At 30.6% G+C, this 121,896-nt stretch overlaps 1 protein-coding gene across 2 annotated transcripts; it reads right to left on the bottom strand.

Annotated features, from left to right (window-relative positions):
* Positions 1-225: 225 nt before the first annotated feature.
* On the bottom strand, positions 226-80,474 carry LOC142330533 (angiotensin-converting enzyme-like). Of its 2 annotated transcripts, none has more exons than XM_075375868.1 (14): positions 80,380-80,474; positions 41,543-41,753; positions 37,883-38,041; positions 36,519-36,615; positions 35,272-35,415; positions 31,724-31,915; positions 29,489-29,586; positions 24,444-24,613; positions 22,019-22,143; positions 15,314-15,560; positions 14,745-14,843; positions 14,130-14,273; positions 10,982-11,163; positions 226-494 (listed from the first exon to the last, which is right to left on the bottom strand). In XM_075375868.1, exons 2-14 carry the CDS (start codon positions 41,750-41,752, stop codon positions 292-294), a joined length of 2,070 nt encoding a protein of 689 aa, XP_075231983.1. In that variant the 5' UTR covers position 41,753; positions 80,380-80,474; the 3' UTR covers positions 226-291. The 2 variants fall into 2 exon arrangements, with proteins under 2 accessions (XP_075231983.1, XP_075231984.1); XM_075375869.1 differs by lacking the exon at positions 226-494 and adding an exon at positions 6,344-6,621.
* Between the last annotated feature and the right edge of the window lie 41,422 nt (positions 80,475-121,896).

Genomic DNA, 121,896 nt, shown 5'->3' with positions numbered 1-121,896 from the left:
ACAATTAATAAAATAAAGAAAAAATTTTTTTTTATACATTTTTTGTGTAGATATCTGGTCAGATATGACTAAATTAATAAATTGATATTTATTAATTAATAAATCAACTCAATCTTTTTACAAAAAAATGAATAGTTTATAATTTAAAACTCTAATTAAATTTTAAAATAAAATATTTTTCATAAAGTAATCCTTTTAATAATCTTTATAGTTTCCAGAATCAATATTTTTATTATAATGTTTATTATTTTCAGATGGCATTCTTGTAAAATCTGCTACATTAATCATAGATCATGTATTATTCCAGTAATCCAATTCATAAATATCATCATAATTATTATTATTATTATTTCTAATAATATAATCATTCATAAGATTATTAATATATTCATTATAATCAGTCTCATCTTCCTCCTCATCATATTCTTCACTTATGATTGGCTTGTTTTTTTCGAAAAAGATTTTTGTTTTTAGTTTATTTTTTGAGCAATATTCTGAAGAAAAGTATGAAATAAAGATAAATTATAAAAAATAAAAAAAATAATTATTTAGTAAGATTAGCAGTAGTTATCACTAGTTAGCTACTGATTTCATCAGTAGCAGCTAATAACCATGGTTGTTTTCTTACAAGACATCTTTTAACATTTTGTTTTATATGAATTATGGTCATTAAAAAAACAAATAGAGTGTGCACTGGAACATAGAATTAAAAATGGTCCTTATTTTCCTCTGAAGTAGTTAACTTACCTTTAGGTTGAGAAGATGATGTTAATGAACATCTAAATCACCTGAGCTTATAAAAAACTGATGTATGTATCAGAAAATTAATGAAATTATATGAAATAAAAGAATATCATAATATTAATATTATACCATAATATTAATTTTTTACTTATTAAAAACTGATAAAGAAATGACAAGACAAATTTTACATGATAAATATTGAAAACAAAGGAACACTGAGCAAATTTTACATTTAAGTTTCGACCAAAGAGCTGTGGATAGATTCCAAAATATTTGGTGATCAAGAGAAAAGAAGGGAATTTCTCAAAGATTATTCTTTTCATGGTAGCTTGAGGCAACATGGAAGCTGCAGGAGGGCTTATAAAAAAGACAAAAACTATTGAAGTGTTTGTAGAGACTGTTAATGATTACTGTTAATGTCATGACTACTTAAAAAGCCAAGAAGATTGAAGTCATGGACATTGAGGTTGCACCCCATGATACGGTAGACCCCTCAAAAAGAGTCCTTGTGTGCAAAGACTTGCTGAACTGCACAGAGGAGGAAATTGTCGAAGAACTTTATGAACAAAAATTTCTAGCATGTTGATGATTGAACACATGATGCAACCGAGACATTGTACCCTCCGTGTTGCATGTCCTGACTTTCAAATGAATTATCAAGAGAAAATAAAGGATGGATTCACAAATTGGACGTACGTCCGTTCATCTCGACTCCAATGGGGTGCTTTGGATGTCAGAGATTCGAATGTACAGCTGCATGATGTTTGAGGAAAAAAATCTGTTTTTGTGGTGAGTAATTGCATTCTGATGACCCATCTGTGTCAATTGTAACGGGTATCATTCTGTGAGATCTTGAAATTGTCTGATTTATAAGGAAGAAGTTCCTATTCAGGATGTAAAGATCATATAAAAGGTACTTTGAAGCTAGTAAAACTGTGATTAGCAGATTGTCAAAGGCTATGTCTTATGCACAGGTTTCTGCGACTCCTGCAGCTTCCTTTAAATCAAAAGACATGATCTCTAAATTATGATCATATCATCAGTGAAAAGCTGATATGCATGTTATCAATGAAAAATTGAAAAGTCGACCATCCAGAGAAAGTAGCCAAAAACCAACACAAAAGAACAAAAATTTAGCTAAAATCCAGAAGCCTGAAGAACTTAATTTACTGCAGGTCAAAGTTCAAATAGAGAAAATCCCCATTCAGGGAATCTGGAAAGAAGATGACATAATAATAAAAGAAAAAGAGACTGTTGATCGAATAACTTAGAGTCCCTGAAAGCCAGAGGACTCCAAAAGAGAAGGCAAGCACTTTTAATGCTCCAAAAATTTCAGTGGGAAGTGCAGCCAGCCTAGGCTTGGATACTTCCAGTTTTCACTTGAGCCAGTCTCATTTGATGGCGGCCACAAAATATCCTCTGTGGTATCAGAGAGGGATGAAGATTCCATCTCCAAGGCCTCAGATCCTGTCATCAGAAGCGAGAGATATTATGCAAATAGTTCATTTTATAATTTTTTGATGAATTTACTAAAGTTGACTACTTTTGGGGGTTTTAATGTACTATGACAAGTTTCTGAGTCTTCTGACTTGGTTGTTATTTGGAATAGACTCGGTTACACATAGCAAGTGCAGCTAGATATGTGGATAGGCAATGGAAAACATGTTTGTTACCTATAAACGTTTATGAATATGAATAGCATGGAGTACTTGTTCTTGAGGATTACTATCATTTTCTAATGAAAAAAACTTTCTTTTATATCAGTCTATTCGCAATTGTTGTGGTTATGTATTATATTAAAAAATTTTACTTGGTTTTTTTAATCTATTATTTAATTATTTATTGAGTGTTATATTGCACCGATATAATTTGTCCACTCAATAAATAATGTAGTTGTTATATTTAATAAATATAACAACTACATTTGCATATAGTAAATATATACATATACTGATGAACAATTACACTGTTAAAATACAATATAAAATATAGTACAATTACATTGAACACAGTGACTAAGTAACACCTTTTTTATGTAGCAATTTTTATTTTTAACAGCTGATGATTCATATGTAATTATAAATTTAGTGTTATTTACGAAAATAAACCCTTAACAATGGTAGATCCAAAAACATGTTATTAAAAATATAAAATTAATCAATTCAGTAAGAATATCTTCCTCGCAGTTTACTTATTAGATGGATTTTTAATAAAATTTAATTGTATTTAATAATTAAACAGTAATATTTTAAAATGTTTAAAAAAATCATAAATATATATAGCAAACATAATATTAATATTTTTGGTTTAGCCAAAATTACCACTTTGTATATTTTATAATTCAACAATAACACAAAAAGCACAAGATGATGTTGCAAGACAAATGTATTGTTATTTACATAAGGCAAATATGTACAAAATAACAGATATACATTAATTTCATGATACATAAGATATTGTACTAGTCTTGTAAAAATGACACAAAGACAAATATTGGTGATAAAACTTCTTATGATTTTACAAAACATGTAAAACATGCAAAAAGACATCTTGTGTAAAACTATATAATTATATATATAATGTTATGTTTTCAATAATTACAAGTAATAGAGCAATTTTAAATCTTATCAAGGAGAATATCAACTTGATTGAAAAATTTCAATCCATTTTAATAGTAATTTCTCAAAGAAATTTATTTCACCATGCAGTGATTTTTTTGGAGATGAATACGAGTATATACACATAGAAATCATTTGCTTACGCTTCATATTTTTAAGAAATGTTTTAGTCATTATAAATAATTGTACATATACCAAAAAATTAATGAAAAGTAAAGTAAAGATATATTGCAGGTGCTACAAGAAACTCAAAGGCTTATTACTTAAAACAAGTAAATACTTAAAACATTCTATATCTATAAATAAAGAGGAAATGTTTGTTTGAAACATACATCTAATTATCAAATAAACACAGAAAGGTGTATAATAAAATCATGCATAAGAAAAGAAAGCCTCTTAATGAGTTTAGACATCTAACTCTCATGAAAGTAATACTAAGAAACAACAATATACAAATAAAAATATTATATTGGATGGGCAGATATATATATACACTAAATGATAATTCATAAAAAAAATTATGAATTATATAAAAAAATTATAATGAAATTGTAAACCGTGTGGTAAGAGTCTCGCAGATATCATTTCCTCCACTCAAAAAATAAAAATTTCTGTAATATAAGTAAAACTGTTTTTAACAAAATGATACTGATACAAAAAAAGCTCGTGTATACTTATGTACACACTTAAGAAGTTATACTTGTTTGGCGTGAATAAAAAAATAATATTTTACCCATTCAAACAAATTTGAACTGATTCAAACGATCGACAGATGACATTAAATACCATGAAATAAAATTTTGAATAAATAACACCTAAATCAAATTAAATAATATTTATTTTATACAGTTTAAAATGTGTTGAAGTATTTGTTGTCATGTAATACAAAGTTCATCGAATGCATTTCGATTAGTTTAGTTCCATTAATTCTTCGGATGACGATTGAATAGGCAACAAGGGTTATTAGCGACTTTGATATTAAAAAAATGTGATACAAATAGTTTTATTTTATAATAGTGTATTTTATAAAAAATTTTGTTTTTGGTAAATATAAAATTATTTATGCAAAATCAATCATTTATCTGATGTGTGCTATTTTCTGTCATTAAAAAATATAATTTTACTCATAAAAAATAATACATAAATAACCTCAAATCTTGATACACAATTTTCACAAAAAAAATAAATATACACTGCAATATAAATAACATTTTATCAACACATTTATTATGACTCAATATCTGTTATGTTTACAACACGTACTAATCACATAATTGCATTGAACGACTGACTGAATTAGACACTACACGCATGTGCGTGCAAACTGATCACTTGGGCCTGCACAAATCTTCATGGTGTGTTTCATCGGCGCGTTCAACTTCCGTAACTTGTTGAAAATTCACTCTGATCAGTTTCTCCTAATGCGTCAAAGGAGTATAACTTCAAAAAAAAAAGACTCTGCATTTCTATTATAAAAATATTTTATTAAGACAACAGATGATAAACCATATTTAAGCGTTCCATATAATAAGTAAAAAATAGAAAAATTTGTTACAAAACTCATACTGGTGCTATTTCATTTATGTAATACATATCAAAATTATAGAAATAATACAATTCTTATGATTATTCATTGTTTAAAAAATGAAATCAGGCCGGTAAGAGTTTTATAACAATTTTTTATATTTTTTGCTTATTATATGGAACTTAAACATTGCATATTGTCTATTATTGTATATCTATGACAATAGATATACATAATATATAGCATTATATATTATATATAACAAAATTCTAAATTAATAGATTTTGATAGTAGAAATGTGTAGTGCCTTACCTTTTTTGATATCAGTATCATTTTATTAAAAATAGTTTTATTTATTTTACAGAAGTTTTTGTTTTTTGAGCGGAAGAAATGATATCTGCGATATGGTACGGTTTACAATTAAATTGTAATTTTTTTGGATTGCTAAATAATCCCTTTCTTTTATTGAATAACTAGCATCTCACGAGTGAGATACGAAGTTTCCGAATCGTTCGGAATGAAGCGTTGAAATGCTAATTATTAAAAAAACGACACATTCATTTGATAGTCAGTTTTATTTTTATTCGTCCGTTGACATTGTTCCTCGATCAATATTTGCTATTAAGTTCTAATCAACGTTACATTCTGATCTGGAAATTTATGAAGTAACATTTTACACATATTTTGCAAACTAGAGACATACTTACTAGCCTCAAATTAAAGAAATCCTTTTTAAATACCTGAAAAGCTACAGAATAAATCAAATAAGAAAAAAAAAATTATTCAAAGCTCTTTTTTTCGTCCAGACCAGTAAGAATCACATGTTTGCATAACTGTTGTGAAATTCTTTTCTTTTTCCAATATTTCTTAATTTTTTCACTCCGTTTTTATCTTTCTTCCTATACTCCTTTTGTTCTTCTCTTTAAACTTAGATTCTTTGATTAATTTTATAAATTGATCTTTGTTAAACAGGTTTCTTTAGAGATTTTTAAGTTATATTTAGAGATTTTTAAGTTTTCTACTTCTTTAAAATACTAGTTTTATTACTTATACTGTTACAAAAGTTAAATATGTGTTTTGTTAATTTGTTTTTCGCTCATTTTATATAAATGCAAATAAAATTGTAATTTTCTTCTCTGTATTGTCTTTTATTTTTCTAAATTCCTGTTACAATATTAGTTTAATTCCGCCCTGGTAATTGCGTTCTGTTAATATGTTTCATAAAATTAATTTTTCTATTAAATATTTTAAAACTATTTTAAGTAGAAAATTAGAATATTTTGCCTGTGAAGTAAACAAATAAATATATGTATTTAATAAAAAAAATAAGTATTCCATCTAATAAATTAATGCAACATCCAACTACAGAAACCAAAAAATTATAACAATACAAAAAATAAATTATTAGCTTAACTATTCCAAAAATAAAAACAGTGTAAAAAGAAGCAAAAAGACACTAAGTTAATAAGTTTTTATTGTAAAAAATTTGTAGGTGACAGCAATTTTTGAAAATAATGTACTGATTTGATTTAAATAATCACAAAAAATTCATGTAAATAAGAGATTTTGTACATTCTATCAAAATTATTACACAGAAATTAATTATACTGATGTAATAAAATGAATGATTAAGCTTTAATAAAAATAATTAAGCTGAAATTGCACCAGCAGTAGTGGCATCTTCTGAAGCAGATTTTTCATTATTTTCAATTTCAGCCAAGCTTTTTACACAACCTGAAATAAGAAGTTAAAGTAATACAAAAGAAAAGCAAAAATTTACAAACACATATTATAGATCCCAATTTTACTAAAAGTTGACTCTGACATACTATAGATCACAGGGTCAATTTCCAGTAATGTCAAATCAGTAAGGTTAATCACCTGAATATACACGCTAACACATATTGCGAGAAGAAATTGCAAAAAAATGTTGAATAAGGCCCCCGTTAGAAAAAAAAAGAACAAAAAGTAACAAAAAGTAGTGAAAGCAGTAACAAACAATAGTAATAAGATAAATATAAATACTGCACCACAGCATGTTGAAACAGGAAACAAATATATTTTACATTGGTATATCATGAAATTAAAATTATTGTTACAAGTATTTTAGAACTCCATTGCATTTTACCTTCTGAATTTAGAAATGTACGAGGGTTATTTTTTTCAAGGTCCGATCGGTCACAAAATTAAATTATTTGTCATAGAGTGGTACCAACTTTCCAATATCCTCGTCATAGAACAGAGCCGCCGAAAGTGCTATAAACAGCTGTTGCCAAGAATGATTAATGTGCACGTTAATAGGTTCTAAACAACTGCATTTTCTGTAAGGCCGTTAAGATATATAAGAAAATAATTATTTTGATACGCAAACATAATCTTGTCGGACATACGTTTTCACGGAGAGACGAAAGGACTTTCAGAGTACTGCTCAGGAAACTGCATCACTCGATTCCAGTGGATATCATAAAGGAAGAGATTGAAGAACATGGGTACAGAGGAGTAGAGTTAATAACGTCTCTGACATAGGACCGACTCCAAGAAAATCCCCAGGTCTAGTCACAATGTATGCGCTGCAAGCAGTATGGCCATACCAAAAATAACAGTAAATAACAATCATTCCACTGAGTCAAGCGTGTGGAAAGGCACAATACAACGGGCTGTCCGAGAAAGGACAGAAGTAGTTCGACCACCTCCGCACTCTGTCAATCAGATCACCCTGCCAACTACAAGGCTTGCAGAGTGTACAGAAAAATATTGGAGAGGAACAGAGGCAACGAGTTCACTGTGTATCAAGAAATTTACCGGCACTGGGACATAGGGCAGATAGGAACCTTACTGGATTTGAATAACTTCCCGCGAATTAATGCTAAGTTGGTGGAAAGTGTCTGTGGAGAACCCGAGGCAAAATAGAGAAACAAACCTTCAACTTCCCTCGTTCAGAAAATAGGGAGCCTTATAGGCTTACTGACAAAGTTAATCAACAAACTTTGCTGATGACCAGGTATCTCAAGATTGTTATTTGGAACATCGATAGTCTTTCTGGTCGAAAGAAGGAATCAGAGGCTCTGAAATTTCTACTGAATCGTTAGGAGCCTATCAGGTTTTCAGCGATCTCCTGTCTTCCTGGCATGTTATTGTGAAAGAATTATTCACAGAGTTCTTTGAGAATTTGGGCTCCCGTTTCATAGCTGGGGGTGACTAGAACGCGAAGCACGTTTATTGGAGTTTGAGACTTAGAAATTCTCATGAGAACATTAAAGAGCTGCATTGTTGACATTCATTCCAATATAATCTATGGGTTGCAACCCACATACTGGCTATCAAACTCAAAAAAGGTGCTGGACTTATTTGATTTTTATGTGACCTTTGGTGTGTCATTATTCTTCACATTGATTAGGGACAACTATGACTTGACATCAGATCACTCACCTTTCATAAGGGGACTGGTACTTGACACTGGAATAGAGGTATGAAGGAAAGGAAGGTATAGAAGTGATGGACCTCAGTAAGATGGCTTAGGAGAAGGTGGCAATGCTACAGGAGGACTTCTTTCAACGGAATGGCACACTAATTAAAAGGACTGTTGAAGTCATTACAAATGAAACTTTTAAGACCTTGATGATTTTTCCTCTTTGAATAGTGTGGCAGGCACTCTTCATGGAAAGCTGCCCAGCATCTCTAGAGGACTCCACCTTCAACTCCTCTGAAAGCTTCAAATGGGATGTGGACTAGGAGTGACTCCCAAAAGGCCGACCTATTTGCTTCTCATCTGAGCAAGGATGTTTTACTGCTGGACATACAGGGTCCTGATGAGGATTAAATACTTGAATTTCTAGATAGCTCAATTCCTCTATGTCTACCAATTAAGCCTTTTTCAATATCACAAGTTATTAAAAAATCACAAGACATTAAAAAAGGCTTCAGGCATGATTTGATCACTTCATGTTAGGAATGCTTCCGTACAAGGCCATCTTTTCAGTAACAGACCTTTCAATGAGCTCCTCTAAACAACATGTTTCCCATCTGAGTGGAAAGTCTCCGATATAGTAATAGTTCCAAACCTTCTCACGATGTTACTTCCTACAGACCTACAAATCTTCTACCGATACTGTCAAAGTTGTTTTGTTGCATTTCCGTAAATTTATTGTTACTTGATTGTACACAATCATCATGTGAATGAAATGGTTCTTTTCCATTGAGGGAGGCTAAAAATTTAAATAAGCTGAAGACTGCAAAGAAATTATGTGAAGACTGGGTATACCTAATTATTAAAGTTTTGGTAACATTAAAAGATTCCACTTCAGCAAAAAAACACGTAAGATGTAATATGATAAGTTGTTATATTTATATATACAGATGTGCGCTCAAATAATATTTATCAATTAAAAGAAATTGATAGAAATGGAAGAAATTTTATATTCTAAGTTAGATAATGAAATCATAAAACAGCCAAATGAAGATTTGGTAAGTAGAAAACATAAAAACAAAATAAAAATTAATAAAAAAACACATGAAAAGGTGAAGTTTTACTTAAAAGCATTTTAACTAAGTATATTCATTTTAAGAACTATATAAATATTAAAATTAAGACTCTGAGACCGTAAAAGATATATTTAAAAAATTCTAATAACATATTAAAAAATATTAAAATAAAGCAAAGCATTTACTAAATGAAATTACATTTAAAAACAGTTTTTTTTTTGCTAATTTCAAACAAAAGCATATGTTTTGTCAATAAGCACAATAATACAATATTAGACATTTTTTAAAATTATTAAACATTTTCTATGTTATTTGCAAGTAGAAGGAAGTAGCGTTTTTGAGATCCATTGTGACTGTGTCTGCTTGTGGTAATAACTATGAGATTTATGTTTAAAGTTTAGACAAAGATTTGTAACAGGAAAAAGAAGATTTAGAGTCTTTCTTGGAATTTCTGAAAATTCTAAGAATGACTGTAAAGGAATGTAACAACCAGAATTAGGTTTTCATAAGCTCTATGCGACACAGATTCAAAAACACGAGCCAAAATTAACAAAAACAAAATAATCTATTGTGGACTATATTCCTCAAGTACTTTATAAAAAAAATGGGAAATATATCTCAATATGGCTGAGACTTAAACTGAGGTATAGTCAGGTCTGTAACTGTAGAGATGAAAGAACAGTGCAAACGATGCTCTTGTTCCATTTAACCAGCATCAAACATTCAAGCATTAATAACTGAAAAATGATGATGTTTTGAAACAATGAAGTTCATGGAGCCTGAGGTCACAATAACATCCAAAATTTACTGTGAAATGCTGAAGAAGCTTCTGAGATCAATCAAATTCAGTTAGTATATAGGTTGCTTACAAAATATGTGTTCTTTGCATAGCAGTGTTTAGTCACACAATCCACAGGTCATACTAAAGCTTTATTTGAGTAATTCAAAGGTAAAAATTGTTGTTTAGTTTAGCTTGGCTTCAAATAACATTTTTACACAAAGATAATGGCTGGCTGGGTACCCACAGCCTTGAATCATCAATAACTAGTAATGATTGGATGGGAGTCTGATGAGATTGTTGTTAGATGAGAGTTTAACAAAAGCTGATGTTGAGGTGCAATAAATGCAACTTAGATGTGCAAGGTAACTTATGCATATAAAAAAAGCTTTTTCTCTATCTGAAGGACTAGCTAGCTTTTTATTATTATTAAAGCTTTTTTGTTTTTCTTATAAGCTTAGTTTTTCATTTTCCCAACAATTTGCCTGAGTGGACCAGAGGAATTTTGGAAATGATAAGGTAACACTATAATGTTAAACCATAAACAACAACCAAAAACAAAATAATGATGAGTAAATGTTAATTTTTTAATGTAATAATAAAATATAAAGCTATAGGATGTAATTTTATATACTTTTCATTAATAGTAGTTATTTTTTAATCTGTATTAATATAATTTATATGAATTGGAAATAAATTATGATTAATTCAAATTGTTTACAAAGAATTCAGCTTCATAAATCAGCATTCTGAAAACTACCTTCAGTTAATAAATAATTTTATATTCATACAGAAAAGCGAACAAAAATACAGCGTTTACTTATTATAACTTACGTTTCTGCGGAGGATGTGTTTTCCAGCCAACTTCTTCACCATTACGCTTGTTTTCTTCTTTTAACCACTGATATAAAGGAGCAAAATATTCCATAAGAGGACTTGCATCCATTTTGGTTTGACCAGTAAGAGCTTCCATAGCAATAGACCAGTGCTTTGATGCACCCATTTGTAACATGTTCCTGAATTAAACAAAATTATATATATGTTTTAATATAATCCAATATAAATATTAATGAAAGAAAAATAAAACATATTCGTTCTCTCACTGTCCATCACTTTGTTATTTTTATATAAAAATGTATATCTCAAGTTCGGATGGACGAATCACATTAATATTTTATAAGCGTCTTGGTAATAAAGTTTTCAAATTAGAAAAAAATCAGGAATTAAATAAATACTTTCGCAAATTACAAAATGGCGGCCATACTTATTTTTCAATCCGTTATATTTTCGTAAACATTATTTTTATCAAAATTTTGTTAAAATATTAAGCCTTTTATTTTGAACAAAATGACATTTTATTCTTTAAAATGGGTTAACAAATAGCCGAATTATGGCAGAAAATTGATGTTGTAATTTTGTGTCTGTTTTTATGTCCTCCACTTTACATTCAATTCGATAAAATATTAATTGTTTTTATTTATTGTTAATTCTAGTATTGTAAATTAATATCAAATTAAGTAATATTCTCCAATAAAATTTAATATTAAATAATAATAAACAACTGATATTAATTTTTCATTTTTGAATAATTTTACACAGTGACTATTATTAGTGATCATGTTAACAATGTAAAAATGAAGCTTCCTTCAACAGGAATGGTGTTCAAAACTATCACAACCAGTGTATCTGGAGTGACAAGAATCCTCATGGTACCTTCCAAAGTAGCCAACAAAGGTTTTTCCTGAACATATGGGCAGATATTTTTAATGACTCTCTTTTGGGTCCTGTCATTCTACCAAATCGTTTAAATGGAGAAAATTATCTATCTCATTTAACCAAAAATCTTCCATGTGTTTTGGAAGACCTACCTCTACAATTAAAGAGGGAATATGTGGTTCACCACGATTGAGCTCCAGCAAATTTCAGTCAGTTGGTATCAAATTTCCTGCATGAAACTTCCCATGAAAACTGGTCCTTCCATGGCCTATCCCATGGATAGGCCATGGAAGTACCAGTATCCTGGCCTGCCCGATCACCTGACTTAAACCCTCTTTACTTCTACCTATGGGGCCATTTGAAACATATTTTCTATTTGACGTACAATAACTTTGTTAAAGGGGTATTAAACCCATAAAACTTTTAAACAAAACTTGTAGAGAATTTATGGTGTAAGATAATTTGAATAAAACAAAGAAAAGTTAGAAAAATTTTATTTAGAAACAATGCATTGATTTGTGGTAACTTAAGATCGTTAAGACTATTTTGTTTAAGTATCTTGAAAAAACAGCATCAATAGTTGTGCCATGTTTTGTTGTAGCTTGCACAAGTTGACTATTCATCAATAAATTGAATGTTTCAAAAAGAAACTGTTTAAGTGCTTCTGGTTTTTCATCAGCAAAATTAACATTGAAGTCTGGAGACATAAGTGGTAATTCATGATATTTGTGCCCCATCCATTTAGCAGTTTGTTAACTGCTAAACTGTGCTGTTAACTGCTATTATATTCTACTAGTATTCTCTTAAGAAACTTGCTGTTTCAAAAAATTCTAAATTTTATGAAATGTAAACAACCAATTCAATGCTGTTTTCCAACTTGTATGTAGCTGAACAAAAATCTCTAATATTTGAAGTTCATTGACTTATTTCACTTGTATGTGTCATAGTTGTATCAAATTTTGAGGTTATCACATTTGTAATGTCATTTTTTTATATATTGCAACTCCTGCATCACAATTTTCTTCTCTTTAAAATTTAACAATGAAATTGAAATTAGGAATGTCCTGTTGTTGACTGTCGTCTATCCATGTCTCAGAGAGTAAAATTTACAAAATACATTTTTTAATCACAAATCCCATAAATGTAGATTTTTTAACCACTTTATAGCAAATAAAAATGCTAAAAATATACCTAGCTTAAAACAGAGTTTATTGAATGACCAGGCAAAGAAAGCATTGTAAATTACATCTCTAAAGAAACTGTTCACAGGAAACTATTTATATCTTTTTTATTTTCATAGATTATGCATATCCTATGTGGGGCATGTACTTGGGTTAATATAGTAAATATCACCATTATAATGAACTATGTTGGCTGTATTACAATTGTTTAAAGACATGGAATTATTACATTCAAGTTACGAAGCAAGAAAAGGAATTTTTTTATGTTAAAGAGGTAAAATTTGGAAGAAGTATTAGTAACCATAATTGACTGAATACTTAACAAACAGTGGGTGAAGTGATACATATGCTGTTGGCAAATAACTAATGTACATAATGAGTGAATGTAAATAACTATGTACATATCTATCCTTTAATAGATATAAAGACAATCAGGTAAATAAAATATGTCTAGATGCTAACATGTAATTCAGCTACATATAGTTATGTGCAAAAGGAAAATGGCATAGCCAAATCTTAAGAGTAATGGCCATTCTATGTCAGTTATTAGTTAAAATGAGGAATGAAGTGGTCTGTCAGCACTTTCTTCAATGAAATGAGTATACTGTTGTACATCAGCTTGCTAAATCCATTGAAATAAAAGTAACACTCAGCCCTAGAATTGACACTTTCACTATGTTTGTACAGTGAACACAATTTCTCTTACAGTAAGCAACTCTCATTGGTGTTTCTTGTATCTCAGGTGGTTAATATGAATCAGCAAGAAAGACTGCAATTACTGAAACACTATGAATACATGACTTCCTTTTGGGAAGAAAAAAATTAAATAAATTGCTTCCTAACACTGTCAGTTATTTTAAATATTTTTTTTTTTATACTTTAACTTTTTCTTTAAAAACCTAAATTCTAGTTCTTACTTTAAATTAAATTATATAATAAAACATTTTGTTTTTCTGTAAATTAGACTGCCCTGACAATTCATTGTTAACTTCGATATTAAGATTAAATTAAACACTAACATTTTATCTTGTAATAAATTAAAAAATAATAAATCAAAATTAAAATTGTATTTTTTTTATATTCACCCAAAAGCATTTCCGGCTTCAACACTCTGATAGATATCACATTGGTGTAAAGGTTTGGCAGATGGATTTGCAGGATCAAATTGACCAGATTTTATACAGAGAGCTCTATGGAACTGGAACTGGATGATAAAACTAACAAAGTACCTGAAATATTATAACACATATGATCTGTAAATAAAGAAAATGTACTCAATAAAGTTGTTATAACAGAATATCATTAAATGTGTTCAAATTATTACCAAATATATTTAATAAACAGTTTAAAATCAAATGCATTATATCTTAAATTACAAAAATTTTATATGTTGTAACTGAAGTAAATGTGATTCAATAATATTTATATATACTCTTCCTTTGCTTTTTTATTAGTATGAACTCGTTTTCTCATGAACCATAAACAACTATTCATTAAAATAATAAGGTAATTAAAATTTATACTATTAGTGGATGATATTGATAACAAAAGGAATAACTTGAAAAGTATAAATGAGATTAAAACAATGATAAAACGTATTTACTAGATAATGAAATAGTGATTTAAATAAAGAATAATTGATCTTGGTAAACAAAATAAAAAAATTAAATATTTTACTTTCTATAACAGGTAACACATACCTAATATAAGGTACATCTGCTACTGTATGGTATTTTGCTGCAGGATCAAAGTCCTCTTCACTTCTGTGTTCTGGAGGTTCAAGACCTTGTAGACGTCTCCTGAAAAATAAGTGACCTGAATGAATTTCAAATTAAAATGGGTCTTAATGTATAAGAAAATACAATCTGATCTAAAATCACACTACCCAAAAAATACCAAATAATGCAATACATAAAAAATACATTTTGTGTAAATAAAAACAAATTATATATATATATATAGTGTGTGTGTGTGTGTGTGTGTGTGTGTGTGTGTGTGTGTGTGTGTGTGTGTGCGCGCGCGTGCGCGCTTGCATGGCATGTGTGTATAACAAAAATTTATTACCCAATTTATTTGCTTTAGACTGGTCAGAGTTAGTATTGGCAACTATTAATTGGAAATATATATAAATTATATACATACATGAATAAGAGCTGCTGATTTAACTATAACTAATTCATTAGTCTCCTTTTAATAATTTTTATTACTTGTTACTCCAAGACAATCTTCTGCTTAATTTTTGTTAAATTACATAAAGAATTACACAAACCTTAAATTCCACCACTGACAATTGTAGTTTTCAGGTGTTATTTCCCCTCTGAAAACTCCCCATCGCCAAACATCAATGAGATATCCAAAAGGTAAGAATGCAATTTTCTCTAAACCACTAAGATAAAGGAAGTTAATGTCTGACTGAGGATCATCTTCAACATTTGAATCTAGAAGTCCAACTTTACGAAGGTGATTTGTTGTACGAACTGATAAAGCTATAGTATCACCGACAGCTTCATGAAAACCTGTAAAATATAGCGAAAGAAATGTCCTGAGTTAAATCGCTGGATTTGGATTTCATATTTTTTACATATCATCACTTTCATATTTAACTGCATTTAAGCTACAATCTTATGCAAGTTGTTTGAAATTTTGGGAATATTTCTAATATGAAAAGAATATAAAATAAAGCATAGTATAAAATGAAAATTATAAGAAAGTATACATTTTACCTTATATATGTTTTAATATAGAGAAAGCCATTTGTTTTCTAAACATTAATTGCTCAACATAAAAGTAAGGTAATTTTGATTATCTTTAATCAAACTAAAACATGAAATCTATTAATTAGGTGGTTTCACTCATCAATTCATAATTTATTTACTTGTAGATAAATAAGTTACGAAAATATTAAATTTTTTTTTTCATAATAATGTATACTATTTATTATTTTATGTCGTGTGTTGATAACTTTGAATGAGAATCAACGAGTAACAACCACGCCAGTTCTCAACAATAACTAAATCAGTGAAAAAGTTATAATTTTTCCTCTATATTATGAAAGCCAGGACTTAAAAAATAGTGGTACTCTTCTGAATCATCTGTGAGGGTATCATGTCTTATAAGGTTCTGGTGAGAACAATTTGGTAAAACAGTTGACATTTGAGTAGTAAGAGAGGAGAATGTAATATCTGTCCTGTTATAATAGATTTTTTGGAAGAGAAAAACTTTTCTTGAATAATCAATTTTAATTACATAAAAACAAACAAATGTTACCACTGTAGATGTATAAACTGAATTTCCAAGTATTCCTTTAAGTACCAGATATTATCTACAACATGGAAAGGAACTCTTAGTCAAGATTCCAAAAAAAATATTTGGTAAACCATGTTAAATTTTATTTGCTTAGATTCTTGAGCCCTGAAATGTTTTACTAAAATGCACAAAAAAAAAAACTAAAATGTTTTACCAAAATCAATCCTCAGTATACACATTAAAAAAAAAGTTTCAACAAAAGGGGGGCAGATTTATTTTTTGGTATGTTACTTTTTTCTGTAGCACATCCTGAATGAGTAAATATCAAAAATTTATTTTCTGTCAAAGGAGCTAGCCCGAAGGTAAATATTTTGGGTGAAGAAATGCCAAACAGTGCTTGGCATTAAAAAAATTTGTAAAATTTTAACATTTTAAAAGTTGTAAAAATGTTTGTTAATAGTAGAAAAGTGATTAACACAAATACATCACTAACAAATTTATGCATGTACTATTGACAGAACAGGAGCTCCAGCTGATGGTTAGCAGTAGAATGAGAGGGTAAGAAAACGCAGCGTACATTTTGCAATTTTAGGATTGTAAACCCTCCCATAACCGGTTCAAACAGCGTTTATCTACAGTCTTTAAAACTTCTAACAATAGGGAAATTGTTATTCTATAGAATAATTACTTAAACTGTAGAATACAATAATTTTGTATACATTAACTGATTCAGTCTGGTAATTCATGAAATACTTAGTTATTTTATGAAATAAAAGGTTTCACACTTTAAGGGTACATATGCTTCCCTCCTTTAGTATGGAATGAGCTCTCTCATAGAGTCCAGGATTATCCAGGAAAACTTGTTAGCATGAAGCTGCAGTGTTCTTGGTCATGAGGCTTAGTATCTGAACTTATAAGTACCAACTTTTTTGTAATGTTAGTTATCCTTTGCATGCTGTACATGTAAATATAGATAAAAAAATATTCACCCTTGAGAGGAATATTTAAGTAAATTTTAACACAAAGAGAGAGAGAGAAAGGACATATTAAAAGTGTGGGAGGAAGGAATGTGGAGATAATCTTGACTTCTCAAAATATAATATGAAAATAAGTTGTAAAGAGTGAATGGATGCTTGAATTGAAGAAACAGTATCATAATCTGATTTTCCAAAATGTGTCAGACAATAACTACATAAGCCAAGAAAGTTATGGAGGAAAAAATGAATGGCTCAAAATAGCCTGATTGCTCAAAATTGCTGATTGAGAGTGCTGATAGCACTGCTGATTGAGAGTATGTCATCAATCCCATGTAGGAAAGCATACAATGTATGTAAGAAATATACTAATAAGCATTACAATTTACAGATGAACAAAAATGTAAAAAACATTTAAAAATATTTATTAAATCATTAATAACTCTCATTTGAGAATATTAATTCTATATCAAATTGGGAATTATAATTATTCATAACCAAATGGCTGAAATATAAAAAAAGAAAAAAAGATTTTAGTCAATTCTTTGTATAAATACTGAATACTTGAATGAATACTGTATAACAAAATGAGATCAAAACCATGTATAAGCAGCTAAAATTCCTTTGTAAATACCACTAAAAAGTGTAACCTGTTCAGATCATCTTGTAGTAAAGATATAAGAAGTAAACTTCAAATTAATAAAATTAACAACATTATTAAAAATTATAAAACAAATTGGATCAATCATTTAGAGCAAATAGAAGAAACTGGATTTCCTTTACAGATTTTTAAATAACATTCAGAAGGTAAAAGAAAATATGGAAGACATAGGAAGAGAGAATTCATATAGGTTTGATACTGGAAGAGAACTTTCCTGTCCTAACACTTGTTATGCTAATGATGATGGTGATGCCAAGTGATTTAGATCAAACTGGCATATACTCGTAAATAATCTCTAACAAATACTGCACAAAAACTAAATACTAATTTAAAATGTTCTACCATCAAAAGTCATTAAAAGGCACTAGGTCTGACACCCCATCCAATCTTAATACTGATCACTATTATTAAGTATTAAGATAGATATGAAAAATTATAACAATAAAAAATTTCTCCTGCTTAAAGATGTTTAATGTAAATATTTTTCTATAAAATTTCATTTCTGTGTTGGGCTTTAAGTATTTTTATGCATAAAAGAAATCAATATTTTTGTAATTAAAAAAAATGTATAATGCTAAGTGTTATGTTCTACTTTTGTCGTCAGATGCTGCTACCCTCTCAGGCAAGCAGTGTTCATCCAATGTCCTATGTCATAATACCGCAAGGAGTGGTCATTATGATGTAGCGACTTCTATTCATTGGGTGCCAGAATCCGACCCAGAGCGGTTGTGTTGTACATTCAGTCTGGATGGACGCGCATACTAATGATAGGATGAATGCTTATTTTATTTTTACATTTATATGTTATTAAGTTCAATTATATGTGTTACGTTATATGTTAGATGTTCAATTATATGTTATCGAAATGTCAAGACGACAAGAAATTAAATAACAATTCAATAAGCAACAAGGCGTTGTTTCAATCATTAACTATGCACCTACAGTTCATACTCGCTCTAAAACCTACCATAAATTTATGGTCCTCCACATCACAAGGGATCTAACATACTTTTTATGGTCCACCGTCTCCGAATTCAAGAGCCGGATTTCGCCGCTACAGTATCTACCCATGGTCAAGTCACCGAACAGTAAGTAGTCGGATCGAAGAACCGGATTTAGCATCATTTATAATTTATTTATAAACAGTGTATTTAAAACATAAGTGTCCATTAAAAGTGCATTAATGATACAATTAACATTAGGGAAATATTCAGATTAAATATTTCAATGGTTTCCAATACAGTTAACTTTGTGGCTATAAAGATAGCAAGTATACGAAGTAAAACTTCCATACCAGTTTGGGTAAGATTGACTTTGTTAAAGCTGTACTGAGCACGCACGCTCATGCTCACTGTTCAAATTTCACACCGTTCGTTGACCTGGATAGGCAAATATTAGCTGATATAATCGTATTAAATATACGTACAAGTTATTTTGTTCATTCAACTTTAGATATAGACAATAATTTAGCGGTATTGTTTTGTATACAACTTCAATATTATCTCTGTTATTATTCTAGAAAAAATGGAATTTAAATATTTAATTACGAAAAAAGGCATTATTAAAAATAGCATAACAAGATTAAAAACATTCATTGATAACTTCAACCCCGAATCAGACGATTACAATCTGTTTACTATTAAATTCAACAAACTATTTTAGAATACAAAAAAGCATTTTTTGAAGCTCAGAAATAGAATTACACAAAGATGTAACAGATAAAGACCTACAGGATAGGCACACATATGATAATATTTTTGATAAACTTAAATTAAAACATAAAAAATGGCATGATTCTTTGATCTTTTTAATAGTTTAGTTCACAACAGCGAAGAATTTTCTGAAGTTGAAAAATTTTACTACCTTAAAATTTCTTAAGGTGTAATGCTTTAGATGTAATAAAAAACTTATCAGTAACGTCTGAAAATCATAAAACTGCAATAAAATTACTTAAAAATCGTTATGATAACAAAAGACTAATTGCAGCTAAACAAACATGCTTTAGAAATTATAAGGGAAATTCTGAAAATTTATCTAAATTCATTGACTAAATTAATTCAAATATTATTACACTGAAGAATCTAAATATTGATTATTTAGAATTTATTATAATACAGTTTACTCAAAATTTAAATTTGAATACTTTAAGAAACTGGGAAAAAACATTGGAAAAGAATGAATTTCCAAAGTTAGAACAACTCATTTCTTTCTTAGAATGTAAGCGTAAACTACTTAAATTCTTAAATAATAACTTATATTCTTAAATACTTTACTAAATTCACTGACACGATTCAATGTAATGAAAGGGTACAGCCGTATAATGTAGGCTTCAGCGGCAAAAAATATGATTATTCAGAACCTAGTTCTAGTAAAAATGTATTTTATGCAAATAATTGTATAGGAGTCTTATATCCCTTAAACTACTGATGCCGGTTGAACAAAGCAACGGCATCAAGGAACTCGCACATGGCCCAACAATGCGGCTCACGCCACATTGACTCGCTGCTTATGAGTGGCCAATTTTCCCTTGACCTCTAAGTTCCAGGGTGGCCTGAGTTCTGGCCCCCCAAGAGCTGGGCAGTTGAACATCATGTGTTCGTTCGACTGGACCTTCCTGCAGATGCACAGCTCATCAGTTGTCAGGCGGAACCGAAACAAATATTGGTTTAAATTTACATGGTTGGAGAGCACTCGGACTCCCGTTGTCCTTAAAAACGAAGGAGAGACATACCATACCCCCAAATCCTGTATAAACTTGTGCAAGGATCTCCCTTAGTCGTGGCGTGCCATTCTTGCATCGCAAGGCTTTAAAGCCTCCTCCGCAGTTGGGAGATGGGCAACTGTTCCGCTCCGCTCCGGTACAGGCCCGGTACGAAACCGCATCCCAAGTACCTCGGCCTCCCTGCCTCTTCACAATTTCTATATGGCCGCCCGAACTTTCACCACTAACTCGATTGGGAGAGCCTTTCCCAATACAGTGGTAGCCTTGTAGGAGGTTGTTTTAAACACACCAGTGCATATGATTAAGAATCTGCGCTGGGCACTCCTTAAATTTTGAGTAAGTGCTCGATTTCTTTCCAACCCATGCGCCCAAATGGACGCAGAATAAGAGGTCATACTTTGACCTCGGTACACCATGACAAATGACCCGACAGCCTGTAATCCTTCCGAGCAATCCTCCTAAGCTTGTGCATCACAGAATCACAGAGATGGCGTCCGCCGCTACTTGCCTAATGTGGTTGCTAAACAGTAACTTCTCATCAAACAAAACACCTAGGTACTTATGAACTCTAACTCGACTGATTACACAGCCTTTATATTTAATATGAGTGTTACGACTGTATGATAATTTGTCTGCATCCTTGAGTAGCATACACTTTGTCTTGGGCACAGAAATCTTTAAATTTTGCTTGTCCATCCAGCCCTCTGCGGTTGACAAAGCCGCTTGCGCTCGGTCTTCTAGCTGTGGTCATGAATTACCACGAACTAACAGGAGACAGTCATCGGCAAAAGCTTGAGCCGTGACTCCTTCTAGGAATGTCAATCCCAGAAATCTGTTAAATATCAGGTTCCACAGCAAGGGACTGAGAACGGAACCCTGCGAGCTTCCCCTTGTGAATAATTTTTCCAGAACTAGCTGTGCATCCTTAAACAGAGCCAGACAAATTGAGTTAGACAAATAGTCACGTACCACGGCCTGCAGGACTACAGGAACATTGCGGCATTCTAACTCATAGAGAACAGAACTCCAACACAAGGAAGGAAATGCTGCCTCTATGTCAATAAAAATTGTCAAAACATATTTACAGTTGGTGCTTTTCACCTCGGCAAGAGCATTTAACATGCAATCCTCGGTGCCAACTCCTTTCATGAAGCCGTATTGGCCTTGATTTAGAAATGAGTTCAAATCGATGTCTTCCCAGAGCCGTTCTACATCCAGCCTTTCAAGCAACTTGCCTCTTACCGGTGAAGGCCCATTCATATTCGCTCTAAAACCTAACACAAAGGTTTTATGGTCCTCCACATCATAAGGGATCTAATACTAAGGATAAAAAAAACAAAAATAACTGAATATAGTGAAGTTTTGAGTTACCTGAATTTGCTCCAGTTCTGTAAATTGTTGGCAAATCTTTATACTGTAAATAATACTGTATATGTCCCATTTCATGATGTATTGTAATCAAGTCTTCCATAGTAACAGTAGTGCACATTTTTATTCTAAAAAATAAAATTAAAAATGAACATTTATTTTCCAAGTAACATAATTTGAAAAGTTGGTGCAAAAATTAAATGATAATTAAAAATGGAATTTATCAGAGGAGTCTTTTATTTAGTGATAGTTTAGTAACAACTAACAATAATATCAATAAAAAAAACATGAAAATCATTCATACTGATAAAATTATAATATAATTTACTTGACATTAAACTAGTTTGATAACTAACTAACAACAGGTTAAACACAACAAAAATGTTAGGCCTTTTTTTAGAGGAAATGACTAACTTTTCAGTCCCCTTTAGTGGTGAATCCTGGTTATCCTGCAGGAGTAGGCAGACCAGTACATACACCTCTCATAAAAATCCTGAATGAAAGAAATGAAGCTTAAAAGAAAAGAAAAATTTGTTATATAATATAAATTAAAATGATAGAATTTTGTAGTTAAGTTAGCAAAATTCAGTACTAATTTTAAGGAAGCTGTATTTATTGACCATAAATTTCTGCATATGAAAGAAATATTTTCTCAATTAATTTGCACTAAATTAGAACGTAATTTAATTTTTTAATACTTTTTTAAGATCAGTTTGTTCTGGCAAAAACAAATCCAAGCACTGCTTTTCAGATATAGAATTTTAAAATCACTAGACTTTTTTGAAAAAAGTTTAAAATAGTTTTGAATATTGGAAAAACAACAACTTGTATTTTCTTTAACTGAATTTTAAATTCATAAATTTTTATTCTAAAACTACTCCACTGCCCCCCCCCCCCCCCTTATGTATATAGCTTTAGAATTATTATGGTGGTAATAAACAAAATATATTTTTCAATAACATAAATAAATAAATATATATATAGAAAAATGCCAGAAAATATGATTAACACTCCCTACTTTGTAAAATCAATTTACTAGCCAGTTGGGGCTTGCTTTGCTCACCCAACTGTCTAGCCAGGGGCTCTTTCCTTTGAACCCCAGTCGATCCAGGGACGTCTTGGGGCCTGCAGGGGTCAAGGGGCTGAATCCAGGGCTGCAGAGCTCACTTTGTTTACCATCACTCCGCCCCCTGGATCTTCACATTTTTCATTAGGGCTACGGCCTCAATATATGGTTTAAAACTTTCCCTGGGATAATAGGAATGTGTAGTGAAAATTTGAAAAGGATTGGTTAGTTGGTTCTTGCTTAATGCTGTTATAAACAAGTAAACAGACAAACTTTCACATTTATATGCAAGATATCCACCTGTAGTTAACATATTGAAAAGATATTTTAATTGTAGAAAACTGCTTTGAAAAAGAAAGATACCATGGATAAGCGATTGGAAGAAATGGTGAGGCCATATATCAGTTGAATTGTTTGAAGTGGTGTTTGACAAGATTAAATTGTTTAACCTTGTTTTAGTGATATGGCACCAACAGAAGAAGAAAACAGGTGATAGAATTAATGTATATCATTGCTTATATCTCACTCCTATAGAGTCAGACATAATTAATTAACCCTTTTGTAGTTGTATTTGTTACCACACTTGCTATCCAATATTGTTGTTAATTATTATACCTGATTCTCTATTTATATTATCTGTATGATTTTTCCTGCTAAAAAATCATGCTTTTCTTCTTTTTCACTTTATCTCACTCATATCTACATCATCTAGCTTTATCCATTTTCAGTTTTAGATTAACTAGTCTTACTAGCATAAAATCATAAAAATTAAAAAATTTTAAATTTCACTCCAAAAAATAATTGCGATTTTTTTCATTTTCTGATGAATTTTCTCACGAAGTCTATTATATCAAAATTGAGTGCTGGGGTTTTCACCCCTCCAAAATATTCTAATAGTATTGGAACATATTAAAAAAATTTCTTTATAGTAATTGCTATAGTTTACACTCCAAAACAACATACTGACTGCAAAAACAATCAGTGCTTGGCTTACTAAATGTTAGACTTTAAGCTTTTATTTTCCAGGTTACACACCAACAGATTAACTGGTACTTTCAATAATTCCATCATATGGTTCTTAAATCACCCTAACCAATAACACAGTTAAGATTCCTAATGGTAGCAAATGACAAGTTATAAATGCGGAGTACAATGAATCTAGAATAAAATACTATTTGTCTGACACAATATTGCTCAATTGTATTTTTAAGTAGCGACTGAATCAGGAAAAACTGTAAGTTTACACCACAAGATTAAAGTTAAATAATGTAAAATTAGGAAGTTGCAAAATTCTATTAATATGTTTCAATACAATAACAGAGGAAGAAAGGAAAACTACAATGGTGTCTAATTAAATTATACCTGAAGTCCTTTCCATCATAAAAGTCCCAAGCAGAAGCATGACATATTAATTCACGATCTTTAGGTTTTTCAATAATAGAGTTTTTCCAAAATAAGTCTGGCATAGCACTTAAATTTAATGATGTATAAAATTCTTCAGAAAGTTTAAACATTTTGTGTGGTGTATAACCCTACAACAGTCAAATAAATGTACATTAAAACAATTACTTAAGGTAAATATTACTGATAAGAAAACTTATCCAACTATATTAAATAGACAATAAGCTAAAAAGTGAATAAAATAATAATAATCACTGTTAAAATTTATCATAAAAACTAAAACTAATTTTTCCATTTTTCTTTTAGTTATGAATCTTAGAAATTGGTGAACTAATTTAAAAACAATTACCAACCGTTTACAATCCCTTAATTTGACTCAGATTACAGAAAATCAAAAATTAAAAAAATCATTGAAAAAGTATTTTTTTAAGAGTATTTTTTAATGTTTAATTTATTTTACAATTTAGTTTCATCTAAATCATGAATATACCTTAAATAAGTTGATGTATGAAAACTTTTACTATGTAATAAAAATCTGGACTTACAGTTAAGGAGGATGTTAGTCAAATGCTATGTTTGGAGTGTCTTGTATGGAAGTGAAGCACAGATGATGAGGAACAGGGCAAGGAGACTAAATTGTGGCTTTTGAGCCACAACTGACTCACAATGAAGATGGATGGATAAAGTAAGGAATGAGGAAGTAATGAACAAGATTAAAGAAGAAAGAGGACTTAAATGGGAAGAACACAAAAGAATAGGAAACTGGTTAAGATATGCGGTTAAAGGAAGTGGAATACTGTCAACTGCATTGAAAAGATCAACAACAATCAAGGAAGAAGTTAATAGATGAGGTGGAAACTACAAGGTGACAAATGAGAAGGCTTGGGACAGAAATGGATGGACACAGTAGTAGCATTAGAGACTTGCCATCAAGCAGAACACCATAGATGACATGAAAACCTATTTGTAATGCAGAGGTGTACTAATATATATTTGTACAAGACTTACTCTCTTGATAAAAATTGCAGAAAAATGATAAACAGATGGTTACTACGTGTGAGCTAAGACTGTCGGGAGTGTGGGAATATGTATTATTTTAATTTTTAAGTTTGAATAAAATTTCTTTTAAATTATGTTTGAAGATAAATTAAAATATTAGTATGACACTGGGGTATGTGCGTGCATATATATATATATATATCCAGGAAACACTTATTATGGGATTATCACAGGAACTTCATCTACAAAACAGAAAAGAATAATTAAATCAATTCAGTTGATAAAACATGGACTTCAATGCATAAGGAAAATAAATAAATATGTATGGGACAAATTAACAATCTCATCCTTTTCTGAATTTGATAAAAGGTTATTTACATTTTTAATTCCTGAACAATAGATAAAATTATCTGCCAAAAAAAATCTGTTATCTCATTTTTCTTTTGACAAAAAAAATTCTCTTTATGATTAAAAAAAATCTACAAAGTTAATAGAATACAAAATGCTGATAATCATTATCAAATATTCATATTGAAATATTAACATTATGTAAGTTGGTTGTGGGTAATATAGTAAAATTTCCTGATCTACCTTATTACAGGCAGTTCCTCTGGGGGCATATCATTTTCTTCTCTAATCTTCTATTTCATTATCCTTGTCCATTTTTTCTCTTGATAAAATTATCAGAATTGTTTTAATAACCCTTATGACTCCTATAGAGTCAGTTCACTTCTACTAGCAATCTCTGGGTACGCTACTTCTTTATTGGCGCTCAGTGGATTACCGACCGATCGCTTGTTTTTCTATCTTAAGGTTACACAAAAAGTCAAACTAGGATTTGAATTGCTTTTTAGATAAAGCTACAGTAGATTTCTTAATCTTATTGAAAATTGACACAAAAATATATATATACTAGCTCTATCCGCCACGCTTTGCTGTGGCACATTGTGGTTGCATGGATGAGAAATGAGAAACAAAACAAAGCATACGTTTCATAGAAGTTTAATTTTGCAATACTTGTGGATATACAATATTTTTTGTTTTTCCACTGTCTGCGTAGATATAAAGGCTAGATATAAAGGTTTGCCAACTCGGGAACACGCAACATACAGTTGCCAATGTGAGAAGCATTGGGAATTGCAATCTTTTAAATTAAAATGGTGTATCGGTCGGGATTATGGGTATTCGAGGAATGAGGACATCTTCACCTTTGAAAGACCCCGTTAAAATCGTTGCTTCCACTACGTTATTCGTCAATTTCTTAACTGCAAGTCGCGTTCTGTTGCAGAGTTTTGGCTGATTAATATTCCGCAACAGGATAATTGTCATTTTTTGATCGAACCATTGCTAGAATCAATCTAATGAGGAATTTTTTCCCAGTTCCTCCTGGCGCATCCAAGAAGAAGGTCCCCCAACTCCGTCATTTATCATTTGCATTATACGATCATAAATGCTTTTCTATTCACGCGTTAATTTGGGAGTGTTCGATTGGACATATAACTGAAGATCACCAATGTTGTAACTCTGTTCACGGTGTAAATCCACATCAAATGAAGCAATCGCAGCTCGGGTGGGTGCTGGCATTCCCAATTGACTAAGAACTTTATTTGCAATAGCTAAGCACTTGTCTTCAATATTTATCAATGCTTCGTTGTAATTGCCTTCTGTAAATTCCATGGTCATATTGGTATTTTCTAGGCGTACTCTATGCAAAATATCCTCAGCCATATGCGATCGCTATCTTTCCCATAACTCTGTGGGAGATGAAGGGAAGCAAGCGGTCAATATAATTGCGAATAATGCGCGAATTTGGTTTGGATGTGCAGTGTTGCACATGTCATTAATACATATATCCCACTGCTGGTCGTTTTCTAATAAATTCAGAGCTTGGTGAAAGGCGCAGCTCAATCACGACACGATCACACAAAAGTACCTCGATTAAAGTGAATAATTAATTCAAATTGTATAATAATCTGAATCAGATGCAAGTGGATACGTTTTTTTTTTTTTTATTAATAAACAATGTAATTGGGAACAGGTATTGTTTCACATTTGACTGCGGTTGTCGTTAGCTAGTATGGCGAGTGTTCCCCTCGCTTCTGGGAGATGGCGTGGTCACTGGTACACAGCTGACCATTAAAAAAACTGTTTTCTCGCGGTCACGGGTATGTGACTGATGCGAAAAATAGATAAAAACAATCTTTGATGCGGGTTATATATCGTGCTAAAATTTGAGCTCAATAGGTGCAGAACATTTTGAGTTTTTGAAGCGTACACAAACGAACTTAACATTTTTATAAATAAAGATTTGTGGGCTGCGAAAAAAGCCCTTAAGTCGTGCGAAAAAACACATCATTTTAAATGCTTACAAAAGCAGAGTAATGCTTACAAATTACAGAATAATCAACTGGCGTTGATTTTAGATGTTAATAAACTGCTAACGTAAGTAGAAGGTGTGCTGCTTCAGTGTACAAAGTGATTCGCGAGTATGAATCTACTAATAAGTTACGGTCTCCAAAGAAAACAAAACCCCGCAGGTCAATTGAGAAAAAGGTGAGATTTTGATAAAAATGCGATTCGTAAATTAATTACACGAATTTGAATTATTTAGAAATAGTTTAGCGGTGTATTATGTCCTTTGGAAGAGAATTCAGTTATTGTCTTCGAGAACGCTTCTTATCATTAAACGAAAAGAATTCCAGCCATATTATAGAAAAACAATGGTATCATAATGTGGCTTAGTTCAAAAGGAATAATTTTTGAAGAGATTTAAGTTAATGTTCAATCATTTCGCGTATTAAAAGTAATTATAGTCCGTATAAAATCGGTTTGACACACAACACCATATGGGTAAGTCGTGTTTTTATTCGCCTCCTAACGAATATGTTTGCCGGCCTCCGTGGCACGAGTGGTAAGGTCTCAGACTTAAATCCGGTGGTTCCGAGTTGGAATCCCGGTCAGGCATGGCATTTTCATACGCTATAAATCATTCATATCATCATCTGAAGCAATGCATAACGGTGGTTTCGGAGGTTAGAAAAAGAAAAAAAACGAATACTTAGTTGTGTGGTTTCAGTGTTGTGATTTGTGAATTTTGTTCTTTGCTTTTACATAACAAAGAACTCTAAATGAATAACAAAAAATTACTATATATATATATATATATATATATATAGTAATTTTTCAATATTCTTTAAATTAATGGTTTGGCTTATATTTCAAAATATATTTTATATTATTTAGTTAGCTAAAAATTTACATTTATTGTGTAAATATAACAAAAAAAAACGATTGTTTGGTCATATATATGTAAAAAAATAACCTAACAAAGGATTTTTTGGTTATTATGTAGGGATATTATTTTCTGTGTATTTGGTTATTTCGACTTTTTTTGTTTGCATAGTCTTAAGTCTATCTGGGCTATAAGAAAGTTGGGTGTTTTAATTTATTTACTGTAAGTCATCCTTCTTGGTGGCTTTTCTTTTTGTTTCAGTGGTTTTTTTTTTTGGTTTTTTTAATAAAATACAGATGTTTTAGCTGTTAAATATAATTCAAAGAAATTTTTTACTTAATCAGTTGTGATTTTGTTTACATTGGCAACGGCCATACGGGCTCTTTGTGATTGGTCGTTATGTTTGACAGCGGCCATCTTGCATTGATCTGATTGGTTTTCCTTCATTTACATTTCCAAATTAAAAATGTACAAATTAAAAATAGATAGATAGATTTATTAAAAATAGATGAAAACAATCTTTGATGCGGGTTATATATCGTGCTAAAATTTGAGCTCAATCGGTGCAGAACATTTTCAGTTTTTGAAGCCATACACAAACAAACTTAACATTTTTATATATATAGATATAAATCTCAAGTATAATATGAATCACATTTAAATAAACTAAATTTGGCACAAATCAAAATACATAACATAAATTCTTAAATTTGAATAAAATTAAAAAGCCTAATAAACCATGAGTGTAAAGACAAACCATTTACAATTTATTTACCTGACTGTGTAATTTTTCAGTAACATCCAGTGATGGCTTATCAGGATATGGAACAGTGATGTCATATATATTTGCCCAGTCCTGAGCCCACATATTTCCTGCAATCAGTTTACATGAAACACATTTTAAAATAATTTATACATAATTATATTAATAGAAAATAAATGAGATATGTAAGAAATTAATTTAATATTCGGAACAAATATGTCAAGAAAAATACATATACATTATGTTTTAATTTCCAATATTCTTTAAAGAAAAGATCTTATAATAAGTAATTTCTGTGAAAATGTAGTCATTATTTTAAAGTATCATTACTTGAGTATCATACCACAATATCCATGGTTTTAGTTTGTTAAAACCCATTAATTAGATGAACTATAACAGTCATAACAAAGAAAAAAGACCAACCTTAACTTGATTGTTAAAATGAGTCAGTACAAAAACTAGCTAGTTGAGAAAATCAGGAAAATCAATTCAAGAAAATGAAAATTAGTAAAGCAAGGATGTGTAAATTTAGTAAGCAGTAAAATATTTAAAGAGAGAATTTTAGATTAACTAAAAATTCAAGTAGAAAAGTATGTTAGGATTCACAGATGATATCAAGTTTTTAACAAAAAATAAAAATAGTCACAATAAATAGTAAATGGTATCAATCTATATTTGGATGACATTCCATTTGTCAAGTTCAATGGAGGAGTTGTAATTTCAGAGCCTTTTATTTTGAAAGTCCAGATTTAAAATCCTGATCAGCATGATATTTTTCACACAAAATTCCCATTCCATATTTTCATGCTCAATCTAAGTTTACAGGATATGACTTAATTATCTATCAAAAAGAAAATAAAGAAGAATGAAATGAAACAAAAGGAAGATAATAATGAATAGGCTACTAAAGTAGAAGGATATGATATTCAAAATGTCAAAATATTTTTTCATTTAAAGAGAAAAATATAAAGGATACTATAACAAGACATCCAAACCAAGTTAGTAAAAGTAAGGAAAGATTTGATTTAAAAAATAAATTTGTTGATATCAAACAGCTATAGGATTTTAAAGGAATTCTTTTAAAATTTGTACACAGTATAGAAATTAAGATTTCTGAGTGAATGGAAGAATGAAACCTACTGAGGCAGAAAACAGAAATTTTTTAAATAGTGTATCATTGAAAGATGTTAAAAGTAGGTAGCTGATTAAGAAGAAGTTTTAGGGAACATTATGCATTTATTGCATGCCTGTAAAAAATAAGTCTTTTAATAAAATTCTATCAATAGTTTTGTGAACAGTAATGTAGCTCATTGCTAACTTCCATGGTGTAATCAGTCTTTCATCTAGAACAATCTAGGTTTGAATCCTGGTTAGGTATGGCATTTTTCATAAGCTGCACAATTCCTATTGCATATTCCCATGGAGAGATTTTGAATTTATATAGTGAATAAACCATCAACCAACCAAATTTTGTATCAGATTTAACAAACTGAACTTTGAAAGAGACTGAATTTAAAAAAAAAAAAATGAAAATGTGAAAATTATAATAAAGCACAAAAATGGATATTTTATCATAACTCATCAAATTCCAATTGAAAGGTGGCAAAAAAGTTTTACTTTATTTGCTATTTCATAATTACTGAATTACTGTTGCCTAGAATACTGATGTCACTAACTGATGAATGTTGCTGTTTTCAATATTCTTTTTTCTTACTTTGATCTCTAAATTCACTTAAAAGTGGATATATGTCTGGATACAGTATACATATATACACAATGCACTGTATTGCACTACAATTACGACTGTTCTGGCCAGAATTAGAATTCTCTTACTTATATGACTGAAACACTTGACAGTCAAGCAAGCAGTTTCAGTATCTCAATATAGCATTTGTACAATTATTGCAAAACGTTTGCAATACTTCCAAGACAAATGTGTTCTTCTCCGTAATATGTCATATCACTCCAATTTTTAAAACATATTTTGAAAATATCTTATTGGCTATTATGGAAAACCTTCACTTGAGAATATGTTCCTCACACTAAATGAGCTGGAATATAATAATTAAACTATTATAAAAATTGTTCATTTATTAAAATTTGACCGTGCTTTGATCTTTAAAATGTAGTTATAAAAACTCTCATTTCATTAGTTAAAATGAACTACTAATAAGCCATACTATAATATCATCATATTTACTGTAGTAAAAAAAATCTAGATTAAAAAATATATTTTCATTTACTAACCCAAAAGGTGTGCAGGAATTGCACCCTTTTTAGGAACAACATTTTCCCCATAGACTTCTCTTAAACGGCGTCTTACATATGCATGTAATTCCATATACAAAGGTTCAACTTCATTCCACAATTTTTGTACATCTTCCTCAAATTCTTTTGACTCAAAATCATCTATCCAGTAATCAGCAGTATCTGTGAAATCTAATAAAATTTCATGATTTAATTGAAGTATATAAATATTTAACGAATTGATTGTGTAATAACAATAATACCTAACCTAACTTTTATTCAACAATTACCTGTTTAACAAGATGGTAATCCTTGCCTAGTGAAAGAATTGCAGAAGAAGAGCATACTAAACAAAAAGTCCCTTTGACTCAATATTAAATAGAGGGTGAGATAAAAGAAAACTTGAATCAAACCCTAAACTACTTACCTTAAACTGCTTAACCTGCTTAATTTAACTTACTTGATTAGGAAGAAAAATAATTCTTTTGTGGAGTAAAAATATTTTTCCACTAAAAACTGTTTTAACTTTGTATATAAAAATTTCACTAGTATCAATTTCATGAAATTTCCTCATGAATTTTGACTCTACATAATATTATCTACATTTCAATAATATTTTTAAATGGATTTCAGTCAACATTTTTTTAAGTAACAATAGATGATGAGCTATGAGGTTTTTGCACTGGTCTCTTGTCAGACCATTGCAGAAATATGCTTAGGAATATTATTTATTGTAAAGCAGTGTAACTCAACTAAGAAAGAAAAAACAAACAAAAACACTTGTATAAAAAATATTTAAATCTACCAGACACAGTGCAAATAAAAGGTAAGAACACTCACCTATCAGTAGCGCTACCAGAGTTTTATCCATCATCAGCAGTAACTTTATAAATTACATAAAATTATAAATTAAAATATGTAGTAAAAAATATAATTAAAATTTAAAAAACATCACTGGTATGTATATATTAGTATCATAATTAAAACTTCTTATATCTATCTATATATATTTTAATATACAATTGTGTGTAATCTATAAAATCTGTCTATGATGATGGAATGAAAATGTTACAGATTGATGAGTATTTTTACCTTTTATTTCAACTCTATCTGGTGGATTTAAATACTTGTTTTTAAAATAATTTATTTGATATAGTGGTACATAATGTTTGAAAAAAAATGTATATGATAATTCTGAAAAAAAATGTATATATAAATAAAAAAATAAATGTATATAAATATAAATAAATGCATATATAAATTATAAAATCAGCATGGCAAGAAAAGAACAGACTCTTCCCCCCCCCAAAAAAAAAAACTAAAACACATGTAAGCAATATTTTTATTGATAAATATTTACAGTAGGTGCTAAATGCATTTTTCCTTTTTACAGATGTTCACATGTTTCATGAGATTCTGGAATACATTCCCAGCATCATTAATTTAAGAGCATTGATTTCTGTCAATTGTTTATTTTGATTACAACTGTAGTAGAGTTCTTCATCTTGTCCAAAAAACTATTTTTTCATTAGCCCCATACAAAGCAATCATCGAGAGACAAATTGGGACGGATGAAATGATCCAATCTAAAAAAAATCACCGTACGTCTATTGTCTTTTTTGTAGTATATGGGGTACCACCATCATTTTAGAATTAACAGCTTTGTTCTTCCACTTATACAGTGGAATAAATTGTATGATAATAAGTGATGATTATATAAGACCCACAATCATTTTTTTGCAAAAATTAATGCACCATACACATATTTTTTTCAGATTAGAGGCAGATCTCACAATGTAGTCTTGGATATTACATGAACAAATCTGAAAATTGTTTAGATAGCCCATGAGATGGAAAGAAACGTCATCAGAAAAGAAAGTGTTACCCAGAATACTAGTGTTGACCTAAAAAAAGAAGAAAAATACCTGCAAACTACTACAGGAAATGGAGATAATTTGATATAATGAGAGCATCTAACATTTCAAGATATCATCTGATGCAAAGCATGGTGCATATTTTGAGAAGACCTGGGAGTCTATTATTCATATTGAGTAGATGAATCATCAGAAAGTTTATTACAGATTTAAGCCACTCTTTCTGATGTTAACATGGGCTTCAGTGGCTTTCTAAGTTTCTAGATATATAAAATTGTTGAAATTTACTTAAATATATTTAATGGTGCTCTGTCCGATTAGTGTACACCCAGGATACTTGTCTAGGAATTGTTCTTGAACTGCCATATGTGATGAAGAAAAACAGTGTTCAAGAATAAACGTACATTCTTTTGTGACAAACCCCATATCCCCATAACCTTGCATTCATCTGCTGCACAAGCTTATATATTATATATTGTAAAATATATAATAATATATTGTAAAATATATAATAATATATTTTACATTAGAACTAAAGACGTATGAGGTAGTTTAACTGAAATACATTTTTTACAAAACCATATAAATAGAAATGTTTTACACTACATATGTTCTTAAAACAGTACCATTTCCACTCCAATATTCATGAAATTTTCAGAAACTCCTGGAAACCATTTTAGAGACCTTCTTCAGTTATTCTGACATTATTAGTAATATCCTCTCATAACCCTTCCTTTCAGAGACAATTTCAAGCAAAGTACAAGTAAAAAATCAGCTTGTACCCAAATTGGAAGAGTGTGGTGAATACTCAAGAGGTGTTACACTGTGGTATGTAAGATACTTCTTATCCAGTATGGAAAAGGATGTTACATATTAGGAACAACATATTGAAAAACACAAAAAAATCTTCAGATTTCTGCAGAAAATACTGTGGAACTTTCCACTGACAACTTCTAATGCTATTTTCATGATGTAGTTTCTGTTATCGTTTTGAACATACAATGTTTTTGTCACTTGCTACATAGAGAAACCCCCACTATGAACAATATCACCAATGCTAACTCAGCCTTCGTGAAAATACTCATAAACTTGATTCTTTATTGCTACCTCATCAGTTGGTTTTCAAACAATATTTATTTTTAAAGCAGAATGCAAAAGTTCACATGTTTATAGTGTTCAACTATGGAAATTATGAACTGGGACATTTTCATGCAGATGTGTGTCATTTTCAATTCATAGAGCTGTTACTATTACTGCTGAGGAAATAATACTGCAATGCCAGTCATATTGTGAAGTTATGAATACTGCCACAACTTAAGAAACAGTAATTTCCCTATCATGATTTAAATTCAGGGTATTGATTCCTGTAATTTTTTTGAAGATACTTATATAATGACTAAGGCTAGCTAAATTTAAAGGATGTCGTAAGAGAAAAAAATCAAAATTTTACAACTTGCCAATACGGGATTGTAAAAACACACTGCTGAAAATCTCAACATACATAAAAACATCTGAAGTTAATATAGAAAAAAAAAAAAATTATAAGGCAGTCTTACAGGCTGATGTTTCAAATTAAGGATTAAGCTCATATAGATTTTCTGTATTATTAGTTTAGTATCATACATGAATAAAGGTTGCTAATAAAACAATAAAAAAAAGTAATTTGGTACTTACTGTTTAATCGTGAAGCTTCATTACTTAATTCAACATATTCCTGATACAAAGATCGACATTTTTTCCCTGAAGCCTTCCTCCATTCAACCCAATAATATTTCAGTTCATCAGGATCTCTACTAGACGCAAAGATGTGCGTTAATTCTAAAATCAGCAGAATTATGTTTGCATCATTATTTTTAATGATTTTTATGTAATTTTTAATATTCAGGATACAAATACACAGTTTATTTATTATGAATTCAAACATGGTTGATCTGTCTTAACTTTTCAAAATAACAAAAATACAGCAAAATAACAAAGTAAAGTTCTAAAATGAAAAGGAATTGTTTAGAAAGTATTAAATTTTTCACTAAGTAAGATTGCATTATGATGATACTTTAAAAAGGTTTGTATGTAACTCTGTGTTTTTATAATTTGACATTTTAATTTTTAGAAAAATTTACATTCACTTTTAATAATATGAATTCACACTATATATAGTACTGGATCCTATTGGGATTTATTTTTTCTCCTCTCCGCCGAATTGGATTGCACAGTGAAGCATAACAAAATCTGGGGGAGTGTCCTTTTTCTCTAATAAACCGGCTGGATCTTAACTATTAATGCCTGTATTAATCCTATTGGGATTAATACATACAATCTCTACTAACGTTAGGGGACAATATTGACACTATCTTGATATGTTTAATTCACTTTTTATTTACTTCAAATGAATTTTTTACTTATATTTTTTTAGATAGTAAAGGTTTAAAGAAAACTCATTCCATGGGTAGTTGCTACATAAACACTGCCATTGTGCAGTAAGACTGCAATGTATATTATATATATTTTTTTTTTTTTTATTTCTACTTGTTAATGCTACATAACTTATTTTAATGAAAAAGGTAAATCTGATGAAATGATTTGATACTAGATCTTGCCAGGAATCAATTCTGATATGAATTGTGTTATGAAGTCCATAACCAATTTTGTTATGAAGTCAGTGTGTTAATCACCACACCAATAGCTCTTAGTGTACAAGATTCATATTGCACAAAAATTTAGTTACTTTATAAGCAGTATTTTATAACAAAGGGATAGAATTTTAGTAAATGAAAAGTGCCAAACCTGACAAATTGTATGATCCATGAAATTTTTCAACTTAAAAAATACAGACTATTTAACATACTCCCTCCTCATTGGAAATATTCTTTAAATAAATGATAAATATATTCAATAATGTTTTATAGAAAAATTATTCTTACCTGGATCTAAAGAAAGTTCACAGTTTGATGAATTTTTATAATCACAAATTTTTGCTTTTGCATAAGTTGTTTCCATCGTACTAACTAAATCATTCCACTGCAAAAAATTAAGATAATTTTGTAGTCAATTTAGTAATGAGTGTTAATATTACTGAAAAGCTATCAAAAAAGTACAACTATCAATGTTTAGAAAAAAACTTTCATACTTTAATAATAAAATTGATTTGCTTTTCAACAAGATCAAATAGGAATTATAACTTTTAAAACATCAACTATTAAGGTAATAAGAAAAACGTAAGAAAGTACTGCACTTTTCCAACAAAATGAAAACTGTATTCAGCAGTATAATTTAACTTTGGTGATCTACGAGAAGCACTTTGTTAAATGTGATTTTAACTGTAGACATCTATTAGTTACTTAATATTCTTTTATCTACAAAATACTCCTCCCTAAGATGTTCTAAGTTTTGTAGAAACAAGTACAAAATTTATAGAAATTGTTACCCCATAGAAACTGTTACTATGGGGTATGGTCCCCTAAACATTTCATCTAATCTTACAATTAATTTTTTTGATTGATTATTTTAACAATTTTTAAAAAGTTTTTCTCTTTAATGGAACTCTTTAGTAGGTAGCACTATTGTAATGAACAGCATTAATCTGTTTCACTTATATTGAAGAACTGTAGATAGTAGATGTGAGCTGAAATCATATTCACTTATATTTTTAAAAAATTGTTATTTTTTAATTAAAATTTTAAAATAAAAATGTTTTGCAAAAGCCGCAAGCAATCTCTGAATGGCTTGTTTTCAGAATTTTTTAATCTATCATTTAATTAAACTTCGTTTTTAATTACACTGAGTCATTTCTTAATATAGTTGATCATTTTAATAAAAACTACACTTTCACTTTAATAGTCATTAAAAATTAGGTACTGATAATGAAATTTTGTTTATTTCTTTGATTGTGATAAAAAACACATTACAAATATTATTGTTATAGCTTAATTACTTGTATTATCTTATGCAGACAACCCTGAGTAGCAAATGGTTCACACAATTGTGAGGTGTCAACTGTTAAAAGGTTTTTTATTCTGTGGAAGGAAGTAATCAATAAACAATAATATATTCTGATGTTAAGAATAATCCTGACATTAAAATTAAAGGATATAAAAAAGAGAGTAGCATTTTTTGAACAATTATCCAAATAATAATTTTAGATAGTAAGTATTAGAGAAAAACAGTGTTTTACAAAAGTAAGGATGTGAGCAACTTAAAGGTAATGCTAATACACAATATAGAAACTGGTATGGGTTAATAAAACAAAGCACAAAGCATATTATTTCACAACAACAAAAAAACTTACTCTTTTATATTTATCTTCTTTTAATGCAGCAGTTCCAAGAATTGTACTTAATTTAAATTGCCTTCGAAGGTCAGGATCATGAAAGGATGTCCATGGAAATTGTATTGTTTTTAACCAGTATTCTTTAACAAAATTTCCCCATTCTACTGCACTTTTCAACTAGAATCCAAAAATAATTTGTATTAATAGTGTGTATCATACAACATATTTAATATACTTGCAGATAAACACAAACACACAAACATTTACAAAATAAAATATTAGAAAGAAGAGGGGTTTGTCATTTTCCCAGTTTGTTACTTCACCAGAAAGAATTCTAGACCACAGATAAATATCATATTCTTGAACATGTTTGTGTAGAATTTATGCCTATTAATAATTTTGTTTTTAATATACTTTTAAATTTATTACCATCAATCACTAAACATTTAAAAATTGTCATAATACTCTGTTGTCGTGCTGACTATTTTACTTACTTTGAAATTCAGAAGAAACTATGTTGGCTATCTATTTCAATCCTGACAACTACATGACAAAACTTTTTCAGTGTGCATAATACTATGCCACAGCAATTAAAAGAAATTTGAGGGCAAAATAATAATTGATAAAAAATTTTAAAGAATATATTTTTTTTGCTGATAGTATTGCTACTTTAAAATTAAATGAGGGATTATTTTGAAGAAGAATGAATTTAGCAGATTGATTGGTAAGGAAGAAATTGAACTTTAAAGCAGATAACAAACATCAGTTTTACTAACTGATCAATTGGCTGGTCATAAAAATGTTAATAGCTTTGCATAATTTTCACTAATGGAAAAACAAATTTAAATAAACTGATTATTTGTGATGAAAATTTTAACAACGAATATAAATGAATAGATAAAAGTAAAGAGAAACAACTACATTTCTCTACAAATAATACACTATCTTTGCAAATTAGGTCAGGTAAAAAATATTATATGATATCAGCATTGTACTTGATGAGATGTAAATGCCATGTAGCTGGTGAAAGGTGGGGATGATAATATACATAATGTACATTATATGCTGTAGCAACATTAATAATTGTGCTGGAATAAACTGCAATCAGTTTGCAGCATTATACTGGTCCAACACAGTTTATTGTTTATATGCATTGTTCTTTGCAGTGTTAATATTGTGGAGAATTTCAAATCTATTCTTATTTATGATACCAGTATTGGTTTATTTAATCTATTCAGTGTGAAAAGTACTTCAGGGTATCTGTTTTACTTTTATATCTAATACAAATAAAAATTATGATTTTTTTTCATCAAACTATATACTAAATATAAATACAATTATAAATTCATTTATAGGATGTATTTAAAAATGATATGAATACATATAAACTTCACAACGCTATTGAACCTGCTTATGTCGGTAGGACATCTTTTTTTCTTGAAAAATTTATTACATACATTATTAGATCATGATTTGTCTAATACTGTACATTCAGTAGATCTTAAATACTTTAATACAGTGGCCCAAACAACATAACAGGTAACATTAAAATTAATTTTATAGTATTTTCATTTACTACTTTTCATTTTTTTTATAATCTTCTTATGCAATTTGTAGAGATTTTTGCTTCTTCAGAATGGACATTTTATGAAGAAATAATAAAATTAAAAATTAAAAATTTTAAAACAGAGATAGTTATTTGCTATTTCAATAAATGAAAAAAATTTGGTTTAATTAATTCTTCATAAAATAAACTACCTAAAGAAGCAAAATATCTGTATAAGTAATCAATGGTGATTCAGAAAAGAAAAAGCAGAAACTGAAAAAGAAGTTACAATCTACTGCTTGGAAGCAATTTGCTAAACCAACATATAGTAATAGTAAGTTAAGGCACAGAATGAAAAAAAAATTAACACTAAAAAAATAGTCAGAATTTTGTCAACAATGTAGGTGCTTTTTGTAATCTCATCCTTGACTAATAATTTCATAAATTCTCATAATTAAGATAAAATTACAATAGCTTGCAAATTAATCCAAACACATGTGTTCTACAATAAAAAGTAACATTATTTAGAAAAAAATCATACAATTTGTGAATATCTAGTAATTAATATGTCCTCCTTTATTCTTAATCACTTTACATGTTTACATGATTTGGCATTGATTCAACAAAAGTGTAATTCACCTTTTTTGATTTCTTCATCATGAAACATACCAATATTATTGCTTTAATGAAATTTTTTGCAATAATAATTTTTTGACTATTGCCTAAAGAAATTTCAATTAGGTTTAAATCTGGGGAGTTGGCTGGCTTTCAGGACAGGCTTTGAAAACTTTTTGCACTTTTCTGGCAGTATGGTATGGTGTCAAATCTTTTTGGAACATTTTGTTACCTTATGGGAATTTGTTTTGAACTTATGTCACAACCCTTTTCTTCAGGGTTTTGATATATCCATCACTTTTCAACATGCCATCTACTAGAAATAATTAAATAATAAAGTAATTAAGCTGCAAGAAATGAGTATTCTGACAGTTGTCACGTGTAAATCTGTTCAAGTTACTGCCAATTCTCCTTTTAAGTGCACAGCAGATAATTCTGGATCAAGTTTACTTTTTCTCATTAATAACTGGATCTTGTGTTTGAATAGTTTTTCTTTTATGGCCACATTTTCCTTGACTTTGAGGTGAAAAGGAACTAGAGTTTCTTTTATCTATTTTAAAATAGCATTTACTGTTGCTAGTCCAACATTACACTCAGAAGCTATTTATTGTTGTGTCATGCTGGTATGTTCAGAAAAGAAACAATTTTTTAATGGTTTTTTGGAGTTATTAAGTCAAGACACACAAATTAAAAAAATGTGAAAATATGATTTTGTAACATAAAATTAAATAAACATTCACAAAACATTATTTATAAGATGAAAATTATAAAATAATCAAATAAACATAACCTCCCACTAAACAAACAACTTAAACAATAGGTGTGGTGAAGCTGTGTAACACCAACATAAAAATTAACAAAACATTCCCTGTGTTCGGCTTAATTTGCACACTATTGTAGAAAAAATATGTTTTGCCATAACTTATATAGTATCAAAATCATAAAGCCTATTTTAACTTATTAAAATGTTCAAATAGGCGCTATTGATAAGTGGTCTTCTTATTCATTTTTAAATTTTCCTTTTGAAAAATGTATACTGGAGTTGTGCAGCAATTTACAGAACTTCCTCCAAATTTGACAATTATTAGTAGAAAAATATTTTGTTTAGAGATAACTGTCCGTGATATATGTTAAGATAACTCCAAACTCTTTGCTATTTTAAAATATTAATACTAAAATACAGTTTACATTGTGGTCTCAAAAAAAATTAGATAAACAAACATGTCATCTTACAAACTGAAAGTTATTATATAACTGAATTACATGTGTTTTTTATCTATATTTGAAGGTAACTTGGTACACTAATATGCAACAGTGTATTTATATTAGCAAAGAAGGGATAGAAATTTACTTTTAATCTTCTCTGGTAAGCCTGGGCATTGAGGTTCTACTAATTTTTGAAAGCGGCTAAAGTATTTTTGGGAATTACTTTTAAGTCAATTACAATTTTTAAAGTTAACTAAAACCAACATTTTATAAGATATTGCTAAATTTAAATTTAAAAATTGTTTTCTTACCTTTTCTTCTTTATTATATTCTGTAATATTTGATTGGTAGTTCCATTCTTTTATAGAATTTTTATTATGCATTTTTGCTGACAAAGCATCATATTTTTCCATAAATGCTTTACCTTCAACTTCTGCATCCTGATCTTGTTCAGGATCAACTGACAGAATTACAGGTAGTAGAATAAAGCATAATGTTATAAATAAATAATGGGTCTTCATTCTAGAAAGTACAAATAAAATAATAAAAATAAATTAATAAATATTATTTAACACTCCGAGAGTGACGCGGGTGGTATATGATCAATGGGGTCGGATTTATGTAAAATTATACTGTATAAAATTTACTTATATTTCATGTTTTCGTACGCTAAATTAATTTAATGCCTGTTTATTGATTAATATAAAACTAAACGAAGCATAAAATAAAGGATAATTATGTAACACAATCTCTATAAAAGAAAGTTATTTATTAAAGTAATTCAAAACTATTTATATTATTATAATATACAACTGATACCTTAAGTAAAATATTTCAAGGTTATTAAATTTCAAACGCTTTGTCAACGTGAAAAGTGAAAGGATAAATAACAGTAAAACATGGCCTTTATTAACATGTAAAATATTTAAAAACGGTTGCTTATACACAAGAATTATTACCAACTAACCTTGAATTTCATTTGCAAAATCAGAAGTATGACTAAATATTAAAAAATAATATCTAAATTTTAGGAAATGGATTTAAATATACATATTTGACGGCACAAATAAAGTTTAATTTCTTCATTACTGCTATTGTTTTACCTATTCAAATACACGATTAATTTATTGTAATTCGAATAATTATTATAAACATTATTTACAGCATAATCTTTTTAACTGATAATTAAATACCTCGGATTAATTGTAGAATGGAACGACAAAGAAAGGTGTGGCTCTAATAAATCGGCGAAAAAATGGAATTGACTTAAATCTCAAAACATGTACAACAAAATGTATCTTCATAAATGCAAAATTAAGGCATTTTGAACAGGTTGATTCGTCCAGAAGCACTGTAAACTGCAAAATGCTTCACGATAATTAACAAGATCCTTTTAAAATAATCAGAAGGAAAGAGATTTTTAAGAAAAATATTTTATTCTTTGAAGGAAGACACGTTTAATATATATAAACTCTGCCAACACAAAATGGTGTAACAGAAATAAAAAATAATAATAATATAAAAATAAAGGAATAATGCATGAGAGGAAATTGGCTTTCATAAGCCACATTTTATGATAATAGAATTTAAGCAAAAATTTTTCTTTCTTTTAAAAAAAAAACTAAAAGCGTACATCCGAATATTTCCGAATTCTCCGGATGAAAAATTATTTCCGATTTTTTAATCGGGAATTAATAAAATAACAAAAATTGTTTCGGAAATAAGGATTTTCTTTGAAGAAGAAAAAGGTCTAAAGAAAAAAAGACTAGTAACAAGAGAATTAGATAAAAAAGCCAATGCCTTTTCAAAAGTACTTAGTAGGAAAGGAAGAAGAAGGATGCTAAGAAAAGTGTAAAAGTGGCCATAATAGGCTGAAACGAAAAAATAAACTTTATTAATCACTAGAATTTTTATCTGTTTTTATAGAATAAAAAAATCCAGCTGTGGACAGACCATATTTAAAGAAAAACATAAATTTGAAAATATTAGAGTTGAAAAGAATGATTTTTTTTTTAATTTTTAATCAAACCAAACAAGAAGAAAGTTATCCCGTAGCAGTTGCTATGGGAAAAGGATGGTTATCCTTTTTAAAATTTCATTATCATGGAAATAATCAGGAAAGTGATTTAAAATGTTTGCAGAATTTTTCGGTCAAGTTACTGAGATCTGAAATTGCGCATTTCAAAAAATATGTAAAAACCGTGATTTCTTGCGCTTATCTAAAAATTTAAACGACAATTTTATTAATTTTTAGAGTTTTTAAAATAACTATGTAAAACAGAATAATGATCACAAAAAGGCGAAGGATTGATTAGAAACATTGCTACAAACATCAGTAAAAAATGTAAAAAAAGAAAGGCTGGAAAAGGCAAAACATTATTCATTTAAAAGGAATTGAAAATTGTGCGCGATAGCAGCACATACAATTATTCACTGGATGGATTATAACCATCTAACTTTAAATATGAATAAAACCGTTGTATTGTGCTTCTCAGATAGACGTAACGTTGCTGATCGCGCGGATAGAATCCTCATTAGTAATAACGATATTTCTGTTGCCCTCATGGCGAAATTTCTGAGTATTTTATTAGATGACAAGTTCTTGTGGGATGATGAAATTGACTTCGATTGCTCTTTTTCTTTCTTTTTTCCTGTTTAGCCTCCGGTAACTACCGTTTAGATAATTCTTCTAAATGAAGTGTTAGTCTTGTACATTCTCAAGTTCGACCATTCCTGAGATGTGTGGTTAATTGAAACCCAACCACCAAAGAACACCGGTATCCACGATCTAGTATTCAAATCCATGTAAAAATATCTGACTTTACTAGGACTTGAACGCTGTAACTCTCGTCTTCCAAATCAGCTGATTTGGGAAGACGCGTTAACCACTAGACCAACCCGGTGGGTTGACTTCGATTCCTCTGAAGCGCCTTAATAAAACACTAAGCTCATTATAAACAGGAAGGGAAGGAGGGAACCCAAAGATCAGTCTTCTGATTGTTAATTCTGCTTAACAAACATTAAAGGGATTACGTAAAAATCGAAACATACAGTGATGTACCTTAACTTGCAATCTACAATGAGACCAGTTTCACACTGCGAAGAATTGCCCATACCAAAGCCTCCAAAACACGTGACATTAGATGAAGAAAGCTCAGAGTCTGATGGAAGTAAGGAAGAAAAAGAAACAGATTCTCATCATACAATTTTTTTGGTTATTTTAAATCTCGTATGAGATTAAGATTTTTTGAGTCATTAAATGAGCCTCAGATGAACTGCTTTGAACAGAAGCAGATGAACACATGAACAAAGCAGTTCATCTGAGGCTCATTTAATGACTCAAAAAATCCTTATCTCATACGAGATTTAAAATATCCAAAAAAACAATCTGAATTGCTTGCTTTTCGGCTAAAAGGACGGAATCTTCTTCAAAAGAATACGAAGATACTTATCGTAATTGTCATTCTGAATTTAAAGACTATTTTTCTGATGAAAATGGCTTAGTGTTTTGTAATGACATTTCTTCTTTATGGAGACACTTTGTAATGAACATAACCCAAAAGAATGGCGCTTGTTAATTGATTCCTCTAAAGTTAATTTAAAAGCTGTGTTTCTGCATAATAGCAATATATTCCCATCAGTAACTGTGGCTCACTCTGCTAGTATGAAAGAAACATATGAAAACTTTAAATTTATATTGGAAAAACTTCAATATAAGTGTATGAATGAAATTTTTGTGGTAATTTGAAGGTTTGAAGGTAATTACACTTATTCTTTGTCTGCAGCTTAGTTACATAAAGTACAGTTGTTTTTTTGTGTGAATGGGATATTAGGGACAGAAAAAACATTTCATTAGAAAAGAATGGTCTAAACGTATCACTCATTTCTGAACAGAAAGATGTGACACATGACCCATTGTATAATCCTAAAAATGTGTATCTACCTCCGTTATATATCAAACTAGGGTTAATGAAGAATTTCTTCAGGGCCATGGACAATACTCCTGGTTTCATGCGCTTAAAACAGAAATTTCCTAAAATTAGTGATGCAAAAATTAAAGAAGGAATATTTGTAGGTCCACAAATACGATCACTAATGCATGATGAAAAGTTTGAAGAACTTTGAATCCACTGGAGAAAGCAGCTTGGCAAGCATTCAAAAATGTTACTACAGTTTTTTGGGAAATCGAAAGGCGGAAAATGACGGTGATATTTTCAACGATCCTATAAAGACCTGGGATGTAATATGTCCTTAAAAGTACACTTCCTGTACTTGCACCTGGATTTCTTCCCGGAAAATCGTGGCACAGTGAGCGATGAGCACGGGGAACACTTTCATCAGGAGATTTCAGCTATGGAAAAGAGGTATCAAGGCAAATGGAATCCTAATATGCTGGCCGATTATTATTGGACTATCAAGAGGGATGCTCCACAAGCGAAATATAACAGAAAATCATCATTTCTTACTTTCTAGGCGAGTCAATTGTTTGAAGATTGGATAGTTAAGAATGCAGAAAGAATTAAAATGTTTGAAGTTATAAATGTGCGTCTCTCGGAAACCTTGCGTGATGGAGAAAAACCGATATCAAATTTGAATTCAGAGAAAAAAATGCTATCAGAGTCATATTCTATCAGAGACAAAAAACAATTCATTTTGTTCCCCAGTGTTATACATAAAATGAAAGAGCAAGAGTTTTAGGTGTGCACAAGCTCTAAAGCCTATACATTGTGATTTGCGTGCTAGCTTTGCAAATGAAATGATGCACCGTGATGAAGAAGACTTTCTTTATCGTATCGTATTCAGTGACGAATCAACTTTCATGTTAATGGAAAAGTAAATACTCATAATATGCGTATGTGGAGATCAGAAATTCTCATGAAATATTGCGGTGTGAACGAGATTCCCCAAAACCAGTTTCTTTGTGCCGTATCCCGACGGCAAGTTTAAGGGCCGTTATTTTTCGCAGAAAAAAGAGTGTGTCTGGAATGAACTACCTTGATATTCTAAACTATGGCTTTTTACCAACTGCAATACGAACTACAGAACTTTATTTGGCGACAAGATAGTGCACCTCCTTGCTGGCGTAACACTTTGAACGAAATTCTCCCTGACCACTGGATCAGTCACCAGATGACAAAACTTGTTTGACGTGCCTCCACGTTCGCCCGATCTGACCACGTGTGTTTTTTTGTTTGGGGGTTTATAAAGGAGCCACCGGTTACCAGCTGATCTACCCGACTTGAGACATAGAATTGAAGCAGCTGTCGTATCAATTACTCTAGACTTGCTGATTAAAAGAGTGGAATGAACTCGCCTATCGACTGGATGTGTGCCGTGTGACGAATGTTGCTCACATTGAACACTTATAGGAACAACTGTTCGAGTTGCTCTTTCATTTCATGTATAATTTATAAGTGTAAGTAAAACTTGATAAATATTACTTAATCTAATATTATATTATTTAATAAATATCGGGGTTTTAAAGTTTTTACTTAAACCCCGATTAGTGTTATCTCTTGAAGCTACCTCAAAAAGTCAGAACGAATTTTTAAGTTACAAAAATCGGCTATCAGATTGTTAACTGGCTACCACAGGTATGAATCGTTTAGAATAATAATATTTAAAGGATTAGATAAACTCGAAATGGTTATACTCTGATGTGGTATTAATCTTTGTAATTTATCTTTGTTTCGGTTATTTACTGTAAATATTTTTGTACTGTGTTTTAGTGTTTTGTAAAATAAAATATCTTTTATTATTGTTATTTTTATGTTATCTTCAACAAACTGGTTCATATTTCTGCTGGTGAAAACTAATATAAATATTTGTGATGCTAAATGTATAAACAAAAATTCGTTATGATTATCCGCAACTCAATAATTATCATGTTTTATTACTTTGATTTTTAAAAAGCGATTAACTATTTAACAATTTATAAGATGGCAATATTTAAATAATAAAGAGGTAGATTAAATAAAAACGTAATAAAAATGTTATATTAAGTAATATAACATCCTCATCCTTTGTATTAAGTACTTACTTAATACAAAGGATGAGTTTTATCAGTTATTTCTGTGGATGCTTATGTGGGTAAATAATTGTATTTTTATTAATTATTTTTTATTTTTAAAATATTACTTCCTTGTTACCTACTTTTTTTATACTTTAAAGTGTAAAAGGAAATCATTTTTTACTTTGTGATTAAAAAAAAATAGTGACACAGCTTATCTTTAAAAAGATAAGCTGCTTCCTGTATACGTTAAATCGTCTAACATTTATGGCATTTGAAAAGGGCAGTTGCGGTGTTAAGGAAGTGGTAAAAGAAATTCGGTAAATAATATAACGTTATAATTTTATTGATCTACCATTAAAAGTAATTTATTGCAATTTAAATATAGAAATGTATTTGTAACACGATACGTAAAGAATTCTTTAGGCAGTCTCAAACTAATTTGTGAGAGCCTACTCGAGTTGGAAGGGTTAAAACATTATAATTTTAATGACAAATATTTGACATAAATCTACATTATAAATAATGAAATAAATATATAACCTTAATCTAAGAAATTATATGAGAAAAATAGTGTTTTGTCCAAAGTCACCGATCAATTTTAATCATTTGGCAATTATCTATAACTTTATTAGTAAACTATAATTTGCCGTTTTTAGATTTTATTATTATTCTACCATTGTTTTTTATAAAACAAATTTTCCTATTTCTTTTCTTTTCAGAGCTTGTTAAAAATTGATGAATCGTTTTCAAATAAAGAAACACTGATGGCTTTGTGGATAATGATCACCGATTGATTTTCAATTTTAACAGTAACGATGTAACGGATGGTACCACACATTTTTTTTCACTTTGACATTAGATAAATAGTCTACAGAAATAAAGTAATTTAGCCTAAAAATCTAAAATTTTATTTACTGATAAAGGCCTTTACGGCTAAATACATGTTTAATGAGATCTCCGACGATCTCAAGTAGATTAAAAAATCCTTGGGAAATTAGAAACAAAGAAAGAATGTTTAATGATCTGTGATTTAACTGAGAGTTAGTTAAAAATTAAAATAAATTTAAATATTGTGATCTCAAAAGGTTTAAAATAGGCCGCCGACTATTGAAAAATCATTATTTTCTTCTAATTTACTAGATTAAGATGGAAAGCGTTATTTTAATAATTGTATAAAATTATAATGTTTTGATATTTTAACTGAATAAAGTGATAAATTATTACTAACATAGATTGACAGGTGAGTTATGCATTTGACTTTTCCAGTTTGTTCAGGTCATTTCAACTTAGCGTAAAATAGCTTATAAGTATAATATTTTTGCATATACCAGGTACATAAGTGAACTGACTGAAAGTAATTAGATTCAATATAAATAATGAGCTTATATGTTGGTATCTGGATAAAGATTGAGAAAAATGTTCACAACATATTTGTTTTTAGCGTAGCAATGTGTGGAAAAAAGATATGGATTCTGATTAAAGAACAGACTAAAAGCGCTAGAAGTCTGGATACGTAAAAAAAAAAAAAAAAAAAAAAAAAAAAACAGTCTGGAGGTAAAAATAAAAACAGTGAGAAATGAAGTATTGAACAAGTTAAGAAACAGAAAAAAGTATTAAAAAAATAGATAGATAGAAGAAAATGTATACTAATGGAAAATCTAGAAAATATAATGGAAGAAGAAAGGAAAATATTTCAACTAATTGACGACATCAAGGTGGAAGGGAAGTGCAGGTAAAAATAGTAATTCAAGGAGCATTGACTGGCTTGGAGGTTGATTGCGTGTTAATACTTGCCAGACGACAGAACACGTCACCACCATCATCATCATTGTGTATAAATGACTACGAATCTTCAAGTAAAATTAAAAAAAGTCTCTGATAAAAAAAAATCCAAACAAAAGCTACAACAACATTTTTTTTTATTCAACTTATACAGATAAATATCAAAGGACCACCAGGTTGGTCTAGTGGTGAACGCGTCTTTCCAAATCAGCTGATTTGGAAGTCGAGAGTTCCAGCGTTCAAGTCCTAGTAAAGCCAGTTATTTTTACACGGATTTGAATACTAGATCGTGAATACCGGTGTTCTTTGGTGGTTGGGTTTCAATTAACCACACATTTCAGGACTGGTCGAACTGAGAATGTACAAGACTACACTTCATTTACACTCATACATATCATCCTCATTCATCCTCTGAAGAATTATCTAAACGGTAGTTACCGGAGGCTAGATTTAGTTCTATATTTAGCTATACGATCGTGGATTGTGACATTAATTCATGATTATTTTTATTATTATTATTATTATAGAGTTTATAAAAATAAGTAGTAATAATAATAATAAATGCATAGAAATAAAAAAAAAATGATTTTCATAGAAAAACTTTACTTTTCTAATTTATGGAAACTTATGAGAAAATTGATAACGATAATTTGCATTCCTTCCAACTAATCAGTGCTTGGATTCGACCAATATATAACAAACTGTTACCAGTATAGCCAGTCACAGAAGAGAGACAGAGAGAGAGTGAGCGAATGAGAGGGAAAATCTTTCGTGTTACTGCCACTCATATATAACTATTCCTGATGTGAGTACTGAAACAGGAACACCAATCTCCGAATTGTAAAGGCTTCCTCGTCTGAGATTAGTATCGATTTCAATCAAAGTAATAGTATTATAAATATCATGAAAATAATTGTAAAAAAAAGGACGTGATACCACGTAGCAAATTGATCTACTGCATATTTAAAAACACATTAGCTTATTTTTAAAACCTGATAAATATTTATGTTAATTTATTAATACCCCATCACTAGTTTAATAAAAATCTTAATAGAAAGCAAAGTTCCGTAAATATTTAAAAAAGAAAAAATAAACAAAAAGTTAATTAAATAAAATTATGTACCATAACGGAAATAACAGCTTCAAACAAACTAATTTCAATTACAATAGTTAATTCAGCGTACCACAGTTTTGTAAACAAGATACACAATATAAACAATATTAATAACTAAATCACTTGATATGATGTAGGCAGTTAATTAATTCTGAGACGAGATGTTCCTTATTGTCTTTCTAATAATACAAGGTCATCTTAGAAACAGCATCCGTTACTATGGGCACTGTTTTTCGATTTAAAAGTAGTTATTTATTGATTAAAATCAACGCTCAGCAAATTTAAAATTAATGATCGGTACAGTACTTGATACAATTATTATCTTAATACGGCTGTACAGATTGACAATATTATATAATTTACGGGGAATTATTTAAATATAAGCTCACGTATTTTACAGCTAACGCATAGTATTTTGTATTCTAACGCAAAAAAAAATGCTGTATAATGTTTGAAAATTATATGTTGTGATTGTAGCATACACTATTGACGTACAGTTCACAGAAAACTGTTATTATCATTCATTATGTTTAGTTTAATTATACCATAGATTTAATTTTTTCTTTAATAGATAAAATACCTATACAATATGTTACTACTTGTGTATTTTTTTATAAACAACAAGTTTTAATAAACAATCCGGCTGAAAAAATAAATAAAAAAATAAAATAAATAATACAGTTTGTATTTTGTTCTTTAAAATTAAAACAAAGGTACTTTTTTTACGTCTCTGATGGCTTAAACTTGCTTTCTGAAGTTAATTTTTCGTCCAAAGGAACGAACATTCGTTACTACGAACAGAACGAATGTAAAATGGTAACGTATAGTTGTGTACATAGCTACACACATTACATACGTACATACACACTGTATACGTATAGTGTACATACATTATTACTAAGAATTTCAAATTTTCAGAACATCTAATTCTTGTTCCTGGTACACACACACATAAAACAAATGTTGTTTTCTATGTTCATGAATCTATATATAAAACATGATATACCACCAGTCTGTTGAGACAAGAATATCTTTAAAAATAAAAAAAATTGCATTTAATAATTATGGTTCATTAATTTTGCGAGTGATATATCGATTCTATTAAAAAAAAAAACACGAGTTTCTTATTAGCTGAATATTTACTCGAACATATTGCATTGTATAATTTTTGACAGATTGAAAACAATTACAAGGGTAATTTTTAAAGAAAAATCCATTTGTATAAATTAAAACAAAAATGTTTAAAAGCTCTGAAACACAAACCGGTTAAGTTAGTTCCAAGCACTTAAATCCATTCATTAGTCGTTATTTAACAGTAATATTTCATAACGTTATGTTCATCATAACTAGAACTTAACTAGAATTCTATACAGAAGAATTGAGAGGAGAGTGGAGGAAGTGTTAGGAGAAGACCAATTTGGTTTCAGGAAAAGTATAGGGACAAGGGAAGCAATTTTAGGCCTCAGATTAATAGTAGAAGGAAGATTAAAGAAAAACAAACCAACATACTTGGCGTTTATAGACCTAGAAAAGGCATTCGATAACGTAGACTAGAATAAAATGTTCAGCATTTTAAAAAAATTAGGGTTCAAATACAGAGATAGAAGAACAATTGCTAACATGTACAGGAACCAAACAGCAACAGTAGCAATTGAAGAACATAAGAAAGAAGCCAAAATAAGAAAGGGAGTCCGACAAGGATGTTCTCTATCTCCGTTACTTTTTAATCTTTACATGGAACTAGCAGTTAATGATGTTAAAGAACAATTTAGATTCGGAGTAACAGTACAAGGTGAAAAGATAAAGATGCTACGATTTGCTGATGATATAGTAATTCTAGCCGAGAATAAAAAGGATTTAGAAGAAACAATGAACGGCATAGATGAAGTCCTACGCAAGAACTATCGCATGAAAATAAACAAGAACAAAACAAAAGTAATGAAATGTAGTAGAAATAACAAAGATGGACCACTGAATGTGAAAATAGGAGGAGAAAAGATTATGGAGGTAGAAGAATTTTGTTATTTGGGAAGTAGAATTACTAAAGATGGACGAAGCAGGAGCGATATAAAATGCCGAATAGCACAAGCTAAACGAGCCTTCAATAAGAAATATAAGTTGTTTACATCAAAAATTAATTTAAATGTCAGGAAAAGATTTTTGAAAGTGTATGTTTGGAGTGTCGCTTTATATGGAAGTGAAACTTGGACAATCGGAGTATCTGAGAAGAAAAGGTTAGAAGCTTTTGAAATGTGGTGCTATAGGAGAATATTAAAACTCAGATGGGTGGATAAAGTGACAAATGAAGAGGTATTGCGGCAAATAGATGAAGAAAGAAGCATTTGGAAAAATATAGTTAAAAGAAGAGACAGACTTATAGGCCACATACTAAGGCATCCTGGAATAGTCGCTTTAATATTGGAAGGACAGGTAGAAGGGAAAAATTGTGTAGGCAGGCCACGTTTGGAGTATATAAAACAAATTGTTGGGGATGTAGGATTTAGAGGGTATACTGAAATGAAACGACTAGCACTAGATAGGGAATCTTGGAGAGCTGCATCAAACCAGTCAAATGACTGAAGACAAAAAAAAAATTTACTAAAAATAAAAACAATGTGTATAAATATAAATTTGATTCTAATAATTTGAATAATTAATAAGTTTTTGTGGTAATAATTATTGTTAAATAGAAAGAGTATTATTTATTTCATTTTAATCAATGATGTAAAGTCCATAATATCAACATAGGGTCGATGATGTGTTTAAAAAAAAGATTCACCTTGTAGAAATTCATCGACAGCTATTTGAATTTACGGAGAAATGGGATGAATGAGGAAAAGATTCGGAAATGACATTTTATTCTTTGACTTAACTTAAAATATTCAGACGAGCACATTCAATAATGAAAGTTATGGCAATGGTTTTTTTGAGGACAGAAAGACATTCGTCAAATTTATTATTATTTTGAGGACAATCCATTATGTTAGAACGGTACTGGAAAATCTTTGCGACGCGCTACACAGAACAATCGACATGATATACTCTATAAGGAAATGTATCTGTTTCATGATCAACGTGCGTTCTCATTTGGGTAAACCATTAAAAAACAATTGTAAAAGTTTCAGTAAGGCTATCGGTTCATCTTCGTGGAATTCGGATTTGGCGCCGTCTGACTTTCGTCTTTTCCTGAAATTAAACTAATTTTTGATAGACACAAAGCCTGATAGATACACATTCAGGGCAATGTCGACGTCTATCAAACTCTCACCGTCTGGTTCAAGGAACAGGTGGCAGAATCCTTCAACGGAGGATCATCAAAATCCTCTCTCTTCCCATCTCATAAATTTTCAGATATAGGAGGAGATTATATTGAAGAATGTTTTAAAACAATTTCTTCCATTGTAAAAACTGATGAAATAATTTTGAGTTATAGTTTCTTGGTATCCGTTCATGTTAAGACAATTTTTACTTAAAAAATTTCTCTTGTACTTTTTTTCTTGCTATTTATTTGTAATAACCAGTAGGCTAATTCAAAAAGTTACTATTTTTTTTTTTTAATGATCGATTTGGAGCATGAACCTTTCTTTCTTTCTTTTTCCTGTTTAGCCTCCGGTAACTACCGTTTAGATAATTCTTCAGAGGATGATATGTATTAGTGTAAATGAAGTGTTATAGTCTTGTACATTCTCAGTTCGACCATTCCTGAGATGTGTGGTTAATTGAAACCCAACCACCAAAGAACACCGGTATTCACGATCTAGTATTCAAATCCGTGTAAAAATAACTGGCTTTACTAGGACTTGAACGCTCTAAACTCTCGACTTCCAAATCAGCTAATTTGGGAAGACGCGTTAACTACTAGACCAACCCGGTAGGTTTGGAGCATGAACCTATCTTTATGTAACTTATCAGAATTATCGATTTATTTACATTTTAAACATTACTTTTTGATTATTTTAAATAGTAAAGCTTCACGTAAATAATGTTTTGTTTTTACGATGTTTGGTGAAAACATAAAATTACCACATACTTTCCGGGAATTACATTCTAGAGCAAATTCTAATAATTTATCACAATACCAACTAAATACCATGATTTTTAAAATTCACACATTTCCCATAAGATTTGTAAATACATACTTTAAAAAGAAAACAATTAACATTAATGATTTTTAAAAACAGTGAATAAAAATTATGAGAAAGAAAAAGAACTTTTAAAAATTAACATTTTATTTTGAATAGCCTCTATTCTTCTGTTTTGAAATAAATATCAGCGTTTGTTTCTATATTTCTATATGATGCTACGTATTCTAATTTCTACTTAAAATACTGGACAGTAGTTTTGTAAAAAAACAATTTCTTTCACCTTTAATATGTCTTTTAAATGATTTTTTTAAGGATTACAGTGTTGTGTTTAAAAAAAATAGAACATTGAGCGGGTTGTGGGTTTTGATTTTAACGACGAGATAACATATTTAATTTATTAATCTAATAATTTTTCCTTACACAATTTATTTTTTTTAATTAGGTAATAACCGCATCGATTGTCTGTTTTCTTATGCAACTCTTATTTAAACACAATTAAAAGATTTAAGAATTGTTAAAAAAAAAATATTTAAAAAATGTTAAATTACATGTAGAATTTTGTTTTTAGTTGATTTGCTAATGTTATATTCAGGATGAAAACTGAATTATCTGCGAAATTTAAAAAAGAAAGAAAAAAGATCCTGCTTGTGGATGAAAATAAAAAATGTACTTGCAATTTTAAGTGAGAGCGTTGTGTTTTTAAGGGTTTAATTACCCTTTTATTTGTAATTATATCTACTTAACTTATTTTCAAAATCTTATTTTCTTAAATATATCGAAGGTGGACAAAGCAAGTTACATTTTGGAAATTTTCTATACGAGAAGGAAAAGGATTAGACAAAAAACCTTGCACAGAAAATTTGAAGGAAGTTACGTGAATAGATTGGTATAGATCTGCACTGGACAGGAAAGCATCGAATATTGGGGACAGGCCTATGTTCAGCAATGAACTCTGTTTTAAATGTGAAAATTAATATTTGGTAAAATGAAGAAATAATTTAAAAGTAGTTCAAACGTTACTTTTTATCTTTTATGCACTTAAAAATTTGTTTAATTTTGTTCATTAGTATTACTTATGTATATTTATAATGTCAAATTTAAATAAAAAGCTTGTTTATTTATTTTAATTTTATTTATAGTAAAAAATTTTTTTTTTTTTAAATTGTAAAATAAAATCGATAGTCAAGAATCTTCGATAGTCAAGAACAGAGTAATAAAGTTTACAAACCCCGAAGGTAGACCAGAATTGATAAAAAAAGGCAACATATCAATTAATAAACAATAATTATCCGGAAAATGTCATAAATAAAATATTTTAAAATACTATTTATAAATACTATAATAATATATCACCCAACCATCCTAATAATAAAAATAATAAGAGTGGGAGTGATGTTGCATTACCGTATGTCCCAAATCTGTCTGAAAAGATTAAAAAATTGCTACAAAAGGATTTCGCAATAGCCCATCAAAATTACAACATCTAAATAGTATGTTTTCTAAATTAAAATCGCCAATAGGAAAAAGATCAACAAGCCAACGTATCATACAACATTCCACGTAAAGATTGTTAAGCTGTGAACATTGGGTAAACATCTCAATACCTTAAAAAAAGGAAGCGCTAACAAAAAATACAATTGAACATAAACACTCATTTGCTTTCAACAGCACCAAGATATTAGACAAAGAGCAAAATACACATAAAGGACCACTACAGAAATTACATTCATCAAGAAATACACAAATGCTGTCAACAATAAAACGGACATAGCCGGATTAAGCAACATATATGTTAATTTTTAAGAAATCATATATTTATATTAGAAATTTAGTTTTAACCTTTTCCCATCACAATGATCCGAGGTTGATTAGCGCTCCGCGAAAATATGTTGGTATCTGATTGCCTGCCTTCATATTCTTATGCTACCCTCTTGTGAAAAAAATTTCAAAAAATTACAGTATATTAAAGAGATTTAACAGATTTTGACAAAAAAACCGTTACGATTGGATATTTTTTATGCCTGTAACAACAAAAAAATTGAAACTACAAAAATTACGATAATTGCAGAATTTCTTTCGCGCATTTCTACCGCGTTTTTTATTAGCGAAATATTTTTTTTTTGTTTTGTGTTTATTAAACATAGTTTTCTGATTTTAAAAATTATTTCTTTTAAAGCAAATCGGTTTGCTTTATCGGTGAAAATTGGGCAAAATATGATGAAAAACCCGTGTCATAAATCACAGATTAGTAACATACGTTAGTATAAGTGAAAGAGATTCAGAAAACTACGTTTTATAAAAATTCCCACCACTCAAAAGGCTATTCAGATCGACAAAAAACAATTTTTACTGTATACTATTATTCATTACGAATCGTTATGTGTTAAATGTTTACCAATATCATTTGTCAGAAAAGATATTTATAGACCTCAAGTAAAAGTGACGTATTTATGACCACAAATACCTTCTTTTTTTTTGTATGCCGTATATCATAATTTATTATGCCTTTCAATACATTGATATGTTGCTAGTAAGATCAGCTATTTTTGTAAATAATAAATAAATTCGTAACCCTCATAGCAATTATAATACACAAGTCACACACACAAAACAAGCACATTTCTGAGAAAAAAATGGTCATATTCTTTCTAGTCTAAATAAAACATTTTACATCGTATAAACATCGTTCAAATTGTACAGAGTGATTCAAAGAAACGGGAAATTTTAAAAATTAATGTTAATGAAAATTTTTTTAGAAAATTAATTTTATTTCATGTAATTGTACAAATGTTGTCATTTTAGGATACATACATTTTAGTTTATTTTTTAAAGATGACATTTTGCAGGTGACCTCTTCTACGTAAACACTTACGAAGTCTCTTCGTTAAATAGTTCATGGTTTGACGTAACATCTCAACTGGAGTAACCGCAATTGCTTCTCGGATCTTTGCCTTCAGTTCTTCTGTTGTACCAGGTCTACTGTGGAACACTTTGCTTTTAAGGTGACCTCACAAAAAGTAATCGCAAGCTGAGAGATCAGGCGATCTGGGAGGCCATCCAATGACACCATTTCGTGAAATGACACGTTGTCCAAACAATCGGCGTACAGCTGCCATCGATATTCGTGCAGTATATGACGTTGCTCCGTCTTGTTGAAACCAGGCTGTGTTAAGAATCGGTGGAAATCTCTTTTGTTGTTCCACAACAAAGGTTTCAAGCACGGCTACGTAACGAGCCGACGTCACTGTAATCGCAAGACCGTTGTCATCCTTAAAAAAATAAGGGCCTATAACACCGTAAGATGAAATAGCACACCACACGGTCACTTTCTGGCTGCAACGGACGCTGGTGTAGCTGTGTAGGATTTTCTTGTGCCCAGTATCTGAAATTTTGCTTGTTAACAAATCCACTAAGGTGGAAATGCGCTTCGTCTGACATCTACAGTTCGTGAACAAACTTTTCGTTATCATTTATCTTCTGAAGCATTACATGACAGAATCGTGCTCGCACAACTGCATCGTTCGGTTTCAGTTCCTGGACGATCTGCAACTTGTACGGATGGTATTGCAAGTCCTTCCCTAACATTCTTCGAACGCTTGAACTATGGAATTGTAAAGATGCTGAGAGACGACGGATTGACCGATGTGGACTTCGTGTGACAGCACCTTGTAAAGCTTGAACATTCATTGGTGTACGGACGGTTCACGGCCTGGAGGTTTCTTTTTCATTGCCGAACCGGTTTCCTCAAAATTAGATATCAATGTTTTAATCGCATGTGCTGATGGAACACGGTCGTGCCGTCCCAGATTAAAATGACGGCGAAATTCTCTACGCGCTCTCTCCACACTGTCATTGTTTTTGTAAAACGCTTTTGATAGCAAATGCACGTTGCGCACCACTCCAAGGATCCATGACAACTAAATGGCAGGTTAGATTAGAGAGGCTGGCGCCACTTTTCAAGTGGTACTAATCGCAACACAACTTTCAAAATTTCCCGTTTCTTTGAATCATTCTGTATAATAAAACTGATTCCTTTGTGAATACAAAACAAAATAACCGACTTAGATGCCATATAAAATGATTTTGTAACAGCGTTTTAAAACTGACGCCGTACATAGCCAGTTTAGTGGCTACATGATCTGAAAAGGAGGAACATAATGTTTAATTTTTGTAATTTTTGAGAAAAATATGTGCATTGTAAAGGTTTCAATACTCAGGAAATAGCAATCAAGTTGTACAAAGAGAAACATGTAATTATTATAATAAGGGTGGGGACAAAATATTATTATCTATGATGGGTAGATCAGTTAATTTCTTAGTACGCAAAACAAAATTGTATGATGTGTGTATGATTGTGTATTGTCATCCGAGGAAGCTTAGAGAATTCTAAGTGAAACGCAGTGAATTTAATTTATAAGTTGGCATAGCTGATTGGTTAACCCAAGAGATTAATAAAGATAATATTTTTAAGTAAAATATGTCTCATTATATTTAATTCTATCCAATCAAGAGAAAATAAACTTAAATAAATCACATTTAAGTTAATATTCATCATTATATATATATATATATATATATATATATATATATATATGGTACAGATAAATATATCTGTACCTATAAACGCCACTTATCTGTACCTATAAACGCCACTTATCCCGACTGACTGACTGATTCAGCAACGCCCAGCTAAAACTACTGAAGATAAATTAATGGAAATTTGTATACACGTTCTTCTTACTGTGTAAGTGCACAAGAAGAATGGACTTTTTGAAATTCCGAGTTTAAAGGGGTAAAATAGAGTATTAATGGAATTAATAATTTTTTAGTTTTTATTTTTTATTTTCTCGATAACAAATGAAAATGGGAACTTGATTTTTGGTGTGCGTAATTTTCATGTAAATATCTAAAAAAAAATTACTAGATTTTTCGAAATTTGATCTTGAAATGGGTAAAGAAAGGTAAAAATAATTTTGAACAATTATTGCAAATTTCCCTTTCCGACTACATTAAACATGATATTCACTAGACTAGGGCTTGAAAATACTCTTCAGATAAATATCTAAAAACCAATTCAGTTTTTTTTTTTTAGATTTCGATTTTTTATGGGGTGTGACAGTGAACAGCGCGGCGGCTCAACCAATATTGCCACTGTTACTGGTTCACCTGCGTCCGGTTACTTGATTAAAAAAACATCAAATAAACGTAATTAAAAAATTTTAAAAAAGAAACAAAATATGGTCACCTCCTAGTGGAATTTGTTGTGTACCGCTAAGAACCGGGCAAAATACATTTTTACCCGTACTTCTTACGAGTAACCAATTATAATTAATTCTTTTAAGATGGAAGATGAATATTTTGAAACCCACATTCTTAGATCGCTCAAATTTTCGGGTTCTGTACTGACCAAACTGTTGCTCTGATAAATTTACAATACACTGATATTTTTTTATAAATTGAAAAGGCTTTAATTTTAATCTCTCACGCATGAGTTTAATGGACACAACGGGGTCCAAGGGACAGAGCCCTTTGTCTGATCGGCTAAATATCTCTTAACCGCAACGGGAAACGCAAGTAACCATATAACGCGGGCGAAGCCGCGATGGGAATGCAAGTCTATATGTATTATACGTTCTGAACAGGAATAATTTTCTTTACCTATTTCTAATTCAATACCAATTATATTTAAAAATAAATTGTTGCAATTTTAATTATATATATATATATATATATATATATATATATATAGAATTATCGTCAAAAACGTTTTCTATATTCCACTTTTTTATTTGTATTCTGCCTAGAGGTGTAAAAACAACTTTCTCTACTATAACGATTTTTAATAAAGTAGAATCTGCATGTCGATTATTAGATATTAATTCACCCAACAGGCTAGAAAAAATTTATTACGATATTGATATGTTTTCCCCACTACTTTAGAAACTTAAAGAAAAAACTCGAGTTTCGATTTTGTTCTATTTCTATTAATGTATTTTAGTTTTTTAACTTTAACGAGTTGTAGAAGTCTGAACAAAGGAATATCTGGCGTTTTATAAGTTTGAAAAAATTATGTTTAGTTATACTTTGGGAAAGATTAAAAATTAGCCTTATAAGATATATAATTAAATACCTTAATTTTTGTTTAGTTTTACTACATCATTTATTATTTTTTTTTATTTTTATGTTTTACGTAGATCAATATAAATATGTGAAGAACTATAACATGATTGATATTAGTTTTCTTTTATTTTAGGGTAATGTACCGAGGTATTGTTACTGTTCTACTGACCCAAATCAATGAAAAAAATTAATGAATAAATAAAAAAAAATTATTATTAATTTGTATAAAAAATAGAAAAAATGTTACATTTCCCGGAAATTTTACGTAATATTAAAAAATTATAAAAACAAATAGAAATAAATAGAGATTAAAAAACGCTTCACCGAATGGAATTTATATTATTGAGCTAATGAAATATTTCGAAAATGATTTAAATTTCAGCAAATATTATATATATTTTTAGAATCATAATCATATTGAAACGAGAAACCATCAATCAATCCTGAAACTATTTCTCAAGAATAACAGGCACCTCATGTCAGACCTCCTAAGAGAGGTAATTTTTTCCTGTTGCTTTTTTCACTCAGCATTACATATAGTACATTTATCAATAGGCCAATTCTCAATAAGTCATTTCCCCCGCCCGGGACCCGCACAGCCAACTAAGCATAAACACAGCTCCAGGGGGTGTCATCACCTCAAGCTACCTCGTCCAGAACCGTAGTTCCCCCCAGGTAGCCGGAACTCGGTCCTTAAGTTCTGCGCCATGCCTCTAATGAGGGGATCCCCCACCAGGGCTCGGTCTTTACCCCACGCCTCAAATGAGGAACCCCCAAAGGGATTCCCCACCGGGACTACGGTTCTAATTTACCCTCCAATACGAAGTTCCAAGAAAATCCCAGGGAATCCCTGCCTAATCATCGGTAGTGGGATACCTAAGCGGCCCACCTCTTCTAGACGGGGCTGTCCCAACGCAGGTCTTCTCCAAGGCACAGGCGACAGGTCTCATTTGCCGGAGCTAGCCCTGTAGCCACGTCCTCCCAAAGAGCGACCCCGAACATTACACATCTCGATTCCCCTCCGAGGGGAGAAGATCCCACCTCGTAGCATGTCCGGTCGCTACACCACCCCCTCCGTTCCTAGCCAGTAGTGGCTTTAACGGAGGACATCTTCTCGCCCTCAAACTGATTGCGTACCACAGCTTTCAGTTCAGGCCCCGCAGAGATGCCACTGATGCAGATGCCCCGAGGGACATCTGCATCGGTAAAGTTCACCCCGAGATAGTTTTTGTGTTTATGCCTTCAGAAAGAAGACAAAGGACGCCTGCAGCTACCACGTCGCCCACAGGAACTAAGCTAGAAGCCTAACCGCGTAATGAAGACCCCGCGCCTAGCACTAACTATTAATGAGCCAACTTACTGAATGTCTCAGATCCGAGAAACTACCACTTCAACAAAACTTTCCCACTAAAAGTTTAAACACAGTGAAATTTGTCCTAGCTCCCTTAAAGAACCCCGCTTAATAGCTCAAATGAGTTCAAACTATCTGACTCCGCTTCGGTCTGCCCGGGAGAGGAGAACGAACGCCTACTCCCACACAGCTCCATCGCGGAGTGCCACGTGACATTCACCATCTTTCGTAACCGCCGTCGAAACGCCACTGCCTACCACCGAAGCGCCACACAGTCACGTCCCGTCCACAGTGTCGTATGCTCACAAAACGCCCTCGTCGGAGCGCGACCGAACCCCCCGGGACAAGGATAACCATGCCCGTTGGCAGCGGCCGCAACTCCGCCGACAGCTTTATTCCAACTCAAAATAACACCACTTAGATCTAACCGAGGCACGCTGCCTTAAGCGCCTACCTTCGGCCAGTCAACTGCCCAGGCGGTCCCTAGCCACCCAGGTTCCTATCACCTACTAAATCCCTTCGGCAGTCCTGCTCAGGGCGAGGAAGCCAGCAACAATTGTCCACTCTCTACGAGTCCTCCAGTTGACTCGTAGATCCAAAACAGAGTTTACTCTCTCGAGTTCCCTAGTAACTCTGGTACGCTCAGCTTCGTACCTGGGACGTATGTGTCGGACATGGTCCACGGTGTCATCGACCCTACAGTCCGGACAGAAGCCGGAATCGACCAGCCTAAACCTAGCCAATTTATCCCTAAGGCACCACGTCCGGAGAGGAACTGCGTCGTGTGCCGATTGGGGATACCCAGCTAACCGCCCCTAACTCTCTAACATTGGGAAATATACCATGCGTATAACGACCTGTTGAAGAATCGTTCCACCTATCTTGCCAAGAGTCAAAACCTTGGTCTTCGATCTCACACATACGCCCAGAAGTAAGAAGGCCTCCCTTCTTTGCAACATATTGATGCCTGCGATCATAGTTACTGCCTCTCGCGAGACAGTCCTGTAACCGCCGACAACGGCTAATAAAAGAAGACGCTGGGCTCTTAATAGAATTGGTACCTCAAACGATGAGCCCAGACGGGCGCAGCGTACAACATGATGGCCTCGCAGACACCTTTGTAAAGAATCCGCATTGTACGGAAATTCAACCCCATTCTTCGGCTCTACGGACGCCGAAGAAAGCATCAACTGCCTTCTTCGCCACATACTGCAGGTGCTCCTTGAAGAGAAGTCTCTCATCAAGGATAACACCCAGATACTTTTGAAGGGTGACATACCTAATTGGACGGCCGTCCATCACAACCCGCGGGTGGTGAGTCGCAGCTAGCCGGCCCTTCAAAAACATCATAGTGGTTTTCTCCGCACTGAAAACCATCTTATACTGAAGACTCCACAACCGCAATACCCTACATGTGTGTGCCGCTCTAAGCTCGATCTCAGCACGAGAACCGCCCTCGACCAGCAGCAGCCCATCGTCGGCGTAAGCCACGACGCGACAGCCACCGGGCAAACGCAGCCGCATGAGAGAATCGAACTCGATGGTCCAGACGAGTGGACCTAATACATTGCCCTGTGAATATCCTTTAGACAGGGTCTTTCAAAGTTGCGAACTGCCGTCACGAAGGACAACAGTTCTATCGCTGAAGTAACTCGAGAGAGTGCTAATTTCATTCCGCGTGCAACCACGCTTCTGCAATTGAAACAAGGCAGAGGGCCACCACAAGTTATTAAATGCCCCGGATATGTCCAAGATCCGAACATTACACAGGAAACACTTGGCCTCTGCCGGACAATTCGCTCGAAGATGTTCCGCTACCCCACAGTTGAAACAATGACCCCGTTTATCGGGACCGCTGCAGGACCCAGCCCCGTGCCCGACCCCCCAGTACCGATAGCAATGTTCCTCCGCGGACCTCCTCAGAACTGCATAAGGCACCCACCTAACGCGGATGCGGCCGTCCTTCAGCAGTTTGACGGCCAGCAGCGGAGGAACCGCCACCATCGCCACTTTTGTATTCCCAAACGAGGGCTGTAGGGAGAGGACATCAATCGTGACTGATTCCGCCGCCGTCTTCTGTATATCACGTACAAGTTCCTCCTCGGAGGTAAGGGCGTCGACATCCTTAACCAACAGATGGACTCGCCGAACGCCCCTACTGGTCTCAACTTTGCCCATTATTTTCCGGCGTAACTGCTCAGTTGTGTCCCCAGTATCCTGAATTCTGATATGGAAGTCTTCACCCCGACCCCTTCTTGCTGAGAGAATACTCATCACGCCCGGCAAAACAGTGTCCTTCACTGAACGAAGGAGGCCCGCATATGTGTGACCCACCGCCTTTACCACCAGTGTCGCAGTTGGGGTCCTGCCGGTTTTGTTTTAATAAATAATATTAAGTTAATCTTCAGATACTGGCAGAAAACGATTTATGGAAAGGTCTTCTTAACTACCATTAATTATATATAAGCAGCAACTGCTGCTAGGTTGTCAGAAACCTGTTTCATTTGGGTGCCATTTATTTATTTCCATTACATGTGTGAAGAATCTATTAATGATTAATACTAATCTCTAATATTAAGATTAGAAGAAGGAAAACGCCATTTGTTACTTTGTTAAAAATAATATTGATAATCCTTAGACAAGCATGTCTATATTGAACGAATCACTTTTTGAAGTAGTTTTTGCCTATGGCCTAAGCAAACAATTTCAACCCTTTGCTACTGGGTTCAAAGACATGAGAACATTCCATAAGAATGTGTTCTAATGATAGTGGTTCTGTAACACTCTGTTTATATAAATAGTAAAAGTAGGACAAAAGTTGAAACAGCCTTCTATTTGTTAAAACGATGTAATATGATAATTAATGACTTTAATAGCACTCTTCCATGAATCACCAAAATGGGAATAATAGTGATGCACAACTTAATTAAAGTTTCAAACCTCTGCCCGCTATAAAAAAATTACTAGTTAAAGTTTCAGACCTCTGTCTGCTATAATGAGTATTATTAGTTTAAAGTTATTGCATAAGCAGAAAAGTTTGGTGAAAGAATTACATGAGAAAGTGATAACTGACCAAGATGTTAAATCTGGAGTATTTTAAACATTGTCCTCTTTTTTTTTTATTAAACATAAATCTTATTAGAGAGAGTATATTAAATATAATACAATGTTATTCTATGATTCAGCAGAATCCATGTATTAATTTATCGCGATTAAATATATTCAAATATTTAGATGAAATCAAATCATAAATACAAATAAAAACTCAAATGAAATAGAAAAGAAATCAATCAATTCTACAGAATTAATTTCAGCTGTATTATACATTTCTAATAGTAAATGTTGATTTAATAATAAACAAGATAGAATCCGTTATTTAAACATCAAATGAATGTAGCAGATCTGTAAGTAAACCAGTAGTTGCATCAAGCCTTGATGTCAAATCTTTAAATATACATTTTATTATCAAACGATGTTCTTAGTTCATCATCAACATTAGATGTTTTGACATCTTTGTTGTTGAATCAAGTGTATAGATTAATGCTTGACTTATGTAACATTAACTTGATAATGTTACATAAGTAATATAGATAATGTTACATAGATAATGTTAATAAGTAATGAATTAACTGCTTTAAATAATATTTATAGATTTATAATATTTTTTAATTTAAATTCATTGTATATATTTGTCATGAATAATTTGTCAATATTTTTTTATCAATTACTCCATTTTCTAATTTTTTTTTTAACTCTACGTTACATGACTGACATTCAAATGCATTAATACCATTAATAGTAGAAATAGCTATATTTAAATATCACTGCTGTTATTATTATGAATAGAATAGTTGCAATAAAAGTAGTATTTTTCTTAATAGAAGAAAACAAGGTTTCTATTGATATTTTTTCTGTTATATTTAAATGTTGTATTGTATATGTTAATTCAAATTCCTATCCTGTATTCTTAAATTTTGTTTTTTTATATTCCTCTCCTTTTATATTAGAAGATAATTAAGTATAAAAGAGGGTAATTAAGAAAGAAAAACTGCAGGACATTAACACTAATTAAAAGATGGTTCAGCTAAATTTAAGCTATCAATTCAGAAATAATATTTGAAACAATGTCCAAATAGTTTGCGGTAACAATCAAAATACGTACCTTGACCATACATTGTTGATATCAAATTTATTTTTTATGACAAATTTATTTATTTTTGATCCTCCGAGCCGAATCTGAAGGTTATGATATTCTTCAAATTACTAACTTATAAAATTATAAGTAACTTCAAATTACTATTTGCCAAATTATAAATCTTCAAACCATCAAATTTGGAGACCCGTTGCAGTATTTGAGTTTTAATTTAAAAAGTCTGTCTTATTTATGAAGACTGCAAATATACTTAATACTGTATATACACGTAATGTAAATATACATAATGCAAATAACAAAATGAAAGTTTATTATCAAGTTGCATGCAATAACTGGTATTATGCAATCAGAATTAATTGGAAATTTAGATAATAAACATATTAAGATTACTCTTACTACACCACATGTAATGTAATTACGTGCTTAAATTAAGCATATTATTATTGTTATTTTTCAGATTCAATTAAGTTTGTTTATTTCATTAGATTTCTTTATAGATGTTTCTCTTTCTTTATCGTGACTGAATCTATACAAATAACACGTGGTTGAGATTGTGGATTAGAAGTAACAGAATTGTTTAATAATTGATGGTTTTCTACGTTTATTAGCGTCCCTTTTACTAGAAGTGTAATCTTCATAAACAATAGCTAATGCTTCTGAAACCTTTTTTATATGGAATTCTATGACAGATAATCTTGTGTTATAAGACTAATATGTACAAATAAATGAAATAATTATATGTTATTATTTAAAACTAGAGGTTGAGTTTCAAATTTAACAGATTTTTGAAATATATCAGAATCTTCAGTCATTTTTTCTTCAGTAAATTGAGCAGCAGTTTTATAAACATTACTCATAAGGTCATCATGATTTTCTTCAATATATTATATGAAGATCCAGGTGATGTTAAATCTACCACACAGAATTCTCTACTCTTATCAATTTCCTGTAGACTATCAAACTTGTCCTATATGATAATGCTAATAATTCTTTTTCTTATCAATATATTTAAAAATCCTTTGTCATTATAATTATAAATTACAGCAACTAACATTATCTTTATAATCATTGTTATGTGATTTATACATTGTATTTTGTTTACCCATTTTGATAAATTGAATTTTATTACTGGTAATTATATTTAATTTCATAGCTTTGTAATCGTTATAGTGACATAAAATACTCATGTCATGACAATTATTCCTTGTCCATAATATACAAAGCCTTAAGTGAATAATATACATCAATAACAATATAAATACAATAAATCACGTAAAGTAACCAATAAATCACTTAAATCAAAACAATAGTATTTAAATATAAAATTAATTGAAACGATATTACTTTCAAGATGTGAAGATATATCCATTGTTGCGAATCCAGTTGTATAATATTTGTAACTTAATAATTCATTTTTTTTTGTATTAATCATGTTTCAAATATTGAAGGTTTGAAGAATTATAACTTGGTGAATATTTAGTTAGTAATTTGAAAAATATCATAAACTTCAGATCCGGCCCAAAGGAACAAAAATAATGTAGATAATCACAGCCTCGGTGCATACCTAAGTTATGTTAACTATCTTACATTAAAAATTGATGGTTATTCAAATGTTCATTAAATATGCATTTTATTCATTTAAACGCCACATCATCTTCATTGACTTTATTACATTTATTTTTTATATTTTCATATTAATTGAGGTTAGTTGAAATTATGTTAATATTACATGGTTTAGAAGTTTGTCTTACTAGACATGTGTATACTTCTAGATTAGTAGCAAAAGTAATAGTAAAAACATTTAAGTTAAATAGAATAATATGTAGCCGGCCTCCAAGGCGCGAGTTGTAGCTTACTTTGATCCGGAGGTCCCGGCTTCGAATCCCGGTCAGGTATGTCATTTTCACTAACTACAAAAATTGTCGACCGTCTCATCCTCTGAAGCAACACCTTAACGGTGGTCCCAGAGGTTAAAAAAAATGTATCTTTGTTTACACCAACCCGCTGGGTTGATCTAGTGGTAAACGCGTCTTCCCAAATCAGCTGATTTGGAAGTCGAGAGTTCCAGCGTTCAAAACCTAGTTATATACGGTTCAAAACCTAACTTTTATACGGATTTGAATACTAGATCGTGAATACCGGTGTTCTTTGGTGGTTGGGTTTCAATTAACCTCACATCTCAGGAAACTGAGACTGTACGAGACTACATTCATTTACATTCATACATATCATTCATTTACATTCATACATATCATTCATTTACATTCATACATATCATCCTCATTCATCCTCTGAAGTAATACTTGAACGGTAATTCCCGGAGGCTAAACAGGAAGGAAAAAAATTATCTTTGTTTAATGAATTAGTGAATAAGAGGAACGTGACAGTTGTTTATTTACATAAATTAAAAAGAAAATTAATCTTAACAACTATTAACAAGAATTAATTACGGGAAGGCCATGAATTCTATTTGTAATGAAACCTTAATCAGACGCAATTGGTAAAAAAAGTCCCTCAGCTTTAACTTAAAAGTAAATTCTGTTTTCGTTGTATTCTAAAAAAAAAAATTTATTTATGAAATATACCTGCACATTTCGAAATTATTTTGCTACTTTTTAAATCATTTAGAAATTATTAGACGTTTTTATTTTCTACAAATTTCAATTTAACGCTGAAGTCGGTATTTTAATTCGTAAAACATACGTATGAATCAAAAGAAGACTATTTTTATTAGACAGTTTAATAGATCTCAGTATTAAATTTATAGATAAAAAAATTTAATTATTCCGTGCATAATTACTTGCATAACAAAAGTACAATAAAATAATTACATTGTCGCTAGAGGAAACATTTATGTTTCCGCTAGCGACACAAATGTGATTATTTTAACGTGTATGTTTCTTTATTTTAGTATTGGAAGAAAATTATAAAATCTGTACTTTAAAACTACATTAAGAAAAAATATACATTTCTAAAAATCAGCGTTTTATTTTGTCACTAGCAGACCCGGCATTTATCCTATTGATTTGAGTGTATATATAGATTAAATAAAACAATTGAAAGTTTGATAAAACATTAACAAAATGAACATTACGGAACTTCACAAAATTTAACCTTTCCCTTTTCCACCCTTTCCCGTTTTCCTATTCCCCATTCACCATTTTAATTTTTACCATATTTCCTCTCCTTTTCCCACTTCCCCCTTTTCCTTTCAACCATTTCCACACATTTCCCCCTTTCATTCCCCCATTTATCTTTCCTTTGTCTCCCTTTTCTTTTTTCCATTTTCCCTTCTTCCCTTTTACTTTTTTCCCTCTTTCCCTTTTTTCGATTTTTCTCTTTTTCCCTTTTCCCCCGCGCGTAAATCTGTCCAGTAGGTTTTTAGTCTATAGTGGACAAACATATCGGAAACATTGAAATAGAATCGTAAAATATTTAGTATAACGTGTTGCTTTTACGTCCAACAAATAGCGCTTTTTTTAAAAAAGCATGTTTTTACTTAGGTAAAACATTTACTTGAGGTGTGTAATCTTAGGTAATAAATAGTAGGTATATAAAAACATGCGGGTATTCGAATCCAACGTTGTCAAAATTTCAAAGCAATCGGTGAAGAACTTTTGAAGATTTAAGATTTTGAACAAACGAACATTTACATTTTTATTTATATAGACTGTAATTTTTTTTTAACAAATCTTCAAGTTTAGTGGTAATAATACATAAAAAGTGGATTAGAAGTTGAAATATTTATAAGATGCATTATAAAGATTTCTTTACTGAGTTAAGGCAATACGCAGTTTTAAAAAAGAAAGGCGTAGAAAAAAGAAAAAGAAATATTTTTGTATATTTTGTCTCAGTTAAATTACAAAATTAAAAATAAAGTAAACACAGTCCCCTGATAAATTGAAGCAATGTATAAAATGACGCATTGTTTCAATACAGAAAAAGTTGCTTTATTTTATCTACTCTAGGCTTTTTTAGAGCTACCACGAAGAATCACTTTAAAATATGTTTGGGTCACAGGATGGCGCTTCAGCACCCATTGCAAACGACTCAGTGGCAGTCTTCAATGCACGTTTCTTGGATACATCATCACACGTTTTTGCAATGTTCCGTGGCCTCCAAGATCTCCCGACTTACCAGTCTGTGACTATTTTCTGTGGAGGTATCTCAAAAACAGCGTCTACAACCACAAACCTCGCAATTCGGATGAATTTAAAGAATGCCATACATAATTCAAAAAATTACAACCATTTCTCAATTGGTGTTCGCCCATGTGATGAAGGATTTCCAGAAAAGACTTGAGAACTGCATTAAAATTGATGGACGTCAACTCGGGGACATTATTTTTCATAAATAAGGTGACCATAATTACATTCAAGTGACATGTATTGAGCTTTAATTTCGTGTTAATAAACATAATTTAATTTCAAAATTAACAAAGTATTGCTTATTTAAAAACCATCCGTCTCCCGTGTGTCATCCTATAGTACATTTTTTGGGTCGATGTCAGTTAGCAAATGTTCGGATTCCTGAAGATGTTGAATATATAAGAAAATCAGTTCTAGAGATCTATTTTAAAGAATAAAAGACTACATTCACTACCATTAAAATATGCAAAACATAAAGAATAGTGTGGGAAATTATGATCTTTCTTTTAAACCATACAAAATTCAAAACGTTTAGAAAACTTTACCAAATAATCCACAGAATCGCTCTTGACTTTTGTCAAAATTAAAGTGTTACATGGAAACCTTCCAGTTTTACGGAACTTAATTACATTAGACGAAGATTATTTCCATTTAAAAAAGGGAAATTAACAAACAAAACTGTACGGACTGGTCTTCCGAACAATCCTAATTTTGGGCACAAAGAACCGTTTTACTATGAAATGTTAGCTGTTTGGTATGGAGCGTCAATGTTTGGAATTATTAGTTCTTATTTCTTTGATATAAACAAAATAACGGTAAAACTTACAACTCAACGGTATATTGAAGCGCTAGAAAAGTTTTTGACCGTTTAATTTCGAATAAAACTTTAAAAAAACAACACTATAAACTTTAGTTCCAAAAATATGGTAAAAGATTACATACGACGAGGATATCTATGGACGTTTTACGAACAATTTCCTATTTATGGAAACATTAATTGCTAATAAATATCTTCTATTTAAGTGTGTGTCATTTTTGTTTGTAGTTATATAAAAGAAAAAGATAATAAAGAAAGAAAAACGACTAAAATCAATTAAATAATTGAAAAAGAACGTCGCTAAAGAAAGAAAAGCTGTGGATCATGCGCTTCATAATTTATTGTTTTAATTAAAGAATTAAAACAAAGAATTTATTACTAATTAAACAACTGCTTTGTTTTATAAATAAAAAATAATGTAAATAAAATTAATTGTATAATATTTTTTTTTTTTTATAATTTCCTTATATAATTTGATATTAGGAATTCGAAACTGGCATATACTCGTAATCCACTCCGTACTAACTATTCAAAGTAAGGTACTGAAAAATAGAAAATGTGTAATACATATTAGTTCATTAACAGTAGTATGATAATTTTTTCCTAATTACATTATTTTTTATTTTTCAGCAAAACAAAAGTTCAATAATGTAATATTTAAAAATTTAAATGGAAATAGGAAATGAGATAATTTTTAATTAATCAAAACACTTAAGATTAATAAACTTTCTGTAATTAAATAACAATTAAAGATTTAACTGTACATAAATCAGAGTAATAAATAAACTAATACATACTTATATTCAATCAATATTGATCTAAAGCTCATTTTCTTAAGTAGCAAACAATGAAAGTACAGTTAAACATAAAGCACCAAGAATAATGAGACACTTGAGTTAACATTCATAAAAAATTAATGTACTTTAATTGTTAAGCTGGAATTTCAACTCCAGAAAGAGAGACATCGAGAGAGTGTGATTTTTAGACAGTCAATAATCCTTTCTTTTCAATAATGTTTTCTTTTTTACATTAAAAACGCCATCAAATGTAAATAGAAAAAGAACAAAGTGATGAAATTAATTGCACAGCGTAGCTAACCAAATACAATATACCACTACTGTATAATAGAAACGATTAAAATGAAAATAAATTAAGTTTGAAAGGCAAAAAAGGAGAAAGCACATATTTCGTTAGAGGCAACCGATACCGTGAAAGTATTATTAAGCACAGTGATCAAGTGGTATAAAATTATTTATAGTATAATAAATGTTCGACATAAAAAAAAAATTATACAGAATTTAAATCATTTTTAAGATAATTTTAAGTTAAAATACAAAAATAAAAATTAAAACAAAAGTTATATTTAAAAATAAAAACTATTTATCGGTAACATTAATATACCTGGCAATTAAAACGTAAAACTACAATTAATTAATTAGATTTAAATTATATTTTACGATAATTTAACATAAGCATTATTATGATAATTAAACACAGGTTACTAGTTGTTTTTAATATCCGCAAACGTACTGTATTGACACTAAAAAACTGTTATATTCATTTTATTTTACCCTCTAGTGATAAAAGGATAACGCTGAAATTATCGAGACTCAAAAAAATTATGAAAATGTATTCATATTTCTTGACAATAATGAATTTTTCTCTAAGTAAAAATAAATAAATTTTGATGGTATTACTTCAGAAACGGGAAGAATAGAACCACAACTGGAAGCTGAGGATGATTGAAACGAAAGAGGATACCGATGTAGGAGCACTTGATGCATTTAAATTTTCTATGTTTAACGTTCTAAAGTTTTTAGATTCCCGTATTGTATTAATAACCTGTACACAAACTCGGTTATATAACGGGTGATATTTAAGAATGGAAACACCTTTATACTCCATATGTGAGAAGTATTTACAGGAAGAGGTTCTACATAGTTAAAAAAATCTGCATTATGGTAGGTTTTAATTTTTTTTCACTATCTGGGATCCGGCATATTGAATTAAAACTTAATTTTTTTTTAAATAGAAAGGTGGACGTATGACACATGATTTTGATTTAAAATTTTACAAGAAAAACAATGGTGAAATCCGTTTTTCTGTTACTGCCTTCATTATCTAGTTATAAGCATTCAAAATTGCAATAACGGAAAAATCGCGTTAATAATAAAACAAGGTAAAACGCGCTGAAATTAACAATTTTATTTCATTTTACATTCATAATGCATGTAATAATAAACTTTAAACAGTTCCTTACACTAGAAATAAACAAATACTGTTATCTTATCGGACGGTAACTTTTTTCTTTGTTCCTCCTTCCTGGGGCCGGACCTAGTTTAATTTGAACACAGCCCCAAGGGAGAATCAGGAGAATTATTCATCCTGCACTTTCTCCACTATTTTTGTACGAGTGATCTTGACTAACGACATGAACATCGCGTGCCACGTCCGTTCGGTCTGCAGCATAGTCTTTACGATGTTACCTAGGCAAGCCGAATTCTCTCAAGCATGTTTTTCTACGCTACAGGAACCGATCGCATACGAACTCCACGTGGTGTCCTCCTTCCCCAATAGTCATATTCCGCAGAGGGTTTTAACCTACGCACGCACAGGGGTAAACAACTGTACCCAATAAGGATCTGGATAACTCGCGATCCAGTTCCCGGTGTTTGCGATCCATCCCAACCCCCGTAGGGTAAGACACCCGTCTTGTGACGATTCCGGTCGACATTTCCCCCCCCCCCCCTTAGTCCTGATGGGCTTCAACAGAGGTCGTATTTTGACCCTCTAACTGATTACATCTCATAGTAATTAGCCAGGCTTCGTTGGGATGCCACCGATGTAAATGCCTCGATAGACATTTACAGTGAATTTTGACTCAACCTTCGCCTCCGCTGTAGGCTTCTTTCGGACACTTTTTGACTGTCCTACTTCGTTGCCCTCTAAACTGGCTAACCGAGATCGTGGAAGCACGAACCCCGCGCCTAGTTCTGCATTTTTAAGTAAGCTATTAGTGAATAAATGTCTCATAATATTCGAGGCAAATTCAGTAAAGATACCCCAAGAAAATGTTCGCAACAACGGAATTTATACCTAGTTTCCTTAGTGAAACTCAACTTTATAGTTTAACCCTTAGTTTAATTACAATTACGGACTCCGGTCTGGTCTACAAGGAAAAGGAGGACAGACATCCTACTCCCACTAAGCTCCATCGCAGATTCCAGCGTGACATTTACTTCATCACATAAAACTACCATCGTTGAGATGGTACTACACCTCACAGCTGCATGGGAAACCATACCCTCGGCAGTGCAGTCACCATCCCGCCAACAGCAAGTATGCTTTTAATCGCCATAACAATTTTTCCACGCCTACCTCCGGTCAATCATGAGTCAAAACCTTGCTCTTCAATCTCTCACATACGCCCAGGAATAGGAAGGCCCTCCTTCTTATAGATATAACGTCCTAGCTACCTTTCGTAGCTAGGATGTCAATTTGTTTCATGTCAGTATTTGCGGTTCAGCCATCTCTACAAATGCGTAATCATTTTACAGTTGCACCTATTCTTTGTCGGCTGATCTCATAAACAGTAACTTACAATTCTCCAGCCGCGTCCCCTTACTTAAACTGATTTCCGTTTTGCATGTAGTTCTACTGCATCGCCAACGATCGGTCTGTGGACTTAACAACATAACTATTTGATCTATTTGATGACTGTTAAGACACATCGTTTTCCGATGTAGAATTCCGCATATTAATAATACCGTACTCTATTCTGTTTCGAGTTAACTTTTCAAACAAAAACATTGTACTTCTACCGCACCTCTATAACAAATAAATGCGAATAAATAATGTTATGTTTCAGTTACTGTATTACAAAAGTAATTAATCAGAAATGATATGATGCAACTGATTGTTTCTTACCTCATTGTTGTCTTAGTGTTACTTATCTTATTATTGTTTTTTTAATAATGCAAATTTAATACGAAGGATAACATTTTAATATTCCGATAACAGAAGAAAATTTGTTTGAAAAAGAAAGAGATGAAAGAAAACGAATGAAAAATTGGTTTGAAATAATATAATCTGATCATAAAAGTATGATAAAATAAAACTTAGAAATAGTTATAGAAGAAGTATGCCAATACGATCCAGAAAAAAATAAACGTGGAAATTTCAAACATTGTGGAATAAATAACAGTAGTTTAATAATAATGTGATGTTTTAAGTACACTTTAAATCAATCCAGTTAAATTTAAAGTGAATAACAACAAGCAAAGTTAACGGAAAGTAATAGTACTAAAGTAATCTCAACTTATCCGTAAGCTGTCTCTGTTCCAGTAATCTCTGTTACTTTGTTATAATTACACCACTATTATGTTTAATTACTAACTACTTAAACATAATTAAATAATTAAACAGGTTCAAAAAAAATTATATTACTTAATCACCAGTTATCAACGAAAAGTCTAGTAAGACTTTCCCGAGCCATTTTGAGGTCTTACACTGAATTTATAAAATTAATATTTATATATTTTATGAATTTTAGTAAACCTTACATTAATGTGTTTGAACCAACCTGATGGCTTACACTATTATTGCGTAATGATTACAAAAATTTAATTTTTGCGGCCATTATAATGTGAATCCGACAGCCGATCGCGACAATTGATGTATTTTTGTAATTCTTCAACGAAGCTTAATTCGAATCCAAAATAAAAGGTATTCATACAAACATCTTGAATTCAATAACGAACTGTTCATTCGTTGAAAATAATAATAAAAAGTTGATTTTTGTACGTAGACTTATTTGATTTGTTTGGTTGATTCTTGCCAATTTGAAAGTGATCTAATAGCCAGTGAAAGCAAACGTTCTTGATTTACATTACTATTTGTTTAACTGGGCTCTGTTAAACAGTACTTTTTTTAGTATTTTGCTCTAGGCTTGGTTTCGACCTGAGAATGTACAAGACCACACTTCATTCACATTCGTACATATCATCCTCTAAGTAATACCTTACGGTGGTTCCGGAGGCTAAACATAAAAGAGGCTTGGTATATACACAAGAAAACTGTTCTAGGTGTGCGCACTACAACAACGTTCACAACCCAGTTGGCTATCTATATTATATCTGGTAGAAATACGGTAAAAAATATCTGTTTTAGGAAAAAAATAATGTAAGAGATACATTTTTTAAAAATTCTGGTAGATAGAGGTGGGTATAATAAATGTGAAAGAAATTTTACAAATGTTATAATTAACTGTCAATTTAACATCTATCAAGATATAATAAAAGACGATATCTACAATCTGTGCTTACACCCCCTGGCCCTAATTAACACATTGTGACACCTAAATTTAGCTAGGACGGTTTTAAATAAAAGAAACCATTTATACATAGGCAGTAAATATTCCATATGTACTACGAAACATACCACTAATTAATACAAGTTGCGTAAAAATTTAATGATAAAGAAAAACTTTTATATTATTTTAACAATGTCTTAGAAGGTCGCGGGTTCAAATCCCGGTCAGGCGTGACATTTTTTACGTACTAGAAAAATATCATTCTACATTCCTATGCACTTCATTTAAAAATAATACTTCGAAATTTTTATCTTTTTGTTCAAATCTACATGTCTACGCGTATTATTTATTATTCATAAGCTTAATGAAGATACGTTGAATATAAAAATTAATTTAAAAAAAGAAATGTAAAATCAATATTAGCTCAAAATTGTATTTATTTATTTCATTTGTAAAAAAAATCTGATGTGGGCACCACATGATTTCCTAGTACATCTATTAAATTATTTACACACATTTGTAAAAGTACATCAAATTTTATTTCACAAATAACTTCTGATTTTTTTATTGTTACTACTGAATTATTATTTATTGTAATTTTTTTTTTACAATCACAGTCTAATAATTATTAATAAATCAATATATTTAAATTAAAAAAAAAAAAAATGTTAAAAAGAAGGACATGAAGTCTGATTCAAACCAATGTGCCTTCCCCTTGTAAGATCCAAATATTTCAGTAATTAAAATTTTGTTTGTGTATAAAATTGGAACCTTTGAAAATAGGTACCACTTCTGATATATCATTGAAAAGCTCTCAATGAGGGCTTATAATTACAGTTAAGAAAAAGTCAAAAATCCAAATGTTTAGCATTCTGGACTTTTTTGGACCATTTTTGGTCAAGTTGATTGCAATCAAAAGGGGAGGTGCACAACTAGATGTTAAATAGTCCTAAATCCAGAATTTTAACATCTTACGGCTAATCGTTTTTGAGTTATGCGAGATACATACATACGTACATACAGACATCACGCCGAAACTAATTAAAATGGATTCAGGGATGGTCAAAGTGAATATTTCCGTTGAAATTTAAAAAACCGAATTGTTCGCAATCACAATACTTCCATTACTTCGTACGAGGAAGTAAACAAACGATTTTTTCTTTTTACTTCTTTAAAAATTTCGGTTTTCAGGTTTCAACGGAAATAACCATTTTGACTAGTTTCAGCGTGACGTCTGTACGTACGTATGTGCGAATGTATCTCGCATATCTCAAAAACAATCAGCCGTAGGATGTTGAGATTTTGGATTTAGGACTGTTGTAGCATGTAGTTGTGCACCTTCCCTTTTGATTGCAATCAACTGAACCAAAAGTGTCCAAAAAAAGCCCAAAATCCTAAAAATTTGGATTTTGGACTTTCTCTTAACTGTAGTAATAATCTCTCATTGAGAGATTTATAACAATATATCATAACTGGTACTTATTCTCGTTGGTTCGAGAGTTATAGACAAATAAAATTTTAATTAATTAAATATTTGGATCTTACATGGGGAAGGTACAAATCGGTTCGAATAAGACTATCTTTTTAACTTTTTTTTTTAATTTAAATATATAGATTCATTAATAAGTAACACCTCATATTTAAAAAAATAATTACAATAAATAATAATTCAATAATAACAATAAAAACAATATGAAAAAATATCCGAAGTTATTAATGAAATAAAATTTTATATACTTTTCATTTTAAAAAAAATTGTGTCTGTGTGTGTGTGTGTGTATATATATATATATGTAATTTAATAGGCGAACAAGGAAGTCATATGGTATCCACATTAGATTTTTATCAGTACAAAATGCGAAGTACAACTCAATTTTTTAAAATTCCGACTCCATTTAGATTTTATTTTAAATTATGTCATCATATTAATATTTATGTATATTTAATTATTAAATTATCTGATTAATTTATTATTATTATTATTATTATTACATTTAGTAACTATTTATAGAGAGAAAGATTTATCTGAAATTCAGTTTTTACAACTGAATTTTATATCCAATTTTATGAGTATGTAAGAGTTTTTATCCTTCAGTTAAGAAATAAAAAATAGCATATACCATTTGCCTCAGTTTTTTCCCCAAATCGTCACATATACCCACACAGAAACACTTTTACACACACACACACACAATCTCGCGCGCGCGCGCGCGCGGAGTGTTTCTGGACGTATTCTTTGAATTTCAGAGACTGATTCAGAACACCAAAATGAGCAAAAAAGTTCATATCGATGTAAGTTCTATTTTGCTGAGAAATAAGTTTTTTTGTTGAAAATCACAAAATGGTGTTCAGAAGGAAAACAAAGCTAGACTATGTCGATATGAACTTTTTTACTCATTTTGTGTCCTGAATTAGTACCTTAAGTTCGGCGAATACGCGCCAGAACACTCTGTGTATCTATATGTATAAAATTACAGGTCGTGAGCGATCCAAACAACGCCCAGCAAAATCTACTTAAGTTAAATTGATGAAAATTTATATATGTTCTTCTTACGGTGTAAGTGCACACTAAGAAAAGATTTTTTTTGAAATTCCGCGATTAAACTGTTAAAATGGAGTAGCAATGAATTTAATTTTTATTTTTTATTTATTTTTATTTTTTTTTGTAATCTCTCACTAATAAGTGAAGATGTCAACTTAGTTTTTTGGTGTATGTAATCTTCATGTAAATACCCAAGAAACAATTTCTTTTTTTTCAAAGGTTGAATTTTGAAAAATCTAGATTTTTCAAAATTCAACCTTGAAAGGGATGAAGAGAGGTAAAATAAATTTTGATTGTAAATTTTCTTTATTTCCAAACATATACTAAACGAGCTATTCCCTAAATTTGGGCTTGTAAATACTCTTTAGATAAATATCTAAAATCTATTTTCAGATTTTTTTAAATTTCGATATTTTAATGGTGCGATGGTGTACGGCACAACGGCTCCACCAATACAGCCACTACCGCTGTTAACATATGTGCGACGCGACTGGCTGCACTTGCCTCCGGTTACTTGACTAAAATAAACAAAATAAAAAAACTGACGGGAAATGCAAGTTACCATATAACGCGGTCTTAGCCGGGACAGGGATGCTAATATATATATTATATGTATACTTCAGCAATTACGACCTACAGTTCTTATTTCTTGACTGTCATTCATCCGTTCTAGAGTAACAGGATTAAATATAGATAAATAACAAATTATCTTCTTTCTGAAGTTGCGTAAAAGGTATTTCTTGTAACTCTTCTTTTAAAAAAATACCAGAAATAATCGTTTACTAATAGAAGAAAAAAAAATTGTACAAAAACAGATTCAGATGATAAAGTAAGTATCTGTAACAATACTTTTTTGAATGTGTTTTCAAACGTGTACTTTGGACAGAAGCGAATTAACTGAGATTGCGATCTCGTTAGCGTTTTGAAAAGTTAGTTATTATTATTATTTTATAATTTATTAAAATTATTAAACATATTTTATAAGTTTGGATTATTTTTATCTTCGTTTTATTTCATTTGCGGTGTAATTCTTTTTTTAGTTTCCGCAATTATTCTAGACGACAAAATGCAGGAAATGTTAATCACTTTTATTTTTGTTTTTAATGGGTAATTTGCATACAGTATATGTAAAAATGAATAAGTAATTCTTTCTTAAGCTGTCTTCACCTGACTGTTTTTTTTTTTTTTAAATATATAATAAATTAAGTAATTTTTTTTTATAATTTAGGCCAACAAAATTTATTTTCTTTTTTTAATAAAGAAATTTTACAACTTAAGATAAAATTTCTGAATTTTAAACTAATATAGTATTTATATTTTTCGTTGTTTTGTACAGCGATCAGAAGCATGTTTATACAGAAAGTATGTTAACGTAGTGTAACTTTTAATATGGAATAGGTTATGTATCATTATTTTTTTTTCTTAAGCGATTAGCTTCTTACATATTTATGATTATTTTATGTGCTCAATATATATTTAAATAATAATTAATAAAAAAATAATAAAAAAGATAAATAATGAATTGTCTATTTATTTATTATATCATTAAGATGGAAAATTAATTATTTTATATAGCTATATCTTATCAATAAATATTTTGAATTTCATTAACTAATTTACAAATGATATGACGGATTAAGACTTTTGTCTAAGTCATTAAAAATAAAACAATATACTGCATTATTTAGAAAACATTTTTTTGTTTAACTCACCTATAACTGCGTTTTCTACATCAGTTCGTTGAAGACTACCAAAACAAACTTGTATTCATGTGTGCGCAATATAACAAAATAAAATTCCCTCTAAACTTAATAATTTCCCTTTTATAATCTAAATAACTTCCCTTAATCTGTAGTATTATTAAATTTAAAGATAAATGTAATTAATTAAATGCAAATTAAAAATAATATTGTATTAATTTTATTTTTAACCTGTTTTGTCAGATATATAATTATTGTTAACTTATGCTTATGTGTATCCCCTGTAATACTAAAAGAACTACATTTTCATTTAGAAAGTTTCAAATAAACTTTCATCGAGGGCCAGCCTTAGTAAAAAAAAACTTATTTGAAAAACGTAACTGACAGTAGTCGTTATTTTTGTTTTCAAAAGAAAATTTTTTTAAACTTATTAAATGGGCATAAAATTAATGAAATAGAATCAGGAATTTCAGGAAGAACCAACTCCAAATGTATAATTTTTGTCTATATATCAAAAAATTAATTTATTTATTTATTTTTATCTATTATTCAAAAAACGTCTCAGAAGTACATTTCTAATATTTTCCGAAAATAAATTGTTGCAAAACTTTATATTACTGGTGTCAAAAAAATATTTTTTTTAGATTAAATTGCTAATAAACAAATAAACATTTTTAGAGATCTGATTCAGAAAAAATTAATGCAATGATGTCAATAGAGAACAAATAAAATTTTGTTAAATGCGACTTCAAAATTAAACAGACCAAAATTGGATGTTTCTTTTGGTTGGATAAAAGGCCAACCGAAATTACTACAATAACAAATGTTATCATAACATTTAAGTATAAATCTACAGATTTTTTTTTTATGAAGGATCAGAGATGATTCTCCTGCATAAACAAGTAAAGATTTCGGCAAAAATAAATTCAGCACTGAGTGAAACATCTGTGATGGCCAGAACGCCTCGTTACAATCACGTCTATAATTTCTTCAATTTCAAACAGTTATTTGGAAAAATAAAAATAAAACTTTTGAAAAGAGTTGATTGATAGGATTTGTTTTTTTAGAAAACATAATAAAATTAAAATAAAGTGTTCTGAAAAGTAGCAAAGTAAAAATAAACTTTCCGAATGAGAATTTTTATTTAGTTAAAATAAAAACTTATGAACAAGATTGATTTTTTGGTATTGCTTGTTTTTAATATTTTTAAATGTTATTTTTAGATAAGGTGATAAATAATCTTTTTTTTTAATTTAATAAGATCAATAACTTTCAGTTATAAATAAGTAATTCAATTTCTAAAATTTGCATTTTTTAAAAAGTTTTTTAATTTTTTATTTATAACCGTTAAATAATTCGTGAACTGAAAGAGTAAACTAATTCATCACTAATAGTATAAATTCCGGCCTCCTTAGCGCGAGTGATAGCGTCTTGGCCTTTCATACGGAGGTCCCAGGTTCGAATCTCGGTCAGGCATGGCATTTTTACACAAGCTACACATCATTCATCTCATCCTCTGAAGCAAATACCTAACGGTGGTCCCGGAGGTTAAAAAAAAAATAGTATAGATATAAAATACATTAAAGGAGCAATTATAAAGATTTTGAAAAAAATCTTTATGATAAAAAAACATTATTAATTTTGAATATTTTCATATATTTCTCATACATGAATATAAATTTACAATTTATAAAACTTTTCCTATCATTTTATAATGTTTATCTTTTGCTTACATTCCTCTCTGAATCTTTAATTATATTAACTATAGAAATTCTATTTTACCGAATTCTACCTATTTTACAAATGACTTACTACAAACGTAATAAATGTTTATTAACTGCTGATGAATTTTTTTTATGAAAGAGCGGGCATCAATAGCTGTGGTCATTAACGTGGTAAAAAATGATAGCGTATGAAAATGTCATGCGTGATAGGGATAGGAACCCAGGACTTCCGCACTTAATACCGACACATTGCCTATTCAGCCACGCAAGTTAGCTAGCTATATATAAAATATAAATATTTTTTTAAGTTTAAATTTTTAAAAACAATTTTTCCCATACATTCCCCCCCCCCTCATTTAATCCAATTACATTTTAGCAGTACTAATTGTTCAATTTGCTGCGTATGAAAAATCTGAAAATGGTTAACATGTGGCTTTTTCTTCTTATAATTTTTTTTTGCTGGTATTGGAAGAATTTATTGGTTTTTAGGGACACAGATAGCTTTGAGATGTTTTTAATTCACTAAAAATACAAGTTTATGAAAAAATTAACTACAAAAAAACTTTTTGTAGTTCTATATTTATTAAGAACTTAATTGTAAGCAGTTAGTCGTGTTGATAACCGGTTTCAATAAACAACACTTTAGGAAATGATTTTAATAATTTTTAGGCCGTATACCTTCTGAGAAACATGTTTTCATTTAGAAAAATATAAAAATAAGATATTAAACTACTATTATTTTAGGTTTTTTAATCAGTAGTCTTAGTGTAGCTTATACACAGATTTCAGCTATAAATTAATTTTTTAATAAATATATATATATATATATATAAAACAGTGATTCAGAAGGAAATGGAAGGCATCTGGAACTGATTTTAAAGCTTGAAATAAGGAAAAAGGTTTATACAACATCCATCGTCAAGCAGAAAACACGTTTCTTTAGGTTTGAAGCAAAATAACTTTGTTAAATGAATAATAAATGTGTCAATTTTATTATCAGAACTCGTAGATAATTTAATTCTCAGGATATCATGAAAACTACGGGTAGATGCAGTTCTGGGACCTGTTTTATTCGATATTTCAAGTCAAAAAACATAAGAAAGCATAAAGTTCCTTATTTAACGCTTTAAAAATTTCAGTATGAACTCATTTCATCTCAAATCAGGGAAAACGTTTTTGCTAGCCGTAACTCGATAACAAAGCGTTTTCGAACATATGTTTACGCGAACTCTTTTTCTTATTTCAAGCTCCAGAATCACTTCCCAAATTATTTCCCTATACTCATGAATCACTCTGTATATATATATATATATATATATATATATATATATATATATATATGCGGGTGATTCAGAAAGGATTTCACAACTTTAAAAGCATAAAAAAATTTATTTAGATAACTTACAGATTAGGTTGAGGTCTCATTTCATACCAAAACTCACCAAGTTTTGACTCATATAGGTCATTAGTACCGAATTCGGCCACCAGCGCTGTTACAAGTGTTATAATTAGATACATTTATTGGTACGGAACGTGCTTGCTGTGTGGTTTGGTTTCACGATTTGCAGTCAGCAACTGCAGTTCAACGTAATTTTCGTATAGAATACGGTAGGGAGCATCCTAGTAGGCATACAATTTACTCTTGGCATCAAACTTCATTGAGGCAGGTTGTTCTATTAAACATAGAAAATCGCCAGGCCGCCCACCCGTCCCTGAAGCTGCTTTGGAACAACTCAGAGAAAGCTATGCATGTAGTCCGAAGAAATCACCTTGACGTGCCTCACGTGAGACTGGTATTCCACAAACGACGTTTGACGCGTATTACGTAAACGATTCCACTTGAAGCCATACAAACTAACCGTGCTTCAACACATTACAGATGACGACAAAGTTGCTCGGCTGCAGTTTTGCATGGAAATGATGGATAGAATTGCATACAACGATACGCTTTTAGATAATGTAATTTTTAGTGATGAATCAACCTTTCACATCAGTAGCAAAGTAAACACTGCCGTATATGGGATAGCGAAAACGCTCATGAAAATTTGCAGCACATTCGTGATAGCCTTAAGGTTAATTTTTTTGTGCTCTAAGCAAGCAGACTGTATGGCACTTTCTTCTTCGAGGAGGCAACCGTAAACAACATCGTTTATCTGGACATACTTCAAAATTTTCTAATTCCTCAGTTAGACGATTATGATCAAGATGGTCGCAATTATCGTCAATAATGATGCGGAAAGACATTAATGACAAGAAACCACCTAGAAATCTGAGATTTTCTTGATACTCGATTTCCAGGTCGGTGGATCGGTCGTAAAAGTCCAATTGCATGGCCACCTCGCTCCCCAGATTTATCCCCGTTAGATTTTTTTCTTTTAGGGTTTAATTAAAGATCGGGTTTACGTATCACCTTTGCCTGCCGATCTTGTTGAGCTTAGACTTCGAATTAACGTCGCAGCTTCAGAGATATCGTCCGACTTTCTGGCTACAGTTTGGAATGAAATCGATTTCAGGCGGGATTTAGGTCGCATTTCAAATGGAAGCCATATTGAACCAAAGTGAATGACAGGTGACAAAATTTTTAATGTTTTTTCTATGAAATGAGACCCCAACAGAATCCTTACGTTTTTTTTGTTTTTTTTTTGTCTTCAGTCATTTGACTGGTTTGATGCAGCTCTCCAAAATTCCCTATCTAGTGCTAGTCGTTTCATTTCAGTATACCCTCTACATCCTACATCCATAACAATTTGTTTTACATATTCCAAACGTGGCCTGCCTACACAATTTTTCCCTTCTACCTCTCCTTCCAATATTAAAGCGACTATTCCAGGATGCCTTAGTATGTGGCCTATAAGTCTGTCTCTTCTTTTAACTATATTTTTCCAAATGCTTCTTTCTTCATCTATTTGCCGCAATACCTCTTCATTTGTCACTTTATCCACCCATCTGATTTTTAACATTCTCCTATAGCACCGCATTTCAAAAGCTTCTAATCTTTTCTTCTCAGATACTCCGATCGTCCAAGTTTCACTTCCATATAAAGCGACACTCCAAACATACACTTTCAAAAATCTTTTCCTGACATTTATATTAATTTTTGATGTAAATAAATTATATTTCTTACTGAAGGCTCGTTTAGCTTGTGCTATTCGGCATTTTATATCGCTCCTGCTTCGTCCATCTTTAGTAATTCTACTTCCCAAATAACAAAATTCTTCTACCTCCATAATCTTTTCTCCTCCTATTTTCACATTCAGTGATCCATCTTTGTTATTTCTACTACATTTCATTACTTTTGTTTTGTTCTTGTGTATTTTCATGCGATAGTTCTTGCGTAGGACTTCATCTATGCCGTTCATTTTTCTTCTAAATCCTTTTTACTCTTGGCTAGAATTACTATATCATCAGCAAATCGTAGCATCTTTATCTTTTCACCTTGTACTGTTACTCCGAATCTAAATTGTTCTTTAACATCATTACCTGCTAGTTCCATGTAAAGATTAAAAAGTAACGGATATAAGGAACATCCTTGTCGGACTCCCTTTCTTATTACGGCTTCTTTCTTATGTTCTTCGATTATTACTGTTGCTGTTTGGTTCCTGTACATGTTAGCAATTGTTCTTCTATCTCTGTATTTGAACCCTAATTTTTTTAAAATGCTGAAAATTTTATTCCAGTCTACATTATCGAATGCCTTTTCTAGGTCTATAAACGCCAAGTATGTCGGTTTGTTTTTCTTTAATCTTCCTTCTACTATTAATCTGAGACCTAAAATTGCTTCCCTTGTCCCTATACTTTTCCTGAAACCAAATTGGTCTTCTGCTAACACTTCCTCCACTCTCCTCTCATTTCTTCTGTGTAGAATTCTAGTTAAGATTTTTGATGCATGATTAGTTAAACTAATTGTTCTGTATTCTTCACATTTATCTGCCCCTGCTTTCTTTGGTATCATGACTATAACACTTTTTTTGAAGTCTGACGGAAATTCCCATTTTTCATAAATATTACACACCAGTTTGTATAATCTATCAATCGCTTCCTCACCTGCACTGCGCAGTAATTTTACAGGTATTCCGTCTATTCCAGGAGTCTTTCTGCCATTTAAATCTTTTAATGCTCTCTTAAATTCAGATCTCAGTATTGTTTCTCCCATTTCATCCTCCTCAACTTCCTCTTCTTCCTCTATAACACCATTTTCTAATTCATTTCGTCCGCATAACTCTTCAATATATTCCACCCATCTATCGACTTTACCTTTCGTATTATATATTGGTGTACCATCTTACGTAATTTCAATAAATTTTTATATGCTTTTAAAGTTGTAAAGTCCTTTTTGAATCACCCATTATTTATATATATACCAAAGTTTAGTATAAGGTGAAAATGATTTTCATTCTGCAAATATGGCAACCTCTAGAAAGATGGTGTCAAGAAAAGCATGCCGAAGTTAAAAGTTCCTGCCAGATTCCCCTCCCGGATAAATCAAGAAGATAATGGAAAAAAGCGTTAAAGAAACCTTAGAAATACTAGTAAAATATCTATAACATTACAGATGTAAAATTTCTTCAGATTGGTTAAAATTAACTTTGCGGTGTACGTAATTGTTGTAGACGATCTGACATGTCTCAAGTCATTCAAATTAAAGATATACTTATTTTCAAAACGAAAAGCAATCATTACAATGCTTATTAAGAAAAGCAAATTTTTTCTTTAAAGTCTGAAATATATTGATTTGTATCAATGCGATAAGAACACTGAAATGGAGATAAAATTCATCCCTAGAACTGACATCGTTCTTAGTTTACCACAGCGATTAAAATGTACTCAAAAAAAAAAAATAAACTATGACAGATGCCTCCTGTATTTCGGTTACATTTAATATACCAAAACCGTAAGAGGACTGAGACAGGTAAAACAATAAATTAATCCGCCCCTTTCCACAAAAAAAATACCATACTATACACAGCGCTTCAGTTCAATAACGAAATTTATGCTAAGAAGAAATAAATTATTGAAAATATTACTTTCTAACTTTTCATTGTTATTACATATTATTTATTGCAGTTTCTTATAATAAAAAAGAGTATTAACTCAGTATTAAATAGTTATTAACTTTTATTTTATCTAGATTAATTTTAAAACGTTTCTCTTATTTCACGAGCGAAGTTCAAAATTCCATTATTTTTTGTAAATTACGCTTTATGTAGTTCTCACATAATTTGATCACATATAAAAAAAATTGTAAATTGCTTAAAAATAAAATTAATCTGTACAATGTCCAGTTTTACTTAATTATGATAGTACATTTTTCCTAATTTCACAGTTCAATAAATAGCAAGACAGAATTATGTTTTATTTAATAATATTTTTAACTATAATTTTGTCTTCTTATGTAGTGATGAAAGTATTATTTACATTTCTCATTCAAAATCACGTGATATCTCTACTACTAGTGTTCTACATTCGATAACGGTTTTTTGTTTGCATGTTTTTTTTTTTTTGTTAATGTATATACACCACGTCCAAGGCGACTGATTATGAACACACTTTTTTTGGTAGCTATTTTAATTGATGTATTTTTTGTAGCAATTTATAAAAAACTTTTACAAGTAATAAAAATTGTTCAAATAAATTTTAAAAGATAAAAACCTACAGAGGAAGTTCTGAATTCAAACATCAACCAAAACGTAACAAACCTTTTAATTTGCTTTTGCGTTTCATATAGACTTTCGTTTTGCAAATAATGCCGATTTTTTTATCTATGTTTTAAATAAAAATATAAATAAGAAGTAAAATAAAATAAGATAAAAATCATTAAAGAAAACTATAAATAAAACGTAGATTTAAAAGTAAAAAATTTAATGTGGATACCGCATGACTTCTTTGCACGCATATTAAATTACATATACACATTTTTTTTTAAATGAAAAGTATATAGAATTTTAATTCATTAATAACGTCTGGTATTTTTTTATTGTTATTATTGAATTATTATTTATTGTAATCTTTTTCAGTAATTATTTAGTTGAGGTGTCTCACCCCGAAATCACAAAAAAACATATCAAATCGTTGTAAAATCTTTTGAAATGTATTTTATGATGGAAATGAAGTGTCGGAAAAGTAGATATTTGAATATTGATACAATCGATAATGCAGATTCTTAATTTATTTGAGGTTCCTCACTCGCAAATCACAAAAAAAAAATTATTAAAACAACTTATTCACTACACTACTTTTATTATTTATAACGTATTCGAGTAGGCAAAGTGGTAGAATCGATGAGGCCGAAATCTGTAAACGAAAATATAATCGCGGCAGAATTATAAATGGAAATTGGATATTTGGTGGAATACAACGAGACACAAAAGAAATTTTCGTGGTTTCAGTACCAACACGTGATAAGGAACTTTTCTCCGCATTATAAAGGACTATGTGCATCCAGGTATTACAATTATTAGTGACTGTTGGAAATCTTATGATTTTTTACAAACAGGAGGCTTCCAACACTTAACTGTGAATCATACGTACAATTTTATAGATCCGGACATTGGGGCACAAACGCAAACAATCGAACGTCAATGAAGGGAAGTAAGAAGCAGTGTGTCGCATTATGGAAATTCCAAACACCATTTCCATGAACATATGGCCGTTTTTTTATTTAAAAGGAAGTATTGTGATTCCACCATTTATGGCGAATTATAAGTGTGATACACATTGATTCGTCAAATCGCGTGTGTGAAGATTCTGCAGAAGTATCATCGCAATCTGATTCAGATTAACAATTTATAATTTATTTTCATATTTATATCTTTAAATATAATGTTTCACTATGATATAAGTATTGTTTTCGATTTTCATTGAGTTTTGTATTATTTGAATCGCTATGTAAATTTTTACTAATTCTCTATTTTCCGACACCCAAAACACATCATTAAATGAATAAATATTATCGTGAATGAATTTGATAAATTTTTTTGTGATTTCGGGGTGAGGCACATCAACTAAATAATTATCTCCTTTTTTTACAATCAGAGGTTAATAATTATTAATGAATCAATATACTTAATTTAAAAAAAAAAGGAGATGATGTCGGATTTGAACTAATGTGCTTTCCTCTTGTAAGATCCAAATATTTCATTAATTAAAACTTTATTTGGCTATAATTCTGGAACCAATGAAAATAAGTACCATTTATAATAATGTATAATCGAAAAACTCTCAATGAGGGCTTATTACTGCAGTTAAGAAAAAGTCGAAAATCCTAATTTTTTGGACACTTTTGTTCCAGTCGATTGCAATAAAAAGGGGAGGGGCACAACTACATGTTACAACAGTCCTAAACCCAAAATTTCAATATCCTATGGCTAATCGTTTTTGAGTTATGCGAGAAAATTGATTAGTCTTTCTAACAATTTCTTCTTGGTTATTACTCCTTGGGGCCGGCGACTCGCTTTAATATAAATACAGTCCAAGGGACAATCAGCAGTAATTATCCACTCCTGCACTTCTTCTACCATCTTTGAACGGATAATCTTGACCAACATCGTAGTATAGACAGTGCGTACCACGCCCGTTCAGTCACCAGCACAGTCACAACGATGTTATTTGGGGTAAGTACGATGAATTCTCTCAAGTTTTCTTCTCTATTCTAAAAGAAATGCATGCATATAAATACCGTGAGTTCTGCAGTGTTCTCGTCTCCTAAATAAACAAATTCCGCAGAGACTCTCAAAGTCCGTGCGCACAGCATGTTTTAAAGCAACTGTGATCGCAAGTTTCCCGTGTTTACGTATTAGTCATCTCTGGTGGTGCGGTATCAGTCTATAGTTCCATCTACACTTCATCGACTTCACATCTCTCCTGCCATCTGCGCATAGTAGTCTTCCTATTAGCATTTATTGATTTAAATATTGTGGTTCGTTCTTTTCAATCTTTAAATCCAAACTTTAAATATTTTTTCACCTTATTTACCTCTCTGAGATTTTTGTTTACCCAAAGGTCAAGCGTTATGCGGTATCACAGCCAAAAAATTTACTTTTTTCACGTAACTCAAATATATATTAAGGTGGGGCAAAGTGGTAGTGATTACTTTTCTTTACGGAAGGAAGACAATTTGTGGCCAAGTCATACCATTTAAATTTTAATGTTATTGGCTCCTTGTAACCATTTTTTTTTTTGGGTTCTAATTAACAATAATTCTGATGTGAAGATCCAGGAATTTAGGTATACTTAATCCTTTAATTAAGGATACAATTACTAATGGGCCCCGATTCAAAAATGTTGCACAAGATTTCTGGAGATTCTTGGAATATCAAAGAAACAATTGACTAGTTGAAATATCAACATATTATTCTTCTTGATTGAAGAAGTTTCTTTGGTACATCTCAAGTTGATTCTTTAGTCATTTATTTTACTACAAAAAATTACACCTCGTATAAAAAAAAATTAAATTTTCAACTAGTCTATATTTCAGATAAATAAAAATAATTTGGAAAATAGTTTTGTAAGTTTTCAACTTTATCTAATCAGCTAGAATTTTCCCGCAACATATTCTATAGGAAGATTAAAATGAGAACTATAAAATGGGAAATTTATCTGTAAAAAGGGACCGCTAGAAAGGTTAAAGTAGATAGGCCAGACTAAGAGAGATAATCTGTTTTTAAACTTAGGAAGGATTAAGATTTAGAAAGCGATAAGTAGAAATTTTAATCACCCCTTGACGAATTTTCAAATATTTTCTACCTTATTAGCAAAATACCGGATAAAGCCTCTACCGAGCCTTAGACGAAATTTAAATTTGGGGACCCATTTATATAGCTTACGGATAACTTCAAACAAAAACTGAAGGTAATCGTAAAATTCCCTTTTCGGCATCAGAAAAATACAAAAAGCTGCCTTCTCGTATTTTTGATTATAAAAAGAAAAAAATCATTTATTGCTTTTGCATTTTTTTTTTACATTTTAAAGGTATTACTTGTTTTTTACCATCACCAGGTTAACCTTTAAGGGGAGGGCCATGGACGCCATGACTCCTTTGGATTCGTCAGTGGTACTAATTCAATTTTATTAACTTGTCAATTATTACGACGACATTTATTTGTATTATTTAATAATAATAACAAAATATTCTACATTATTAAAAATAATTTTTTTTTTTATTTTTTAAATATTTATTGTTATTTATTTTTATTTTTTCCTTTTTCTAAAGTCAGGCTTTACAACCCTTCTAATCACGGCCCTAGACATTTGATTTTTTTATCTTTTGTTTAATCCGGTCCTTTTCATTATCTTTAATGATCTTTACATTTTCGTTCAGTTCATTACATACTTTTGGGTTATACATTCCAGTTATTTCTGTTTATTTAAAAAAGAAAAGTATTATTAAAATTCTATACGTACGATTAGTTTGATCTTTAACAATTAAAATATGTTTTGCAAATTTGTTCATTTTGCTATATCCTATTTCGTAGAACACAAGACGTAATGAATTTTTTTTTATATCTTGTTTTTATAAGTGAAGTGGTGTAATGATCAACATACTGGGTTCTAATTCAACTGGTCCTTGATCACTGATTCCCAAAAATTTTGAAAAATATTTAAACCGACGGAAGGTAGAACAAAAGAAAAAAAAAATTGATATTAAGAGATGGGTTTAGATTTTTTGAAATTTCTTTTTTGATTATTCATATTTGCATTGTAGATAACAAATTTTCTTTGATAAAGTTTTTTCTAAAATGCCTCTGAAGAATACGGAAATTGTTTTTTTTCGCTATATCACCATAAATTTTGAAAAAAATTAATATAATCAATTTCGCACATATAAAGATATTTGAGACAAATTTAAAGACAAAATCGGCTTGGTCAGTCCTTAGATTATAGGATTCAAAAACGATCCAACACACATACGTACATACTTATGATTTTTTGTCTCGATGAACTCGTTGGACCCTAAAACGTAAAGATTTTGACATGATCACTTTACATTCCTTTTAATATATCTATTCTAGCTGTATTCGTCGGGAAAGTAAAAACAAAAGTTTTTGTACTTAGTTCTTTACTAAGTTTAGAGGTTGCTTGTGTGAATGTAATTTGAAAATTTCACACCGTTCTGACGTTAATGGAGTGGCGATTTTTAAAGTATTAAATTTTTTTGTAATATACATTAATTTTTATATTTAATTGCAATTTAATCAAAAGTATTACCGATTTTTTGTAAAGCAGGCTATCGATAATAAACGTTTAGCATAGAAATAATTTAAAAAAAATCATATTAAACAAATTATTAAAAAAAAAGATTAGTTTTATTGAAATAGATTATTTTTTTTTTAAAGATATACTCGGAGATTATTATTATTACATTACAATCGTCATATGATTATGTAATAACTAATTTGTCTGAGTTATTTATATATAATTAAATAAGAATAAATTGTTTCTTTTTTATGAGCTAATATAATAAAGATTATTATACTCGATTTTAATTTTTTTTTCTTTTAAAATCTATATCCTTTTTTAGTTATTTATATTTAAATTTTTTCAATTATTAATCTATTATTTCAGTAAGAAAAAAATAAAATAAAGCTTCAATTTTTAACGCAAAATGATTATAATTAATATAATCATTTTATATAATATAATATATTATATATTTAATATTATAAACTATTATTATTATATACTCACCGTAATTTAGGTTTTTTTTTTCTTTTCTGTTTAATTAAACATGATAACTGAAACTTTTAACAAATATAAAAAAAAATTTATTATCTAAGATATGAAATATATATACTTTTTAAAAGAAATTTGAATTTTATAAATTTGTTACCCAAGAAGGATTTATTGGTTTTATACAATAAATCCTTTATCATAGGTAAACATGCTATTGTGAATAATGCCACTACATTATAGAAGAGAGATCCTTTTGTTAAGATATGCAGCAAATGTATGGGCTTTCCCTGCTCACATAAATAATAAATTGTTTACGAATCATCCTATGGCTGCAGTATATGAACATCGTGCTACCTATTCCAGACCAGCCGGAATTAGGTACCACGAATTAAGAAATAAATATGAAATTGCTATACCAGAGACTCTAGCAATTTCTACTAGAGAAATACCGCCATGGCTCTTGCCAGCGGTAAATACAAGTTTGGATCTCTCTCAAGGAGAAATAAAAAAGAAACCAGCAGTGATCATCCAGCAGGAATTTTTGGCAACCGTGAGTAGTTACGAAGAACATATTAGAATTTATACTGACGGTTCTAAAACCGAACATGGTGTTGGATGCTCGATATATGTAAATGAAGAAGCCCACTTTTGAAAACTGCCAGATGTGGCCAGTGTCTACACGGCAGAACTCACTGCAATTCAGCAAGCTCTTCGCTACACTGAACACTATTGTGAAGAGAGGGTGCTAATATGTTCCGATTCATTAAGTGCACTTGTCGCAATTCGGAACAAGAACATTAATGATGTCCTAATTGCAAACATCCTGTCCATTTTATACGTTCTAAAACAACGAGGACAGCGATGCGTATTTTTATGGACTCCGAGGCATGCTGGTATTACAGGTAATGAAATCGCGGACGAAGCTGCCAGAAAGGCAACAGTCTGTGATGATTTGGATGCATTTCCTGTAAGAGGGGCAGATGTTAAAAACCGTCTAACAAACATAGTAAGAAAGAAGTGGAACGCTGAATGGAGGAGTTTAAATACAAAATTAAACTCAGTTAAAACTTCTCCTTATAAATGGAAAAGCGACTTTAAGTTGACTCGCCGTGAACAAGTAGCGGTGACCAGACTTAGAATCGGTCACACGCGATTAACAAATTTATATTTGTTAACCGGCGAAGTGAGACCAATGTGCGGTGTTTGTACTAAAACACTGACAATCAAGCATCTAATAGAAGAGTGTACCATATATGAGGACCTCAGAAAGAGGTTCCGTCTTACAAATAATATTAGTGCTGATCTGGATAATGGAAATGAAGAAAATATAGTTGCATTTTTACACGCCAGTGTACTTCTTAAAAGTCTATAAAATTAAAGTTTAAAGCTGTGATAAAAGATACTCTAAGCGGTAGTTTATATATAAAGAAAGAAATGGTATTGATAAGTTTAATTTTAATTTCATGGTCTTTTGAGAACCTTATCTCAAATTTTAATATCGGGGCCCTTTACACCCCGTAAGTGTTTGTGATTGTCCTTGTTTTTTTATGTCTTAAATGTTTTGTGTAGTTTGTGCTTTTAAATAAAATGTAAGGGCCCTTTACACCCTTACATATGACGATCCAGATGGTGATAGTAATTTCTTTTAAAGATTGTGACGAGGGCTAATGGCCTTAGCAGTCGATGCCCGTAAAATATCAGATAAAAAAAAAAAAAAAAAAAAAAAATAATAATAATAATAATAATGCCCTGGGGTAGATAATACCCACGTCCGGAACACAACATCTATGTTCCACGTCCAGGGCGGCAACAGCTGTACTTTCGTACATTACATAAAGCTGGCTAACGGGGTTCCGAGTAAATTCCTCGGTTATGCTTTGTTAAGTTTGACCTGGTTCCAACTTCAGGTCACTAAACAGACTGGATTTTTGGCTACCTGCAGGAAATGGAATAACAAACGATTTTGGAAATGGATTCATACCACTCTTAGAGCTGGCGGTGTGGCGGCCAGGGTCAATGTTATTGCAGGTGTAACGGAGACCCTTCCGTTGTCCACATGCCCCCTGCGATGGCAAGCATGTAGCAATGGTGCCCATGTATGTCGGTGCATGGGAACTCTGAAAGCTTCGGTGAGTAGGAGCCTGGAGTCAGTGCAGAGACTGCGCATCCGCTCTCTGCCAGGACATATGCCGGTTCCATTGGAGTACCGGATCGGACCTCCAAGGTTAGTAGCCCTGGAGTGGGGGTGTACCCCGGCGGCTAGCCTTGCTACAGAAGGGATCCACTGTTCATGAATATTGAACAATCAAATGTGGCAGAGGGTGCACGTAAACACCCTCGTTTACAATACTCCGATTCGCCACAAGCGAAGAGGAAAAAGAGCAAGGAGTTACATAAAATTAAGAGAGATGCTGACAAAATCAGTAAGGGGAAACATTCCTCCCAAACCGAGATTTTTAATTATTACAAAGGAGAATGGAAACTTCCAAAAAGTTAGTCCATTCTTAATCGCAAGAGAAATTACAAATTGTGCTGGTGGTCCCGTTAAAGAAATCCGAAAGACTTTTAATGGATATTATTATTATTATTATTATTTTTTTTTTTTTTTTTTGAGGTTTTTAGGGGCATCGACTACTTTGGTCATTAGCCCCATCCCACTTCAAAAAAAATAAAAATAAAAAAGGGTTCAATATTTCACATTTTCATGTGTCAAAAAAAATGATCAAAATTTTAATTTTCTTCTAACTTCTGATCCAATAAAATTACTTTCTAGGCTTTCCTTTCGGCCATTCTTTTTTACGTTTCTCCATTCTTCTGACGGCCTCAACCTCTGATGACAGCGTATCTGAGGCCTCAGACATGGCATCGTCTTCCTCTATTTCGGATGCCAGTGACGTTCTTCGGCTGACGTCAGTTGATGAAACTTTCGCCGGTGCTGTTAGCATCTTTGCTAAAGAGTCTAAATTAATGTGCGATGATGTCTCCGCGGCGGATGAGCAGGACTCTATCTCTACTGTAGTACTGGGTCCGGCTGAAATAGATGCTCTCACCGAAGCTGATCTTTGCGCTTTGGGAGGCTCTATTGGTACAGGTTTTATTTCATCTACGCCTGGTGCTTTTCCTATAATAACTTGCACCTCCATTTCCGCAGATTCAGGTTTTCTTGTCACAATTTCTTTAGATTTGTGACTACACGACGGAGCGATCTCTTTCTCTTTGTCAGATAAATCAAGATTTTTAATTCTTACACAAGTTGGTGACTTTACAATCGCAGATTTAGCTGGTTTTTTAAACGGCGCTGGTGTGTCTCTCATGTCAACGGCGTCAGTCCGGGGATGAGCCTTCTCATCTTTACTTTGTTTTCTCTGATGAGTCGACTCAATCTTTGAATCAATGATTCTTTCAATCATCGTCGCAAGACTTGGTGCCATCGTGTTAAGCAACTGCTCCACATTAATTTTAGATGTGGAAGGGGCAGCCGCTGCTTCTGCATAAGAATTCGATGGTCGTGGTGTACGTTTATTAACAATCTTCTTTGCTTCAGGATAGCTTACCTTGTGAAGCGTTTTAACTTCCTGAATCGCTGTTTCTAATTTATATGTAGGGCAGTTTCTTGAACGACAATTGTGATGCCCTTTACAGTTAACGCAGGTTGGAGGGTCTTTACATGGGTCACCCTCATGTGTTTTCTCTCCACATATACATATTTCCTGCGCTTCACATTTTGCTGCTGTGTGTCCGAATCGTTGACACTTAAAACATCTCATCGGCTGCGGGATGAAAGCTCGTACATCAAGCCGATGGATGCCAGCTCGTACCTTTTCAGGAAGATTCGGCCTAATAAATGTCAAAACATGCGAGGCCGAAGGAAGAATCTCACCATTTCTTCTCATAGTAAGTCTGCGACATTGAGTTACTCCCTGACTCGACATTTCTTGTACGATTTCTTCTTCTGTACAATTAAGAAGATCGCGACAAACAACAACTCCTCTGGATGAGTTCAGTGTGCTATGCGGTTGGATAGAAACCGCAAATTCACCGATCTTCTTCAACGCCTGGACTTTCTGGCTTTGCACGTCGTTGATAGTTTCGACGTGCAATCCATTAAAAAATTATATTTTCCTAAATCTTATTTCACAGTTGAATTTTATCTTACCTATTATTTAAAAATAATAATTTTATAAACATTTCGTTTTTCAGTCTAAAATTCAGTGATTTTAAAAGCTTGTCACGATGTGGTATTTACTAGATTATTTACTTTTGTATTTTTTGAAATATATATGTTACCGCATTTATGGCTGTGATATTTGTGTTTATTATGATATAAAATTCATTTTTTTGTGTTTTAGATAAAACTAAAATCATTTTATTATTAGTTAATTCTCTCAATTTCTGTAACAAAATAAAATTCACAACAAGATTTTAATTTGGACTTAAATAATGAAACAGTAAATTCAAATCGAAATATGAATTTTATGTTCTGTATGCTGGAAACTCTTTCACATAGCCTCTCACTAAATCTAAATTATATATAACATACTTTTAAAATATTAACTAAACTTCTATTGCAAAATAGGCGTATAATTTTCTAAAATATTTTTGGAAAAATATACCATTTTTGAAATGATAATATAATACAACGGTAATTCGTAGGTTGTAAGTTTTCATAGCTTTTTATCCGAATTCAAAAAAGGAGGTTATATGTTCGACCCGTATATATCTTTTTTATGTTTGTTGGCGCATAACCTTTTTCCTATTAATCCGATTGAAATAAGTCTTACTACAATCGACGCAGCTTCTTTTCGGTGGTATCATGATGTTGAAAATAGTTTTAGACAAAAAACATCGATCTGAAAATTTCCAAAAAAAACTTTTCGCTGTCCGCCTTTTTATTTTTGTTTGCACATAACTTTCTTCCTACTGATCCGATTGAAATAACTCTGACCCTAAAAATCAGTCTGATAATTGACAAATATCAGAAATCAATGTATTACGCCTTAACAAAATTTTGAACCCTCTGCCAATTATACATTATGCAACAGGCCGCTACAGTTATTCACCTCTACCGGAATAACATTCCCGTGAGGAGTTTTCCATATATTATAGCTTCTCGTGATTCATTACTAGCGTTAATAATATGAATTATTTGTTTTTGATATCGTATCAGTCATAATACGATTATATTCATAGACTAATTTAATAGTTGGAAATATTCTTACAGCAATTCCATCAGCAAATTCGTCTGTTAAAGGTTAAACTCTGTTAAACTTGATTTCGCAAAACATTTTGCCTGTTATATTTTTACCAAAACGCAAGTTATTTAATAAATCAATGAATTTTATGTCATTTCTTTGTCTTATGTTTATTATTAGCTCACAAATGAAAACTGATGCCACAAATTTATTTCTGATTCACACCAAGGAGGTTGAACAAAATACCAATGGTCTTTGGCTAGAAGCAGCTTTATTATATCATCAAAAAGGAGCACATTAATTCCGCCGAATTTTATTAATCGGTGACAGAGAATTACGAATAACTATTTTAAAAAAAAATACAATCGACATCAAAATGTGCAAGAAAGTAAGAAATAATTTCGTCCAAATACTTAATTCTTTAGACAGTTTCTTGAATCGGCGCCAAAATATATGATCATACTTATGTGGTTCTTGAATGGACCTATACATGGCGTATATAAAAGACGTAATAATCGCAAACATAAAAGCAATGTAAGCACATAAATATGAATTCCACTGATGCAAAAACGGTATTGGGTTGTATGAAGTATTCGTTTATTGTATTATAGAAAAAATATATATTATGCCTAGAAATTAATTTTGTAAAAGCAGGCGCAAATTCAAAAAAGTGTCTATTATTTCATACTTTTTGGCGCACTTTGATGTCGGTGCTACACATTAAAAAAAATTATTATGATAAAAAATTTAATCTTTTTTTTTGTAATTCACTTACAATGATTTATTTGTAGTAAACAAAGAAGAAAATTATAAGTTGGTGCATTCTTCTTTTACTTTCCCGTCTAGCACTATAACAGAGCTGTAGCTAGACACATGACATTTTGACACCTAAGGAACCCAAAAAACCGGATGGAAATTTTCCGGATGTTCGTATGTACATGTGTGTGTTCGGTCTTTCACTTCTTATATATATCCAGAACTACTGAACCGATTTTGACCATACTTGGTCAGATTACTTCAATATATGCAGCATTGATACCATTAAATTTTCAACTTTATAGGTCAAGGGGGTGAGACTGTACAGCAAGGTAAGTATCTCGAGATTTCGTCTAATTAAGGTCTTATTTTTATTATGCACATTTGTTAACAATTAAAAAATAATAATATTTCAACAAAAAAATTTGCAAAATCCTATTCCCACCCCAAATTTAGCCGCTATTTTATTTAGATCATTTAAGTGGGTATACTGCGTCAATAGTCCTACCTCTCACCACAAGGAGCACTAGTGTAGCACTGATGTACAGCTGTTTTAATCGTCTGTTATGTAGTGACGTCACAGATGAGCGATAGAATTAAATAAATTAATAATATTTAAAGTGTAAAAGAGTATTTAAAGTGGCCAGTAGTACTGCCATACCCGTGAAAATGAAATACGATATGCGCGCGCGCTTTAGTTAGAATCATTGAATTAAATAAGCAAAAACTATGACATGTAAATAAAATGATAAATATTTTTAATTAAATTGTGTGTAAGTCGTGCATTAGAAAAAAAACCGCGTGACGAAAAAGTCTTACAACTGTGTGGTAGAAGTCTTACAACTGTTCTTGCACCCAGAGGTCCCGGGTTCGAATCCCGGTCAGGCATGGCATTTTCACACACGCTACAAATCATTCATCTCATCCTCTGAAGTAATGCTTAACCTAACTGTGGTCAGCTTTTTTTTATATCAGGATAATTTTTTAATATTTTTTTAAAAATTCGAATAAAAGTTGAAGACGTAACTAAGTCGAAATTTCTACTCTAAGATTTCCAACTGCTGGTTAACGTAATCTCACACTCATTTTAATAACGGTAAACTTTTTAAATTCACTTATTCTATTTACTAAAAATAAAAACAATGTGTATAAATATAAATTTTATTCTAATAATTTGAATAATTAATAAGTTTTTGTGGTAATAATTATTGTTAAATAGAAAGAGTATTATTTATTTCATTTTAATCAATGATGTAAAGTCTCAGTTCCTGCGAGAGGATCAATAGACAATTCTACTGAACAAAAGCAGTGTTATATTTTTTATCCGAAAAACTTGATAAAAACTTTTGTTTAATTATTAAAAAACACTGTATCGTGAACATTATAATATTTAATGTAAAATAATTTTCATACTTAAAATACTATTTAGCCGCACAGTATTTTCAATTCTTTTTGTTAATTTCTTTAATTACTCACTTTACTTATTATAAACCCATTATTTTTGTTGTTATTATGTTAGAAAATAATATAATAAAAAATATCAGAATTTATTTATTTTAAACAAATAAATTTGAATTTAAATATATCTAAATTACAAGTAGTAGCAACAACCTTGAGTTAAAAAATGATCTTTAATTACTGCATAACATATATAAAAATAGTACAGTTTGCTTATCACCGTGCATAAATGCACGGTGATAAGCAAACTTTATATATATATATATAATATATTCCTTTGAAATTATATATATACTTATCTTATACACTGCACATAAAGATATCTAATAAACATAAAGATAAGTACATACAATGATGACTCCAAAAAACATTGATAAAGTTCAGAACATTAAAAGCAAAGAAACAACAAAAAATAATCGTAATGAATCACACAAGGAATAACTGATCAAATAAAGAAGGGGTGAAACAAATCAAAGAACTAACAAAGGTAAGTGACCAAACGAAATGAAGAATGTACATCTTAGGGTTCACCCAGGGCCGGCCCTATGCTGTAAGCAAGGTAGGCAACTGCTTACGACGGCAAAATCTAGGAGCTGAAAAACCACCTGAACTAGAGCGTAAAAAAAAAAATAAACACAACCCCCAAAAATATATTTTGATAACTTCAATCTAAAAAATAATATTTACTATTTAATAATACAATAATATTGTTATTGTACTAGTTTAGTTTTAAAAATATATTTAAATTATTTCTGAAAATAGTAGATACTAGTTTTAGTTCGTTGTCGTTAGCTCGTTAAAAATGTAAATTTTGTTTTTCAAAAAAAAATTTTTCCGTAAATCTGTATTAGTATTATTGTCTTAATTAAATTATACGCCATTTCTGGCCAACATGGTTTTCTTTTATTATTGTGCGTTTTTTTTTAAATTTGAAGTTTTTTTGAAGCTTGGGAGGCGGCATTATTTTGGTTTGCCTACGGCGGCAAAAACGCAAGGGGTGGTCCTGAATTCACCTCATATCTTGGAGAACTTACAGTTTAATAATATATGTAGTCGATTTAGTCGCCTAAAGTCCTCGCCGTTATCCAGGAAGAAGTCATTAGTAAACAAAAAAATTAAAACAAAAAAAATTAGAAAAAAAAACAAATCCAATAAAAATAATCTGTTGTGATTTTGAAATAAATTGCGTATGATGTCACGATTCAAAAAATGACAAAGACGGAAACGTGCGTAAAAGTTTGTATGTATGTAATTTCTGTATGAATTCATTCGAGAAAAAAAAACACGTTGTAAGCACTTGGAATAATTTATTAAATTCCGAGTAAAAATGCTGAGTAATTATTTCTGATCTTATCATAGCAAAATTATATGCCTCCTATAAAAATATACATACATAAATCAAATACGAAATAATTTTTTTTAAACAATTTTTAAGCGTTTATCTAGTTTAATAACAATTTAGCATGTTTTTTTTCATCGCATTAATATAATAAAATTTTAATAAAAATATAGTTAAGAAAATAATATTTTGATTTAATTCTATATTCGATTAAAGATTATTGAAGTATGTTACTTTGAATAAAAAAAAATAAACAAAGAAAAGTTTTAAAGAAACAGTAACAAAGTATTCTTCTTAACATTAAGTATCATCTGGTTGTATAGGTCGTTGACCGAAAAGAAACTGGTTTCCTTTCTGCAACATAATCACTATTGGCTCAGGACGCATCGGGTTGAGTTAGTGTTACCAGTGTCACTGGCCTATGCGATTATATTTTTAGAGATCCTGCTTTGCCAGCTGTTTAAAATGCTACGCCTTCAACATATATCTTTCGTAATACATTGTCATTGTATATTAAAAAACAATGTTTAAATTTAAATTACTTTAACATAGATCTGTATTCTATTACCAAACTTAGAAAGATTTATTTTTTATTTTAAATTTATTTTTTTATAGAAACAAAATGTACTATGTTGTAAATACATATATATATAAATTATCTATTTTTATTTCATGAATAAAGGAAAATAACCTTCGGACCTAATTTACTCATTTAAATATGTTAATTTACATATTTTAAAAAACACGTTTCTACTTTTTTGCAAGTATAATCATCATCAGGGTCGTTTTATGCCAGTTTATTTTTATTCAATTTTTTTTACATCTTCTTTATGGTTTAAATGTTCACGCTTTCACATAAATTACTTATACAAATATACGTATACAATATTGAGATAGATTTTAATGACTTAAAATCTACAATTTTTATCTATTTTTAATTCTTCTTTTTTATTTTTTACTGAATTTTTTAAAAATTTCTGAATCACAAATATTTAATTACTTTTATCCATGACTAAACATTTAATTCTATCGGAAGCTTTCTCGGATCATGCCTCTCACATTATGAAAATGGGATGAAATTTCTTTTTTGATTATTTGTGTAATTATTGTTAGAAATTTTTTTTTTTGTTTTCACATAAAATATTTTCATTATTATAACTGTTTAAACTACCTAAATTATTAAACGTTTATTGAATATAAACAAATAAATACTTTATTTATAAGAAAACATAATGATCAATTTTTATATTTTATTTTAAAGCTAATTGAAATAACTATTTTTAACATTAATAACGATTCTGCGATGGAACAAAGTATTTTTACCTAAATTTTGCGGCTTGTTAATCAGTAATCACTGGTTAAATTGGTACGCATTAAAAAACTTATAAAAAAAGTGTTTGCAGCCACCATCACTTTATACTTTTTTTTAAGAAACGCGCGCGCGCGCGCAATATATATATATATATATATAAAATGTTTACATAATGTACAAAACCTCATGTACGATAGTGTAGTGGTAAAAATGTTATCCTTCAGAATCAGCCTCTAAAAGAAATAACAACATAGAATAACTTAGAGTCAGAACAAGACCATGTAATAAAAAATTGATATATAAAGAAATGAAGTTGTATATTTTTAAATGTAGTACATATTTTTATGTAAAAATAGTACGATGCAGCTACTGAATATAATATAAATATAATAAACATAATTACTAGAGAACAAAATAAAAACTTTAAAGCCGTTTATAAAATTATATGAACTTATTAAAACGTTCAGAACGATTAAACAATTAATATTTAATCGAATTGAACGTAAAATGGAGGATATGAAACCGGATAAAAAATTACAACAATTTTCTGCCTAACTCGGCTATTTTTTAACCGATTTAAAAAAATAAAACGTCATTTTTTTCAAAATAAATTAATATTATAAATTATCATGCTAATACAATGTTTATGAGTGTGTTAGCAATCTTAATTTATGCAGCTTTAGACCTCTGCCTGCCATGACGAATCGTAGTTGGACAGATTGAAGACAATTTGTTTGTGGTAGTGGTAGTAATTCGTTTGTATTAATGTTAAGATTCGTTTCTGGTATACTCAATTTCCTTTGTTTTGAATTGAAGTTTTTCGTTTGCATCTGTAGTTTTTTGTATACATTGTCATTAGATATTATAAATGTCATTTTTTATTTTTTTCAAAATAAAAGGCTTAATATTTTAGCAAATGATATAAATTTTGATAAAACTAATATTTACGGAGATATAAAGGATTGAAAAATAAATATGGCCGCCATTTTGTAATTTGCGAAGGTATTTAATTTCTGACTTTGTTTTTTAAAAGAAGAGAATTTTGATTTTACAATGCCTGTCATTAATTTAACTGGATTTTTAATTAATCGAAATCGCCCTTCTAAGAATTATTCCCTTATGATACAATGCCCAAACGTATCTTTTTCTTTTGATTTTGGTTTACCAAAAATCTTCTCTGTAATTCTTACCAACATGTCTACTTTTACACTATTTCCGTTTTTTTCATATCGTATTAACAGTTTTATTTCTAAATGGCCATGTTAAAATATCATGACATATCACTCAGCTGGAATGGAATTCATGTAGTCTTAATTCTAACTTGAGAAAAAATAATTTGAAGAAATTGAGTATAAGTCACATTGATATATATATTTCTATTAATTACGAATTTAAGGTATTTAGTTACAAAAAAAAAATAAATAAATAAAAATATTCTTACTAAAATATGATGCGAATTGTAATTTTAAAAAAAACACCTATAAAATTAAGATTTAAATCTTAATTAATTTTATAAATAAATTTATTAAAAAAAAAAATCATATTATACTATAGAAATTAATTATTCCGTGATAACTAATGTGTTATGTATGTTTGTATACCATTCAGTAATTTAAACCAATAACATCCTATCCAATACCTTTAGTATTTACATGCAATCTACTATTCAACCCTCCTCCATACGTATTTACATTATCAATCTAAATTGTTCAATTAATAATCAAGACATAACTAGGCTCATGACTGATATGTTACTATTGCAAACAAAGGGATTATCAAAACTGAAAGGTTCAATAATAAACTTACATTAAAACATAATAGTACTTCTTACAGCTATATACATTTCAAAATCAAAATATTAATTTCTAAATTGGATAAAACCGAAATTATACAAATATTTATATACTTTTTTTAAATCTAATCTTGTATCTTTTGAATGAATATTTATTGCTGCATAAAAAATGAACATATCGTAGGTATTTTTTTAGTACTTCACTTTTGTAGTTCACTTAAAACGTATGAACCGCTGAGCCGATATTATTTGGTAATTGATTTTAGTTGACTTGAGGATGGTTTTAGAAATAAATTTATTTATGCAGTGAGCAGGAAGGCATTATCAATGGATGTGTTACATTTTTTTAGCGTAAGTTAAATTTATATATAGAGCTATCAAGAAATTACTAGAATTTTTTATTTTAAATTATAGATCACGACCCTAAAATGTAGTAAAGGTTTTGGAAAATTCTATTTTTACTTCCTTGTACGAAGTAAAGGAAGTCTTGTGATCGAAAAAAATTTCGGTTTTCAGATCTCAACGAAAATATTCATTTTGACCATCCCTGAATCCATTCTGACTAGTTTCGGCGTGACGTCTATACGAACGTATGTATGTACGTACGTACGTATTTATCTCGCATAACATAAAAACGATTAGTTGTAGGATGTTGAAATTTTAGATTTAGGACTGTAGTAATATCTAGTTGACCCTCCCTTTTTGATTGCAATCGTATAAACAAAAAGTGTCCAAAAAACTCAAAATCCAAAAAAAAATTGATTTTTGGACTTTTTCTTAAATGCAATAATAAATCCTCATTGAGAGCTTTTCAATCATAATACTTATTTTCATCAGTTCCAGAGTTATAGCCAAATGAAATTTTAATTAATGAGATATTTGGATCTTATAAGAGGAAGGCATATCGAATCGAATCAGACTTCATTTCCTTTTTTTTTTTACTTTTTTTTTAATTTAAATATATTGCTTTATTAATAATTATTAACCTCTGATTGTAAAACAATCATTTACGATAAATAATAATTCAATAATAATAATAGTAAGAAATATAATTTGTTTATATCAAAAATTAATTTAAATGCCAGGAAAAGATTTTTGAAAGTGTATGTTTGTAGTGTCGCTTTATATGGAAGTGAAACTTTGACGATCGGAGTATCTGAGAAGAAAAGATTAGAAGCTTTTGAAATGCGGTGCTGTAGGAGAATGTTAAAGATCAGACGGGTGGATAAAGTGACAAATGAAGAGGTATTGCGACAAATAGATGAAGAAAGAAGCATTTGGAAAAATATAGTTAAAAGAAGAGACAGACTTATAGGCCACATACTAAGGCATCCTGGAATAGTCGCTTTAATATTGGAAGGACAGGTAGAAGGGAAAAATTGTGTAGGCAGGCCACATTTGGAATATCTAAAACAAATTGTTAGGGATGTAGGATGTAGAGGGTATACTGAAATGAAACGACTAGCACTAGATAGGGAATCTTGGAGAGCTGCATCAAACCGTCAAATGACTGAAGACAAAAAAAAAATAAATAATAATAATAAAGTATGAAAAATATCAGAATTTATTAATGAAATAAAATTTTATGTACTTTTCATTTTAAAAACGTGTATATGTAATTTAATAAACGTACATGGAAGTACGCTTAAAGTCTATCAAAATCTTATAAATTGTAAATTATCATATAAAGTAATCTATGAGTAATACAAAAAGTAAAATGAAAGTCAGCCACTGATATTATTTCCATTTATTTAAATACTATATTGTATTATTTTGATAAGTTTATTACATATCAGAAATAATACTTACCCACGTATAAAATTTTAATTGGGAATGAAAAAAAATGTTATTGTAAGAAAAAAAAAATTAAAACCGTAATATAAATATTTTTTTGACTTTCAAACTTTGATTACAACCTATGTCTCATTCATTGATTATAACTTATTTTTTTAATTTCAGTCTCTGAAGTATTATTGTCGAGATAATATTCGACTTTGTGTATGACCTTGGTTAGGGCAATTACTATATTTATTTATCGCTGGTTCAAATAATAAATAAATATAGAAATTTATCACTTCATAATTAGGTATGATCCTTTAATATTTGAATGAATAATACAAAATTATGTATAAGTGTATATAAATGCTTTTAATGATTCCATAAATGATACATTGTTAAGGAATATATATTATATTTGGTAAATTTGAACGTTGAGTCCATGATGATTGACAGAAGTCTGGAAGAAGACTGACTGAATGGAATGGAATGCAAAAGTGGCAGGAGTCTATCACTCCCTACTCCATCGCAGAGCCTGGACAGAGTCCCTTGCTGCTGGATCTTTCTAATCGGGCTTGTTTTTAAAAGGGTCACTTTTAGTCTCGGTTCTTATTTTTCAATTTTTGTATATTATTATTATAGTGAATCCTGACTGAATGTGGTGCGAAGCCGACTTATATAGTGTATACGGAGCTACTGAATCGTCAGGAGCCGAGTGTGAACTGATAGAAAGATTTCTACATTTTAAAGTCCGTGTTAAATAAATTTTTAATAACATGCACTGAGTCTGAACAATTATCAAAGTGATTTATTGAAACTGGATTAAATATATATATGTTTATATTGTAGAAATGAAATTATAATTATTTGTACTTTCATGAATTTTAATTGCGAGAAGATTATTTATTCCTTCTTCGAAAATCCTAAAGGATTCAATTATTTTTAATATTACAAAAAAGAAAAAAAAATTAACTATGCAATTACCTATGTATGGTAAATGTGGTTGTTAGATTAATATGAGGTCGGTAAATTTCACCGACCTCATATCGGAAAATTGAACCTTAGCTCTTTGGAACTATCTTTCTTTCTTTTTTACCATAATTCTATCTCCCTCAATTTCTTTACCGTTTTATCCCTATTTTTCCCTCATTTTATCTTGTAAGGTATTATTCATAACTGATAAGATCATTTTCCGATAGGCTGCTTTGTAACAGACTATATATACCAGTAATTGGATAAAGAGAAAACCTTTTCGGTAGATAAAGTTTGCTTGCTTGTACTATACTAAAATGTTTATAACAAAAACAATTATTCACGGAAATATAACTTGGGATAAATTTTTTTTTAATTTGGTAGTAAATGTTAATTACTTCATCTTTAAGTGTTAAAATTTATTATATATAATAAACTCTTTTTACTACTGAAAAACTGTTTAATTAGGCTACCGTTTATTGCGACAATATTACATGGATTTATCAGATTTAAAATTACATTTTTAGATTTTACTATTTTACCTCAAAAAATTCATATTATAAATTTAATAAAATTTATCTCAAACTATATTGTTCACTATTATATGAATGAAAACGTCATGGTTGTTAAAAAAAAAAAAAAAATTATCGAAAATTTGTTAATTTCATAATTATCGTGTTATTTATTAGACGGCCGATGACGAAGTATGAGTTTACAAAAGTACCAAATTTATTTAAAAATTTTTTTTATTTATCCAATAACTAAATTATTATTAATAAATAAAACTAAAAATATTATTAATAAAATATTATTATACTAATAAATATTATTAATAAAAACTTTTCTTCTTTTTAATATACATTTTTAATAAAATTAAAAAAGTAGCACAGCGAAATTTTTTTTTTAAAAATCATCGTAGAAAAAGATAGATAGATATATACGTAAATATTAAAGAAAATAAGTAAAACCTACTCAAAAAAAAGGAAAGAATATATAATAAGAGGTAATACGAGTACTTTGCCGATCTTCTCTAAATTTTGAATTAAAAAAACTGCACCAAATTAATATAGAATTAACAACCAATAATTTAGTAACCTTTTGTTTCGGTGCCTAGTTCAAATAAAAGCTATAAAATGATTATTTAGCTGTCCATTTTTAATGTATAATTTTTTTTGAAATCTGTTTAATTATTTTTATAAATATACATATTGAATATCTTATGTTTAATTTTTAATTATATAGGCTTGGAAAATTGCTGCCTATACAAAAAAAAAATAAAGCCTTTCCCAAGAAATCTGTGCTTTGGAAAAAAAATTAAAAAAATTCCGAGAAAAACTAATGGAAATGAATTTGAACTGGAATGCTCGAATATGTACTTAGAATTGTTTATTCTAATCTAATTTTCTTGAATTTTTGGTTACGTTAAAATATTTTAATTATAAAAATGATATCAGATTATATTTCGTTATGTTGTAATGGTCAGATTTTAAGTTCTAGTGAAGGAAGTGAACTATGCTTGGTCACAGTCGCAGTTTGCGCTTGGTCACATTGCCGATTGTGAAAAATTGGACTATCGCAGGGCTTACCAGAGAACTTGTGCTCGTGTGAAGTGATTATTGAAAACGTGCAAATTGTTTTTGGTTATAAAAACTGCTACTGGAAAGCTAGTACCAGATTAGAGTTACCAGGAAAAACGAATCTCATAAATTATTTTTTGAAATTCCAGGGGTGGGGGTGAAATAAATATCTAGAAAGTCCGTTTCGCTTTGGTATAGAGCACTCGATCGACGATCGATACGACGTCGATACGATCGACGTTTTAACGTTCATTAATACTTTTAATGAAGATTAAGCGACGAAACTGACGTGGTAAAAACTGACCGATCTTCCTGTTAGTGTCGACTACTGGTTACGAAATATGGTGAATTTCGTAATGGTGGTTGCGTTTTTACACCATCCAGGAGGTAGCAACTACAGCGCGTTGAGATTTTTTTTTATTAACGAGTGAAATCTCTCTCAAGGAGGCATAATATAAAACACTCGTGCCCTGGTAAGGACTAATGATGCATCAGCAGTCAGATCGATCCACGCATTCTAAGAAATTTTTTTTGTGAAAAAATGTTCGCGATCAAAATTATTCTTGTACATGATGAAATAAATAGAATCGATCGGATCCCCCTTTTATCAGGGGATCCGACATATTTATCGGTTTCACGATAATCCGAAACTTGTTCGGTATCGCATGCGACAAGCAGTCGTATGTGCGACAAGCAGATGGTCACAGTCGGAAACATAATAGGTATGGTCATAGGCTTTCTATGCATCTGTTGCAACACATGAGGTAATATTTCTTCATTAACGGTATACACGTTAAGGGCGAGTACATTATTTTTCAAACAAGATGTGGTAAGTCCGTTTACCGTTAGTGCGTCAATTAATCGTTTAATTTAAAGGCCTTCACTCTACCATCACCGCCGTAGAAACCAGAAAATATTATTTCATTATTAGCGATAAGAGCAATAGTGTTGTGACCACATCCAAATTCATAATTTAAATTTGATTATATGGCAGCATGAAATTCAACTATACAATAAATAATCACCGTTTTTTTTCAAATATATGTCCATAAAACCGGTCCAAAATATATGACCATATAAAAAACATGTTTACACGTTGAATGGGATGCAGAAAAACCAGGAGCTTCTTTTTAATTAGTATTAATAAATTTATTGATAGAGTAATATTGTCCGTAAAATAAAATATTTTTTAAATTTATATTTTAACTTTTTTGGAATGGTTCGATATTTTATAAAAATTGGCAACGATAGCATAGTAAGGCACTTTTTCGAAAGCCATAGTATTGTGTTGAGTTATATGAAAAAGTTTTATTGCCTGGTTTAATAGAAATAAAATTATTATTTTTAAGGATAAATAATTCCTTTTTATCAAAGATTAATTGCCCACTATTTTTATTTTATGTTATGAAAGAGCGGACATCAACAGCTATGGTCATTAATCCGGTGGAAATTCGTAGCGTATGAAAAGATGTCATGTCTAACCGGTATTCGAACCTGGAACCTTCGCACGAAATACCGAGAATAAATAAAAGTTTTGGTAATTTTTGATCTTGATAAAAAGAACTTCAACTTTGCAATAAACATTTTTTTTAAAAGAACCACATTAAAGATTTTAAAATTATTTCGGCCAAAACACCACCTCTTTTTCCAGTTCTTGCCAAAATTTAATACCAAAAGCTTTCTACCAAATTTGAACAAAATCGGTCAACGGGGTCTAAAGTTATAAGACCAAATACCAAGTAGTAATGTTGATGATTAGAAACCTCAAAAATAATTTCCAAATGATCTTCTTTTAAAATAATTTTGCCTACCACCTTATTTTCAATTTCAATGGACCACAGTCCATAAAAATCCTTTATTTCATAACCATAATCATAACATGCATATTCAGGTTTAGTATCCATAAGGTAAGGCATCGATTATTCCATCTTTCTCTTCTAGTATCATCCATTTATTATAATCAAACTTTTTTTTCTTTTTCCTGTTTAGCCTCCGGTAATTACCTTTCAGATAATACTACAGAAGATGAATAAGGATGAGTGTAAATGAAGTGTAGTCTTGTACAGTCTCAGTTCGACCATACCTGAGATGTGTGGTTAATTGAAACTCAACCACCAAAGAACATCGGTATCCACGATCTAGTATTCAAATCCGTGTAAAAATAACTGACTTTACTAGGACTTGAACGCTGGAACTCTCGACTTCCAAATCAGCTGATCTGGGAAGACGCGTTCACTACTAGACCAATTATTACAATTAAACTGAAACTTCTTTGCCATTTTTTTATTTACAAGATGTTTGGTCCTTACTTCTCTTGTTATTTGATTATAAGCTACACTTACAGATTCAAGAACTATATACGTAATAATCCTTTGATATCTTCACGCTATCAACATTTTCCATATAATTGTTAGAACATAAAATAAATTGTGTCTACCTTCGAACACTTTCGACTACTTTTTAAACAATAGATTTCCAGGAAACCCCATAAGACCTTACCGAAATTTCGGTAAGGTTACCGAAATTTGTTGCTGCCAATCGATTAATGCTGTTAACTCCTACAAATACCAAGGTTGCATAATAGATGAAAATCTTTTTTTTAAAATAATTATGGATAAATAATTAAAAACATAAAATCATATATAAATCATTAAATGTGGCAAAAAGAGAAATATAAAAGTCAGTGCTTTCAGCTTTTGTACAAAATTATCTTTGTTATACGCTATTAAAATTTGGGAAAAGCAGAGTTATCCAAATTGTCGAAATTACAAAAAAACAAACATATCATACCGGCATTTAAAATAAATAAAATTTTATTATTTGATGAGCTACGCGTATATAGCATAAACAAGCAGGAACTTAAAACGAAGATAAGAGAAAATTTTAGAGGCAAGCTATATAAAATTATTTCGGCTTTAATCTAAATGACTTTACAATTTAAACTTCTAAAATATTCAATTAAGCATTAAAAAAATAATAATTAAGAACAAATTATCAGGAATATAAAAATTCTTAGAGAATACACCTTTAAAAACAAATTAATTTCTTTGTATTTTGATAAACAACTTTAAAAACAACCAATATTTAGAATGCGATTTATCTATTATAAAAAACGATATATCTTTTATAAATCGCTAATTAATAGTAAATAATAGTGCATCGTTAAATAAACGATAAACAACTGCACTGTAATTAAACGTTAATCGAACGCCTCGACATCGTAGTCTTGTAATCGTTTGACGGATGTACTTATAACGTAAAATTTACGGAAATCAAAAAACAGAAAAACACCAAACATTAAAATCAAATAATCAACAAGATTTAAAAATAAGTTACGTCTATAATTATTCTCTACAATAAATAAATTGACTTAACAAAATAACATGACTAAATACCGTAATACTGACTTTTAAAGTTCTTTTTCTGATATTCGTAAATTTCCTACGTGTACATCCAGTCCTGCAAGTAAATTTCTTACAAGCTATTCTCTTAGATAAATAAATTCGATACGGATGCAATGTGACGGTTACACTGAATGCGTTTTTAATATCTTTACTAAATGTTATATAGTACAATGACCTTTTTTTTTTACTTTTAAGGCCGCAAAGGACCACTTTAGTCAGAATAATTCAAGTCTTTTTTGCCGATCTTTTGACCTTTAAGTTCTTAGCTTTTACTTTCTCCCAATATTTAAACATTCTTAATGATCTTGCTTTACGATCCTCTTCTGAATAAACCCTTTTTGTATAATTAAAAGTTCTTACTTTAAAGTTGGTATTCGGATCTTTAATAACAAATTTTAATTTTTCGGATTTATTAAGTAAATCTTCGTAAGTCAAATTTAATTCTTGCATGTCTTCTTTAATTGCTTTGATCCATAATGGCGGATTTTTTAAAGACCAACATGGATCGCTAATTCTCTTAGTAATCCTATCCTGCGGTAATCTTAACAAGTGTGCACAGAAAGAAACTCGCTTCTTTTTCATAGTATCAATTAAGGATTCCGAGTTTTCGTACAGAAATTTATTAGGCAATAATCTTTATTACTTAAATACAAACTTAAAAAACACATTAATTTTATGGTTACCTTGGTCTTTTATATTATACCAACGTTTGTCTAACATTTATTTAAGAGCTTCATATGCTAATTTCCAATTTAATTTCAATTCGATTATAACTGTCCTTTCTTCGGTCGTTAACAAACTGCCTAGCATTTTACCATTTGCAGAGATTGTTCTACTTCAACGCTCTTGAAGAGCTGTGGTATGTTACATGAAGCAACAATATTACACTGAAATGCAAATTCATTATAAGGCATTATGCTTTTGCCTGCGTAAATTTTTTCTATATAGTTAATTTATCTATCATATGTATTCATTTAATGCCTTAAAATGTTCAGCAAATCCCCCCTCATAACAGACAATTTTTGTTTTAAATTTATGCTCGTAAAATGGACGACTTGTCATTATGTCCTTCATTTCTGCTTTTATTTCCTTATTTGGAACACAGATGAACATAATTCATGCCCTGTGTCAAAATTTTAAAATATCCCTGTTAAGTTAGATGTTTAAAAATAAATCTATTTTTGGATTATGGAAGATGATTAATGGAATTAAGATGATTATGGAAGACAAGAAGATTATGGATTATGGAAGATGTTGTTTGTTCAATTGTGGTAATTTTTCAGTAAACTGACTAATTTCTTTCGGTATTCTTTCCTAATACCTTTTTTTCAAGATTCTTGAAATCTTCCAGCAACCTCTCGAATTTATTTAATATGAAATGATGAACAAACGACCTTTCAATATATTTAAAACTTCCAGAATTAGTCCAATATCTTTGGAGTTTATTTGATTCTAGATAATTCACTACAAAAAAAAAAGTTATATATTGTAGAATGCTTTTCCAGTTCTCTGTAACAATCGTACTAATGCCTAACAACATTCATTTTCTCTGAAATATTAAATCGTTTGAGCAAATATATTACATTTTTTTTAATCAACCAATAAAGTTTGGAAAACCTAGGATTACTTAAGAAGGGAATCGATTTGATGTTGTTAGCGTATGTGGTTAGGTGTAATATTTCGGATTAATATAGATTGTAACTAAACGTTATATAAGTAAAAAAATAATAACATAAAAGATTTCTTTGTATATTTTTCATTAAATTTTCAGCTCTTGGGAAATCATCTAAACTGTTAACTTCCTTTATTGATGTTATTGGAGTTAAAATGAAAAACAACAGAAATTAAAAACGAGACGTTCGAACAGATTAAATCTGGAAAATCCATCCCAAATTAATCAAACATCCTTTGATCATACCTTGAGTTTATAATTTGAAATAAACAATCAAAAAAAGTTTGTTTTATCTTTTTAATAAGCATCATTATAGCACTTGAGTACAATTCACAACTTGATTATACACACAAACAAAAATTTACCTTAGGTATCTTATCTTACTTTTAGACCAATTTTTTCTAACTGTAAAATTACTCCTGTAATCAAACTCAAAAAATTGAAGTATAATGCAGTACTATAAAAATACTTTACTGTGTTTCAGATAATTGCTTACTGATCAACATCCGTTTAGATCATTGTTCTGAAATAACTGGTTGTGTATTTTTATAACAAAATAGAGCTTCTATTTAGTTCCCAAAACCCCTCCCAACCCCTCCTAGCATCTACACAACAATGAATAACACAACACGGCAATAAATAATCTTTATACTGTATAACTTATTTACTTAACAGCACGTGAAAATAACTTTTTTTACGTTCTAAGTGCATAAAAAATGTATAAGTTAATTTGCCAGTTAACTTCTGCAGTGATTAGATCAAATTTAAAATTTTATAGATTGCCCTATTACAGATAAAAAGTACTATGGCGTACGATGAAACCGAAGCTAGAAAAGGATTTAAAAAATGGCACGCAGAACGAGTAAAAGAAAATTAATTATATGTTTGACTTTAAGAAAGAATTAGAAAAATAATTTGAATCAGATGTTGATATTTTGAGAAGAGGTTGCGATGACATCTAGCCGGCTGTAGATGGTACACCCTGAAGAATTTTTCTGCTTGGTCCTGAAGTACGGTGATCAGCAACGTGGTCTTCTACGGTTCGTGTCCGACCGTTGTGACTGGATATTGCCTCGAACTGCCACTTAAAGACAGCAGCTCAAGGTGAACTTTCGCAAACTTGGTTCGCTTCACCGCCGTAGGACGTCCCACCAATGCGTCGTCTTTAGTCCTGTGAACTGTTAACAAAAATTCACAGACACAAGGGGCTACTTTTGTTGCCAGTACGATATCCTTTTGGCTATCTTCTATAACTTTATTTACATTAGTTTCTAAGTTATTATTAAACTAATTGTTCGACATTTACTAACCTAGCCTCTAACTTAATAAAGTCAATCTTCAAAACATCTAAATCAAACAGAACAGTTTCTACCTCATCTCTAAGTTCTGTACTAAGGCTACCTAATTTATTCTCGATATGAGACATATGATTATCCATCTCTTCTTTTATCCTATTCATATTTTCTTTCATATCCTTTTCATTTTAATCATATTTCATTCATTTGGGTTAACAACGCAATAATGTCCTTACTGCTAGCGGCCATCTTATTATTAATAAATTACAATTATAAATAAACAAAAAAAACAACAAAAAAACGGGAAAAACCTTATCAGTAATTTTAAAAAACTAAACTACTGCTGATAAAAATTTAAAAAAATAAAAAGGAAATCAAACAATAAGCAAGCAGGTAAAACCACCAACAAATAATTAAAAATTTATCAAACGGCGTTAAAGTAGCGTTGACTAACCCTAGAACTCTCATCCACCGGGTTGATCTTCTAGTGATGAACGCGTCTGCAAATCATCTGATTTCGAAGTCGAGAGTTCTAAGGTTCAAATCCTAGTCAAGGCAGCTACTTTTATACGGATTTGAATACTAGATCGTGGATACCGGTGTTCTTTGGTGGTTGGGTTTCAATTAACCACACACCTCAGAAATGGTCGATCTTAGACAATACATAACTTCACTTCACTTACACTCATACATATTTTCCTCGTTCATTCTCTGAAGTGGTGATTCCCGGAAGCTAAACATGAAAAAACCCTAGTAGTCTCAATATCCCACTTTTGACACCATTGTCATGTGTTCGCGCTTCGACCAGGATATTTAGAGACTAACAAATATAAAGATTTCTTATAAATACAATTTATTACGCTGAAAATACAAAAAATAAATAAATAATAATAAATATATAACATACAAAACATTCAAATAAAAAGACAAAATTGGTTTAATGACAATAAAATTATAAACACTAAAATACAGTCCGATTTACTATAAACGTTATAATGCCTGATAGAAACTAATACTGCATTATCGATTAGATAACAATAGAAAAATCTAAAATCCATAATATTCGGTTTCTGCAGGTACTATTACTTTTACAGTTTATAAGAACTAATCTACAATTTATGAATGAATAGAAAACTGCCACGTTCACTCCTATTTACAAATAACTCGTCGAACGGCTTATTGTCTTCAACCACTGTCTGAAATAGGGTACCAGAGACGCAGTCTTCTGTCGTTCTTACCACACGCTTACTGTTACTGCTGTTATCACACGCTGCGCCAAACTCGGCGGCCTTGCAAAAACACTAACTCTGTTTGCTGGTCCCCGGCAGTGTTTTTACTTCTTAGCCTGCAGAACCAGCACCTGACCGCTTCTTTTGATTGTTGAGGTTAATAATTTTCATAGTCCGCACCCTTACGTCTTTCTACAACTTCTTTTTCCGGTCCGGTAATCCTTCTGGGTGAACAGGAGCTTTTGGAGGCGTCATTGTCTGTATTAAAAAGAATATATTGTTAAACGGTATCATTATTTTAAATAAAGAATCCGTTTTGGTTCCTTCTAGATTCTTCTTTTTTTTATTTTCGTTCTCTTCATTCTTAATTGGAAGAAATCCGTTACACTGACATCGTAAAAATATTTTACAACGCACCTGGGTCTAATATACACGGCACGTGTGAAAGCAGCACGGCGAATATCAATTCTTGGCGCCAATTACATTACACGGTCATGGGTCCGTGTACAATCCTCAGGAGGGACGGTGACATCGCGACTACCGACTTCCGTTTAAATGGTTCGTGTGTGCATGAAAGGCTCCATATGTAATTTCATTCTTTTACCGTATAAATGGCGCCGTGTTCACGGTTGTTGTGTGCGTGTGAAACAAACCTAAAGCTAAAGTAACGGTAGTATAAATAACCGTAAGATTTAGTATGAAAGACTATTATACCAACATAATGGTAATAGTATAAAAAAATACCTATAAAAATATAATAGTAAACACTGTTACTATTAAAAAACTCATAAATAAGCACTAAATAATATTGTATTAATTCAAATACTCCAAACTCCGTGGCGATTATTTTTTGCCCATCTCCGTGTCGGAGTGGTAGCAACTTGGCCTTTCATCCGGAAGTCTAGGATTCGAATCCCGGTCATTCATGGCATTTTTCACATTCCCATACACAAGCTTCATCGTAAGCTTCTGTGCTTCTGTAGTCGTTTAGAAAGTAAGAATCATTTGTTGCGCATCGTACGCGCGTAGCTTCACTCACAACAACGGGGTAAGGCCAGATGGTTTCAGTTGTTTTGGTAGCCCTATACGAAATTTCGTAGTTATACTGTGACATGGAATGATTTTTAGTTGCGTTTATAATAATTAAAAAAAAACTGAAAATCCCACCGACTGTGAGGTACGATCGGTCATAATTTTATTGAATGCGCAAGGTGTTCGTCCTTTGGAAATTCACCGTCAAATTACTGCCGTATGTAGTAACAGTATAATGAATGAAGGGAACGTAAGAAAACGGAGTCGTTTATTTAAGGCAGGAGAACATATGTTCATGACGAGCAACGCTCAGGACGCCTTACTCTCGTCACTGAACAGCTGAAAGAACAGATTTTACAGACACGTTAAAGAGAAGCCGCGTTTCACAACAGACGAACTTGATGATAAATTTCCTGTACATTCACGGACTCTATTACAAGAAATTGTGACTATTAACCTACATTACCGTAAAATTTGTGCCCGATTGGTCAGGAATGTTGACAGAAAAAACGCATGTCTGCTGCTGTCACTCCTGGAGCGGTACCGTAAGGTGGTGATGAAATGCTGAATCACACAGTCCTGGTGATGGAGATTTCACACTGCACACCAAAGAGTAAATGTCAATCTCTTCAGTGGCATCATTTTCAATCGCCTTCAAAGCCAAAAGAAATTCAAACAAACACTTTCAAAACCCAAAGTGATACCCACAATTTTTTGAGTTCATCACGGAGTCTTACTGTATCAGTTTATGTCCAGCGGAAAAACAATTAATGATAACTTATTTGGAAATTTTAATGAAACCTCGTCTCACAATTCAAAATCGCCGCCGTGGTATTTTGACTTGCGGAGTGCATTTGCTTCATGACAACGCACATCCGCACGCCGCAAAGGAGTTGCGCGGCGTTCTTCTCAAACGTTTCGAATGGGATTTTTTTGATCATCCACCGTACAGTCCCAGATCTTACTCCAAACGATTTCCACCTGTTTACAAAACTGAAGGAACTTCTTGACGGGAACCGCTATGAATATGACAACTACGACCTCAAAACAGCTGTTTGTGAGTTGCTTAATGGACTTGTGGTAGACCACTTTGACGGTATAGAAAAAATAGTGCCACATTTGACAAATGCTTGAACTTAGCTTAAAATGCTTAAATGCTTAAAAAATGTTGATTAAGCTGAAAATATTGGAGTTAAAGTAGATACAATAAATTTGTTATAAAAACCGTTTTTTCTTTCTGAACGACCCTCGTAATTAATCAGTACAAAAAATGTCAAATTCAAGCCGTAATATAAGTATTTGAAATAATAACTAGGATAAAATTTAAGCATCATTCCATTTTACTCGTGAAAGAATGTTTAAATGTTCTACTCATTGCAAAATGAGTTATCGAATTCTATATTAAAAGAAATAATTAAAATACATTTAGGAATAAACATAGTTCAAGTTACTTGGATAGAGCTTCTCTAATATATCATTACCGAATATTGTAAATAATATAATATTAATAAATGCAGGTCGTTGTTCTAACCATTCAGAAAAAAAATTGTTTAATAAAATTTCCTTTTTTTCGTCTTTTATGCCCATTTACTTATATTTTACTTATTCTAGGGTTATTTTGAAGGATACCAGATTAGTTTCGTGCAACCTACCGGGTTGGTCTAGTAGTGAACGCGTCTTCCCAAATCAGCTGATTTGGAAATCGAGAGTTCCAGCGTTCAAGTTCTAGTAAAGTCGGTTATTTTTACACGGATTTGAATACTAGATCGTGGATACCGGTATTCTTTGGTGGTTGGGTTTCAGTCAATGACACATCTCAGTAATGGTCAAACTGACACTGTACAAGACTACACTTCATTTACACTCATACATATCATCCTCATTCATCCTCTGAAGTATTATATAAACGGTAGTTACCGGAGGCTAAACAGGAAAAAGAAAGAAGATTAGTTTCATGTAAACTTACACTTTAGAGGAATTTATTTACTTTTATACCAGAACGAAATCTGGTAACTTTGCATCCTTCCTAGCCACGGTAATCATATAATAATAAATAAAATTTAAAAAAGAAATGAAATAATATTCTCATCATTATTTCATTTCAATATTTAAATATAATTTATAACAGTAAATTTCTAACGAAACTGTAGAATAATTGAAGGAATGGAAATGGAATTTTATCACTAAGTTCGTCTTACGTGAAACGCCGTTTCCTTTTAACATATCTGCAAATCTGCTTTTTCAATTGTGCAATAATGAGAGTAGAGTTTCTGAGCACTTCTCGTCATAAACATATGTTCAGCCTTCGTAAATAAACGTCACCATTTCCTTAGCAATAATTGAGGGAATAAGAAACTTAATGTGTGAAAAATTCTTAGTTTGACCGCAATTCAAATCCGGATGTGTGGAATATTATAATGGTGATTTACCCAATCTCTTCGCATTTATAAGATATTAACAGTCTTATTTACTCGTATTTTAAATTTCAATTCCATTTTTGATATTTTTTTACAAAAAAAGAATACAATTTAATTTTCTATAGCTGTATTATAACTTTGAATTCGCGGCTGGAACCTGTATTATAACTAGTGTCTTTATGAAACATTATGATACAGGTGTTCAACCAATCAAAAGCCTACTCTTTTCAACCACCACTGACCAATCAGAAGTCGGTATTATTTAATGTATCTGATGGTATTTTTTTTTTTTTTTTTTTTTTTTTTACTTGATTTAAATCCGAAGTAGTAGTTAGCAAACAAAAGTTTAATATATAAGTTCACCAATAAATAACTAAGTTCATTATTACACTGTTTATCCTTTTGTTAATAATTATGTCGGATTCTAAGAAAGAAATATCTTTAACACTGATTGATATTAAAGAACAGGCAGAACTTATAACAGAAATGTATTTTTTAATGTATTTTTGAAAAATTAAATAAATTATTCCGTAAACATCATTGACTTATGGTTTCGTTCCTAGTTTGGGCCAGCTAGTGCTCCTCTCTAGTTTCTATCAGCGCTGGCCTGTGAGCCAGTTCATACAATTCATTCGAGTTAAAAATCCCGTTTGGCGCGGTCATGTATTTCATTGTCTTATGTGACTTTTGTTATTTAGTATTTTTACGAATTAAATTCAATTACCTAGAAGAACATTGTCTCATTCTTTCATCAACAATTAATACAGTCCATCCTACCTCTAAAGACTTAACACTTATATCAATAATCCCAATATTTTCTCAGCCGTAGATAAAATACGGAATGCAATTCTCTATAATGGCCATTATTTTACTCTTGGGAAGTTTTTCCCCTGAATATTCTTTAATGAAAACTAAATAATGATTGAATTATGTTAAGTATTATTACTACGTAAATCCAGCTTGTTGAAAATCGTTTTTATAGTCAATTAATACTGCGTTAAGTTGTATTATAACAAACTCGATTTGTGTCAGTTTCAATGTGTTTAAAATACCAACATAATTTAAATACCTAGTTCTCAACTTCATGTAGAAAGAATTTTAGATTTGAAATATATCCTTAATTAATGAAAATTTACACAGTTATCTACTGTGGCATGATAAATTCAGTTAAGTAATCTTTCCGACTGTAAAAGTATAGCTAGTTGGTCAGTTTTCATCAGATCTAAGTTACATTACTGTTGACTATACCACAATTTTCATTTTTAAATTTCTCTCGATTTATTTTTGTGCAAAAATAAAAATAAATTTCAGATTAGGAAGTAATAAAAAAATTCATAAAACAGGGATATTTTGTAAATTTTTAAAAAGGTCATTAGGATGTCACATTTTTTAAATATCTGCCCATGAATGACATTTATCTAGAAATTTCGAAACACTTTTTTTATACAATTTCTTTTTAAATTTACAAATACTTATTATACGAAATGATATTGAAAAAAAAAATCATTAGTTTTTTCAACCCTTCTAGAAAATCAACTGTGTTCCTCGTTCCAAATAAGGTTTTGTATTTTTAGGCCAAGCCGTACAAGTTAATTCAATGCTAACAGCACCTCGATAATACCAGGTGAACAACTTATAAATATAGACTAAATGTAGTTGCGACATATAACATTTTACATATGAAATGAACAAATTAAAATCTAACTTAAATTAAATTCTGTATTTACATCGGCAAAAGTTTACATATTTAATAGAGTTTTTAGAAAAGATGTTTGAAGTGAATGTTCTATGCAGCAATACGTATTTCTGCTCGAGTGATCTTATTGAGAGTCGTCACCTTAACGCTGATGCAAAACGTTGTTAATGCATTTGATTTCTTCTTGAATTTTCATCGATTCTGCTGGGTTTTTGATT

Source organism: Lycorma delicatula, chromosome 9, assembly GCF_047948215.1.
Source record: "Lycorma delicatula isolate Av1 chromosome 9, ASM4794821v1, whole genome shotgun sequence".
Taxonomy (NCBI): Eukaryota; Metazoa; Arthropoda; class Insecta; order Hemiptera; family Fulgoridae; genus Lycorma; species Lycorma delicatula.
The sequence above is the reverse complement of the archived record's forward strand: the minus strand, read 5'-3'. Positions and strand labels throughout refer to the sequence as shown.

Coding starts and splice junctions, on each gene's coding strand:
- LOC142330533 (XM_075375868.1), bottom strand. CDS start 41,752: ATGAAGACCCATTATTTATTTATAACATTATGCTTTATTCTACTACCT. Junction 38,042..41,542: donor AATATAATAAAGAAGAAAAG/GTAAGAAAACAA, acceptor TTTGGATTCTAG/TTGAAAAGTGCAGTAGAATG. Junction 31,916..35,271: donor TGAAGCTTCACGATTAAACA/GTAAGTACCAAA, acceptor AAATTTTATTAG/ATTTCACAGATACTGCTGAT.